Source organism: Lepisosteus oculatus, chromosome 5 (genome assembly GCF_040954835.1).
Source record: "Lepisosteus oculatus isolate fLepOcu1 chromosome 5, fLepOcu1.hap2, whole genome shotgun sequence".
In the NCBI taxonomy this organism is placed as follows: Eukaryota; Metazoa; Chordata; class Actinopteri; order Semionotiformes; family Lepisosteidae; genus Lepisosteus; species Lepisosteus oculatus.
In genome coordinates this window covers 36,754,318-36,876,213 of record NC_090700.1, presented here as the reverse complement: position 1 = coordinate 36,876,213, position 121,896 = coordinate 36,754,318, and the positions used below count along the sequence as shown (strand labels likewise).

The 121,896-nt window shown below is 43.5% G+C and overlaps 6 protein-coding genes across 18 annotated transcripts; 3 read left to right on the top strand and 3 right to left on the bottom strand.

Moving 5' to 3' along the window:
* Positions 1-291: 291 nt before the first annotated feature.
* On the bottom strand, positions 292-3,473 carry LOC102683646 (tripartite motif-containing protein 16-like). The gene has a single exon (XM_006628522.3). It carries the CDS (start codon positions 2,994-2,996, stop codon positions 1,359-1,361), a length of 1,638 nt encoding a protein of 545 aa, XP_006628585.2. The 5' UTR covers positions 2,997-3,473; the 3' UTR covers positions 292-1,358.
* A 625-nt stretch (positions 3,474-4,098) lies between these two features.
* On the top strand, positions 4,099-18,792 carry cept1b (choline/ethanolamine phosphotransferase 1b). 2 transcript variants are annotated; one of them, XM_015342536.2, is made up of 9 exons: positions 4,099-4,412; positions 6,883-7,322; positions 9,684-9,831; positions 11,289-11,430; positions 12,472-12,556; positions 14,413-14,544; positions 15,063-15,221; positions 15,427-15,552; positions 16,110-18,792. In XM_015342536.2, the coding sequence occupies exons 2-9, from the start codon at positions 6,975-6,977 to the stop codon at positions 16,242-16,244; spliced, it is 1,275 nt and encodes a 424-aa protein (XP_015198022.1). In that variant the 5' UTR covers positions 4,099-4,412; positions 6,883-6,974; the 3' UTR covers positions 16,245-18,792. The 2 variants fall into 2 exon arrangements, with proteins under 2 accessions (XP_015198022.1, XP_006628584.1); XM_006628521.3 differs by lacking the exon at positions 12,472-12,556 and adding an exon at positions 13,003-13,087 and having other exon boundaries at positions 4,101-4,412.
* A 654-nt stretch (positions 18,793-19,446) lies between these two features.
* sycp3 (synaptonemal complex protein 3) lies at positions 19,447-26,212 on the bottom strand. Its single transcript, XM_006628520.3, has 9 exons — positions 25,999-26,212; positions 25,668-25,827; positions 24,007-24,085; positions 23,803-23,837; positions 23,562-23,679; positions 22,919-23,018; positions 20,617-20,715; positions 20,096-20,200; positions 19,447-19,859 (listed from the first exon to the last, which is right to left on the bottom strand). Exons 1-9 carry the CDS (start codon positions 25,999-26,001, stop codon positions 19,806-19,808), a joined length of 753 nt encoding a protein of 250 aa, XP_006628583.2. The 5' UTR covers positions 26,002-26,212; the 3' UTR covers positions 19,447-19,805.
* Positions 26,213-26,590: 378 nt separating this feature from the next.
* On the top strand, positions 26,591-39,841 carry dram2b (DNA-damage regulated autophagy modulator 2b). The gene is made up of 8 exons (XM_015342544.2): positions 26,591-26,886; positions 28,856-29,048; positions 32,002-32,069; positions 32,758-32,897; positions 33,718-33,895; positions 35,716-35,798; positions 36,265-36,357; positions 37,348-39,841. The coding sequence occupies exons 2-8, from the start codon at positions 28,918-28,920 to the stop codon at positions 37,483-37,485; spliced, it is 831 nt and encodes a 276-aa protein (XP_015198030.1). The 5' UTR covers positions 26,591-26,886; positions 28,856-28,917; the 3' UTR covers positions 37,486-39,841.
* A 4,473-nt stretch (positions 39,842-44,314) lies between these two features.
* On the bottom strand, positions 44,315-80,003 carry dennd2db (DENN/MADD domain containing 2Db). 8 transcript variants are annotated; one of them, XM_015342521.2, is made up of 17 exons: positions 79,866-80,003; positions 69,922-70,003; positions 68,070-68,159; positions 66,710-66,817; positions 59,125-59,202; positions 58,818-58,916; positions 56,832-57,010; positions 55,819-55,931; positions 53,543-53,612; positions 53,037-53,114; positions 50,769-50,909; positions 47,972-48,120; positions 47,225-47,396; positions 46,808-46,858; positions 46,514-46,595; positions 45,495-45,737; positions 44,315-44,906 (listed from the first exon to the last, which is right to left on the bottom strand). In XM_015342521.2, the coding sequence occupies exons 2-17, from the start codon at positions 69,989-69,991 to the stop codon at positions 44,839-44,841; spliced, it is 1,791 nt and encodes a 596-aa protein (XP_015198007.1). In that variant the 5' UTR covers positions 69,992-70,003; positions 79,866-80,003; the 3' UTR covers positions 44,315-44,838. The 8 variants fall into 8 exon arrangements, with proteins under 8 accessions (XP_015198007.1, XP_015198006.1, XP_015198009.1 ...); XM_015342520.2 differs by lacking the exon at positions 79,866-80,003 and adding an exon at positions 76,872-77,162; XM_015342523.2 differs by lacking the exon at positions 79,866-80,003 and adding an exon at positions 76,872-77,162 and having other exon boundaries at positions 66,710-66,814.
* Positions 80,004-89,426: 9,423 nt separating this feature from the next.
* Positions 89,427-108,607, top strand: cry4 (cryptochrome circadian regulator 4). Of its 5 annotated transcripts, none has more exons than XM_015342529.2 (11): positions 89,427-89,584; positions 96,504-96,955; positions 97,410-97,526; positions 101,199-101,349; positions 102,045-102,185; positions 102,723-102,893; positions 103,301-103,441; positions 104,428-104,579; positions 104,919-105,016; positions 105,915-106,025; positions 106,720-108,607. In XM_015342529.2, exons 2-11 carry the CDS (start codon positions 96,543-96,545, stop codon positions 106,917-106,919), a joined length of 1,695 nt encoding a protein of 564 aa, XP_015198015.1. In that variant the 5' UTR covers positions 89,427-89,584; positions 96,504-96,542; the 3' UTR covers positions 106,920-108,607. The 5 variants fall into 5 exon arrangements, with proteins under 5 accessions (XP_015198015.1, XP_006628580.1, XP_015198014.1 ...); XM_006628517.3 differs by lacking the exon at positions 89,427-89,584 and adding an exon at positions 89,594-89,921; XM_015342528.2 differs by lacking the exon at positions 89,427-89,584 and adding an exon at positions 92,845-93,196.
* The last annotated feature ends 13,289 nt before the right edge of the window (positions 108,608-121,896 follow it).

Genomic DNA, 121,896 nt, shown 5'->3' with positions numbered 1-121,896 from the left:
CTCACGAACCACAGTAATGAGGATCTGGCAACCCTTAAACCATTTAAGAGCTAAAAACAAAGAGCTGAAATGAATCCCATTAATAGGTCAATCAAGGGCTGAATTATGTATGTGAGAGTCCAGCTGTCCTAAACACCAGCTTGGGGGACCCCCAAGACTAGATTTAGGAAGCCCTGTCTGACAGTAACGTCACCCCCATCTCCTCTTAGTATTTGCTGTCAATTTCTAGTCCAGACCTGCCACTTCATATGGTCTCACAATGACGTAGTAATCAAAACCAAGAACAGCTCATGATTGTTTATTTTCTCTTTTATTTTGTCATTTGAGCAATAGTCTATAGACCATATTATTGTACATAATACATCATGGTGTCATGTAAAACATTAAAGCACAGTATTGTTAAGTCCTTGGTTACCAACTCGAAAGACTGAAAAAAAAAGTCATATCAGTGTCAGCCCCCTTTTAGATCAGATCAGATCACTTTGTTAGCCCTATACAATTGCTTGCATCAGGAATTTGTCTTTCCGCATATCCCAGCTTTCTCTCCGTGAGACACACAGACACACAGATGGGGAGAGAGGATCATGAGAAATGAACAGAGCTGCTCTATGTCGAGGTATTATTCTTACTCTTCCTTTGTCTTGACATAATCAGGAATCAGGAGAGTGCTGACACAAACATTATATTTGTGGATAAAATAAGGAGCTGACAGCAGGCACACATGATCTGTGAGGTCCCTGTTTATCGGAGAGTCTGAAAAGTCAATTCTCCCACCCACATAAAGCACGCAAGCAGACGTACAGTTATATCTTGATTTCCTTCTTTGGTTTCCCTTTTATTGGTCTCCTTGCTTGTTCTGACATATAACCTAATAAAAATGTATACTTTAGGCATCTTCTCAACATGCTTAATTACCCTGAGATCTGTTAGATGGCTCCTAAGAGGTGATCAATTTAAGATAAAAAGGCATTTAGGAATATGTATCACAAGCTGCTATTTCTGTAATGCAGAAAATCTTGTTTTAAATCAGGAAAGCATCTATCTTATGCATTAGGATGGAAAACCTCACATTTTGTTATGTGCATATCTTATTCCAGAAAGCATGCATAGTAGCAATTGGAAACAGTCTGTTGATTTTGGAAAAACACAGAGTTTTTTCCCATGTTGTGGTCCAGTTGGTCAAATATCAGGAGGCACGCCTGAAATAGGGTAGTCTTTAAATTCAGAAATTTAAAAAATAGATCTCAAACTGAAGACTTAAACTAATTTGCTGGTGATTCAGAACTTGAGTGGCGCAGAAAGCCGAAGACACAGAGGTCCCCCAGGATCAGGACTGGAAAGCACTGCTCTAGAAAGTGTTACTGAACAGCTTCCACTTTCGGCAAGTTACATGATGACACACTTCTCACAGTTAACCAGAACAATGGTTCGTCAGACAGAACCCAAAATGCAGGGTACACTGGTTGTGTGAATTTAGTTTTAAATGTATAAATATGGACCAACTGATCAGCTACACTGTGAAAAGAAAGAGTCCCTGCACTAATATCTACATGAACCCCAATCTTTGCGGGTTGAGATGTAGACGGAAGGAAAGTCGAAATCTTATTATGCCAAACAGAAAGTTTAGAATTCCACCATCTGAGAGCCCAAGAGACTGCATTCACTCCCAAACATATATCTTTTCCGTCTCCCTTCCTTCCTATGTTCTGGTAAGAGATCCCCAGAGACCAGGCACCGTTTCCAACATCCACCTCCCAGTAATGCTCTCCAGACGAGAAGCCCTGGTGAGACAGGACTTGGTGCCAGCGATCAAACCTCTCAGGGAGCCCTGGGTACGGCTGTTTCTCTTTAGTGTACCGCACGGTCTTGAGATCCTCAGAGAGGATGAGGTGAGGATGAGCAGTGTCTGGGTCCAGACTGAGTTGTGCAGGATGAACCTCATTCCTTAAAGCCTGGTGCCCCTTTCCAACCTCAGCTTGAAACTGGCTGAACATTGCACCCAGGACCTCCAGGATTAATTTTCTGTTCAGTGGTTTTTCTTCAAGGCCTCTTAGAGATTCCTCAAGGGCCTGTGTCACTCTGTTCTGGGTGTCCAGGTGCTGTTGAATGAACAAGAACTCATCCTTCTCGGCCAAGACGGATTCCGCCTGACGCTTAATCTTCTGAAGCTCTTCGCGCTTCTCACTGAGAGCGACGACGTGTTCCTGCGCGCTCATTTCAAGAACGTGATGCTCTTTCTCAATTATTTCCACGATACGTTCTTTATACGTATTAGCAAGCTCAATTATGTGGTCAAAAACATCCGTCGCGCTTAGTTTCATGTGCGCATTTGAACCCTTGACTGAAGTTGCGTAAGCTTTCCCCTTTTCAAACAGCTCCTCGGCTAGTTTCAGGGTTTCCGTGATGTCGTTTATTTTTATTTTCAGGTCAACCTTCAGCTCATCACGGGTTTTCTTTAAACTCTTCACATTATGATTCCTGTGCTCCCCTTCCACGGTGCACGACACACACATACAAGTCTTATCTTCAAAACAATAGTATTTCAGCGTTTCTTCGTGCAGCGGGCACTTACGAGCACTGAGGTCCGCCGTGGGCTCCACCAGAACATGACTCTTAAAAGCTGACCGCTCCAAATGCGGTTTTAAGTGAAGGGCGCACATCGAGATTTCGCACTTCAGACAAGTCCTCACAGCCGGGTCTGCGTTCCCCAGACACGTATCACAAAGCACTTGAGGCTCCGAGTAACTGGACTTAAAACTTTCTATAAGGTTGCAGAGCTTGAAGTTTAGTTTTAGCGCAGATCTCCCGTCGAATTCTCTCCGGCATTCCGGGCACCTGTGCCGCGGTACCCCCGAGTCCTGCTGGATAAGTTTCTGAACACAGGAATCGCAAAGGTTGTGTCCACAGGGGAGCAACTGCGGTTCGGAGAAGAAATCCAAGCACAGCGGGCACCTCAGTTCGTCTTCAAAGAGTTTTTTTGGCTCGGTCCGTGACATTTTTTTTTTGCTGTGCTGAACTCAAACACGACAAGCGAAGGTGAAATTAATAATGTTGTTCCTGTAAAGGGCGTCTTTTCGGTTTCGGTTTGTTAAACGTGTTATAGCCGGTTTCCGTCGCTCGGGAACTGTGATGTTGCCTGTCATGATGAAACATTAAAAATATCAGCAATAACGTGTTGTACTAATCCACACTTATGATCTGTCATTCATTATTTACTGTTCACTCTGTTGAACTGTTAGAAATTCATTCTTACTGTTACAAGTTTCATACAAGTGTCATAATAATATTTATGCAAACCTTGTAGTCATTACTATTTAGAAATGTAAATACAGCAGAAAGGTTGTATACAATGCAAATCGAAAACCATAAGATAAAAGGCCTAGTTCATATAAAATTAATAACAATTTGTGTCAGGCAAACGATTTAAAATTCTTAATAATACACGGATGATTTGTACATGTTTTGTATTGATTTCGGAACCCCCCTGACAAAAATAAAGAATTCAGCCTGTTGCAAATGTCTTTCTGTTCTTACGTATTTAACTAAATATCTAGGAACTTCCTCTCCAATGCTTTTATGTGATACACATTTTTGCTACCGTGTTTTCTGTGGTCACTAAAACAAGAGATGCTTTAAGGCGAACAAATGAGGCCATACTTTAAAACGATGCCTATAATGACGAGAAGTAGAGAAACTGCGTCTAGACCTACTCACAGACACAACGTATTAAAAAAGGGACATGCTGTGCAATTTTAAGCAAATTCAACACATTTCACCTAATAACGATAAAAAAAGACTCAGTTACACTACTACTTAGTTTAATGCATGATCAAATGCATCAGGGATCAATCACAGAGTCCCTATACAAAATAAAAAAAAAATATTTTAAAATATATACAAAGTACTGTACTGACAGCCAACATGATTTTGAAAAGTAACAACTAGCCTGGAAAAACTGGCAATCCGCATCGGGCGTATATTTGTTAGTTTTTATTTTAATACAAAAAGTCGAACAGCTCCCCCCTGCGCCTTTCAGGTCGACTCTCAGTCAGTCAGTCCTCCAGCATGCGACGGAAGTACTTGGGCCTTTTTTCCGACCTGTTGGGGCAGGCGGCGCCGTGCTGGGCATTTTCCATCCGGTATCAAGGCGTCTCAGTCAGTCCGTCCGGCAAGAGCACCGAAGGGGTTTTCCTTCTCTTCCTGGAGGTCGAGCGGCACCTCAGCCCCAGCGACACCCCACTGAAGAGGAACCTCCCTGCAGGCGATTGTTTTCCGTCTGCCGGTGAACGAATTTGATTTTGTACAGCCTTGCTCACTCCACCCCTCATTTCTAGGCGCTCTTGCTACTGAAGACCCCACAAGGGGAGAGAGTGTGAGGCCGGAGCTTCGGGTCGTTTCTGGAATCTGAGAAGGTAGGATTTTGAAAGGGCTATTTGCGCGCTAATGTATATAATTTATTTCAATTTATTGCATTTTCCGCCCATTTGGAAAAACAACAACTGGCAGCAAACGCGGTGCTGCGAATGTGTGCATTTTTAAATTTGGGTCTCAAATATCGGACCGTCGGTGTCTGGCGTAGCCGAATTGTACTGACGAAATGTTTTGCGCCGAGTTGTTGTTGCCTTGAAAGCCTTTTAAAATGCCCCCTCACGAGGAGTTGAAATAAGATAAGGAATGATCGTGCAGTGGGGTTTGTGCTGTTTTTAAAACGTTATTTGCGATAGACGGGGCTGTGCATACAGCGGGTCATATTAACAATTGTTAATTCTTAAGGGTTCACATAAATTTTAGGAGCTAGTTCAGACAGAGGCTTTCTTTTTACATCTGCAACTGTTTGGGCACAGTTACATAACACTCTCATCTTTGTTTTTATTGGTTTTAAATTCCATTTAAATCACGTCCGAACTCAGTCCTTAGTGCGATTATAAAGAATAGTAGGTAACAATTGTAATTTGGCTGTAGTTTCTAAACGAGACTGCAGGAAAATGAACTCCCATACTACAGTCTTTATGTGAAACGACCCCGATTACGCGTGAAAAAAGACCCCGAGGTTTGGTTAGGGACTTCAGACACAAGGCCCAGCCAGTGCTCATCATCTCCGATTTGTGCATTTTGCATCCGGTTTGAAAGCAACATTTTCACTTGTATAACGTTTTTACTTTCGTTTTCATACTTGCATTAAAACATGCGACTTCAAATTGCGGTGGTAGCACAAATGAGGTACGTACACAGTTGAGTCCACGTCAGAAGAAAAAAAACTGGGGAATATGGGCTTTGTAACGGGTCTGCGTTACAGGGGTGCGTTGTTATTGTTACCACCGGCCTGTTTTGTCAGAGGTGCAGGTTGTGATCAGCTTTATGTGTATATTTTTGCTCAGGTCAATCGGACAGTTTATCACAAATCTGCTGCAGGAGCCCCAGGTGCTGGATCTGAAGGGGTGGTGTGTCTGCAAGTTTTCTAAATCTCTCTAAAACAGCTGAAGGAAGCTGTTAACCTATGGTCCAGCTGAGCCAATAATAAGTTGAATCGGGTTAAGAGCCCAGCTGGCCTGCAATCCTGTCGTCACACCGCCACTCTGGGACCAGGGCTGGGGGGGACCCTAACCTTCTGATTATGGGGTTATAGTTTTTTTTGTTCACGAATGATCAGTGCTCTTGGCGTGAGTGGGTTCTAACGTTTGGTCGTTGCAACAGCAGTTGTTGTTTTTACTTCTTGCAGTTAAAGCATTCGAGCCCTTGCTGTGCAAGTGTTCATCTCCCAGAAGCTGGGTATGTCCTCTGAAGGTGGTGGGCAGGCCAGGTGGACTGGTACATGCTCCCCCTCACAGCAGTGGTTCCCAGTTCTGGCCCTGTTGACCCACACACCTGCTGGGTTTTTGTTCCAGCCAAGTGCTCAGTTACACAATCAAGCCCTTCATTGATGGAATAATAAGATTAATCTGAGCTGTTTGTTCCCAGCTCCTAAACGTGTTGGAGCTTTAACTGGTGTATTTGGTAACTTGAAATAAAATCCCAAACTTGTGACTGGAAACAACATGCAAATATGAAATTGAATCAGCTTCTTAGATCACGTATGGCTTGAAATCTATTACTTCGGTGGGTTGGAATGACCAGCGGGAATGACCAAGGCCAGGATTGGGAACCACTGCCTTCCAGCTGAGTTCTCTAACCCAGGTCCTGCAGAGCCCTGGTCCTGGAGAGCCCCAATCCGGCTCTTCTTCTAGGTCCCTTCTAAATGATTTATTTCAACATCAGGAGCTCCCAATTAAGCAGTTGTGCAGGTAACCAAGTAATGGTTCAGAGAGGGGAAACCCTGGCTGAGTGATATTCTGATTTTTCTTCTAAATGGTCTCTTAAGTGACTTTTTTTTCCCACCTTGCCACATGTATACTCGCTCATTGTTAAATTGTTCCTGGCCTTCGGAAGTCGATTTGAAGGTTGTGTGTGAAACCTGCTGGACTGGGGCACCGCAGGACCAGTGTGGGAGGTTTAACGAGCGCACGTGGAGTGAGGCAGGGATCGGCCGAGCCCCACTGAACCTCCTCTGACAGTAGTCGGCCGGGGTGTCGTTGGGGCGCCGCACGGTTCCCGGAGGTATCCGGACTGGCCGTGTCTGTGCAGCCCCAACAGAACCGGAGTGGCTGGTTCACATGAGCTCCGCTTTCAGCCAGAGTTCACACTGGGCCACACGGAGGGCTTGCTCGTCCGGGAACCGCTTAATCACACCCGACGTGTCATCCGCGTGTCGGAGTTCTTGATAGGCGTGTGAATGTCCCGGAGTCGCCCTAGAGGCGCTGCTCTTCCTGCTTTTCAAGACTCGTTTTTCTGCATACCCCTCCTCAGCGCTGCGTTGGGTGCTGACGCTGGGCTCTCTCCCCGCAGGAGCGGTGCGGCTGCGCTGTGGATCCCCTGCGCGAGGCCGGGGGGGAGGCTAGGCTGTCAGTGAGCGCTGCGCGAGTACCCAGGGGCTCCCGATGAGCAGCCACCGGACCGCGAGGCTTCGCGCCCGGGACCCCGACCGGCCCCTGGACTCGGGCTGCCGGTCGGCCGCGGGGGCCGGCGGGGCGGGGTGTGTCCTGCGCAAGCTGATCCAGCTGCCCGCCCCGCCCCTGTCCCGGCACCAGCTGAAGCGGCTGGAGGAGCACCGGTACAGCAGCGCGGGCCGCTCCCTGCTGGAGCCCCTCATGCAGCGCTACTGGGAGTGGCTGGTCGCCTGCGTGCCGGCCTGGATCGCGCCCAACCTCATCACCATCGTGGGCCTGGTCACCAACATCTTCACCACCCTGGTGCTGGTCTACTACTGCCCCACCGCCACTGAGCAGGTAGGGTGTCTGCAGAGCCCCCCTGGGCGCGGCTTTCCCTGGGGCCGTGTGTGTTACAAAGGGTCACAGGTGCATCCAGGCTTCTAGATGTGCGTCCCTTACACGCCATCTGTGCTCATAATTATACGCTGGCTTTTAGCCATCCCATTGAAGTTACACACTTTTGCTTGTGTCTCTCCCTCTTATTTCCTTTCCTTTCGTTGAGAAAGCAGCCATCTAGGTTCCATAACTTAGGAAAATCAGGCTTTACTGCGTGTTGGACTGCTTGTCCCAGATTCACACAACCTCTTGCGCCGAGATAAGCCTGCTGTTCTCAGTCTTTAATGCATAACTTTTTAGTTTTTCTCTTGTGTCCTCTGGGGCCACACCTCCCTGCTGCGGGTGCAGAGGCCCACGGGACTCTAGGTGTTGGTACCTTTGAGGGTTTCAATTTCCTGTCTCAAATCACCTCTGTTTAGAGCTCAGAGGGATTGGGTCTGGCTGCTCAGCAGTGGCCATTTTGGGGGAAAATAATGGTGCAATAAGTGTGTAGAAGAAGTCCTACTAATCCTACAGAATTGCCGCATATTAGAGGTTATTTCATGCTGAGGGTTCTTTAATTTTTCTCGTTGTCAGAAACATTGTGAGACTGTTGAGTATTTTACAGATTTAACCTAAGCTGTGTAACTTGCACTTGGTCACAGTGTGAGGGTTCAGTGAACTTACAAGAGAGATGACATGACTTGTGTGCACATATTTACAATGTATTGCACTTAATAAGTTAGCGAATAACCTTGTTTCAACTACCTAGAAGGATACAGATGCAGATTACATTGTAAATTAACCAGTCAGATGTGCTCTGGTTTTCTCAATGATCAGTTTGCACATGGTGGAGTTACCCAGGGAGTGTGCATAGACATCTGCATAGCTCTTCTTTTTTTTGTAGTAGCTGTCATTATTTTCATTTCAATAGAGCAACAACTTTTTTTAACATAATCTTCAGCTGAACTTCGTTCTAAAAGCACCGTCTTGCTTTTTAGAGTATTCCAATTTTTGAAGTTTCTTAAATCAGGTGCTCGTAAGTCTTAAGTGTTGCAAGTCAGATGTTTCTGTGGTTTCTGTGGAAGGCGGGATTGAACCAAGTAGCTGGATTCTTGTGGAGATGAGAAATGGAAAAAAATCTGATTTACACAAGGGGGTGCAGGAGTGTGGAACAAGCTGCCCAGCCATGTGGTTGAAGCCGATACCCTGGCTGGCTGAGACCCTGGGATCAGTTGGCGGCTGATTGTTGAACAGGCTGGAGGCTGGATGGGCCCGAGCAACCTCCTCTGATTTCTTGCCTGTCATACGTTCTTAATCTGCGGCCTCTTCCGCTTAAATTCCGAACGCCTTGAAAAAGAGGAGGCGCACAGTGCTCTCCAGGCTGTACAGCGTGACGCTATTGTAAAAGGCTCAAGGTGGCGGCTCTGCACCAGCGTAATGGGAGTCGCAGGCCCTGCAAGTGGTTCTGCACCATCGGTAGAAGGAGTGGTGTGAACTCTGGCTCTGGTGTTTTGTCGTGCAGTAGTCTGGCAGTGTCAGCTGAGCCCAACAAAGAGGCTTCCCATCCCTCACCCTGCAGGCCCGCTCACCTGTTGGTTCCCCTTCAAGCCCAGCCTAGCTAACTACTTCATTGAGCAAACAAGTTGATGGATTACAATATCTGCAATCATTTTTTTTTTTACTACCCAAAAGTGTTCCTCAAATGTTAGGGATATTATTTCACTTGCGAAATGCAGCAATTAAAAGGACATGTTAAATAGCCACTTCAAATAATTCTTTGAAAAGCCACTTCCAAAAAATCCTAAATAGTACTTCAAATTAATCCTTGCATTATTATTAAGTCAGTGAAGCATTCAGCTGGAATAACACCCAGTGTGGATCTCCAGGTCTGGGAACCCCTGCAGACAGGGGCACACAAAGGCTCCCCCTTTCTGACCCAGGAACAATCAAAAGACATCCCCTCTAGAGGATGGAGAGGTATTCAGGTCCAGTTCACTTTGTACCTGAAGAGATCAGAAAATGTAAGACTATGCAAAGCGATTTCTACACAGACCCACATTATTGAAGCAGTCTGAGGAACATCACTTGTTCGGGGGTACAACAGCAGTGCCTGTCCAGGATTCGAACCCACATCTTTCCAGTTACAAATCCAGAGCCCTGACCAGTTCCACTGTAGTAGAACCTGCATGTGAGTTTTGTCCAGTCCAAGCTTCCCGGCCCTCTCTCGGGTTCGGAAAAGCATTTTAAGGAAATAAACAAAACGGAGTGCTAGATCAGGCTTTCCAGTGGATCGTGTGCTTCAATGGTTTGGTGAGCTCTCATCCAAGCACTTTGTTTCAGGCACCTCTGTGGGCATACCTGGCGTGTGCTGTGGGTCTCTTCATCTACCAGTCTCTGGATGCAATAGATGGAAAGCAGGCAAGGAGAACCAACAGCAGCTCTCCACTGGGGGAGCTCTTCGACCACGGCTGCGACTCTCTCTCCACAGGTATGCTGATGCTGTACCCTTTGCCAAATCTCTGATTGATCGCACCCTCACCAGGAAGGGTGATCACAGCTCTTGCTAACCTGCCTGGTTTTGAGTGCAACTCATTCCTTCCAAACCCCATGTGACAGAGCAGAACCTGAAACCCGAGACTGTGTGTGCTGTAGTCTGTGGCCCTTGCTTGAATGCATGACATTGGTGTTTCTGGATTTGTTTGACGTAGGCTCTGTTACGAGAAGGCTTTGTGAGGGGAGCTTATGTCCCGCCAGTAAAAAGGGAAGGCACTGCCATTAAATTTAGAAGTTTTTGTTAGAAAAATATTTCTAAATACAGTACTGCTGATATAAGTATATGTCATTAAATTAGATGAAGAAATCTGTAAATGAAAAGCACTGTTAACACAAAGGCCTGTGACTCCTTCTCCAGAAGTGAGTGCAAACTCAGGTGGGACCCCCACCGTGCTGAGGAGGAGGGAAGTTAACCTTAGACCCGCTGGGGTACGAGGCAGGTGCATGCCCTGATCTTTCAGCGTGCAAGTGTTTTTAAGAAATGAGTTTTAGAAATCCGAAGAACGTGTTTCTTGTTTTCAGATCCGTTCCTTTGCTCGTGCCCTTGGCTGTGGTGCGCTTGTGACACGGGAGCTGGGGGGGGGTGGAGGCCTTTTCACTCTTCCCAGTGCGTGTCGAGTGAAGAGGGTGTGCATGCTGAGGATTTTCATTTGATCTGCATAATTAAGATAGCACTGTTGTCATTTGCCCCATCTTAATAAAACACCCAAAGCAGGACTGTAAATGCAAATCTTTTATCTTCTGTCAAAGTAGTTCACAGTTCTGTGCTTCCAGCTCGTTGTGCATGCTGTTTCACCATTGATTTCCCACAGAGCTGGAACAACACCATTTGTGTACTTGAGGGCTTTTATCTTAAACATAAAATAACCAAGGAAATCTAAATAGTCATCACAGTACTGTGTGTAAACTGTATAACTTTCAAGGGAGAGAGCATGAGACTTTCTGAAAACTTTCCACATGTTAAGGATTACTGGGCTTCATGCAGTGCTAGTGTCTTTTTACTACTTTATCCTCTTGGAGCTCTGAAAAACCATGTTTCTACATTGACAGTTACTACGAAGTCTGGCTACGTGCAGCCTCCTGCAAGTTTCAAGACGGTGTGCCTCGTCTTTTTTCTACTCATGTTCGATGTGCATAGAGTCTTCTCTCCTGGAGCTTTAGTGAGCTTTTGTCAATGCCTCCCGCCTGTATTCACCAAGGTGTTCCCACAGTGTTTATTTCGCGCGAGACTGGGCGTCTGCGGCTGGTGGGGCCGCGTGGTTTTCATTCCCAGTTCCTGGTAATGAGACGTCTCCTCTGCCATCGTGTTCGTCTCGTGCCGGTGGCTGTGTGCGCGAGCTGGAAGGAGAATTGAATGAGTCGTCCTCAGACGCGCTCTCCTCTGCCCTGCAGTGTTCGTGGTCTTGGGCACGTGCATCGCCGTGCAGCTGGGCACCAATCCGGACTGGATGTTCTTCTGCTGTTTCGCCGGGATGTTCATGTTCTACTGTGCCCACTGGCAGACGTACGTCTCGGGCACCCTGCGCTTCGGCATGTGAGTAACTTCCCCTGGAAAGCACTGTGGTGTCTGTCTGCACCGTGCAAGACCAGAGACTTGGCACTCGGAAGCAGGAAAAGGGGAAGCCATTAAGTGTTAATGGCATGGAGGGGAATTCAGAATTGAGAAAAAAAATGTTGCTTCTTCTGTTAAAAAAAAATGGTGTTGCTCTTTTTTTTAAAAACGTTTTTAGAATTAATCAGAAAGTATCTTCAATGGATACAAGACCCTGGTAAAAACAAACCTTCAGCCTAAATGCAAGTCCCAAGTGAATTTAAATACCTGGTGGGATTTCACTGGGCATAGCAGTAGTTTTCACTCCTGAGCAAACTGATCTTGATCACAGGATCTCAATTGTCGGATACATCAGATCAGCCCAAGAACAAGTGTATCGGGCTCCCTGTGTCATAGTGTCATTCCCAGCTGTTTAGTCAAATAAGGGAGCGCATTTTCATTAGCACGTTGAGGAGAAACTGCATAAAATTCTGCGTGCCAAACTTGTTGGTCATGATGCATTTTTTAAACTGGGGACCGAAGTCTAAACCAGTAAGCAGATCAATTTGTTTTCAAGCAAAAGGGCCCAGTTGGACAGAACCCTGGTCCTGTTTTTGCTTAAGAACCAATTTGTCAAGAGCAAATCGCCACAGTCGCAGGGTGGGTAGAAGGGGGGTGAGGTTTGATCCTCGGCAGTGACTAGCGTTCCCCTGCTGAGTTTGGTGGGGTTACCTTGGGCATACTGTGCCACGGTATCCCCTGAGGTGTTCCAGCTTGGCTGGGCATTTTATATGTAAGGCCAACTGCAAATACCACATGGAGCACTTTTAACAGGGTGTCATCCTTAGAAAGTTTGACTGAAATCACACACCAGTGTATCTCCATCAGCTTGTGAGACTGCAGTGCGCAGGCTCGGCTTCTTCCTGCTCTTCTTGTGCTCCGTAAGCAGAGTAGCTGAAGTTATGTCTGTGGCTGGATGTAGGTGTAACTGTGAGGAGCTGATGCTGTTAAGTGTAATGTCTTTCTCTCTTCCCTGACTCACAGATTTGATATTACAGAGTTACAGATCTGTATAGTGTTGTTACAGATGTTCACAGCAACTGTGGATCCGAGGTTCTGGAATCTGACGGTAACCAGATGTTTCTCTAACCAGGCAGTAGTGGTTTGCGGTGTAACCAGTCAAAAGCCTCTTCTTGCACAGACTGCTTTGGGTGGGGATCAGCCGAGAAGACTCAACTTTGCAAAGCTTTTAGATTCACACATCGTCGCTGCTGACCTCTACGTGATTGGAGGAGGTGGTCCATCTCAAAATGTGGTTCAAGCTTCTTAAAATTGGCATAGCGCAATATAGTAGGATAATACAGGCGCTACCGGTATATTTCAGCTTCCCAGAAAGTTTTTCAAAAAGTCTTGGTGGGGGCAGAATGAAGTAGGTGATGGTGTTTTATATAAAAAAACACCTGAAAAGTGAGACAGTCTGTGCATGACAGAGGGGAATAACACTGCATGGAGTTGGAAATAATTGCTAATCTCTAATTCTGCTCTCAATTTTTTTGCTTCTTTTTGCTCAATCAGAATTGATGTGACTGAAGTACAAATCTTCATAATAATCATGTATTTGCTGGCAGCGACTGGAGGATCGGCTTTTTGGCAATCTCCGGTAATTTGTTTTTCCAATGAAAAGTTTTTTTTGTTTTTTAATTAAAGGAATCACCAGTAATATCCAGGTCAGTGTTAACTGCATGTGAATCATTTTGACACAAAGTTGCAATAACTGATGGAATTGCAGGTTTTACAGAGGCAGCGTCTGTATATGTAGGTTATATTGTTTCAGTTCACTAAAGGAGAATCTTTTTTTAAAACAAGAAAGTTGTATCCCAGGCCACCCTAAGTGGATGCAAGATTTAATGCATTTGCCGAAGTACCAATAGAATGTGATTTGGGTTTTTATGTTGGCACAGTTTTATAGGTAGAGTTTTGTCAGTTGATCCAGTGGAACAAAACATAAATTTAATTTGATTGGAGTCTGTGTATTCACTTGCTTTAGGAAGATTATCTTTAAGAAGTCTATGCTGGGGTTTTGAGGTACTTACCTTTCTTGCAACATACTTAACAGTGTTAAGCTTTGGCTGTTGTGTACCTGTGTCTTGATTAAAAGGCCATTAGATATCAGACTGATACCCACAGCCATCTTCTCCTTATCAGTTTGTTCAGCTATAGAAGCACCTCCTAGCGTCCTATATCATTGTAGCCATATTGGAGTAAAACTGGAGGCACGTTGCAGGCCACTAACATTGAAGGCACATTGGAAGCCAAAAGCACTGTTAATCCTTATTCTCTGATTTTCACAAGCATGTTGTTATGCATGCTCAGTTAGAGATATCTGTGCAGTGTTAACTGAAAACTAAGCTGTACACGATATGAATTGGAATGCTGGCCTGAGCACTGAAAAACACCCTCTATCCTTTTTCATTTACCTGTGCAATAGTACAATAGAGTACTTTATATCAGGTAACATGTCCAGCTATTTGCTGAAGCAGTAGAACCTTAGTCCTCAGTATTTGCATTCTATATTTGGGATGATGATGATGGAAGAATCTGAAATTTTGATAACTTTTAAATCTATTTATCCAGTTGGCTTGTTGTTGTACCCATTAAGAAATTGCTGTATAGTCTGTACATGAGAAGCCCATGCAAAACCGTTATCATTTGGTCACAGTGTGTGGCAATAGAATGTCTTTAATGCACCTGCTTCATTTGAATTGATTTCAGTCCAGTGGCTGAGAACATTCCTCATACATCAGTTCTGTTGTCACCTTCTGCAGCGCCCAGTTCATATTGCAGAGTTTAAGCAGTGCTGGATTAGTGTAGCACCTCTGCCTCTGTTCGACTTTTGTGGGGATTTTAGTCAAGCTCAGCTGCAGCAGTTGCATGCTTACACTGTTGCAAGTGCTGTTTTTATCAAGATCCTTCTTCAATCCCAAGATTCCAGTGTTAAACATCCAAATGAAGATTGTGCCTGCTATCTGCACAGTGGTGGGAGCTGTATTCTCCTGCACAAACTACTTCAGAGTCATTTTCACAGGAGGAGTTGGAAAAAACGGCTCCACAATAGCAGTGAGTAATTCTCACTTTCTTTCTGCTCATATTGTTTCTCTCAGATAGAAAGCTCTTAGCCACCTATGTAAAAACTCCCATACTCTTTTCTCTGGGAGTGTTCCTGTACCGTGAGCTACTGCATCGTTCCATATTAAAAAAACAAAAACCTGAATGTTAAAACCCTTCAGAGACTTGGAAAGTGTCCAGAAGCTCTTTCTAAACAGCTTGCATGTCTGTTTTTCAATGCCTGTATAAGATCCATGTAGACATTTCTGTGCATGAAATAACCTATATCACACAATCTGTTTAAAAATCCTACTTTCTAGTAGCCCCGCCTCTGTGGCATTGGAATTATGACTTATCTCGGAAAGCTGTTCTGTAAGAGGGACAAGACAGCTGGATATCTTGTTCCAAATTCACAAAAGCCCTTAGGACTAAATTACAGTTTGCATGTTCTGTATAATTTGTCAAAAGCATTTAAGGCAGACACTTTTAGTGATCCATATTTTGTATTGTTCTATGCTGATATTTTGCAGGGGACCAGTGTGCTTTCACCTTTCTTGCACATTGGGTCTGTAATAATCCTGGCAGTCATGATCTACAAGAAGTCGGCTGTCCAGCTCTTCGAGAAGCATCCCTGTCTTTACATCCTGGCGTTTGGTTTTGTGTCGGCCAAGATAACCAACAAATTAGTGGTGAGTGTTTCTGTTGCTCTAGCCCTCCTCTGGTCTGCTTTTGCTCCAGGGACTTGAGCCTTTAATCACAGAGGTTTTCTCCTTTAGGTTTGTGCCCACCCTTTAGTTAACTGTGATCACCTCCACACAAACAGCATACTCCACTTTTTGTAATTCAGTTCATTTTGTGATCAATTCTGTATCTCTTTTTTTTTTACCCCCTTAGGTTGCACATATGACAAAAAGTGAAATGCATCTTCATGATCTGGCCTTTTTAGGGCCTGGGCTGCTGTTTCTGGACCAGTATTTCAACAGCTTTATTGATGAGTATCTAGTTCTCTGGATTGCTCTGGTAGGTTTGCAGTGGTGTGAGGAAGTGTTAAGAGACCATCAGTGAAATGGTGCACGCCTTGAGCACACAAAGATAAATAGCTCTCGTAATAAGAATGCTATTTAGAAAGCAGGAGGTGTAACTGATAAAAGTTCCCCTACCGCAACACTGGTTGCGCAGTGCACACATTGCTGGTTGAGTCCTGGGCTGTTGGATTAACCAGCTGTGAATGTGTTTCCTCAGGCAGGTAAGTGGGGGTCTGTTCAGGATGTGGGGTTACTGGCGAAAGCTTCATGTGGTTCCCTAGCACTGTGGCTGTTGCTGTGGTGCTTGCAGTGTGTGTAAGAAGCAGATGGCTTGGCAAACACACATTTCAGAAGATGTCTGTACATCGATTTTGTTTCCCAGTGTTAGTGTGCTACATATATTGATGGGATGATTGTTAATTTCACATTGGTGGCAACATAAAAATCACTTGTTTATATAACATTTCTGGAGGAAAAAAGTTACAAAAGTATTTTTTGCTGATTTGTTACTATTAAAGTGTTTTTAATGTGTTCCTTTTTATACTTTTGCAGGTCATCTCCTTCTTCGATCTTGTGCGTTACTGTGTCAGTGTTTGCAATCAGATAGCCTCTCATCTTCACATTTTTGTATTCAAAATCAAGCCGCTGGCCACAGGCCCAAATCAGCAAGGGCACAACCACCATTAGTGACTGTTTTGGGTTTATTCTTGTTTGAGAAAAGGAGATGTGATCTCTTCACCAAGTGAATGTAAACCAATAACGTGGATCACAGACGAACCCAGGAGAGAGCTGACGTATGAAAATAATTTATTTCAATCGCTGTCGTGTGCAATGTTCCATGTCCAGTGTTGTCTCATTACAGACTGCAATAGTAGTGTTTCTAGTTGAAAGAATTGTCAAGGAACGTTGTTTTTTGTACTGATTTCTGATTTTTTTGCAGCAGTTTATCTGTGAGTGGGGTGGGGTAAATGGAGATTGAAACAGGAAGTAAAAAAACTAGCTTATATTGTGCCACTACTCTGACACACTTGATAGACCTATAAACACCCTGCACTGCATTAAGTCTCTTAAAAAAAAAAACCTGAAATTTCATCATCTAGCTCACTATTTGTTTTAAAAACAATTTTTTAGAAGTATTTCACCTCAAGTGTGTATCCAATTGTCACAGATACCAAATGGAACAATGTTTTTTTTTTTTTAACTGGACTTCCTCAAAGCAGTATTTATAAATCTGTCCCTTTATGAAGTGTTACTTTTCAGTAAAAGACAGGGGTTGCCGATTGTTTTCCATTAATCCTGCTTGCAGGAATATGCTGCATCTTTCTTTTTAATTTCTTTATAATTTTGTTTACTCCTGTGTTTGTGAGATTCTCTAGCCAGAAGGGTTTTTCTTTTTTAATCTGATTGCTAATAGTTCAGAACAAGAAAGTTTTTTACCCTCTGCTTCTGAGACAAGAATGGGCTTCAGTATATGGTGCACTCGGTATTGTTTCGCTGGTCATAAATGCAGCCTAACGTCAAAAGACAACGTAGTCTTGCCTTTTGTCTAAAATGCTAAATGTGTATCTTAAAAAAAGAACTTGCCTAGTTTTCACCCATGGAGGGGAATTCTAAAGAAAGGAAAATTGTATTATAGAAAATGATTTGTGTTTAAGATAAGGCAAGTTCTCTATTCTGTTTACATACCAGATTAAGATGGTAACCTTTTTTTATTTCTGAGAGTGTGATGTGGAAAAGACACAGGTAGCTATGTATTCTCATGCTCCAGTACACATTCATGTTCAGACAAAAGATACTGGATCTCTTTTTATACACAAAAGTTTCCGTTCAACTGAACCTAAACCTAGAAACTCCATTAGTTACTCCTGTGTAGGCATTTTTAATGCTAACCTTTTCCAGTGGAAGCACATTAGCCAACAATAATACCAGAGCCAGTGGGTTTATGATTTTTTTAATTAAAGCATGGGGAACAAGAAGTAATAAAACTGATTTGCTTGATGCTGGCTGTTCCTTTTCACTCTTGCCTTAAAAAGAGATTCATCAGTACTGTACTTTATTTTTCTTTTGTTTAACTTGGGCTGAAATAAAGGATAGAATCTGAGGCAGTAAATTGATTGGTGGGATATAAAACTCGGAAAGCTCTGAATTGTAATCCTATGGACTGTTGATGGCAGTGCAGTCATCTCTCACGTCCTTATAAAAGACAGGAGTTTCATTTCTTGATAGTGTAACTGGAGGAAAAGGGATCTTCTTAACTTGCTGTTTTTTCAGTGGACAAATGTTATTTCTTGCAAATTACCTACTAAGCGAATGAGCTTTTTTGTCCTTCCATAGAACACTTATCTTTCAGTAAACATATTAGATATTTTCTGTTTTAAATGCCATGATGTTTTGTTTGCTTATGTTTTGCACTTTAAGTGCTTGCAAGAGCAGTGTGGAAGACGTTACAAAATGCTAAAGAAAATTTTGTAACATTTGTAACAGGCCAGTCATGTAGTTTTATTGCTTTTATTACGTCTTTTAAAGGCTTCAATTTATCCTTCTTTGTTTCCTTTAAGGGATTGTCTATCCAAGATGTGTGCTGTAATGATGCTTTGTTGCTACATCTTCAGTTGCCTTTTAACTTTAAAATATCTTTTTTCTGTGTGTAATACTTAATGCATTCATATAAGTATGAGGGAAAATTTCTCTTGATATGCATGTCACATGTCTCTATGATGAACAGGTCTTAACTTGTTTGGACTGCCCCATGTTTTTTCCCCACACAATATCTTTTATGGATAAAATGAAAGTTGCCTTAAGTTTTCAAAGATATGTTTTGGATTTAACAAAGAATTGCAGTGCTTATCTGGGCACAGTAAAGTCTGCCCTAGCTATAATTAGACTGGAAAAGGTTAGTATTATGTTTTACCTGGACTGTCAGTCTAGGATGTAAAATGGCATAATAGTGAAAAGGGTCAGTAGACAATCTCCAACTATTTTTTTTTCCACAACTCAAGTCAGGTTTACACAAAACAAAAGCTGCTAACTTTTATTCATGATTTTGTCTCTGATCATGATTGTGTTTTTCACATAGTGGTTAAATGTGCTTGAGTGCCCAGTTTTCTTTTATGTTAAGTAGTGCTGGCTACCTTGTGTTTCACCTGCTTCTTACTGTCATTCAGATGATGCCTTGAACAAAATGCAGAACATCTGTAGTTTGTCTTAAGAGTATTAAACATTGTGCATTCATTTATCATTGCTTCATAATTTTTTGTTCCCTAAAATTGGTACGACTCAATCGGTTTTACCGATTTAGGTCACTATAATTCTTGATCAATAAAATTCTTTACCCTTTTTAACTTTAAAATGAGTTATAAATTAGCTTTTGTTTGTGCACATGATACGTATGTGTTGACAGACTATAGCACCAAGCTTTTAAACTGGGTATTTTGATAAGTCTCATTTGAAGGCATATTGAAAGCTAATTAAAATTACATTCACACAACCGTGTGGCCACTGTACCTTTGCCCAGAATCTTAACTTGCTGTATCTAAACATTATTGAATAAAAGAGTGGACCATCCTAAATAAGAAACTCCCTTCAACTATATAAATGTAACCAAAGCTGTTATAATTCTCACTTGGATATCATCACAGTAAGTATAATGAGGATATAAACTCATATTTAAAATAACTCAAAACTAATTTCTCTTAGTCTTGTTAATTCGGGCAGTGGTATTTAATCAATTTGAAAGGCGTGTTGCTTCAGTTTCACAATTTGTCTGAATAAAAACTATTTTCACTTTGATTTTCCTTGCCTTTGTAGTGCATACAAATCCATATGTTTGCTTGATTTTAACCTCTGTAAAAACCTTTAATTTTTAAATAAAGCTTATGTAAAATAAAGATTGTTATATTTATGATAACAGGTGATTTTTATTTTTTGTAGAATTGTTTTATATACAAGTCATTTGTATGGACTTTTTTCTATTACAATGTCTTGTTTTTATGTAATCCACATAGAATACATCAAAATGCATGTAAAGATTAGTAGTAAAGAACATGAAACATGTCAACTGATTTTAGCAGAAGATGGGAATAAAAAGTAATTGATTGCATTTCTACAAGAAAGTGTTACTTTACAGTGAAGTTCAAATAGGGCAAGCTACAAAGAAAGAACTAGAACAAAATCCTGAACAGTTCAAACTTAATAAAGTCATCCTTTTGCCCTTTTAACTTCTGTTTTCTCTGATCTAGCATGCAGTGTTCACATCAGTATGGACTGCAAGGACTTGCGGACTGTAGCCATCTCTTGCTGTTGCTGTGTTATAAAAAAACATCCCATTAATACAGGGTATGGATGTCCTCTTTGCTTTATTCAATGCGAACTTCGAAGAGTAAAGTAGGCACCTCCAGTTATGTTTAGGTCTTAGGGGTGGCTGTAATTAATTCCACCGTGTTTGAGGTGTAAATACAACAGTGACTCTCAAAATTCACACTGAAACATATAATGTCTCAACTTGCCAAACCGAATAACAAGAATCTGTTTATGCTTACCGTGTCCATCAATATTTTTTTCTGAAAGAGAGCCATTTCTTTGCGTAACTCATTCTGAACAGCAGAATGCTGAGTGATATGTGTCTTCTCCATCTCTTCAAAAGCCTACAATAAAAGAAAATGCCATCAGAGGTGCTGATTAATATGGTTATACACTTTTTTTCTAGTTAGATGAAGTGTGAGAAATAACTTTTCTAACAGATTGATTATGTGTGATCAATAACTCCACATCTGTTAATCACTGGGTTTTAATATTTGGAGCCCAGCAGAATTTTTATTTTAAAATACTGCTTAGCCAATTAAAATATCATGCTGAAGTATAAAGAGCAGTATTGTGTGGTAGCATATTGGTGATAATATGAAATAGCCTTGTGTAGTAATGATTGTAGTTATGAACTCTAGTAAAATATGACAGAATATGTACTGTAAATACAGTACTATACTTCGTAAACCTTTGTTAAAGTTTACAAAATATTTTCCATAGAACATTTGAGAAGCTATTTAAAATAGTGTAATTCTACCTTGATGTACTGGTCAAAGAGTTGCTTCAGTGTCTTCAGTCTCTGCCCTTGTATAACCCTCATTTGCTGGAACAGCTTCTGTTGCTGCCGGAACAAGCTCTGCATCACAAAACATGAAATCTCATCTATTGCAATGCAAGAAAGCATTAGAAGATAGAAGGGAAAGGAAATATCTTGATATTTAACTGAGCTAACTGAGGTTACATACTACACTGTTTATTATACGATTCATGTTAATTTCTCATGGCATATCTCTCTATTTAGAAGAATCTGTCCTATCCAGGGGTGTCTGCAGCAAGTTACACATACTGTACTTTTCTTTTCCAAACCTACAATGCCCTCCAAAAGTATAGGGACAAGAGTTCAAATTAGACCATTATAGCTATATGCTATGATTTGGATTTCAAATCACAAGATGAATATGAGACAAAAGCAGAGAATATCCTCTTTTAATGAAGGGTAACTATGGGTTTTATGCATAAATGTTTTACAGTTATACAACAACAGCACTTGTTTTTTTGACCCCCCATATTTTCTATGAGCTTAAGTATTGGGACAAACAGGTTTACAGGCGTTTCTGATTGCCCAGATGTTACACGTTGCATACATTTCACACACAAAAGAGCTGTGAAGGTCTAGGCATGGTTGAGCTCTTTTGAAACAACTTCTGAAATCTTTCCCTTGAATTAGTCAGGAAACGCCAACATAAAGACTTGAGAACTCGCTATGACAGAAAAGAAGGCCATTTTGAAAATGAGGGGAAAGAAAATGACCATCAGAGAAATTAAGAGTCTTGGCATTGCAAAATCAACAATCTGGAATGTGCTTAAGAAAAAGTAAACAAGTGGAGGAGTCAAGAACAGGCAGAGAACCAGGCTTCCAAAAAAGACAAATGCAGTGAATGTAAAAAAAAAAAACCAAAATTACTGCTCCTCATCAGCGACCAGAACAGAAGGGCTTGAATGGATTTTGCGAAAAAATACTGAAATGAGCCACAGGAGTTCTGTAACAAGGTTTTATGGACAGATGAAACCAAAATAAACATCAAAGTGATGGAAGGGCTAAAGTGTGGGGGAAAACGGAAACAGTCAATGATCGTAAGTGTAGCACTTCTTCTGTAAAGCATAGGGGAGGGAGTGTCATGGGTTGGGTATGTATGGCTGCTTCCGGAAAAGGTTCAATGGTCTTTATTTATTGATGACTTAACTGAAGATGGCAGCAGTGGGATGAATTTAGAGATATACAAACAGATCTTGCCTGCTAATGTAAGGAAATTATACCAGACTTATTTGGACTTACTGCAGTTCTTTATGCAGCAGGACAATGACATGAAACATACCGCACCCTAAAACATAGGAGTTAATCGGACAAAAAAAGTAGCACATTTTAAACTGGCCAAATCAATCAACAGATCTGAAACCAATTGAATATGCATTTGATTTGTTCGAAGGAAACTGAAGGTAGAAAGCCCAACCAACAAGCAACAACTTAAAGAGACTATAGTAAAAGCCTGGCAAAGCATCTCAAGTGAAGAAACAGAGTCTGGTGATGTCAATGGGATGGATGCTTGATGCAGTTATTGCAAGCAAGGGATCTGCAACAAAATACTGACTTTTTCAATTCTTTAATTTGCTTTAAGTGTCCCAATACTTATGATCACCTAAATTGTGGGGGACTGAACACAACATACGCTTTGGTTTAAAAATGATTAAGTGTGATTGCAAAATATATACTTAAAATAAAAGGTGACCTCCTGAATTCTGACTCTGAATAATTTGTTTTATGTGAATTTCAATTTCTTATGTATACTGTACAACAGGGAAATGCCAATTTTAGTTTTTTGTCCCAATACTTTTGGAGGGCACTGTATTCTGGACAGCATATTTGTCACATGCAAAAGTTTAATAATAAAATAATTCCTTACTCTTAAATGGTGCTTTTCTGGACACTCTGTTCAAAGTACTTTAGAGATAATGGAGACTCCCCTCCACCACCACCAATGTGTAGCCCCACCTGGGTGAAGTGATGGCAGTCAAAGTGCGCCAGAACACTCACCACACATCAGCTCTCAGTGGGGAGGAGAGCAGAGTGATGAAGCTAATTCATAGATGGGGATTATTAGGAGTCCATGACTGGTAAAGGCCAGGAAGCAATTTGGCCAGGGCACTAGCTGCTGCCAGTATGTCATGTTTATGTTTTAACACAATCATAAAATTGCAGAAAATTTAAAATTGTCAACTGCCCAGAAATTTTATAAGATCTTCTCATTGATTATTAATAGATCTTTAATGTAAACTCCCACCTCCAGTTTGTCCTCCTGATCCTTAGATTTGTGGATGTCACTTTCCCACTGCTGGAATACTGCTGTGAACTGCTTACTGTAGTCATCATTCAATTTATTCCTTCAAATGGAAAAAAAAGACTGAAATTAGCATGGTAATAGACTGACATTAAAATGTTCTACTCTGCTCTAAAACAATTAAAAGATTATTTTCCAATGTTATTAGGTTGGATTGACCACTTTCCCCTCCACAGACTTAAATATTCTTCTTCCTCTAGAAGTGGTGATTTCAGAGTAAGGACTGTGTCAGAATGTTTCATAAAAACTACTGTAATTAAGTGGCATAACACATCTATTTTAGTAAAACCAGCAACTTGACCTTAAACTGGATAAATTGCACAAAAATAAAGACAAAGTGCATGCCAAACATTGAGTTCAGTTGGTGTGGGGGGATGAGTTACAACTTTCTCACCTATTCAGTCTTAACTTATACATAGTTTAAATTCTGACGAAGGGAGGTGAATTTGTTTTTACCTACAGAAACTATTGCAAACTGAGATCTTTTACCAATTTGGAGCATAAAGAGATGTTAGATGTTCTATTTAATAGATTCTGTTCAAGCAGACTAACATTCACCAACTTTAAAAAAGGCAAATTGATTCACCTGTCATTTTGCTGTGCTTTCCAAATCTGCTCTATCTTCTCATTACTTGTTTTCAGGGAAGATTTGCTGCAATTTTCAAGGCGTTTTCTTTTTGCAAGAAGTGCTTTCCTAATATCAGCTACCAGAAAAAAACAGATGGTTCAAAACCCTTATAAATTCCTCTGAGAGAAGATATACTATGCCTGTCTGTGCTTCTAAACATTTTAATAATAAATAATAATAATTGCAAAGCTTACTGTACCTCCAAATCTTTCAAGCATAGATCTCACATCTCCCCTGTAAAGAGAAAAAAACTGTTGTTTTCCTCGTCAATTATAAAAAAAAAGTTACAAAACTGTTGAAACAATGCAAAAGAAATGAAGAAATACTTCTCAAGGCACGTGGAAGCAAGCTATTCATCACAGTCCTACAGATTTAAAATCACACAAATAAATGAAACAAGTACCCAATTGGAAAGTCTTCGCCTTCTTCTTCAGGCTCTGCCATGGAAGGCCTTTTTCTCCCTCTGACAGGAGCTGCCACCGCTAGGAAGATGAGCAGGCAATAAAACATCATACTGTACATCAATATGATTATACAAGATAGATGATACTAGTCTATATAAACCAGTTTCCTAGACCTGTGATAATGTTTAAAAGTGTGTTATTAAAAAAGCTAGCTTTTCCCCAGACATCTCCTTTTATAAAATGCATAACCAGATTTAATAAAGATATTTTAATACCATTCCAAATTAACCAGGAATACCCAGCTCTGGACCCCACTGGCTGGTTAATTTGGCCCATAAACTATTATAGGAACATAAAGGTTACAAACCACAAAACACTACTTGGCTCATCTACCCAGTAAAGGGTAGAATAATTATATAAAATACTGTGATTAATTAGATGGAAAAAGGGAAGAGAACTTGATGAGAAGAACTGAAATGAGGATGTTGAGATGGATTCTGCAGATTTCAATGAAGGATAAGATCAGAAATGAAGAAATCCGTAGACGATGTAGGGTGGTGGATGTGGTTGAGAAGATGCGAGAGGCGAGGTTATAGTGGTATGGACATATTATGAGGAGGGACGTCGAGGAAGTAACAAAGAGGGTAATGGAATTTGAGGTGGAAGGTAACAGGGGAAGAGGCAGGCCTAAAAAGAGATGGATAGATTGTGTGAGAAAAGATATGGAGGTATGTGTAGTGAGTGAGGAAGATGTGCTTGACAGAGACAAGTGGAGAAGAGCAACCAAAGCAGCTGACCCCAGGACAGTCTGGGACTAAGGCTGTGAAAAAGAAGAAGAAGACTGTGATTAATTAGACTTAAATGGTTTCAACTCCTAAGCAGAGGTTGTTGATAAAGAGTTTTAATATGTAAAATAAACCTCCTGACTTTTCCAGAGCTCAAAAACAATTCAGAGGCGTCTAATCAGTCAATGAAATAATTAAGATCTCAGCCAGAAGACACCAGCAGACCCGGGGGTTGGGGAGATCTGGATAGGACAGCCCTGACCCAAACAATCCACCAGGAAAGCCAAGCTTCAGTATGTTTTCTGATGGCAACTGTTTTCATGATGAAGCCCTATGGTTAGTTCGAAGTGTTCTCTCCCACTGTGTAATAAACATCCTGTTTATTTTAATGAAGGAGTAGGCAACGCGGGACTTCCAATTGCTGGATTTCGAAGCCTTGTCAATTAGTGCCTGATTAAGACATGTAAAACACACTTTTAATTGGTTCAATTAAGTCATTAAGATCTTATTTGGAATGAAGACCAGAAACAAAACTCGCTCTCAAGGATCAGGATTGTCTAAACCTGTTTTAATGTGATTTCTTAGACTAAGTATCACCAATCCTAGTCTTGGGAGGTGCAGTGTGTAAACAGGTTTCCCGGCCAGCTGGCCACCCTCAATCAGGTCGTTATTGGCCTAACTGGACCACAGTTTGGCGGCTTCTCCCAGTTCCTCATGTGCTGATTCTTTAAGTAGAACTCCATACACAGGAGCCCTCCAGGACTTTTCCACAGAACATTTGAAAACTGTCTTTTCATGAGGAAAAAAAAATATATATCAAAGTAGCATTACGAAGTAGTAAAGTCAAGTAACTGTTAAAATAGAGGTTGTTGTACCATGCGGATCCTCCTGGTAACTGGGCTCCACGCTTTCATCGAGTCCCTCGGAATAGACAGTGAGGTTACACTGCCCTGCAGTCTCACAAAAGCCTGGCTTCTCCTTGCGTGGTTTAGTGGAAACACTCCTGTCGTTAACCTTCGACTTCTGTGTAGCCATCTGATGACAGAGAAAGGGCGAGAAGACATCGGGAAACAGTCTTTTCAATTTTCGATCTTCTTGTGGGCTAGGACACCACTTTCCAGCGATTCCAGATCTCGTGACCTACGTGGTCATTTACATTTGACAGAATTATAAGTTCGGGAAAAAGTTTTGTTTATTTACACATACCATGTTTATCCGAAACGTTGTCGTCGACGTCGACGCCGATTGTGCTCTGGCGAGGCACCTGGCCGCGCGGGGCCGCGCTCGAGACAAGATTGGCGCCTTCCTCGACTCCGAGCCAGGTGGCAGCTGTTCCGCTTTCCCATCTGAGACCCGCAGCGCTGCCAGTATAAAACCGGCGATGAGACATTCGAAGACGAGCAAACTTTTCTTTCTTATTTTCCCTGTCCCTCGACAAGTAGATAACAACCGTGTTTTTTTTATTGAATGTCGAGTTATTAAGTATTATATATGGTAATCAATTGTTTCATCATACCATTATAAGACTATTATTATTATTATTATTATTATTATTATTATTATTATTATTAATAATAATAATAATAATAATAAAGGGGTTATAATCTAGGGGAGGTTTTCAAAGGGTTCAAAGCCATAAATTGCGATCTGCAACCGTTTGTCCTATTAAAGTAAAGCAATGCACAAAGGACTGTGTAAACCGATTAAAAGATAACAGTAACAATTCCATTTGATAGATGGCGCTGCTCCGCAAATCACTTCTCTTTCTGCCCTTTGCCTGCAGGATATTGTTTCTGTGATATCACTTTAATGCTTGAACGTGTGAGAAGCAAGTCGCTTCCTGGCCAACGGTTTAAGCCGTCAAGATTGTGATTTTGGACGGAACTGTCGCCGCTTGCCTCAGTATAGCCTAAGAGTTCAGGACGCCGGTAAAATAAAATAGAGGAGTAAAGAAACTGCATGATTTTGATTCAGTGCACGGACATCAGACAGTGTAATTAGTCTTTGAAACACTAGCTTGTTGAAACTATAACTTGTCCGCAATTTACACATTGAGGAGGATGTTTTAACATGCTATGACGAGGAGAGAGGAAGGTGAGTTTGGTTACTTACAGTATGTAGCCGTGAACAGTTCCTTTATTTTTCCAGAACAGGCACTTTGATGCTATGGATTAATTAAATCAACATACTTTTGCTTTTATATCGGCTGTAAAACTCGTAAAAGGGGCGTTATAGTATATCTGCATCTGACGCAGCCTATTAATTATTACAGCTTTTATAGACAACTTTCTAGCCGTGTACGGAGCGTGATTTCTTTAATGCCCCCCAAGCAAAAAAGCCTATATAGACCTTTCCCAACACCTGTTGCTGTTTACAACCACCGACTTCTGTGAAGCTAGTGTAAAACTCGCCTGTGTGATCACGCCACGAAGATGCACAGGTTTGGGAAGCGATCAAGTAATCTCTTCTCGACTGCATCAGTACAAAGGACGTACAGGAAGTTCGAAAAATATAGATATAATCTCGCGCAATGACAGACAATGTATTGTACTTTCAATTATATAATTGTGAAAATGAAAGAGAACTGTACGAGTGAATTGGTAATATTGTGCCAAAAGGCTACACTTACAATCTTACAATACATAGCGATTATGTAATTGCAAACTCAAAGTGGAACCGTCGGGCGTTTGAATTCTTGTATACATCACTGCGTATATTTTCGTGGGATTTGTTAGCTTTTAATTACTGTATTTGGGCTTGAATTGTATCGTCACAAATCTGAAGATTCAATTGTGTAATTAAATTATTTGTAATTTCAATTGGATTTGTTAATTTAACAATAAGCGCTTTAGTTTGTCCCATTTAGCTTAACTGATCACGAGGACTAATCAGTGTTCGTTTACTGTAGTCTAATTGTTTTCCATAATTAGACTAAAACTATGAACTTTCCTGTCGGAATCGTCCTTTACCCTGTCAGATTCTTTTTGTAAAGCGCTGGGTCACATCTTTAGATAGGAGCTCCTTGTCATAAGTAGTTTTGGGGCATGGTTCGCTATAGTGAGCAGACTGACTGCACCACAGGAAGAGCAGTAAATTGATCAGTCTGACTAGGGTTGACAACTGGACCTTTATCTCTACAAATTTGCAGCGGAAGTATACTACCGGCTGCACCCTTGCTAAACATCTGAATCATACATAGTGAATGCAAAATCTAGCTATAAAGACAAAATATATAGTTCGAGTTCTAAACGACCTCATTTTTGTTGTTATATTTTTTAACGTGCTTTTAAAAAGTGTTTTAATTTTTGTCATGGAGCTATAGAGTGAGCGAGTGACGTTTTTGTGAGTGGCATGTGCAATGGCAACACAATCATATTGTAATATATTAAAAAAACGGATCAGATGTATTTCACATACAGTATATGAGGGTTACCAGTTTTAGCATGCCTGTTTTCTGGACAGCACAGTTCACTTTGACATTTAATATTGTGAGGAGTGGGTTATTGCTGTTCTTGTTATTAAGGGCAAAAGGCAGCAGAGCTGATGTTTTATCTCTTTCTTCATGCTACGAGTAATTCAAGGATTTCCACATGAGGGTTAATGTGGTATCATATGACAGAACAGAACCATTTCCTGCCGTGTGTGTGTGTGTGTTTCAGTACACAGCCTGCATGTGGAGAAACAGTCCAGAACTCTGTAGCGCCAGTTATTTACATAGCTCTTTATTTATTTTCACCCCAACAAAAAAAAAAAAGCAGAAATGAAAGTGAACTGGGGCTCAGGAGTCAGCTGACTTCCAGGGAGTTTGTCAGGCATTTGAGGAAAGTCACAAGAAGAGCAGCAGGCGGGCCTGCTAGTCTGTGATTCGAACACCCTGACCGTGACATCGGCGCTGTCATCCAGCCCTAGCTGGGCGAGGTGGAGTGGAGTGTCGATCCTGCGTCTCTGTGGCCGTGCGTGCACGCGTGTGGGGGTTTTTTCCTCTCCCCGAGTGGGGAGGACTTTGATCTCGCGGTGCCCTGTCCTGTATCAGCCTCCACTTTCGGCGTGCCTCTCCCCACAGCCCCAGGCCTGGCCCATGGTGTCTCCCTGACGTGCGTCCTCTGAGCTGGGGCTGGTGTGGCCATGTTGTGGTTCCAGCAGGGCCTGAGTGCCCTCCCTGTCGTGCTCGTGCTCTGGACCTCCGCCGCCTTCATCCTGTCCTACATCACGGCTGTCCTCCTGCAGCATGTGGATCCCCTGGTACCCTACATCAGGTAAGAACCGCTTCGGTCGGCCTTCGACAGGAGGGGAGCCCTCAGTTTCTCTTCTGCTGGTTAAATTTAACTTGCCTAGAAGTTTGCAGAAGCACATTTTGTGTGGCTCAGAGTTCCTGGAAGCATGATAATGTGTGTGTAGCTGAGAATCTGGCACCGAGTCATTTCCCAGCATTCATATTTTGATTTATACGGTTGTTTAATGATCATTACAGGCTGAAGTAGTTCAGGTGGGTAGCTGGGTCACCTGAAGAAGGCTTCGCAGCCGAAACGTTGTTTTCTCTCTTCTCTTTTCAGCATGGAATAAACCTATTACTTGTTGCATTACAAGCTGAATGTTAGCATAGACCAAGGGGATAGCCTGTCTTTGAGTCTGGTGCCAGAACCATATCAAGATGTAGAAAGAGGAAGATTTCCTCAGTCTTTCAGTGAACTTGGCTGCCGTCTCACTTGCCTGTTGGTATTTCAACACTGTTGAAAACAGGATTTAGATTAACTTATTTTATTTCCCTTAGTTCCTTTTTATTTCCTTATAGTTCAAGTGTTTTACAAAAGAACATTCCTTGGTGTCTTGAACATTACTTTAACTTGTATTAAAGTAGTTTTATTTTTTTATTTCAAACCCCGCACTCGCATACGAAAGGCCACGCTCACGATGTGTTTCAACAGCTGAATCGGAAACACAAGTGAAGTGTCGCTGTTTTAAATGGGAAAGAGGGGATCATGTATGCCTGCCTGACAAAATCACACGTGCAGACAGGCTTATCTAGAAGGGCAAGTTTGATCTATGGAAAGTACTGTCACATTCTGCATCTATTCTTTCTAAAAAATATATGTTATCATTCTTACGACACAGGTGTCAAACAAAAGATGTATGAATTTAGCATGAGATGTGTTTAGCACGTTTTTGTGGTTGGCTCATGAGCAGACAAAGTTCACTCATCATCTTCTCACATTTGATACTTGTGAAGCAGAGGTGTGTGATATTTCTGTTTGAACGTCTCAGTGAATCTGGCGAATATAAACTTAATTTGTTTCTTTCAGTACCACAACTCGGAAAAACCCATTGCTTTTCCACATTCATTAATACCTAAGGTTTTCTGTTACATGAATCGGGATGTGGCTTGGCTGTCTGGCTCAATGCGAAGTTGGACTGGCGCCCATCCAGGTTATGATCCTGTCTGAGCCTTTTGGGGTTTCTGATGACTGATTTAACACATTGGTCGGGACTTAAGTTTTTATACATTTTTGATGACGAGCTATGGAGATGTCAATTTTTCTGTATTTTAAACTAAAATAGGCATTTTTACAAGGAGTGTTATGAATAAGTATGTTATAGCACCATTAGTTTATTTAGTTGAAGTCAACGGGCATTTATTTTTTCTCTTTTTCTTCAACAGAGCAGTCACACAATTGCATTTTTCTTTAAAACGCTTTGTGCACTAGGAGGGTTGAGTGAAACTAATTTCTCTGGGAAGTAGACTGATTGCAAGAGATAAGCAATCACGTCTGACTTCTTTTCATCATTCCACTGTGCTCTGTGTTGATCGAGTTTATCTTGCCTCTCTTGCTCTTTCAAAATCCTTTACAACAGACAGAAAGGTGGTGGTTTTGAAATGAGTACTGTCAAGCACTTCCCAAGAGCCTGCCAGGAACAGAGAAGAGTTTTTTTCCCCCAATTGAGTGGGACATATTTCACAAGCCAGGGAGTGCCGCGATACTTCTGTTCTGTGAGTTTTTTAGTAACAGACTCGCAAAGAGTTGGTGAGGGATCACATTCCACTTTCAGACAGACACAGATCATCACCAGCCAGCAGGAGACATGTTCTTACACAGGTCTGGCATATGCTAGTTTTTAGGGGCAGCGTTGTTGCACAGTGGTCTGGGTTCAGTGGGAGGTTGCTGCTTCAAATCCCAGGTGAGACGCTGCTGTGGTACCCTTGAGCAAGTTTGTTCACCTAAATTGCTCCAGAGAAATTCCCAGGTGTATAAATGGGTGCAAACGTAAGTCCCTTTATATAACAGCATCAGCTAAAAAAACAAATAAGAAGTTAGTTTGGATGTTTATTGTTACTTGCTTATGTTATTGTGTTGCTTGTTTGTATTGGAGACATGGTGGGAGATCATGGGTCTCATGGTGAACGAGCTGCTGTGAGCTAAGTGCTGTGAGTCACTGGGGTGAGCGAGCACTCCTGCCCCTCCCCTCCCCAGGCTCGTGAGCTAAACACGCACACTCACGGCAGGGCCAGTTTTCCCACAAGCCTATTAACGCACCAGTATGTTTTGTCAGAGGTAGCGATAGCACACGGAGGAAACCCACAGAAACCTGGGGAGAACATACAAACTCCACACAGATAGCACTGCAGGTCTGAAATTGAACCCAGGGCCCCAGCGCTGTGAGGCGGGAGTGCTGACCACTGCCCCTCGGGGCTGCCCGAATACAGTAGATGAGTGAAGCACTGAGAAGTGGCCACAAGATGGCACTGTGATAACTCGCATTGCTGCCGTTTCTGCCATGTTTTTGGAGAGAACTGTGTTACTCTTGAGAAACAGGAATTTCCAACATATGTGTTCATCGTAACCCCTTGGTCTGTACTGCTGATGCAAGATCAGTTCCTTTTTGTTCTCCCCACAGTGCTTGAGCCTTACTTGAACAGACGGCTTAAAAATTTCCAGTGCTGATAAAGCCTGAAACTAAAAGAAGCATCAAATCCGAATGCCTTGAATTCCAGGCTTAAGGGAAATTCTGGGCAAATCACATGTATTTGAGCAATGAGGCAACTAACCACAGCATTGGGCAACAGCTAACAGGCTTTCTGGAATGTTCACTGTTGTCAAGGAAGAAAGCGAGCTTGGCTTTCAGCTGTTTAGGGTGATGGTGTAGCATCTGCCTCCGTCAGAGCTGGAGAGCTCCTAGTGTGTGCTCATGACTGACCATTGTGTTTCCCCCCAGTGACACGGGAACTGTCGTTCCGGAGAGATGCGTCTTTGGGCTCATGCTCAACATTTCATCTTTTTTAGGTACTGTTCATTTATAATTGTCTTGTATTTTGACTAAATATCAGCTGTTATACCATTGCATTTATGTAATAAATATCTCTTTGCCTCTGAAGACTGGAACATCATATGAAACAGGACTCTGTCTTCACGTTTGTTTTTTCAATTACACAACATCCCCTTAATTCTGCCATTAAGGCAGAACAGACCCAGTTCTGTTCCTCAATTATAAATGCTAAAACTACGCTGACTTTATAATACTATTATAAAGTCAATTGACACTTAAGACTAGTTGTGAAAACACCTCAGCCCTTTCATTTGACATTATGATGACTGAGGGAGCACTGATTTCAAGTCCTAGACACATTCTGACTAATATCCTTTACAACAGCATCAAGATGTACTGCATACAGTACTTTAAATACTGCTAATGATGCCCAGTGGGATATTTGTTTGTGTTTTGTACATAACTTACAGATGAAAACTATACCACTAAAGTACTTTTTGCTGCTTTCAGCATTTTGAGTTTCTGTTGTAGAGCTTATGATGAGCAGCATAATACATTTGATTTATTTTTCCCCAAAAAATGATTTTCCAAGGCATGGCACACAATAGTGGCAGAGAGCAGTACTGACGTACTTTAGCTAGGGAATCAAGACATAAAAGTACCAGGAATCTAACTGCGCTAACTCCCCTGCTGCTGTCCTCCCAGGCGTGGCCACTATGTACGTGAGGTACAAACAGGTGGAGGAGCTGAACAGGAATGAGGTTCGTGTCCACAAGTGGAACAAGGCAGGCCTGGCGCTGGGTATCATCAGCTCCTTCGGCATGTGCATTGTGGCCAACTTCCAGGTGAGGCTGCAGTAAAGACGGTACGGACAAATTATCATTTTCCAGGGGATTTAGCCACAATTTCCAGCTGTAGCTGGAGATCAGGGGCTGAGCAACCCTGGCCATAAAGGAGTCGCAGTCCTGCCTGCAGGTTTATAAGCAGCCTGAAATGATCGAGATCTTTGCTTCTTGTTGAAGAAATCTGAAAAGCACGTTAACTCCTCTTAAAGCAGCAACTCATTGATGCAATCAGGGACAGGAAGCCCATGTGGTTCTTTGGGACTGTGGCTGTTAATTCAGAGTGTCTCTTGATATTGTTGCCTTTTGTGCCTGGTGTTTTATCGCAGCTGTATCAGCTCTGTCAAGAACTTTAATTTTCATTCAGCTGGGCTGATTGATTGAATGGACCAGTGTTCACGTTTAATCACATGACATCCCCTGTGCATAACATAAGGCCGTTCAGAAAAATAATCAGAAGTTCACTGTTTAACATCATTTTTAATAATGATAGTAAGGAAAGCATCCTGAACCCCCCCACCCCCCAACCGGCGATGAATGATTTTCAGTAATTGGGATCTCATGAAGACTGTTGATTATCTCTTAAAGGGAGTAAGAAAATAAAACACAGAGAGCATTTTTTCTGAATCTGAGTTGCAGTATAGTTAAGTATAGTGTACTGCGACCTTGAGCCGGTTGGAAAACGTGAATGGTGAAAAAACTGACCAATAAGTGAGCGTGTTTTTTGAAAGGGGGGTGCCAGAATTGAAGGAGTGGAAAGAGACAAGGGGGTCTGAGGGACCTGGTGTCGGGTTTCTCTGAAGGTGTGCTCTCCACCCTGCAGAAAACCAGTGTGATCTCCATGCACTGGGTGGGAGCTGTGCTGACCTTTGGGATTGGAACCATTTACATCCTGTGCCAGACCGTCTTGTCCTACATGATGCAGCCCCACATAAATGGCAAGGAAACCTTCTGGATCCGGCTGCTCGTGGGTGTCTGGTGCGGAGTCAGCATCGTGTGCAGTATCCTTTCAGCGGTGTTTAAATGGTGTGTAAAATGCTCCAGTTGTGATGCTCACAATGACTCAACTGGTATGGAGGATTTCTGAACAGATCAATATGGCATCTGCAGCTGAACCCATCTCTCGCCTGACTAAGCAGGAGTTAAAGCATGATGGTGAGCTGTGGAAAGCATTCAGGTGTGAGGTCATGAAATCTCTGGACTGCATGTGTGTGGTGTTGACATAGTTTAAGTGGAATGCGCAAGAGCTGCAGTATTTAGGAAGACATGTTGAGCAACCACAAGACGGATATATTAGGTCATGTGACGGGTCATGTGATGGGGATGAAGGAACAGACCTTGAAGACTTATCTTATTTAAGTATATTCACGGTTTCTGTCTTATTCCTTAGTAATAACACCTTTATCAGTCCAGTTGGGGTTTCTCGGTCTAGGCCTTTGTGTATATTTTCAGAGTCCTGTGTTATCCTAGAACACAAAGGGATATTTTCAGTTTTTCACACAACACTTCAGTAACATAGACTCATTCAGGATTGTCTCTGCCAAGCCCTCTATAAGGCTGATTAACCACATTTAGATATTTGTGACTGCTCCACTGTGTGCTGGGTGTTGTGTATTGTTTAATATACAGCTTTATTGTCTCTGTAAGCAGGCATTTTATTTTAGTGTACCAGGGTACCATGGGTACATAATCTGGATTTTGGCTGAATGTGTTATTTTTCTCAACAGTACTAAAGAATAGTTCAGGTGGGTAGCTGCGTCAGTACACGTAGGCTGTAAAGGAGCAAGTAATACGTTTATTCCATGCTGAAAAAAAGAAGAGAGAAAACCCAACGCTTTGACCATGGAGCCTTCTTCACACCTGAAAAAGACTCCACAGCCGAAACGTTGTGTTTTCTCTCTTCTTTTTTGCAGCATGGAATAAACCTATTACTGGTTCCTTTGCGTACTAAAGAATAGCTGAATCTTCAGCCTAATTTGGCTTCAGAATATTGGGATTGGAGGCAGTTGTTCTATGAATAGTATCTTTCAGTCAGTGTTTGTAGCACTTCCCATCTTTTCAGAGTACACAGCTGCAGCTGTGTGATATACTGCATGTCTTTGTATACTTCATCAGACAGCACAGAGGCAGTTTTAGAAGTTCTGCACTGCTCAGAGCACCTTCTCTGGCTTTCAGCCATTTAAAAATGTGAGAAAGATCTCAAGGTGCTTGCTGGTAGGTTGATTTGAGGAAGGGTTCCTTTTCACAAACCCCAGTTTTAAATAGAAACTCCATTTGAACTACACAGGAATGATAAGTCAGTTTTATTTTAAGCCTGTTTTAAAAGCAGAAGCACAGGTCAACAGATCAGCTGTGGACATCCTCAGAGCAGATCGATTGTGTGTGGATGTTGCGTTTATGTGTTACTGTTCTGGAGGTAGAAAGTTTAATTTTGTTTTGGGGATGCCTGTGTGTGTCCTGGGTGACCCTCGATTGTATTAGAAACTTGTCTTTAACAGTGTTCCATAACAGGCAGGAAATCTGCATTTATTTAATGGGGACAGTAATGCCATTGATAAAGTGTAAAAAAAATGCTCTGTAAAAAAGAATAATATATCAGCTAATGCTACCATAAATCAGTTATTTTATAAGTTTATATATGCAGATATGACTGATTCCATCATAACAGTTCTAGTTTATTATAAATTAGGTAAACACTTTTGACTTTGGTTTGATTCTTCACCCGTTGAGAAACGGATGTAGAAATAACGGTGGGTTTTGTCTCTGGTGAGAAAGTTTAGCAAGAGCTGCTGTGCTGAGTTGCCCTTAACCCCCTCTGCAGTGTTCGTGTCCTCGGTCATCATGTACAGCAGCCTGCCGGGGATTGATGTGGCCAAGAAGCTGCACTGGACCCCTGGGGAAACGGTGAGCATGCTGGGAAATGAAGCCTCCAGCTCTGCTTCGATCATGCCTGCCGGGCCAGAGTTTTCTTTGAACAAAACATTAGAAACTCTCCCATCCCCCAAGGTCAAAAGAATAGGCGACACATGGCTGAAAACTAGTTGAACGAGTCAAGCAGTTCAGTAGAGCAGGCGCCACACGCATTAACTCATCGCCTCCTCAGCTGAGCAGGCCTGCTTAGGAGAATGGGCTGGGCTGCAGCTGGGCCTTGCAGAACATCCTCTTGCTGTTTCCCAATTTATCTTCCAGTGAGGGAACCATACCTACAGGATTCAGAAAATTAGAATAGTGGTTTTCGCTAGTCGCCACCCTGGAAATGGCAATAAGGCGGTATTTCTCAGGCTTGTGTTCTGTGTTTGTTGGAGAGGTAATACAGAATGCAGCCCTGTGCTTGCTCTCACTGACCGAGGTGCTGTTCCTGTGTCTGCAGGGCTACACACCTCACATTGTCAGCACTATTTCGGAGTGGTCTCTGGCCTTCGCCTTCGTCAGCTTCTTCCTCACCTACATTCGCGATTTCCAGGTAAGCTCTCCATATCCTGGATGCTGTGGGCCACCTCCACTGTGATCCTGATTTAAAGTAGGTCAATTTCCTAAGCCTTCGCTGAATAGAACATCCCGCGTATGAAATAAAGAGTAGTAACTGATCTCTTAAGCCACATTGTCAGAGGGCATCCACGTCACCTTAATTAGCTTGCTTCGTGCAGTGCATGATAGTCTGATTTAGGTCTCCAGGAAGAAGGTGTGTTGACACGATTTCTTTGCCGCCACACTGAAAAGAAATATCTCCCAAATGCAAATGCTGACAGTAGCGTGTTTTACACGGGAGGGCTCTAATTATCGAGTGGCTGATCTCTAGACATCAGTCAGTCTACCGTTACCTGCAACTCACAACTGGCAGCCCACTGAAGCCAAGCAGATGTGAGCCTGGTCAGTACCTGGATGGGAGACTCCTGGGAAAACTAAGGTTGCTGCTGGAAGAGGTGTTAGTGGGGCCAGCAGGGGGCGCTCACCCTGCAGTCTGTGTGGATCCTAATGCCCCAGTATAGTGACGGGGACACTATACTGTAAAAAGACGCCGTCCTTTGGATGAGATGTAAAACCGAGGTCCTGACTCTCTGTGGTCATTAAAAATCCCAGGGCGCTTCTCGAAAAGAGTAGGGGTATTACCCTGGCAACCCTGGCCAAATTTCCCATTGGTCTTTACCAGTCACGGCCTCCTAATAATCCCCATCTATGAACTGGCTTCATCACTCTGTTCTCGTCCCCACTGTTAACTGGTGTGTGGTGAGCGTTCTGGCGCACTATGGCTGCCGTCACATCGTCCAGGTGGATGCTGCACACTGGTGGTGGTGGAGGGGAGTCCCCATTACCTGTAAAGCACTTTGAGTGCAATATACTGTAGGTGTAAGGAATTAGGAAAATTCTAAAAGAAAACATTATAAAAGACGAATCAGTTGCCGATGATGACCGGAGCCCTGCTTGGCTTTGCTGTTTCCGTTTCCCCGTCCAGAAAATCAAGCTTCGTGCCGAGGCCATTTTGCAGAGCAGCCACCTCCACGACACGACGCACTACAACGTCAACGTGCACGTGCACCGGGGCGAGCGGTCCCCCCTCCTCGCACGGGCCTGTGACCATGCCGACAGTTAACGACGACTGTCTTGGGGGTCCTCCCGAAAGCCAGGTGCCCCCTGCGCAGACCAAGGAGGCCTCCCATGATCCTTTGCTGCACACCTGCTGCAAGACTGGGCCCCATGATGGACCTGAAACCCTTTTTCTCCCTCTCTCTCGTGACTCTTATTAGCCTTTGTTTGTTTTTAAAACCTTCCTGGTCTGTTCCAATCCCCAGCTGCATCCTTGCCATGTTGCTACAACTGACTGTAACCGCAGAGAGAGAAAAGATGCTCAGTGTTTAAAAAAAACACTTTAACCAGAGGCACCGCAAACAGGCTCAGCCAGTAAAGATGCTGCTTTGGAGCCCCAGCCAATAACCCCATGTCCCAGCTTGAAGTGGCAAAATCTGGACTATGTCAGACACCAGCAGGCACCAGGGGTCCCCAAGGATTTTGGGTGGGCTTGAGTCGTTGAGCCCGTGAGCTTGTAGTGTGGTCAGCCAGGACTTCATCACCCCTGTAAATAACAGAAAATAACTACCTGGGGGACATCAAGTGTCTGGCAGGATTCTGCAAACATTTATTTAAACTGACTGAAAAAAAGGGCTCGAACGCAATGAGGCCTTATCTGTTAAAGTCCTCGGTTCTGTTTCTCTTTGTGTCACTTCTCCAGTTTTACCGCAGCAGGGAGTTAAGTTCCTGCATTCAGGAGCTGGAGGTAGGTTTGCGGTAGGGCTGGCAGCTCGCCTTTCGTAAACCTTCATCCTTCTATTCGTACGGCCTGCAGTCGTGTGCCTTGGTTCCGTTACCCCCGCCGGCGTGTGCGTGTGGAATTGACAGAGTCCTGAGCAGGACTGTGCCCGAGAGGCTGCTGCTGCTCCAAGCACGTCCGGTCAGCAGCTGGAGGGTGGGGGGGGTTAAAAATGATCTCAAAGTATAATTGTCCGCAGGGACTCCCGAGTAGCCGAGCCTGTAAAGAAGCTTACCAGGGAGCTGGTTACAGGTTCGAGCCGGGGTCAGTGCGCCTCGATAGTGACAGGGGGGCCCCGGGTGGTGGCGCACAGTCGGACGAGCGGCGTGGGGGGGTGGGGTAGATGAGTGGGTCAGGGCCCCGAGTGGCACAGTGACGCGTGCAGTGCTGTCAGTGAGGGGTGAGCCGGGCCCCGGGATTGGCACTGAACCTCCAATGACAGGTTAAAGGACAGGTGTCTCGACGGTGGGGGCCTGGAGCAGTCTTCCCACCCCATTCTCCCCTGCGTGCAGTGTGCAGGTACAGGGCTTGGGACTGCATGCAGAGATGGGAGAAACCACACAGGGTCAGGTACTCCACATTGGGTGGGAATAATTTGTGATTTGAATTTAAACAGGAGTATTAACTGCGATAGTTACAGAATTTGGGAGAGATTTGTTCTTGAAGAACAATGGGGGGTGTTTTTTAGAGGAGTTGAATTGGTTAATGCAGTGGCTGAATTCCTTTTGTCAATATTAGAAAAAGGAAAAATTCCCATCATGCACATTTAATTCCTACTAAACTATTAGTCCCAGGACCTCAGATTTAAGGATCCCAGGGGAGTGGCTTGTCCCAGATACCCACACCCTGTGTGTAATGAAGTGTTTCCTGTCCTGAATGAACATCCTTTTCTTCTGTCTTCCTTAGGAACCTGTAGCACTGCTGGTCCTGAGGTTGTCCTCTGGGTTGACTTTAAGCACTTATAAAAGTTATCAGATCCCCGTGTTTTCACTTTTCAGGACTACGTTGTGTTTCTTTAACCCATCCCTTTAAGACATGCATATGATTGACTCGGTGCAATACTATGTGCCCATTTATGTTTTTTTAAATCAGTAGCATCTTTTAGAAACTGGTATTTCCAGTATTTGGATGTCTGAGAGCAGATGAAAAATGAATTGTTTTGAGGTGTTCACTTACAACTAAGAATGCAGTGTGTTAGACCACGGGGATATATTTGTGTAACACGTAAAGGAGTTGTTGAAGGGGGAGCACAAGTAATTTGGTAAATGTAAATATCTTTGTGCACTGTCCCTTGTTCTTCCCCTCCCTGCTCAAAGCTGTCCAGTATAAAACGTCCGTCATTTACTGTCACAAAGCTGAGGTTAAGATCATTTTCTTACAACGAGCAGTTTTCTTTTTTAAAATACTGTAGAGCTCATTGTTTTACTAACTGCAGGAAATATGATACACAGGGAGCCTCTGGACTTTAAAAAGATATTATGTTACCTGTCTTTTTTTAACAGCACCCTTTTGATAACATTTGCATTAACCCAAATGTCCATTATCATACTGTATTTGTAAATCGGCGATTTACATTGACATTTTAAAAGGTGATTACATGGAAAAGCCACTATTTCCAATAAAACATGACATTTGTATTCAAGCGGTGCCGACTCTTATCACAGTGTGCCCTTTCACGTCTGCCAGAGAGGCTCATAGCCCAGGTCTGGGCACAGCAGGACAAGTGCACACTGCGATCTCAACAGACCACTGGCACCAAATTAAGTGGAGGTAAAGTTTTAGGAAATAAAAAAAGCAAAAAAAAGAGTGCCTTGAAATTGCTGAACCCACATTTCACCTTCTTTTCTTTCACTTCGGAGGCAACAGTAAATTCTATGGCTCTAAAGCTGTATTCATACACTGATTGCATGCTATTCCTGGATGTAGAGTTACAAAAAATTTACAAAGCATTTCAATTAGAGTGAAGGGTCCTACTTGTTTATAGAGGTCTATTGACCATTGTTACTGGATCGCTTTAAACGTTTTGCTGTGTCTCCTTTAAGGGACTACCACACATGCACTGCAGACACTCCCACCACTTTTGATAATAATACTGCAAGAACACCAAGGAAAGGGATTTCAGATCCGGTGATCAGATACTCCAAGCCTGGTCCTGGGGGGGGCGGCGCTGCTGTGTCTGTCGGTTTTCTAGATCTCTTCAAAACACCACCACCGGAGGAGCCGAGAGAAGCTGTTCTGATGAAGGCAAGGAGGTAGACTGGAATGAGTACCTCTCAGACACTGGCATCCAGGATTAGGATTAGAGACTACTGGCTAAACTCATCACAAGCTCCAGTGAGATCTAAATCTGTTTTCCCGTCCTAGTCCTGGGCTACTCCTGTCTCTTCTTTTCATTCCAGCTGAGCTCTTCTCAATAAAGCTTTTTCAACCAAATGATTTTTAACTAGTTAACTTCACTCAGAACACAGTTATCTAATGACAATCTCCCCATTTATTTCATTTCTAATAACTATAATAAGCAAAACTGTTTCAGTTTAGGTTAAAAGGTTCTCTCCTGCAGCTTTCTGAACAGTTCTCACTGATTACCGGTGGCCTGTGTGTTCACAGCATTGGGGACAGGATTTGAGAGAGTTGTGAAACCCTTGTTAACTGCTGACAGAAGGTTCCACATGAGAGTTTGGTGGGTAACAAAATTCACCTGGAATGAGAACTTGCAGGACCTGGATGGGGAGTTACTGCCTAGATCTGTGTTTTCCCAACCCTGGCCCTGGTGGAACCCTGCTGTTTAAATGCGAGTGCCAGTCCTAATTGACTTAATCTGCTTGGTTATTTAGACTTTTAACTGGTTTCTAGTCCCGAGGATGAAAAATTACCCGTCTTTAAAGGTAGTTTTAGACAGCTATAGGGGGACACAACTTTATACAGCTTCTCCTAAATTTACATGCAGTTTTTTGTGAGTAAACAACTCTTACTAGTTTTGGCAACTGATTATACAGCCGGGTTCGAGTGACGTTGTCAGACACGCCCACAGTATGTTTTTTTTCCCCTCTGGAATTGGACACATTTCAGGCAGCACACCTGAACGAGGGCAGTGCTGACACTCAGAAATTGATAACAGCGTTGACATCGAATTGCAAATCCCGTGTGTCCCTTTAAGAGCTGAAAACGATTGTTTACAGAGCCGTGCCCTAGATGTCTGGAAGTCTGCTTGTAAAAGGGCGCTCGAACACCATTCCACATCAGGGCGCTGCTGATCCATGAGCCCGTACAGAGGGGCTGCTCTGCAGATGAGGCGGTTAGTTTTTTTTGTGTGCAAAGTTTCACAAACAGGAAAACCGCAAAGGCTGTACCACAGAGCCTCCAGCTGCTCCAGCTCCCTTCTTCAAAGAAAAGGCACCTACGTTTTTTCCCCATTATCGCTCTTCACGTCAGTGCGGGTGTTCGTAACGTTGCTTGCACAGCGCTCCACAGAAAGCAAATCCGTAAAACGAGAGTTACGTTTCAAGCGCAGATCCCCTACAAACCCGGGTAACAAGCACGCAGGGATTAAAGAACTTGCATTCCGTGCGACCTACAACGATCACGTTATCAGCTCATGCTGTTTGAAACTACAATAAGATACCCTACAGCACAGCAGATATAAATCTATCCAGTTACACCTTGTTAATTAGACGGTGATTGCGTTAGGTGGAAGTATTTTACATAATAGAAGAAAGACACGCTCATTAGATTATAGGGGGCGCTAACGTCAGGCAAGTGACCCATTTCCGAATGCGGTACTAATAGATACTGTATAAAAGATATAAAAGCTCATACCTGAAGAAGGCTCCACAGCCGAAAAGTTGTTTCCTCTTTTCTTTTCATCATGGACTAAACGCATTACCCGTTACTAATAGATATAACCTAGGCTTCCCAACTACAGTCGGATCAACTTAAAGACACGGTGAGATTTCCTTTGTGCCTCACAATATAAACAAAGTGCTATGATTTAAGTATAAAGTAAATTGAAACATTTGCTTAATTAATGAGGCTATATCAGGACATAAATAATAAAGACACTGCCTGCCTGCAATACATTTAAGAATGTGTTCTGTTTGCACTGTTTATTAATTTGCCTTGTCCATTTTGTGAATTGCCCTCCTGTTAATTAGTACATTGCCTTAACTTACACATAGCCTTTGCAAATAATTCAGTCACCCCACTAGGTCATCTGCTTGGCGAAACCTTTCGTTGACAAAAACGAACAAGTAAATTGTGGTCCGTTTAGGCGTTCCCTTCGAGGAAGCATACAAGTCCCGGGCTGTCTCGGAATCCAGTTGATCCTGGGCCAGCTGGCATCCTTGACAAGAGTAATATCTGCTTATCAAATTCCCAACGTTTCCACAAGTTCCCAAAATCAAATTGGGAGGAGGCGGGGCTGCAACAAGTATCAGTAAACATGTCTGATGCTTTTATTTTTTATTATTTAAGCCATTGCCATTTGCGTGCATCCACAGAGTTGGGTCGCTTAGTGGAGCAATTGGCGAAGGGTACAACAGCAGTGTCGCACCTGCGATTTAAACCCACAATCTTCCCGTTGTAAGTCCAGAGCCCTGACCCGTGCCACACTGCTCTCAGTGCAGCAGCAGACGGTGGAGGAGACCCAGTTGACCCTTCAGGTATTGGCAAGGAAGCTGAATGGGAATGGTGGAAGTTCTGGCTATGGAACCTGCAGGAACACAGCTCGTAACCTCACTCCGGAGAAGTCATTTGTACAGAGGTTGTGGGCAGGAAGAGCCAGGTTTCAGCGGGCTAAATAAACCAAAACACAGAGTTCAATCCTGGCCATTTGCATCTTATCAATTCATCTATAGTATCCCAACCTACTGCAGCACAAAGCACTCTCGCTCACTGGGTTAAGAGCACCCTGCCAGGTCAGCTCAGAGCATGCACTATGGGTTTGCTTAACGAGCTGCAGCCATTATCCGACATGTCGCACCTCTAATATCTTCCCGCTCCCCCCAATTCCTTACCTTGAGAAAGGAAGAAAACATCCTTCTTTCTCTTCTACTTCGTTTAGACGTGCAAAAATACTGCAACATTACAAGCACGTGGTGGCAAAACTTTCCGGAATGGTGAATTTGCCAGCGTTAGTCTCCGCATGATCACGCTCGCCATTTTGGGGAAGGAGGTGGGGTGGGGAGCCGTTTCAGCTCTAGTATGACCTATTCTCAGAGTTTACCAAAGCCACACCACCTTATCTTTTCAACCCGACGGTGGGTATCTCAGGCGTCGATGGCAGACAACGGTTGTGTGGCCACAGATCTGGTTTCTCGATGCCACAGGCTCTCCACCAGAGGCACCCCAGAAGCAGAGAGCGCCCACCCCGCCCTACGCCAGCCCCCTTCACGCCGCCTGCGTCGCCACCTTCCACTTCTCCCTTCACATGCTGGAATGCCTCTTCCTACAGCTGCGAAAGTGAACCCTGATCCTGCGATTTCTCCACCCTCTCCTGCTCGCGCCGGGACGCCCGCCCCCCCTGCCCCAGTGGCCAGTCCGGCCCTGCAGCTCGGGTCCAGACTGTGGCGCATCAAGCACAAGCCCAGCGGGGCTACGGTGAGGAACTTGACCAGACAGCCGGCGCTCTGGGGTCCCGCCCAGGTGATGGAATCCGAACAGGCAGTCGCAGGGAAGCCCCAAGGCTGCCGTTCCTTTGCGAAGACATTGACATGCCCTAAACTCTCCCTGTCCGTAAACAGTTTAGAAATAAATGAAATGACCTTTTTCTCTGCTTGTAACGGAGTCTTACTGCAACAAAGTATTCTTCACGAATTATTTCTATAAAAAAAAAAACTACAACAATCCCCATGGTAACCCATTGTAGCAACGCGGTGGCCAAATTGCAAAGGCAGATACTTCTCACAGGTTCTGGATCACCTCATTCCACACGTCTGTCTGTTGAAGTCAAGAGTCGAGGCTCTGAATGCAGTGGTACACCCGAAGAAAGGCCATGTCCCCAAACTTTAAACATGGAAGGAAAGAAGGGCGTTTAAGAAAAGAATTCCCAATTGTCCCATGAGTTCTGGGCAGCTTTCCAGTAGCCTGGATGCTTTTAAATCAACCAGGCCAAAAACAATTGTTCAAAAAGCATTTATTACTATTTGGCCCATTTCATTAGGGTACGATGGCTCACATTCATAGACTGAAGTGTCTAGTACAGCCGCCCCTCACCACATTTCCTTCAGTCAAGAACACACAGGTCTGGTGCGTACCCCCACTTAAAATAACCCCGATAACTCCAGGACAAGACAGTGCGTTGTGGCCAATTAGAACCCAGTTTTTTTTTTGGCAGAGTCACTCAAAATAGCAGCATAGGCATTATGACAGCATGAAACAGAGTGAGCCCCTTTCCTGAGTAGGCCAAGAGAAATGTGCACTTAGCTTGTAATGGGACAAAACATTACTCCATACTCTACAAAAGGCTTAAAATTAACAGGAATGGAATTAAAGAACATAAAATTATTTACTCTCATGGCTAACTAATTACAAAAAAATATCTATATTACTTTATTAAGAATGTAAACATCTGTGCCCCAAAACCACTGCCTTCCACCCTAGATTATGTACAATGTGCCAGAGACAGGAGCAAACATGTCCCTTCTATTGTTTCCTTGATTTTTCCTTCTTCTTCTTCTCTTGGTATTCCGCAATCTTTTTCTGAAAAAATCCTATAAAAAAAAAAAGAGAAGAGTTTTTGGTTTGGGGGGTTGCCATTTCCACATTCAGAGAAGACACGAGCTTTTAAATTTTGTTCAGTTTTGAAAGTAGTCCCATGCTAAAACTTTAGCACAACGGCTGGCCTTTCACTTTTTACAGCTTCCTAGCACCACTAAATTAGTGTAAGAAACTATCTAGTAGATACCAATTTTTCAACCGGATCTATTAAGATGTAAATTCCTTCCTAGTCTACTCACACCTCTTCCTGTTGCCCTATACACTTTCCATCATGTGCTGCTTTTTTCATTCTAATCATGCAGGGAGGTTTCTTTCTCTGCAGGGGAACAACAGTTGCTTTTGCTGAACTCTTTCCAGCTGTGTTACATTTTATTGCGAGGCCAATGCTGAGACATCTGGTCCTGGTCTTTCCAATTAGCAAAATGCTTTCAGTGCTCCGCATCTTTCACTCACCTTTAATAATACCCACCCAATTAAAGAGTCTTTTGTGGCTAGTTGATCCGCAGAGCGCCTCGCTTGAACCCAGAGTGGAGAAGAGAGCGAGGGAAGGAGAGTTGGGGGCAGAGCAGTCGGACTCTTACCATCCTGAGAGGCCTGTTGCTGCTCCACATCCTGGATGAAGAGGTCGAACATCTGGGTCTGGATGAATCTCTTGACGAACTTGCGGGTGCTCTTGGACTCAATGGCCTTGTAGAAGTTCCTTTTCTGGAAGACGCCCGGCTGGCCGTTGCCGTTCCGCTTCACGTAGGAGGCAAAGTGTCCCACCGTCTTCACGAAGAAAGGCAGGAAGGCGTCCGACACGAGCCGGTTGAGCTCCTCCGGGGCTGCGCAGAAAAAAACCAACTTGGCGGCGGCGACTTCAGCAAGCCCGCGCTTGTGCGTCTCGTACCAAACAAGCAGCGTTTCACTTTGCAGACGGACCAGCTACAGAACAAGGGATATCAGGAGGCGTGCACATCATGCACAGCAGCCTCTCTCGCAGGGCTTTGTGCAACTTTTAAAATCCGACCTGCAAAAACATAAGCCGCTGCACTGCGACCACATTGTTTTTTTCCCCCTGAGCGCTTCAGTCTGGGGTATACAGCATTCCCACCAAACCAAACTCTTTCGAACCTGCAGCCTGCACGTCAACAGCTCAGGGTCAGCTTCCTCTCCTCCCCAACAGCACAGAGGGGCTGGAGCCCAGCATGTGAAAACCCCACACTCTCAAGCAGAAGTTCTATCGAAACCACGAAACGTGCAGCAATGCTTTCTCAAGATGTGGCCTGTGAGCCGTGTGTAGGTAGATGGGGGAGGACTCTAAAATCGGAGCTTCATCAAGAGCTTCCACCAGCACCATAAACAATTATCCGCAGTGAACTTTGACCTTTTTAAACAGGGCAGGAAATATTAAAACATGAACCTCAGGGAATATTACTGGATTGGTTCTACTACTATTCCTGGGGTTGCACTGGTCGAGGCCCTGAAGAAAAGCTGGTTTTCTGCACTCAAGGCCCCCCCCCCCCCCGAGAACTCCTGAACTTGATCGACATACTGGACCTCTTGTTTAAGTAGAGAACCTGATGGGGAAAAAAGAGGGGGAACAGGAACATCTACTCACTCGAATTCTCCTTCCTCATGCTGAGCGCCTGAAGGATCTCCTCTTGCAATTTTGGTGGCAGAATATTCTTCTCATCTCCGATCTAGGTGAGCGAGTGTTAAAAAATAGGAGAAAGAGAACAGAAGAGAAAAGATTTGTTTCAGTTTTACCTGTGGGCTGAAATCTTTTCGGTAGCTTTCACGATTCCTCCCCCCCCCCCCCCCCAACAAACACACACTTTCCTCTTTAGTAAGTAAATTGTTGCCCAACAGTTATCACAAAAAAAAAAGACAAAACGAAACGGACAATACTTACGGTCATGATGAACTTTTTGGAGGTTCCTTCGGACAAATCCACTATGAGCAACTAGAAAATAAAGAACAATATTAAAATATTGAATTTCCCCACGCTGCAATGGTCCCATGTGCAGGTGTACCAAATGGTTTTGCTCACAATGCACTATAATGCAATACAAATGTTGGCAACAGCTTGCTAATTTCAAAAGCTAGAGTTAAAAAAACACTGGCCTCATTACTTCCTCCTCATGAAGTGCACAGTTCCCTAAACGTGATCGTTATCGTTCAGTGCTGACAGAGAAATCTGCTGACGCCAAAGGGAAGGGATACTGCTCTTCTCCTGCTCTCGTGGCGGTGGGATAAAATAAGGCGGATCAGACTGGCAGAGGGAGCAGCTCCGTGCTTCAGTCCTCCTCGCGTCGCTGGCGATACTCACATCACTCTGGTCCATAATCTGGTCCAGCAGGCGCTTCTGCACGCCCAGCAGGTAGGGGGTGGGCGCCATGGTCACGTCGATGAGGATCTCGGGCACGATGGAGATGAAGGTGTGCTGCCACGTGAAGGGATAGAGCAGGGCCGCCACCGCGTGGAGACACTGAGAGAGCGTGCTGTCGGGAGAGAGCCAGACATCCAGAGGAGCGCTATGGCCAAGTCCTCGTGGGGAAAAGACAGCTTCTCACTCCTCCATCCCAAGAAGCCTCTGGGGGCGACATGCTTTAGGACGACCGAGGCTGCCAGGGCAAATCTAACAGTAGTGCCAGTCTTATTAAACACTCCAGATGTCACCCAGGACTGGGACAGGCAATGACCTTCACTTCATCTACTCACTGTAATCAATGTTACTTTAACGTCTGGGTCTGAAGGACAATGGTTTGCCTTTTACAAGTGCAGACCGGCCAAAACTAAAACAATCAAGGGCTTCCAAAGTGGAGGCTGAAGCCAGGCATCAGCAGGCTTCAGAGAATTAAATCAGTTTTGGGTGACAAAATATGGAGGGGGCCCAATCATTCCATTTTGTATTGATTTTTTCTTTAAGAGGTTGCTGGTTCCATGTAGTACCACCTATTGAAATAAGATGTTATGAAATAAGCATCTGAGTGACAGATGAAAGGTCACCCCGCACAGCTGCTGGGAGGAGGAGGACAGGAAGTCTCTGCGGGCGAGAACAGGGCTGGGTCGTTACCTCAGCTCCTCAGCGATGAAGACGATCCTCCTCTCCAGCACCGTGGAAGCGAAGACCTGGAGCAGCTCCTCGTCCTTCAGGCAGCTGAAGAGGGTGCGAAAGTCCACGTGCTCGAGCCAGGAGTCCAGGGGGCGCGTCAGCTCAATGATCTGGAGAGGAAGCAGACAGCCCTCCTACCGGTTATGACCTCCTCTCTATACAACACTCTATAGCTTCCAGTCACCAACTGGACTCTCTCTCCTGCAGGCTTCTTCAGTCTGCAACAGCTTGCCAAAGACCCAAGAAGGCAGAGCTGGGCCTCAATGCATTTCAGAACTTAAAGGCTTGACCTCTTGATTTGTTTTTAAATGACTGACCCAGGAAGGGGGATTAAAAGGAAATTCTTAAAAAACCTGAAAGTAAAATAGTCAATAGAACAAGTTGAAATTTAAATAATGTTTTCACTTACTGCTTTACATCAGTCCAATAATGAGTACATTAATAACTCATGGATACCAAATTATGTCCCATCAATGGAAGTGTTGAGTAACAAGGCGCTGTTGCCGTAAGTAACCATTACATTTTTTACCCATTTCTCATATTGAAATATATTCAACTATAACCTGAAAAAATACTTTCACAAAGTAGCAGCTTTTAACAAATCAAAGTTATCAAAAGCTATTTAAACAGAACTGCTATTGAATGCATCTAACAGCAAGGGGACGATTAATATGACAGACCCCAGCACATCTGATAGGAAAACCAAAGACTAACTGAGCAACGCTGGAGAGGAAATATGCACAACGGTAAACTTCACACATTACACTTCCTCTCCTTTCAACATTCAGTTTTTTTTCTTCCAAGTCTTTAGAGCAATTTTTGCAGCAACAAACCATTGTCCAAACCTCTATGATACCACCTCAGCAGAAGAGAGAGAACGACGGAGAACATGGACTCTGGGACACAAAAGGAGGAAAGGCGAGAAGGCTGGAGAAATGCAGTACTGTGAGCTTCTCTTGGCTGGACGGTGTGCAGGACAGCCAAGACTGGAGCTCTCAAAGCAGCCTGTGGTCATCCCACCCACCTGCAGCCGGAGACCCTGCATCTCCTCTCTCCTCGCTGGAGCACCACAGCGATCATTCGGAATTTCAACAAAAGGGAGCAAAAATCACGCAGAGCCAGTCCAGCCTTCAGACTCCTTCCTCCCACATGCAGAGGGTCAGAGCTAAAATAGCATCAGGATCGGGCTCAGAAAGGCGTGCAGAGGGACCGCTCCCGATGTCACAATCAAGTTCAGACAGACCAGGATATGAGCATTTGGCCTGCCTTAGGATTCCATGCCTATGGACTTCGATTTCCGGCACGCCGAGACTCGTTGGTCGCCGCCCCGATCCTCGAGCTTTCAAGTTTAACGAGTTCTTCACGCAGAACAGAATGGGTCCTGGGCACAAAACAAGCTCCGGGAAACTGCAGCATTCCCATATTCCCATCCGGAGGCATCCCGGAGATTCTGACTCCGGCGCACTGTCTGCAGTCCACCCCCCCCCCCCTCAATAAATTAAGAATGTGTTATTTCTGTTATACCCACCCCATTTTGGAACAGCGAGTTGTGTTTTTGGGCCTTGGCCCAGAACTATAAGCCGCGGGACCTCACACACACAGGCATGAAGGTGAACGCACAGACTCCCTCCAGCCAGAACGCGGGTGACACAGCCGGAACTGGAAGACTGGTGCAATAAAAGGAAAAACACCCCTCCTCCCCCACCAGCAGCAGCAGCAGCACTACCCCACAGGCTCACCAGGAGGCCAGCAGGGGGTCACTTTCGCCAAGAGAGGCATGGGTGACCAATCCCACCCACCTTCAGCAGCACTTGACCCAGGCTCAAACCCGCACCTGACCTGCACTCAAGTGACATCTAGCAGCTAAACCAACCCTCCACATTATACCATTTTAACGTACTTTCCAACTTAGTCCATAGTTTCATACTTAAAGGTCTTTAAATATGTTAAAGCAAAAAAAAATTTGCAATTTTTTAAATTAGCCAAGGGCCATCACCATGGTACAGAAAGTCAAAGTAGGTTACCAAAGCCACGAAAACATGACTGGTGCTTTCGACAGGAAAATGAGAAGACAGCAGTGTGAGGGGGCAGACAAACCTAAAACAGGTTGTAACTGACAAAGCTTCAGCCCATGACCTAGTTCACACTGGTTCAGCGCTTGCTGGTCACGCACTGAGCCGCACTCCTGTGGAGACTGGGGTGGAAACAGTGTAATGAGAGTGATGGTCAGGAATAAACCACAGCAAGCAGCAATCAGGGCGTGTTTATCTGACTGAGGGAGAACACTTGACTGAAAGAGTAACAGATGGGGAAGTGGCTGTATACATCGTATGAAAGACTCTGGGGTTGCAGATGACTTTGGAGAGCATTAGGCTCAGAGGTTGAATGTCAAAAGAGTGAGGTGGTTTTTTATCTTGGTGCTGCTAGTGTCCCCTGTGATGTCAGCAGGGGATATTTGGGGGGGGGGGGGGGGGGTTACAAATATTTATACAGGGGGCACCACAAACAAGTTCCACGATTGAAACAGGGTACAATTTGCTGTCTTAATTATGCAACATATTATTCTTAATTCTCTTCTTAATGTTAAGGCTACATGATGTTTTGCTCCTTTTAAATACCCAGTTGTATTAGTCTAACTGGGTATTAAAATAAACGGATGTGTGCTGTTAATGCAACGCAATAGGAGAGCTACTGTAAAATAAAGGGAACACTTTGTTTCTGTAATCTAGCCGCACGTCTGGTTTCTGTGCTGGTTTACCTCCGTGCCGGATTCGGGGATGAAGCTCTTGACTTTGACGGTGTTTCCCGGCGCAGGGAAGGGCGCCTCCCGGAGGCTCTGCATGAACGGGTAGATCATCGCCTTCGAAATCTGGCTGCGCTTCTCCACCTCGTCAAAAATCTGCAACGGAAACCAACAGGGGGCGCTGTTCACCGCGTGGGTCCCTCTGGAAGCAGCAGGTCTCGCCTCTGGACTTCCAGGGATTAGTCTCTTAAAGGCCGGGTGACTTTATGATGCTGTTACCAACATCACCCTGGTCTCCAGCACTTCAGTTTGAGTTACACCTCCTAATTTTTTGCATACCCCAGCTTGCTCTCCATGAGACAGAGACAGGGAGAGAAGCTTGGGGTCAGAGCGCAGGGTCAGCCATTTTACAGCACCCCTGGAGCAGCAGGGATTAAGGGCCTTGCTCAGGGGCCCAACGGAGTAGGATTCCTCTACCGGCCAAACTTGCAAAGGTTCTAATCAAGCAGTTTGTCAGTTCAGCAAAAGGGCTCATTTAAGAGCTCAGGTGCAGTGAAAATCAGGCGTCGGGGTCCCCAGGACCAGGACTGAGGTCAGGGGCCCCAAGGGCTACATCGCATCAAACCTGTGACTCTGCAGGACCAGGACTGAGGATCACTCCTCTAGAATATCTGTGTCTGGCAACGATCACAATTCTAGATTGTGACCTAAACTTTTGGAAGCCCCATTGAAACGAATGGGCTCTCTCAGTATCAGGCAATGGGTGGGTGGCTCAAAGAGCACAAGACAGACTTCCATTATTCTCGGAGCCGGGAGACTCCACAGATCTCAGTTCTGTTGACCGGGTGAACAAGCCACTATCCCCATTATCCCCACCCCAGCTGAAGGAAACCCTGCAAAAACTGGACTGCGAAAGAAGAGAAATAGCTTGTTCAAGCTGTTTTTGCTGCTTGTAGAGGCTCAACGTTTACTTTTGGGGGATTCCTAAAATTCTAACCAGCACCCATGTGACGCATGGAGCCCTGGTGCTGCTGGGATTTAATCACGGTCACTCGTGGGCTCAGAGCCACACACAGGACCACTCTCCTTATACAATGGCAAATTCCACAATGCCAACGGCCAGGTCCTCTGTTTTCGCAGAATTTTATGCCATCTGGGATTCAAACGTGGGAGGGGAGGGGATGGGCGAGGTCACTTCTGTACCACACAATACTGTAGATACAACCAATTCAAATTCAAAGAGCCTCACTGGCATGACTGATGCATTACAGTGTTGCCAAAGCAGAAACCAATAACGCTGATGGCAGTTACACATTGAAAATGGATCTAAAGAAACCTCTATTAATTGGCAGACGCACTCTGTAATGATATGTTAAAATGATATCCACATCAAAGTCCTTCACCAGTAAGATGGTACTTTGTCAAGGTCATTGTGAGAATCATTCAACACCATTCTCCTTTCCACCACATAAGTGAATAAATAATTGTACCTTTTTAATTACATTACAGTACTCTGGGGGACCTGTATAGAGTATCCTAACTCTTTACCCCCTTTCCAGGGGGCTGGCTAGTGACTGTTGCTCACTGCACATCCCCCCCTAGCAACATAATTAACCATGTGCCATGGGAAGAGCCCAAAATAGGAAGACTTCAATCTTTTCTGTACTGCTCTTTCTAGCACAAAGTAGCTGACAAACCATTCAAATATCAGGACAGCTATTCTCTTTAAACTTTGGCTTGGCATTCACGCAGACTCTTGCTGAGACAAGCAAGAAATCGCAAGTGAGAAAACCGACACTTTGGGCATCCAATCTCTTGTTAAGGCCATTAATTTCCTCGGACAGTTCTTACGAAGGGAGCTGGAATTCCCCAGGACTTTCAGAGGAAACGGTTCCTTCATTTCCTGGCACTGTGCCGGAGGCAAGGCATTGGAAGATTGGCCTTTGGTTATTCACCACTACACATTGCAGGTCAAGGGGTCATCGAGCAGACTAAATTCTTAAGCAGAAAGAAAAAAAATAACACTGCCGTCATTTAATGGAAAACAACAGCATAGAAACAGAAAGTTATGCAATTCCTTGGCAGGAATGCTCTAGCAGTAATAATGAAACACTCTGGCCAAACATGCTGTATAACTACCCCCTTGAGACCGAGAGAAGCTTTCATTTTCCTCCAACATGTTTGTAAAGGACTACACTTGATGCATAGAAGGGAATGAAGTGCCACATTACAGTATGTAAACCTGCGATTACTGTGACCTATAAGCTTTGATCCAGCCTGTACCTTGGAGAACAGTCCGAAGCAGGCCAGCTTGCTGATGATGCAGTAGGCCTCTGGTGGCCGCGCTCCCTTCCCATGAGGCTTTGAGACAAGAGAAAACAGAGTCTGGTTACTAAACTGGGCGTCTGTTGATGGCAACAAATCAACCATCATGTGAATCAGACAATAACTAAAATCACAACAGGTCAGAGAGTTAGACTAATACAACTGGGTATTTAAAAAACATTGTAGTGCAATTCTGTAAGACACTATCCCACAAACGGGTTGTGTTTAGAATCTTTGAAGGGCTTCCTGGAGTATAGCAGGAAAGAGTACAGCTTTGTCCTCTTGGAGGTGCAGAGCAAAGCCATTTGTTCAAACTGCATATTAGCATTCTCATCACAATCATAAAAGGGCAAGATACTTAAAAAAAAGGAAGTTGAGCTTAAATCTTCCCCTGCCTATGCAGCAATGTAGTTCATATTTCTCTATATTGTAATTACTGCTCCAGTAACATAGGAAATGATTACCAGTAAGCGTCTGCAGTATCCATTTCTCCTGCTCCCATCGATTTCTGTCAGGACGAACGAGAAGGTTTCACTGGAAAAATGAGTGGAAAAACCATTAGAGACAAGCATGTAACGAGTCCACCCCTGTTAATATGCAGGCTTTTCTAGTTGGCAGGTATTAAGGATTATCATATAGGGACTGAGGATTGTGATCACCACTCCAACCAACAGAGACAAAGGAGAAATGTGTTGTTGTTGTAGAAAGCCGAACTGAAACCCTTCTTTGAGAAGGTGGTACAAATGTGCAGAGAAAAGCTGCTTTAAAATAGTTTATGATTTCATTACTGTAAGAGCTGAGTGGCCAGACCAGGAAACCAGCTCGATCCATCAGATGATCAATTATTTTAATCCATTCTACCTCCAACAACTATATGACTGGGCGCCACCTTTCACAGGCCAGATTTCTAGCACTTCAGACCCTGTCCCTGAAAGGAAGAAACTCAACAGGTATTTGAGATCTGAAGAGATCAAGATAAGGGATTTTGTTTTCTGTTGTACAGTGATGCCAAAATTCCATATCCCAAAATCATCCAACATTCCAGGAGACTTTTTAAAATTATACTTGACAGAGGTGGATGTAGATAAAAAACATCTTTGGAAAAACCAAAAGCTGCTACTTTACTCAAAGGATTGAGGGAGTCTGGAAGAGCTTAACCAGCCATGATGCTCAGCTCAACACCCTGGCTTCCTTCCAGAACACCTAGACAAAGTCTATAGACCACATAACTACTAATCAAAAGGAGTGGGAGGTTACAACAGCCTCCCTTATATTCTTACAAGTCACATCTCCTGCAGGACCAACTACCCTTTAACGAAAGACCATGCCCAAACTGCACTGAATTCCCAAGTCATGCAATAAGCTCTGACTGACTGTCACTATTAGTCTTCATCTGTGTTCAATCATTCTCTCTCCAGCCCAGCCCAGTCAAATCCAGTCAACTGCACAGTTATTTCGGTTTTATCACAAGGCTGCCAGGGGCTTCCCACAACGTGAGGTTAACCTGCTCTGACAAGACTGTCCCTGCATTGATGAGCTCCGATTTCTCTTTGGAAAATGTACCAAGTTACTACTTCTGCAACTAAAAGCTCAGGACTCTTAGAATTGTTCTGGAACTTGTGAATTTACCACTTCCTTGTACTAACTCAAATTTTAGTGTCCTGTATCTATGGCTGCATAGCTTTGAGTCATCACATTTCGATAGATTTTTCTTTCTGTACCAGCTGTGCCGGAATGTTCCCCCCCACCCCCACCATGTGCTGTTCTAAAAGGAAAGGTCTGGGATGTTAATCACCATTAAAAGGCTGCTTTTTATAACGCTTACAGATAGGGATAAGCAACTCCAATTCTAAAAGTGACAAAGAAAGAAACAAGCAGGACAAATCCAATTTAAAAAAATGCACAACCAAGCTCACAAAAGTGTTTAAAGTCACCAGAAAGAAAAGGTACACTACAGTTAGAAAATCAACCTTCGGCTCACTAATGATAAAGCAGTGTGTGAAGCTGTTAAACCCACACTTCCCTACAAGAGTGGTTATGCAAAGTAATTTTATATAATAAGCACAGAAAGTGTTTAAGAGCAGCTGTTCAAGCAGCGCTTTCGTGAGCGTTGTATCGAGAAACCACTGGAAAAAACATTGTTTTTTATTTTTGAGACAGCCGTCACCTATACTTCAACAGGAAGTGGCACGTGTCTGGGTTTTCGAGATCACATACGTTCACACACATTGCAGTGACTACCGACACTACTTTGCAACAGTACCTGTATCCAGTGTCTAAGGATTGGTTTTAAATCTAGTTTTTCCAATGTGTGGAATATTTTATAACGCATTTTGCTACAAAGCTTCAGCTATAGGGACCAGCATGGATAATTGAAATATCCAACCAATAAAAACCAATTTCAGCCCATTAAAAGCTTGGCTGGAAGCGAGATTCTTAGAAGTCGGGTTGATATTCTGTTCGCCCACAGGCCACCTGCAGAGCACAGGCCCACTAAGCACCTTGAGACAATGCCTCATGGAAGGTGCTATATAAAACAAAGGTCTTGTTCATCTCTTGATTGCACAGCTAGAGTCAGGGTAGAAACGGTCTGACAGGTGAGTAACAGTTTTTCATTTAATCCGAACCTGCTGCATCTCAAAACCAGAGGACTCATTGGAAAACATGGATTGAGTGTTAGCGGTATATTTCGAGTCCTCTGTATAGCAGACTGAGGGGGTCAGTGGTCTGTGCAATTTACCTCCTGTATTCAGTAAGGGGTGCCCAGCTGATCCCCTCAGGGAAACAGAAAAGCGTGATGGCCTTGAGTGTCTTCTCCTCCTCCTCCTTCTGGAATCTCACCATCCCATCACGCTACAGCGCCAAGACAGGCAAATAAAGAGATGTTGTGGTCAGCATAGGGAATCTCCATTCATTACATCTCAAATTATTAGAACTCAACACATAAAATAGGCACATCTCCACTGATTCAGGCTCAGTGTAATCCCAGCATGATTATTTCAAGACCAGTGGAAAAAAAGAGTCAGTCTTGGCATTTTAATTTTGTAACATTACACCAAGTGGCAGTGTGACGAACACCAACAGTCCAAACCGCTACAGTTATCAGATATGCATCAGCAAGGTGTGAACTGTAGAAAGCAAAACCACAAACTCCAAAAAAACAGCAAGAAAATGGCTCAAATAAGCAATTTAATCAAAACACAGATAAATATTCTGCAGAAGTGGTTATTGGTATGCACTTTATCTGTAATGAAAATTGTGTGAAAAACCATCACTCACATGAAAGTGCTGCAACAGGACCGAATGTGTCGGAAAAACCCTAGAGCAGACTGCTCTGCAGAAAAGCAAAACTTTAATCTCCAGGGCAGATCTGATGCTAAGCCCACAGTTTCTTTTGATAGCTTTCCAATACAAAATGTTTAGATGGGAGGTGGGCTCCGATTTTGGAATGTTTCTTTGCATCTCAGATCACCTAAACAACTAAACAACAGTTGCACAGCACAGAGAGAATAAGGAAGAGCAGATAAGCTAAGGCATTCATCTTCCAACACTCTGCAAGCTCCATGGTATCCGAAAGGTGGGTCAACATCACTGCAAGCCTGCAGATGCCAATGAGTCACCACAAATCTCCAAGAGAGCCCACCCCCCGACTGTCTCATCTCAACACTATCCCCCTGGTCACATGGTCAGCAGCACGTGCCTGCTTATTGATTTCTGCACAGATCAGGCTAAGGGGGGAGAGAAAATAGTCACCTTTGGGAACTGGTAGATGATCTGAGGCTCATATCCTCCATCGTTCTTCTTCTGCAGAGTCACAACCACCAGGTACTCGAAGAAAAATTGCCCGCTGGCGTAGCGCGGCTCTCTGGGCTCTGTGCCTGACCTGGTGATCTCATCACTGGCCACTGGTGGAGCTTGATCCTTCCCGGGCTCTGGAGACACGGCAGTACAAATTACCCATGTGGTCTTGCTCTCTAAAGCATAACCTGCATCAGATGGCTTCTGTGAACCTGTCAGAAGACCCTGGGCTCCAGGCCATGTTCAGGATAAGCAAAGCACACAATTGAGTATTAACCAAGTATCCTAAGAATGCACCCTATAACTCTGGAGTATTTTTGTCTGGAATAAATTACTGAATAAGACTTCCCAGAAATGTAAAATACCCCCACCTTTCTGAGGATTTACTTGGGTTTGTAAAAAGCTGGACAGAGGATGTCTTGTGGTCACATTAGCTACAAAGCCACCCTTTGTCCAGCGCATTAAAAGTGAAAGTGTCACACTCTTCAGATTAATTGAGCCCAGCAACAGCACAATATGCCGTAAGGTCTCCTTTTTTCACTGCTGCTGCGTTCCTGCTTGCAATACAGCATCATCAGAAACCGCTCTTGTTGTGAACATGTAAATCGTAAAACATGTATATTCCAAAAACAGCAACCATGTGCGAAAATAAGACTGGCATTATTTTAACCCTGCTTTAGAACATCACAATTGGGAGATTAACCTTTGAAGGCCACTTTCCCCACAACCAACGATGCAGATCCCTGGCAAAAGTCTTCTGCGATGGTACCATCTACTCAAGAACAGTTCGAAACGACAGGAGGCCACCTGAGCCATCTAGTGAGACCAGCCTTTCCACCAAAACTGCACCTTCCCTAGAAAGCAGCCTCCTTTCTCTCTTTAACCACCCCACTGTTTCCTGCATCAGATCCTCTTACACCTAACCTCTTAGCAAAGCTCTTTGCAGTCAGCTGTGGAATGGCTGCACTGGGCTTGCCCCCTGCTTCCTCCACAGAGCAGGACGGTGCTTACATGAAACCTGGCAGGTCCTTCTCTCCCATACAGACTCCTAGTCTAGATTCAAGATCACTCTATTGACCATATACTGTACAATTTCTTGCATTAGGAATTTGTGACACACGGACAGGGAGAGAAGCTTGGGGTCAGAGCACAGGGTCAGCCATTTATACGGCGCCCCTGGAGCAGATGGGGTTAAGAGCCTCGTTCAGGGGCCCAGAGTAGGGGTCCTCTGCTGGATGCAGGATACAAATCGGCAACCTTCTAGCCACAGGTGCTGATCCTTACCCACAGAGCCTCCACACCGTTATATTCATAACTACAGGTAAAAGTGGGGCTTGACTGCTCTGGTATTTCAGCAATGCAGGCAAAGTTTGTTTTGCACACAAAATATAACTGGTCTTTACAAGGGCATAACTGCAGCATGAATAGAATAACCCCTCTTAAAAATACTTTTTCAGTTAAGCACACAAAAACTATGAATGATCCTTAGACCAAGGTGACCCAGCTGCAGTCCTGGAAGGTTTTGAAACGTTACAAGGGTTACAAAGAACAGGAGGCCATTTGGTTAGGTAGTTAGAACCTAATTGACCTTCTTATCCAGCATTTTCCAACAAAATCCAACATATCAGTTTCAACATGGTTGTGTAGCGTGTTCCAGTCTCCCACAACCCTTTGTGAAAAACACCATGTTTTAGTAGTTCTACATACTTTGATTTAGTTACCACAGACATCCTCCGACCCGTGTTTTAGCTTTTAACGTTGTAGGTCTCTCTAAAGCAGCAACAGCTGATGAACAGGTAGCAGTTGGTAAAATGGTCCCGTTAAGCCAGTAACAAGCTGATGCAGGTCATTAACAGCCACGTTAGAAATAAAACCTGCAGAGACTAGCCCTCCAGGACCACAGCTGGACAGCTTGGACACAGATAGTTTTAAGATACTCACTCTCTTTGGTCAGTTTCCCCCGGAATGAAGAGAACAGCGTACTAAACCTCTTCGATATATTATCCACACCATCGTTCTCGCTGGACTTCATGGGATCTGCTGTCCAGAGACAGAGAGAGAGACAAACCATCAAGTGGAGTTCATACTCGGAGCCTAGAGGCTTATCAGGCCAGAGCTCATCCTGGTTTCCAAAAGGCCATTAAGCAGGCTGACAATATGGATGAAATGTTAGCCTATCACAGGGTTAACCTCTACACTTGTGCACTTGTGTACCAAGACCCCACTCACACGACCCTTTTGAACTCACGGTGCTGAGCCACAGAAGGCCCAAGGTTATTCCCATTCCCATGAGCTGCACTGGGAGCCTCAACACAGGGCTTCTCATCTGCACAGAAAAAAAAAGATCAAAAGAAAATCAGTCTTTAAGAAAAAAACGGCTTTGGTATCCACTCCAAAGGAGAAGGGGAGGCACTTTCACTCATCAGCAAGTGACCTTGTTTTGCTATTTTATTTGATCAATAGCTTCAGCAACCATTGGCTGGTGTTAAAACTGAATGTGACAGGTCAGGATCTGTAATCCTACTCTAGCGAGATATTTAAAGCAAATGTCTGGCAGTCCTATCTGTAAAACATGTGGCGTACTTACAATCATTGCAATTACTTGCCTCCACTGTCTGGGAAAAGAAATCTACATGTTCAAGCACCTAGCATGGTCCCATGATTCACAGGGAACATAAACTGTAGGACCGCTCATGGCTTTGGGAGGTCAGTGTAAATCTAGGCCTTTGTCTTGCATTAGGTGAATCACCTAATGAATTGCTCCACATGCCTAAAACACAGTCACTGCAGGAAAGACTTTCATTCAATCAATACTTCTCTTGTGGCCAAACAGGTTTACAGTATATTTTTGCTTATGTCAGATTTAAAAAAAAAACATGTCTCTTTCTCACATATTAGGGGCTTTCCTAAAATAGAGAAGGTGAGAAAAGGTCTAACAAGAAAAATAATTATTAAGCTAGCAACTTCCTCATATCTGGCAGTTATTAAACTGGAAGTACTGGTTTCGTTTTGCCCGTGTGACAGGCAGAATTGTTTGTTTTGTAAAAGTGGCAGAGCTTTAAAGGCAGACGCAATGCTTTGATTTTGTATTTCAGAGTGTTCACAAGGGATGAATTTGCACAGTCATTACAGCCAAACGTATTTTACAAAGAGACCAATGGCTTGGAAAATTAGATTTACAATCTTTTGGCAAAGGGTCTTTCCAAGTTTTCAGTTGTGTCTACTCAGTTGCCATTTCTGTAAGAATGAAGGACAGTTCCTGAGGTGCTTATACAAAGAGGACTCTTATTCTCCCCCTCAGGGACATTTCTGCCCTAGTTTTGCTTGGAAAGAACTGTTGAGGATTGAGGATACAATTCAGGACCCTGCCAAATAGTGCAATGTTTTGGCCACTCTGCTGATGTTGTCAAATAAGTAACATTCGAAACAGTTCATTATATATACAGATGGAAGAGATAATAGTTTGAGCTTTTCCCGTGTAAACCACAACTCCTTAATATCCAATGATATAATCCACACAGCCCTGAAAAGCACCACTTTGATTTTTAAAGGTATTCAACACATCCCTTGCAAACACAGTATTGAAAAAAACCCAATGTTACTGGAAAAATGTTTCAGTGTGTACTGCAGATCTTCAAGCACGTAAGGGAACGGTGTGCAGGGAAAAAAAAACTGAGCGAAAACAAACAACACCAGTTCCATCCTTTACATGGGTAGCCATAGTTTGCCATCTTGTACCCTCCGCGATAGTGATGGATCACCTTGTGCTTATGGATAAGGCAGTATGCAGAGCTGCCCATTGGAGTAAGCCATTACCTGCGTTATTGCACCGACCACAGACAGATGACCAGAACATGAAATATGCTGATGTATGGGACTGATTTTAAAGTTTTATTCTCATCAGAAAAAGTACCCCCATTTGTGGTAACTGAACCATCACATCACCCAAAATGTAACTAAGCAGACACCTGTCGAAGGGACATGAAGAGCCCTCATAAAGTCAATGAGTGGAAACTTGTAATTTCTCTTTGTTAATCATAAACCCATCATACAATTATGTTGAAGTTGCTGAAATAACATGCTTGAAGAAGGGTATTTTAGAAACCAAGGACTATGTGCAGGATATGGTGAACAAACGTCTAAGCAAAGAGATCAATTATTACATAGATTATAATGAACACTCGACAGGGGTAACAGCCAAGTTCAATTGGCCTCAGATGTCCTTATTGGGAACCATTCCCAACATCACATCCTTAACTTAAAAAATAAAAACTTGAAATACTGCTTCTATCCTCTAACACATCACGTGCGTAGCTGCCCCTGGGTCACTCTTCACTCTGCAGGGGGTCCAAGCCTCCTCATCCTAATGGACAGGCAACTGGTCCTCAGCCAAGCAGTTTAACCCACATAAATAGTAAATTAAGTGAATAAAACACTCAGACATCCCCCACAATACACTTAATCCATCCATCCATTTTCTAACTGCTTCTTCCAGTTCATGGTCGCAGGGTAGCTGGAGCCTATCCCAGCAAGTAATGGGAGCAAAGCACAGTACTCCCCGGACAGGACACCAGTCTATCCCAGGGCAGACAGATTCAAACACAGACACACTGAAACCTACACTTAATCCTTGGCTGGCATTATTCCCAGTGAATCAGCATCAGTATTTTACAGCTCAGCTGGATCTAAGACCTGCAGGCACAAGTCTTGCCCTAGACCAGGGTTAGCAACCACTATCTTAAATGATAACACTGTTAGGGGTGATCCTTGAGCCTAGTGAAGACAGACTTCTACCTCGAACAGACACGAGGGTCTGGTCCTTCAAAGACTGCCTTTGACTTTCTCCTCACTTGCACAGGTCATGTGTGTAAAATACAGTACCATATCTGCATTGCACACGCAGCAGTGTCAAGAACGCAGAAATGAGCGTCCGTTACCAGCCGCCACATAACAGAAAAACCAGCTCTTCACAGGTTTGCACCCAAATCTCTCTCACACCTTCCTTCCGATTCCTCTTCTCAGCCCCTGGGGCTGCCGACAAGCACAGATCCTCTTCAGATCCCACCCTTCTGTCTTGACATCTGCAGCAGTTCCAACAGTCATAACTCAGCAGATGTTGCTTTTGAATGTGTCTTCCTGGAATCTACACCGATTTCAGAATTTTAACATCCCCGTAACAGGCAAGTCTTTTTTCTCCTTCAGATTGCTGTGGCACAAGGAAGGGAACATGTTTGCTGAAATTCTGCGCGAGGGTTTTTTGGATTGCCAGTTTGTGACCTAGAGCCACACACATGCAGTTAGTCTGTGTGTTCTGTTAATCCCTGTAGCACTTGATGCCTGACATCTGGCTGCTCATTTCAGAAGTGACCATGTTCCAGGACATGGCTCGACTTGAGCCCTCCCTCTTCTTTTTTTAATAAAAATTGCTCTCATTTGTTTTTGAATCCCTTTCTCAGCACAATTCAGCATTTGTTTTGACCACAGCCAGGAGGATTTAAGAAAGAACCCCCCAAAAAAAAAAAATCTCAAGCAGGCTCATGAGGACAAAGCTTTCAAACCTTTCCTTAGCTTGTGTGAAGCTTTCGGTTTGTACTGTTCCTTCTCCTGATTCACACAGCCAGCCGACTTCAATCTCAGATTTCTAAAACTGACCCTGACAGGTCCGCTAGCTGCACCTCTATCTGTGCACCAGGGACCACTGTACACAATTTCACACCACCGTTTTGTTTTTTTGCCCGCAATGGAAACTGCTTTTATAGAGCTCTTCTCTGATCAATTCCAGCAGGTCTGAGCAAACAATTGCCATGTTACTACGCAATAGCAGTAATGATAATAATCACAGTAAAAACCCTCTTTTTCTGCCACTCACACATCACTCCAGGAATTGAAACCAGTGCCGCAGCACTGCAAGGCCACAACGCTAACCACTGAGCCAACCAGATACCAATTCATGTTTAATCATGACCCAGTATGCCTGAGAATATTTTTGTAAGCAATTAATGATGGTCTGTCTCAGTCTGTAAAAAAAATTGAACATGGACAACAACCCAAACAGTGAAAAGACAAAACACCAGTTTAACCTGAAAGCACAGCTAGTCAGTGATCCTGTTGGACACAGGTCCAACAGAATGCAAGTGTCCTATGCCTTCCCTAGGACAACAGTGCTGTTCTGGATTATGCGATCAAGATCTGGAAACCCCGTCTGTGGATTAACCAGCACAGACTGTGTGACAGAGCCCTGGGAAGACTAGTTTACCAGGGACCTGGATGGGAGAGCCTACCCTCACATGCTCCAGGGATTTATTACAGCCTGCCCAGAGCTGTGCTCCTCAGAATCTCTGTCCAGCCCCGCACTGCACAGACTGGGTACACACTGCTTCCCAGAAAGAAAAGCTTAAAAAAAAAGTAGTCCTCTTTGGACACATGTGGGCCCTGGGCAGAAGCAACATGCCTTTTGTGGAAATGATCGACTCGTGACCTGTCTACATCAAATACAATTCAAGTCAAAGTCCATCACCTGTCCATTCACCAGACAGGAACACTCTTACATACAGCAGTTGCAATCTTCCATAAGGGAAAATGAAGATAATACAAAGTGTTCAGTTCCACTCCTAAGTCACGAACAGCACCTTTAGAAACATTTTTTTTCTTCTAAAAAGGAGTGTCTGTTTACCCATGACTGACATCTGTCTAGTTGGCAGCAGAGTGTAACGTAAATTAAACCACTCCTTTAAGGCCAGGGTATTTACCAGGTCATACAGTAGCTGTGCAAGACTCTCACAGATCATGGGGAGATTTCGCCAAATGCAGAAACCATACCTGGCATGACCAGACCAGAATCCACACCTGATTCTGCCTTGCTAACGGCTCTCCGGGTGAATCGAGACCAAGGCGTCCGACTAATAGGTCATTGCGCACAAGTTCGGGACACGAACTGATCAGAGAGACTCAATTGTCGCTAGACGCCATTTACCCTTAGGCAGGACACTCCTTGGGGAAACTAGTATGTGAAACAGGTACAAGTTATTAACAGCTGGTCTGCCGCCAGAGCTTCAGAGCCTGGGAACACAGAAAAAGGGGTGTGGGGTTGAACGTGGGTTTCCCATTCTTAAGCAACATTTTAGAAAAAAACATTGCTGGAAGACACGTGCTATCTATACCAGACTCTCAAACAAAATGCGTGTAAAGGTTAGCATTGCACAGATTACCAGCCCCGGCAAGAAACATTATTGAATCCAGAGTTGTGCTCTCTCGAGTCATTAGCGCTAAAAACAATGCTGGCCAAAAAATAAAAGGAGAAAGTGAAACAGTTACTATGGAGTTCCTCGGGCTGAGCTGCTTCTGACTTTATGGTCGGGATATTTTTGTGTTGAGATCAAAGCTGAAACAACGCGAGCGCGCAACGGTTAAGACGGTGTTTTCCAGCCGATTCAAAGAGGATAAGGGAAAATTACTGGGTACTTGAAATGCAATATCAAACACGGCCAGAGCTGTCAGTCTGGGGCTTCGCATTTTTGTCCTAGAAAAAAAAACTCTCCTACAGAATACGATTAAAGAGACCTTACTTACTCTTCGTCGCATCTTTCCCAAAATGTGTCAAAGCCTTGACAATCCGTCCGCTGCCTCCTTTTGCCTGCTCCTCGCTCATAGTTTACTCGATATACTGGCTAAAAATACATGAGGCGTCCGTTTTCGCAGAGACCCGCTGAAAACTTAACACTATCCCAGACTCGCCGATCCCATTTTCCCCGTCTGCGTAGGGAAAACACAAACTCTCTTTGCGGCTGTCAGGTCAGACTGCTAACTACACGCGAGAAAAAGCAGTTCTGACTCTGCGTCTCATTAGGCTGCACTTTCCTCTCTCTCTCTCCTTCTACTTCCTGATCAGCAACTTTCGTTTTTCGGTCTCCGACTGAACACAAGAGAGGGGAGCCTAATTAGAACTTATTTAAACAGGGGAGAAAACATTTGACAGCCAGAGACGAAGGCAATGCTCGCCTGACAGTGGGGTTTAGCGAACGAGCACAGACCGTGCCTAGCAGACGGGCCCTATGCTGGGAGGCGGGGACCCGTCACCTGTGACAGGTAGGAACGCCTCCAGCCTGATGCAGTAAAACTCCCGTCTGTCACATATTTCCGCGTTTATGGCTTAAGGTCGGATGCACCTTAATCGTAAATATACGTATTTGTTTAGGTTGTTGCAAGATACGCATAAACACCGAGATTATAATGGGCAATAAAAAACAATACCGGTACTCTTTGTTATACTAACCTCAAGCGACAGTACGATTAGGTTCATAAAAGCCCAGCTACTCAAAATAATATGACTCATATAAAAATACTTTATACAGTTTAGGACACATGCTTTGTTTTTAAAATTAAATGAACTACGCCATTACTTTCTGAATAATTAAACCAGACGTTTACTTTTAAATTGCCAAATTGACAATGGAAGGGTTCTACTAACGGCGAAAAGAAGTGAGCAGTTCACCTACCTGCTGGGTTCGGGTCGTTCACGGTGAAATAATTCTGACTCCCATTAAGGTCGTCTGAGGGTCTCGGGCAACACGACCACATCGACCCAACGTTTTTAATTAGCGTATACATTTGTGTTTATCTCTTAAAAGACGAACGAAGACTTGTTACGAAAACCGCTAAAGGCAACTCATGCTGTTAGTTTACGTAGGCTTTGTAATGATGAAATCAGTTTTGCCGAAAAGTTTAGTTAACCACAAAGTGATTCACAGTTTCCTTAAAATGATTGACTTTTATACTGGTTTGGGAATTTAGTCATGTATTCATAGAAGAATGATCTATTTTGGTCAATTCCACCTTGAAAAAATAATCAGAAATTAATCCGTGAAAGCGACAAGAATTTAAGAGGAGGAAGCGAAGCCAACAACGTTTTGATGGTGATCGTTGGTAGTTCCATTAATAGGCAAAGCCGTTATCGAGACATTTTTATTTGAAAATTAGGTCATATTAAAAAGCTCATGTGACTGATTATTTAAAGCCACGATGTAATTGGCCGAATTTCATCATCGAGGATCGATATATAACGTCGCACTATTACATATACACCTTCTGGATTGCTTTGTTTGTTCTCGCCAACGAAAGGGGCAAAAGTATTTTGATTTTTTGTCGTGGTAAACCTCTCTCTTTCAACCGTATCTTGTGAAAAGTACACCGCATTTCCATGGTGTGCTAACTACAAAGCTGCAATTATTCCTGTCGAACACCCAGCCTGTCGGTTGATTAGTCAAATATACACAGGTGATGAAAACTACCTGACTTTCTCTCTCAGACTCAAAAGGTGTATTGGGCAGCAGGTGTCTTCAATTCCACGTGCGTCATAGCTTTTATTGTATGAGATAAGCCTAGCTCGTCCTAGAAAACTGGGAAAAAAATATTGATATTAGCACAAATATATTTTGCATGCATTTAATGTGCTTTTAGCCCTTTTGCGGGCTGTATTGAGGACTCGTGCAATGTGACACAGCTTTAAGAGTTAGTATGGACAGGAATACGAAACGCAGTCTACAGGCGATAATACAAAGGTTCTGTGTGTTTTGTTGCACGGTGCAGCCGCCATGCTCTAGTTCATAGATTAAAGAGGACAAGCGCGTCCTGTTCAGCCCAGGTCTCCTCCGCTGCCTTTTAAAACTGTCCAGCTGTTAAACCTTCCGACTGGCCCGCTAACGTCTACACCTGGTGGAAGAACCAGCATCCCTCGGGAGCACAGGAGAGGGTTTCATTTTTAAAAACGTTAACACCGAACGACAATGAGTTATACCACACTCGGAGAGAGTGCTCAAAACAGACTTAAATCTTACCGGTAGATTTTGATAAATTCATTCGCCCAAGAGAAAATGTTCGTTTCTTTCTCACTCCTTGGCCCGGTTCCTCCCCATTGTCCCCGAAGGCTGCTTCTTTATCCGCTGCTGGGAACAGAATGAGACATAATATTTGCTTTTCAGATCAGCGCCGAATTGCAGCTGCTTCTATTTGCATGAATGCGTTGTATATTCAAACAAGGTGGCTTTGGGGAAGAGGGTGAAGGTTGGGGCATGTGGATCACTGCAACGAATAATGTAATGGAATGATCAAAATCAAGAGAGTCTGTATCTGTCGCCCCATGTTTTCAGATTAGATCCCCTTTGAATAGAGGTTGAAAGACAGTCATTCTAAAGAAGACCAGTATCAAAGCAGTATCTGTTAAATAAAGTACTTTCCTAACTCTAGTGTGACAGAGCTCACTCAGGAGACTTGTAAGTAAACGCAAAGCAAGCATAGTAGCTGGTCATTAATATTTTCAAACTTCTTCTTTGGTAATTTAGGTCAGCAGTAGTGGTGTTGTGGTTTGGATGAGTCTAAGGCAGGAGGTTCTTGTGGGATTTTCAGAGGTCTGGGTGAAAATGGGAGCTGTGAGTTAGATTGGTGGTTTCCAACCCAGGTACTGGAAAAACATAATCTCAGATGGGATTCATTCAATCCAAATGCAGAATCTCCAGTTGTGATTCGTGACTGAACTGATCTGCTTGCTTGTTTAGATTTTTATTTAACTTGTTTCTTATGTCTAAGTCCTGATTGCAAAAAATACCTAATTTCGAGGATGCAGCTTCTAAAAATGTAAGCACACAGAAATTCACCCAGCCTCTTCCCAGCTGGCTTGCCTTTATTTCTTACTGAACAGCTCTTACTAGTTGATCAACTGGTGACAAGCGCGTAGGTGTCTAGCAGTGAATAATACTGTCATGCCTACAATGAGATTTTTTTCCTTCTGCAGAGATTAGTTTGGTTTCATTTCAAGCAACATATCTGCATGAGGGCAAATCTGAAACTCAGAAACTGGTACAGGGCCGATACCGATTACAAATTCCACTTGACCCTTGAAGGGCTGACAGCAGATTTACAAATACTCCCCAGATAGAAATCTGAAGTCAATTATCACTATCACTGAGAATATAACTGGAGCAAAACTAGAAGACAGAGGTCATCCAGGACTAGTTTTGGGAACAACTAAGTTTAAGCAAGGAAGAGCAGTTTGAGCTCATGGATGAATGTTTGAAATGCTGGACTAGTGATGGGCTACTGTGTGCAATGGGCTTAATTATTTTACAATATTTCTATACAATTTAAATATGTCAATTACTGATGGAAACCGTGAGGCTCCAGAGAACGCAGCCTACTCACACTTTCTTGGATCCCCACGTAGAGAGATGAATTTCTTTGACCCCCGTGTCCTCAGTCCGGTCCCTGGATCTTCATCAGGTGATCCCTTGCCTAGAAGACCAGGAGATGTTGGAAAGATCTCCTCCTGCTTGTTGTTGCACAACGTTCGTGACTTTGGTCAAGTCAGCAGCATGGACCAGTGGAGAAAGCTGTAGAGTCATAGCTGGAAGTTTTGGGATTTATATTCCAGTTGGGACACTGCTGTTATCTTGAGCAATTTGCACCGGTATATGACCTGCTGTATAAATAGATACTCTCCAGGTCTGTATAAATGAAAGTTTCTTCTCAATCGATACATCTAGAATCCTACAAAGGATTAAATTACACAGAATACAGTGAAAGGCTAGCCAATCAGCCCCTGCAGCTAACTTCAGTACAAAGGTACGGCAGGATTTGAAAGTGAGCCGAAATTCAATAGAGCTTTGCTTTCTTTTAACCAGCTTGACAAAACCAGGTGTGCTGTCATTATTACCTATACTAAAGGAAGTTAAATAGGTTCAAGGAGGAGACTTTCAAGGTCAGCTTTAATACTGCAAAACAAACAAGTTTACACTGGCTAGAACAGGTTAAGAGAGGTCACAGCACACAGTGTGTGCATTTGAGCTTTATTGGTTTATTTTGAACAGGAAGGCATACATACAGGGAGCAGTACTGCAGGACCTGTGAGGCAGGATATCAGCTGGGATAATCCTTGCTATGTGCCCGGCCCACCCATCACTGGGTCAAAGGAGAAAGTCATTGTGTCATCGGACTGTGTCTCTCTGTCATAAGCGCCTGCGCCTCTCCATGGGCTTTGGTCCTGAGCAGAGACACCAATGCCACAGTCCCACCTTGCACTACAGGATGGGCTGCACAGCCAGAGTATGAGGTTGGGTTTCAAGATCTGAATCTCGGAGCACTTGAGCCTCCCAGTCCCATTGAACATCAAACCTCCTACAGCAAACGTCAGCTCCCTGCAGTCATGAGTGTGAAAGGAAACTAAATAATAATAATAATAATTACTTACACTCAAAGCACTTTACAGGTAATGGGGACTTCCCTCCACCACCAATGCACAGCCCCACCTGGATGATGCGACAGCAGCCATAGTGCGCCAGAACACTCACCACACATCAGCTATCAGTGTGGAGGAGAGCAGAGTAATGAAGGCAATTCATAGATGGGGATTATTAGGAGGCCGTGATTGGTAAGGGCCAATGGGAAATTTGGCCAGGATGCCGGGGTTACACCCCTACTCTTTTCGAGAAGCGCCCTGGGATTTTTCATGACCACAGAGAGTCAGGACCTCGGTTTTACATCTCATCCGAAGGACGGCGCCTGTTTACAGTATAGTGTCCCCGTCACTATACTGGGGCATTAGGACTCACATGGACCGCAGGGTGAGCGCCCCCTCCTGGCCCCACTAACACCTCTTCCAGCAGTAACCTTTGTTTTCCCAGGAGGTCTCCCATCCAGGTACTGACCAGGCTCACACCTGCTGAGCTTCAATGGGCTGCCAGTTGTGAGTTGCAGAGTGATATGGCTGCTGGCATCTGAATCTCGGAGCCAAAGAGATTATCACCAGTTCAACAAGTACCCCCCACCCCTCTCAAGTAGCAGATCCCCAATAAGATGCCAGCAATCTATCTGAGATGGTTTTCAGAGTCATAGTAGCAATGACATTACATCTGCAGAACTGAAGTTTGTCAAAACCCGCTGTGCCCAGATTGCAGGGCCCGCTTACACTGTACCATTCTTCTTACAGTGGTGGGATCCAGTGTCGTTATTTGTGCCCATTGTGGGAAAGCATGACAGAGGGTTGTTTTGTACTCACTCTTGCTCCGCAGTGAAGAAAAGCTCCATTTTCCTCTCTGCGGCGTGCTACACTGGTCTCTCCCTTCCATCCTCGCTGCCCTCTGAGTGACGAGAGAGATGTGAAACCTTAATATCCTGGTGTTGTCACTTTCTACAAGCAGAGCCCCTCCTTCACTGGATTAGCTGCTGATTGGGCTGTCAAAACTTTGGCTGTTTGTGCCACAGCAGGTGGTTCACTCTTTCATTTTGTGCTGGTCTTTTAATAATGAAGAAAACGAACAGGAGGTAATGTTTAATCCTGTTCACCAGATCACAATATAATGAATCTTAGAACACTGGACGCGTAGCAGCTGAAATGGCCTCAATCAGAGAGTAAATTGGTGCTTCGCATTTCTCACAGACAAGTCAAATTGTTTTTCGCATTGTTTTTATTTTTTATAATTGCATTCACAAGGCCTCTTTCCAGACGAAATATGTTTGTGCATAACCTCAATTGATGTGATTTGTGCGCATACTTATTGAGAGGCACTAAAACTGCAACTCATGCATTTAGTGTGAAATTCCACTACGTGAACAGGCTGATTCATGTCATCTTCTGTCTGTGCAGAACCGACTGGTCTGCACATAACCCCGGGGCAGCAAATCAACCGAAGTTAAATGCTGAGGGGCTTGTTTCTTCAATAAACGACTCCAGTATCTCGTTTGTCTTCCTTCTGCAGTGTTTGTAGCTGATGTGGTGTCAGCTTTATGAGTGTGTTTATTTCTCTCTGAGAAATCATGACCCTGAGCCAGAGGTGCAGCACACAGCTCAGAAATGTGGAGTAGTAGTAGTGTAGATTTACTATACAACACGACGACGCATGGGCTGATCCAATGCAAGCCAGCTGTTGCTCTGTCAGTCCTGAGTAGTGTCATGTTTAGCACTCACAGAGAGACGGTATTGTGTTGTGATGGCAGACATGACGCTAGTGATCAGTGCTTAGTGAGATGTCTAGACACCCTGGACATCCAGCATATTCCTTTCATCTGTCTGGAGTTTTTGCATTTTAGTTGTGACATTGTTAGTGCAGGTTTTGTGTGGCTTTTTATACCTACAGTGACAGGAGCATTGACATGTGAATATCACCATGCTCACCTTTGCACACTTGCTGTCCATTCTACTGTATGTGGTGTTTTACAAATATGCAGGTGACCAAGATATATTTTCTCAGGTTTGGTCGATTGATTGTTCAGAAATGAAGTGAATGAAATAATTTATATTGATAACTTGAATTCTTCTGTGGAAATATGGAAACCAAAATTGTTTCATTTTAAAAGCATCTCTCAGCATATTTATTTTTCATATCCAACGCATTTTTAAAGCTTTTATTATCCTTTGCTGTTATTGTTAATGTTAAATTGTAATCAGACTTGATCCACCCCTTCACAAGACCACACTGGCATACAGTATATGTCTGGTGTGTTCAACAAAGATTACCTTTATCCTGCTGAAGCTGTCCCCTTATTTTGTGAAATAAATGATGCATTGTCAACCCTTGTGTGGAGCAGAAACCATACAACAGAGTTCTTATTGAACATCAATCACAGTACTACACAGAGAGGGTTACTCAGGCCAATATAGCAGCACAGTAAGGCAGAATGTGAATTCTAGGCCACGCATTCTAACTTTGATTAGGACTTGCTTACAGATTGTGCTACTATTACTATTGCAAGACATATCGGAGAGCAGTTCAGATTGTTGTAAGAAGCAAAAGACAAAATGGTGAAACTATTGTTTTTGACATCAGAAGTTGAAGCTCTTGAGTATTACCGGCAATAACTGACTCAGTGAATCAGTCCCGAGTCAAAGTGATGTGTCAATGCACTGAGACTTCCACCCACTGAGGACTTTTAGTCACAAAGTCCTGGAGTGTTCCAAAGGTCACTAGAAGTGTAGGGAGTGTTGCATTCTGCTTGCTGGTGCTACAAAAACAAAGTTTAGATGCCAATAACATGTTTGTGATGTATTAAACAAAAATGTTGATTTTGGGTGGATGGAGACTCTTTAAGATCACGATTGAAGATCACTGCTCTCCTTCAGATACTACGACTGTTGTGAGTCATGTGTCAGTGTGTCAATGAAATGTTAACAATTATAGGGCAGCTTGATATTATTTGTTTTTTTAACTTTAGAAGCATTTTAAAAAGATTGTTGTAGTACCCCTTGTGACATTTTTATCGAAAGTCCAACACTTGCATGGCTCAGAAAACCCTCCTATGCTGTCTCTTGAAAACAAGCCTTGGCTTCTATGCTCATTTTGCATTTAGTCACTGATGATTGCTTTCATTGCCAGGCCAAGCAGGAGAATCAGTTTGCACTGGTTTGATACTGGAGAACAAGGCAACAGCGAAATGTCCGGCAGCCCTGGACACTGACATTCCTGCTCTCCAGAGTCTCATTCAGCAGACTGCCTTTATCTTGCTGCAACCATTGCATTTTCATTAAGACATGATTAGGGCACATTTGCCCTGAAGTTTTGAACTCATTCAGTGAATGCCCAGTAAAACAATACAAATGTATATTCTCTGTCACTAAAAATGTTTTAGAAACCCTGCTTGTTCCTCTGTATTATCTGTTGTATGTCCCTATGGCCCACATCTCTATAAACCTCAGACAGGCTTGCTGAAGAAGTTGACCTGGAGCTGTCGGCTGAACTCTGGCCAAACACTGAGGGCATCATGCTCTAAAACACAGCAGCGAAAAAAAAAAGTCCTCTGGCAGTTTCTATAGATTTTCCTTGATGACGCAATACAATATGCACAGCCTATTTCTTTATTTACCCTTTAGACCATAAGCAGCTTTTTCCCAGAGGACTGTTTAATTTTAAAGTCTCTCTCTGTTTGCGATGGTTTACTTAGGTTTGCTATTAAGTGAGTGATAGAGCTAAACAGGAAAATTGCAACACTGCACGGGAAGGCCTCCAAGCTATTAATAGAATGTCAACTGTCCAAATATTATCAGTGTTACTGCTGGTCCCAGAAAGTAAGTGTTTGCGTTTTAGAGCAACACAACAGATCCTTATTCAGCACAAAGGCAGGTGACTTGTGCGTTTTTGTTTTATGGGTTCCTGCGTGTTGTAGTGTGCTCAGAGGAAGTGTGTCTTGCATTCACCTACATTTTAATTCGAGTTCTGCACCATTTACCCAGGCAAGAGAGTTGTGTATTTATGATTTATGACTGAGTATGCAGTCAGTCACAAACATAGTGACCCTGATTTTCTGTTACTCATCAAAGGTTTCTTGTTTATTCAGTAGGCTGCTATAAAACATCAGCTGGTTGTCTTTATGTTTTTTAATTGTAATGGATTTCAGAACTGACTAGCCAAATTCAAAAACAGAACTGGGCACAAACTCTTGTTTAGTATGAGGTGCTAGGAGCCACAGACACTGACAGTTTTCACCTCTTCTGTATTTCCTGGAGAGAATGCTCTCTGAACTACTCATAGTGTGCAGTATGCACAATTGTTCTCACACATACAGAGGTATCCATGCAAGTAGAGGCATGGTCAGAGAGGCAGCTGTGTCAGAAAGGAAATAAAATACCTGTTATGGTTCTATTTCTTTCTCTTAGCATGCTTTTCTGCTTGTTCTGATCTGCTGTTATAGCCAGGAGGTTATTTTTCTCAATGGAATCACAACGAAACCTTGAACAAAGGAAAAGTCATTGTTTCGGAGGAAACGTTTCCTCCAATCACTGGCTCTAAAGTATAAATATGGGCCTCTGGACCACTCTTTCCCCTAGCCTTTGTGTCCCCCAGCACCCCATCAACAGGCCATACCTACACCCCCAACTCCTCCACCAAGGCAGCAGCCTCTGGGGTTATCGGAGACAGGGACGAGGGGGGGTGGAGGTATTTGTAACTCTTTCCACAGCTTGATTATTGGGGTGTGTCTGGGGCTTCCCAGGATGCTGGGCTGCCTGTCATCCACTCCTTTTGACTGAAAGAAAAAAAATGCGCACCCTGATCTAGAACATCTTTGCTCCCTTCTTGTACAAAATGTCTTTGGCTTTGCTTCTTCTGAAAGAGCTACGTCAGTGAGGACGCCTGCCTTCTCCTAGTTGCGGACTGACAAATGAGACAGACAGATGAACGCTGTCTTGCCTCCAGTCCAGCAGGACCACATATACAGTCATGTCCTTAGTGGGTTGGCACAAATGAACTTAGCTGCTGTTAGAAACAAATTAATACATACATATATATCTATTTGCAATGGGCAAGAAGGTGTATCACACAGCATTAGAACATTCCTTTGTGTTTTCTATGAATCATGGCATCAGTAACGCTGAAAGTGATATTGAAGGAGACTATCAGAGGTTTTGCTCAAATGAAATCTCTAATTATTAAATGAACTATTTATTAAATAGAAATGTTAATTATTAAATGAAATGTTATTTCTGGTGGGGTGTTTTTTGGGTGGGAAGTTTATGTATGATCTCTACATACACTTGGAGTACCTTCCTCCAGGGAATCTGTGTTTTGAAAACAAACAGTGCAGAAGTATTTTTAGGTTAGCTATGGGAACTCTCTGCATGACAAATATAATCTGTTTTTATGTCCACAGAGTGACGACAGTTCTTTATATCCCAGGTTTTATATTTATACCCTTTTCCTTTCCTCCTAAAGCGAGTTGTGGATGAGATTTACATACAAAATCATAACTGCTCCTTGCTCAGAGAATAGGAGGAGTAACTGTCACAAAGACAATATAAACTATATGAAAATCATGACAGCCTGCAATTCACCCAAAGAGGAAACCTGAAGGTTCTAAAGATTTTGCTGAAGACTGATGGGATTGGTCATGACTGACCCTGTATCAGCATTGTCCAGCTTATATTAGGTAGGGAGCTGTAGGAAAGCACCTTTCTTAGGAATAATAGCTGAACAAACATAACAGCGTCTCAATGGCTTCAACAATGAAAAACTTGGATGCATATTGTTTCCTGGTTTAATGTGTATGCTATCCACATACTTTGCAGGTCCTACAGTAAATTCTGTCAGACAGTTTAATTGCTTTATGTTTTGTAAGTCCCCACCCTATTGCCTTGGTGAAGCCACAACACTAATGTTCTTAGTTCCAGGTCCCTGTTTTAGTTTGGTTTGTATGCACTTGCAATCATGCGTGGCACCTGGGCTAGAGAAGCTATATCGTACCAGATTTAGCAATTTGGCTAAACTGCAATTTTAGCAGTTCAACTGCAATTCACAACACACTGCTCATAAGGAGAAAGTAGGGATAATCTGGCTCTGTAATTGTTAGTGCTTCAAATTACTGTCAAAAACATGCTAAAGTCTTGGCCATGTTCTCTAGATCTACTGTAGGCCCATTGTTGGGAGCTGTCTGGAACTGGGCAGTTAGGGATAGCAGGTTTCTGGGAAGATGTAGCAAAGTTATCCAAGTAAATGAAATCTTTGTCCCGCTAGCTGCCTGCAGCAGTGCTCTCTTCTGTCTCTCCTAACACCACAGCTGTGTGGGTTTGCAAACTCCCAACACTGCCAGGGCAGCTCAGCAGACTGACAGCTCCAGCAATCTCCTGGGAAATGAAAACTCTCTCAGGAAAATAAGGAAGCAAATTAACCAATGCTTCCTAACAGTATTTCTCTGTCAAATACGAAAGCCACAGGCAGTCACATCCCTCAACCCAGTGCAATCAATAAATAAATACACAAAGAAATTAGTTGAATGTCTGCTTCCTTGCAAATCATGACACTGTTACTGGTATCACATAAGGAATCAGTTTGGAAACACTTCAGAGGGCTTCTTTGTGTTGACGGAAAGGTGTTGACATGCTTTACTGTGGGAAATCACATTCTTGCTTGTTTTTCAGTGCTTCTGGGGGTTGTAAGGTCCAGCTTTCCTCCTCTCCCTAATGTTTGACAGTACATTTAAAGCTGTGTCACAAAAGCCCCCAAAACGTAGGAACATAAGAATGGAAGAGTGCAGGAACATAAGACAAAGAACATAAGATTACGTCAACATCAACACAAAAACACAGGAAGGCAGGCACATGTGAACACACAGAACACAAGAAGGCAGGTGCATCAGAATGATTACAAACAAGGGGAGGTCATCTGGCCCATTGTGGGCGGAGGTGGTGTTCTTTTTAAGAAGTGAAAACACCTTCTCAAAAAAACTGACAATTCTGAGCATCATCAGCTGTGCACCTGCAGAAGTGTTTCTAAAGATCTTAATTGTGTTTCTGCATAAAGAAGAAAAAACCATCAGTGAAAAGAGCACAGCAATGCCAAAATGTCTAAGACGTTTGCACAGCTTTGTAACTTTTTTGGAGGGAGGGAAAATTACATAGGTGACAATGTACTGAAATGAAGTGTATGAGAAACCATGTTGAAGGGATAAGTACTGTATGTTGTGACATATTGTACACCCGTGTACACTCTCTGTAAGAATATCTCAGTTCCCTTTCCAGGTCAGCTAGAGTTGGTTTCTCTTTCACTGTGAGGAGGCAGCCCCCCCTCCTCTCATAGTAAATGAAAATCGCATGATTAATCTGTAACTTACACACCCAGACCCCTGTGTAACCCTGTACTGAGATCCTCTTTATTGTGAACAGTTGCAAAAACTAAATTTCACAGATAACAGGAAGAGAGCTGACCAGTCACAGGGGCAAAGATCTTGATAGCAAAAAAAGAGCAAACTGAGGAATTGAAAATGATCTTTAGCATCTCCTCACACCTGTGACACAGATTAACATGCATGCCCGAAAGCTTCTTTTCCTTTAGATCACAGATCTTAATCTAGACAGATCAATAGTTTAACGTTTTTTTTCTTCCCTCTTGCATATAGCAACCTCTGAGCTATAGATTTCAAAACAGGTTTTTTCACTTTTTAAAGAAAAAGATCTGTACTATATCAGCAGGCTAAACGTAGACCTCCAGGCTACAGATGAAAGACGGACAGGTAATTACCTACCCCTTGTTCCTGTTCCCTGTTCTAGATCAGCTCGAATTGTAGAAACCCATACAGGTCTGCCAGTCAGGGCCGTCAAGTCACTGAAGAAAAGCCAGAGTCAGCTTCTCAAAAGACGGGGCTGGATGAGTTGAGGCTGCGGCAGAGCGTTCGGTGTCTTCGTGGGATCAAGTGCGGTAGCTGACTCGAGCTAACCCGATCCGCCCGGCTGCTGCAGGAAACAAAGTGTGCACGAGCGCACTAACTAAGCCACACGTCAGGAGTGGACTTTAGACTGTTGTGTTGTGAGGAGCGTTTCCCTTATTGCACAGTTCCCTCACAGGGGAGACACTGACAGCCAGTTTGTCGTGGCCAGCCTGCACTGTTCTAGCCACATCCTCATATCACAGTCATCCTGTGACACCCCTGTGTCGCTGGATTGTGTCTGAGGGCCATCAGTGTCACTGACTGAGAACATGATCCTTCGAGCTGTCATCCCCTTTTATCTGGCATTAAAACTGTGATGATTACTTATGCTGGGGCATTACTACTACTACTATTATTATTGTTGTTGTTGTTGTTAATATTGGTATGATTAGTATTTAACATAATGGGAAGAGGAATCATTATTTTGTTTTGCACATTGCATGATGGCATCTCACAACAAGAGTTTCACAACAAAAGAAAGCACCAAGATATTAGAGCGGAATGGAGACAAAGCGTAACACAAAACTGAAAACAAAATGACAATCGTCGGGACAAAAGAAAGTTTTAAGATAGTATTTGAAAGAACAGAGAATTGTATTATCTATCTTTGTGGACTGAGTGATTATTTCACAGCCTTGCAATAACACAGCCTAAGGCAGGATCTCCCAGAGCTCAGAGTCTGATTTGGGGGACTGTTTTACAGGGAGCTCACACCTCACTGAGGCAGTCTGGAGACAAACCGTTCAAGGCCTGTAAAGTAAGAGTAATGTCTTCAATATTAATCAGAAATCCAGAGTAATTCAAATCCTAGTAGCTTTGTTTTTTTCAAACATATTGCAGCTTGCTAAGAACAGGTGTGGATACCTCAGTGAGCAATGGATTACTATAACAATTCTGAAAAAGACAAATGTTTGCGCTTATCCATGGCTGGGCGAGATATGAACAGGTTAGAGCAATGATATGAAAGAGAAGAAGGAGGCTTTCACAATGTTATGAATATGATCCACAAAATCAAGACTTGAATGAACAAGGAGACTGAGATTCCTGACCTGAGTGCTTGACCTGACTTCAGCACCTTCCTTGTTCAATTCAGCTTCAGTTACGGAGCTGATGAGGACAGCCAAACAGTGCAACTTCTGTCTTTATTCACATATCAGTGGTGTGATAGGGAATAAACTGTGTACCAGTTTTGCCCAGTGCAGCAACAGCTCCAACATAATATTAAATGGTTCGTTAGATTTTGGCCTCTGAGTGTAATAGTAACTGAGTAACAGTAACTGAGGTCAAAGTCATCTGCCTGGAAAATTGTTTCTTTTTTCACTTTTTTTTTTGCCTCAGCTCTAGACATGTCTATTCCTGCTGGGTTTTTGTTGACACACTGAACTCCACCTCTTTCACACAATTGAGTGGTGATCAGGGTTCTGCATGTTTCGCTGCTGTAAATACATTAGAGTGTTTGTAAGAAAGCTTGCAAAGCAAGCTCTGTCTTGCAGGGGAAAAAAATCATCCTGTATAAGCAATTTGCAATTCTCTTTAATGCCCAATGTCGGTATACTACACTAGATACCTTTAGACTGCCTTGTATATTTTGAATGTTAAAATGAATAATTGCTGATTTATCGTTTAGACACACGGGGTTTTCATTCAAGAAAGAAACTGTGTTTCTCAGTTCTGATTTTTTGGGTTGAGACAAGTTGAGACTGACATGTATAAGAATAACTCACAAGCGATCAGACATATGAAAACCTCATGACTCAGCGCTGAAATGGGTATGACGGAAGAAATCTAAATTATAGTAACGCAAAAGGGCAAAACCAGATTTGCATTTGCTCTCAAAGGGGAATGTTTTTCATGCATATATCCTTTAACATTCCTGTGCACTTTGAGAGTTAAAGAAAACAATTTCTTTTCAGTTATTGCAAACAAAACTTGCATGTCTCTTGTGTCATCCAAAAAGCACAACAGGTATGGAGAAAGCACAGCACCGCAGGGCGCCTTGTCGTTCTGTAACTGAACACTGAGTGCTCACTCACGTCAATCTTCTTCTGTTGCCATCCGTTTCAGCAGGATGTTAATTTCCACCTGCAGCTGATCTTTCTGCTTCTCGTAAATGAATCACACTTCATTAACAGTTTATCTGTAATCTTCACTGGAGTTTCAACATGTGTACAACAGCATCCTGTTGTCTCAACAAGAAATGCATTGCCACAGCCTGGCTTGTGCGGTGCATTTTCATGAAATGTTTAATATAAAATGTAACTTTGGCAAATTAAAGCTTACATCAAACAAGCAAAAACTGAAAGAAATGTTTTTTTTTTCTTAAACCTGGCAACAGGATGTTAAACGAAGAGAGAAAATTGTAAAACAAAGCAAAACTACCTTGGAAAGCACACTAAAAGTGACGATACCCTGCAGTTTAGCGGACAGTATTCTATATATCTTATATCATATATAGGTCTATATACCCTGTTTTGGTACAGAGACATGGCTGTGAGGAATGAGGTTGTCAGCTCTCCACAAAGAGGAGTTGTGATGCAATAAAAGGTGGGAAGGAAAGATTACTGCCCATATTTATGCAGGGGGCAAGATGTCTGGCTGATGGCTGAATTCCTTATCCCCATCCGTTTTCTAACTGCTTCATCCAGATCAGGGTCGCACGAGAGCAGGAGCCTATCTCTGCAAGCGACGGGTGCAAGGTGGGGTACCCTCTGGATGGGACGCCAGTCCAAAGCAGGACACTCACAGACACAAACCCAGACAAAGACACACACTCACACTAGAGCCGATTTTCCCAGGAGTCAATCAACTTACCAGTATGTCTTTGGACTTTGGGATGAATCTGGAGCACAGGAAGGAAACCCACGGGAACACAGGAGATCATACAAACTCCTTGCAGGTAGCGTCCCAGGTCTGGAAGTGAACCCAGGGCCCCAGAGCTGTGAGGCAGCAATGCTAACCAATGTGCCACTGTGCGCACACTTACAGTGTACAGTGCACACACACTCACACACAGACTGAGCATTGAGGAAGCTCATGCACCAGCACCTTTCCCTCCTTTTCTAAAGTTTCTCCTTTATATTGATTTTACTGTGGGAAGCTGTAAAGATCATAAAAGATCAAATATGGCGTGGAGCTTTATTAACAGCTTTTCACATAGAGGGAAAACCCTTGTTTTTCCTTCTATGGCCACTCAGTGCCCACGTTTTCTGTTTAATAAGCTTCCTTTTGCATTTTGATCAAGGCAAACATCTTGTGCTTTCTTAAAGAACTTGTTGGGTTAACTTGGGCAGCCTGTGGGTATCTGGCTGTAGCTTGAACTTTCAATTTGGAGTCCCTGTTTTTCTCCTTTCATTCTGACGCTTGTGTTAACTTTCACGTCTCTAAAGATCTGGTCAGAAAAAAAAGAGAAAAGACTGCTTTAGGGGTGTTAACAAGATTCTCTTCCTGGAACATGTCAGGACAAGGCAGAGTTAGTATAGAGCTGCTAATGTTGAAGGAAAAGAAGAAGAAAATGGCTTAGGTGGGTCTCATCTCTTATCGTCTCAAAAGCAAAGTCAGTTGCGTCACTTAGTGCAATAGACTACAATTGTAATGTAACTATAATAGTGTAAGCTGATCTTTTGCTTTGTGTGGTGTTTCTTTCTCTATTGTTCCAATTACCATCAAACGAAACCAAATAAATCTGGTGAGAAAAGGTGTAAGTTACATTGCACACTCTTTTAAAGAATGTTAAAAGAATGCAGTACATTTTACACCAAGCACTTATCAAGTAAATAAACACTTTCCTATTTACAAATATAGCTATTATAATTTCTTGCCAGGGTCCTGGCTACCATGTTATTTTTACTAAAAAGAAAAAGAGTCCTCTCTCTTTTCCAAAACCCGACCTTAAGGCTACTGAGATCCATTTATGAATCCAAAGTTAAGGTTTGCAGTCAGCAAAACATTTGTTACAAAGGAGAAGCACAGTTAGACTGCCTGTGTTATCATGTCAAGGAACCTTTGTGTTATCTATTCTGAAGAAACAGAAAGTGCATACTGTATATGAGTATTTATCTGCAGCCTAGGGTGTTTAGTTCAGGTGAGTAGCTGCGTCAGCATGCGTAGGCTGCAAAGGAACAAGTAATAGGTTTATTCCATGCTGAAAAAAAAAGAAGAAAGAGAACACAACGTTTCGGCTGTGGAGCCTTCTTCAGGCTTGGTTGTATTGCTAAAATTGTGCTGTCAGTGAGCGAGCCCTGGTAACACAGAAACGTCTTTCACAAATGCTACTGTCTTCTGATTTGATCCGGTAAAACCTAAGCATTATTATCTTTTCGCTCTTTAAATCATTTCAGTGGCCATATGTTTCAGATTCCAGGTCTAATGATACTGATGCTATTTCAGGTGTCCTCTCAGAACATTGTTTGAATAATGAGAATCTGAGGAGACCTTTGCAAAAAAACATTAAACCAAACTGAGTCAGCTGGTGAAATTGTGAAACTGTGTAGAATGACACATGATGGGCTACTGAGGTTTAGAAACTATATTGGATTTAAAAAATTGAGACAGTAAGACCAATTAGTGCAATTGAACTTTTAAACACGGGACATTCCTCATTAAAGTGGATTAATTGGATTGGAGTTAGTCTTACACTCTGATATCTGAGATTTCCAAACTCTGCTCTTCTCTGGTACTTTGTAGCATCATTCCCATTCCGAAGAGTTCCTGATCATACATGTGTTGCTTCTGATCAGTTATTTCTAATCACTGCTCTTTCTCAAAGCGCTTCCTGTGTCTTGCACAACAGATATTACAACACAACAAAAACAATAAAAAAACGGAAACTGCTCCCTAGGAAAGACTTTAAAGAAGATTGAGCGGAAGGAACTCTTGGTCTTAAAGGAAAGTCACTCACAGAGGGACTCGAGGAACTGAATCTCTTCAGTGCTGATAGAAATGCCATGTGGGAGAGGGCATTGCTTCTGCTATACAGAGCCTTCAAGGGTGATCCTTTGAGCTCCCCAGTGAAAATGAAGGGTGCAGGGGTAACGTCTAGGACTGGTAACAGGGCACAGCTCTACCAAGCTGCGGGTTCAGGGAGGTGATGCCTGACATCCCCCTAGGCATGAATTTAAACATTGAAAAGACATCAAAATGTAAAAAAAAGAACCCAGAGCATTGACATTCTTTTGAGTTGAATTTGAAGTTGTATGCTATATTCAGTGGAGTTTTTAGTTACGTGTCTCACAGAGGGGCTTTGGGATTCACAAGATGTGATCAGGTTTATGTCACGCTCTCACATAATCAGTCACATAATTCTGATCAATGCCAGCACATTCCCACGACCTCAGTCAATCAGACACCAGCCCCATCCAATTCCAGAAAACGACAACGCACAAGATAATCATCCTATCACTTCTCTCGCTTCTTTTAAACCTCCTCAACCTTCGCTTCAACACTTGGTATTAAACAGTCTACTGTTCTCCTGAGCTCTTCACCCTCGAAACCTTTTTGCGAGCCCTCTCTTCAGGCCTCCTGGATATAACACTGCCTGCCTACCTTGCCCCATTGGATTCGTTCGCTACCCGACCTGCATAGGGTTCTTCACATCATTCGTTACAGTTCCGGCATCTTCTTATACACTTCATCAAAACAGTGCTCTGCTTCAATTTCTCATGGGGTCGATTTCTGGCCTGTTTTTGTGGATGTTCTGCAAGGTCTGTACGGTCAGAGAGCATGCTTTGTTCTCTTGATCTGACATCCTCTCCTTTGATAATGTTAATGATAATGTTTCTTTATTAGCGCTATACAATTTCTTGCATTAGGAATGCGTCTTTTCGCATACCCCAGCTTTTCTCCATGGAGACACAGACACAGAGACAGGGAGAGAAGCTTGGGGTCAGAGCGCAGGGTCTGCCATTGTACAGCGCCCCTAGAGCAGTTAGGGTTAAGGGCCTTGCTCAGGGGCCCAATGGAGTAGGATTCCTCTGCCGGCCACGGGATTTGAACCGGCAACCTTCCAGTCACAGGCGCAGATCCTTAGCCACAGAGCCACCGCTCCGCCCTAAAGTGTGCACGCTGTGAGAGTGTGCACGCTGTTATACTCTGCTGAAAGCAGAAGAACGGGCAGTAAAGCATAGTGAAATCATTGGATGAAACAGAGCACAACACAGGAAATAAAGGAGAGCAACCACAGTAAAAACAGGACATTTATTGTGTGCTTCTGAAATATGTTTGGAGCATGTAAATATGTTGGTGAATGTTTTATACACGATTGTGTATCAAAGGTGGAGCAGCAGTTCTCAAGATCTTCCCACTTGTGGGTTCAAGAGAATGAAGAGTTCACTCTCAGAATGTACCTCCACGTTCATTAATTAAATTATTTTTTTAATTAATAGTAAATATTGCTACTGTTTATTGCAGGAAACTAAAAGCAGAAATGTACATAATGAATCTGGCCTGACTTGCTATGAGAGTATTGAGTTTACACACTGCTGGTCTAAAAAGTTAAAAAGGTAAAAAGTTTATCTTAGTTTTTAGGGAACCCCAGCAAAGTCCCAGTGGAGCCCCAGGAATCTCCAAATCCTGGATTGATAACCACTGATTCGGGGGGCTTTAGATGTTTCTGTTAATTTTAATTTTTTAACAAAGTAACATGGGAGTGCTTGTTTCCCAATCCTGGCCCTGGAGTGCTCCTGTGTCTTGGGTTTCAATTCAGCACTCCAGGACCTAAACTGGGAAACATGAGCTTATGGCACCAGGGTCACCCATGAACTGCTCCAAAATCTGAACTCAATCAATACCCCATGACTTTCATGGCTTCGCTGGTTGCTGTAACAAAATAAACAAAACAAAAGGCCGAAAGAGATAAAACTACCCTAAACTCACAAGCTCATTTGGAAACTAGCTGCTACCATCAGCGAAACAGCCTGATCTGTTGACAAAACATGCCGCAAACATTTCCCTTTCTACAAATTGCATGACTCGCTACAAGTGAACACAGGTGTATGAATATTCACAAATGTACATTTTGTATAATTTATTAGTCTGTCAGGGAAGCTCCGCAGCGACCTCTAGTGGAGCCCCTCTGACAGTGTATCTTCTGTGGGTCAATCTGCCATTACAGACCCAGCGTGTAGCGAATTTAACTTGAGGTTCACTATGAATAACAAAACCCGAGAATTAAGCGAAAGTATTAATTACTGAAAGGATTATGGAGTGCTTACGTCAATACATTTGTTGTAACCTGCTTGGTGAGGGCTAGACTCCTAATCATAGGACGATGAGGCTGAGACCTCCATGTAGACTGAGGAGTGACCCAGGGGCAGCTGCAAAGGTGGAGATGGGGTGGAGGTGGGATACAAAAAACAGGGAGAGAATACATACATGTATTTATAATGTTTTAGTTGAGGAAATAACTTCAGGAGTGATTCGATTACTGACTGAACGTGGCTGTTGTCATCCCTCCCATATTTTCATTATGAACACCATTAAGTGAGAAATACTGTTTGTTTAGTGTCATCTAAGATTATGAGGAGTACAGCCTTCCACTATTTTTCAAACCTTGTCAGCAGGTGCAGGGTTTTTCTGTATTTTTTGGTTATCTTTTCTCCTGCAAATTTGTGCCATTTCAACCTCCTGTTCATTCCTATTTTGAGCATTCACACTTTCCTTCCTTGTGTCTGCGTGCTGGTCTGGAGTTTACCAACACTGTCGCTGTCCTGTGTTTTATTAGTGCTCTGGTGTGCTAGCTGTTTTCTGAGGAGGCCCAGCTCTTTAAAACAAATTCCTTCCAACTAATGAATTCCATGAGTTCAAGAGTTGCTGGTGCCTATTTTTATACAAAAGACACCAGCTGAATCATTACCCTCTGACGTGGAAATTCCTGACCTGAAGTGGAATTAAAAGTGATAAAAGAAGTGTATTTCCAGGACTGTTGGCTGAAAGAGAACAGCCAGCAAAGCTGGTTCAAAGAAACTAGAGGCTACTCCAGCTGCAAAGAGCCAAGATTGTGACCTCCAAAGAGTGGAGAGCTCATGACCTGATGACCTCTGGAGCAGCACTTTTCAGCACAGCTCAGGGCTCCAGGAAAAGTGTAACAAGAGCCGGTCCAGGCTCCCGTGATGTGCAGAGCTGGGACCCTATGCAGACAGTATAATCTGGAAGTAAGTGGAGAAGGACAAAAGGGAAAAGACGTTGAGGTTCAGGACGGGATGACAGACGCGGGGGCGTGACGACAGTGATACAGTGCTCGGGGGGGCATGGCGCAGGCATACAAGTCCAAACAGTCCAAGGGGGAATCCAGGGCACAGTCCAGGGTCCAGGTACTGAGAGAACAATCCGAGACAGACGAAGGTTAAAATCCGGAACGGGATCCGGAACAGGAACAAGGAGTTAAAACCAGGGGAATGAGGCCAGGCGCTCTGAGCCCCAGTCTCAGATGTTCAGGACACCGTGATGAAGCCTATGCCGTCGGGTCTCTCCTGGACCCGCTGGTAGGCGGGATTCTGAGTGTCCGTCTCCCAATGCTGAACCAGGGGCAGTGGGAGCACCAGGCTTAAATAAAAGCCAGCAAAACAGGGAGCAGGTGCACATAATAAACTAAAATATGAAAGGGTCGGAGCACCCTTAAGAGAAGGGATGACAATCGTGACAAAAAGCTACCTGAAGGAGAAGGACGCTGCACACATTACTAGGACTGGCCCTGCTTCCTCCATCACACACTGCATCATCCTGTCCATCAGGAGATCCTCCAGATTCATTCCCAAAGCTGACCCCAAGTTTGGGAATCTCTCACCAACAGGAGGCCAAGGTCAACTCTGTAGTTCAGCCGCAAAAAAATCAAAGGTTCGGAATCTCCTTTCAGAGGATCTCAGCTCTAGACAGAAACCCGTGAGCCTTGCTTATCCAGCCGAGCACCGCACCTGCTGTTGTGTAGACAAAGGCATGACACATAAAACCTACTGACACAGACTGAACTGGTTTATTTTCTACAGACACACAGAAACTTGTCGTAGGCCGGCACGTACAGCAATATCCAGTCTCCTCAAGCATGTCCTGTTGGGAACTTGAGCTCTGCGGGGTCGCTGAACATAACATTCAGGCATCACACCTGCTCCATGGAAACAACCTGAAAAGGGAATATTTATCCCATAATTTATTAGGATTCATAGAAGCACAACAGACTAACGATTCCCAACATTAAAAGAGGAGGCCATTTGGTCCACCAGGTGATAGATCCAGAATCCAAGGATCTCATCTGTTTGTTTTTTTCTTAAGAGCATCCAGGGAGTTGGAAGTCCATGATTAAGAAGAACGTGGCGGTTGTTGAACATTTTTGTTTTGTAAACTACAAAATCCTTTTCAATGCATTTTATAATTTGACAAAAGATAAAAGAGAAACTACTAATGGGATGGCATATTTTATAGAGAGAAAGATATGACACATTTTCCATTTTCTTTATGTTTGCCCCATTAATATTGTGTATTTCTTGAGATTTGGATTCTGCGAGATGAAACAGCACCCCCTTGTGGAAATGTGCTGATCGCCAAGTTGTTTCGGTGTAGCGGAAGAATGTACAAGACATTGTTAAACCGGAACTTTTTTTGGATTGAAAATGAGGTTCCTCGTCTTCCAGTTTCACACTCTGTATAAGTTAGCTGTTGCTTCATCTCAAGGTTTTGTTGACAACTATTTTTTGGTATAGGTTTTCACATCAACTGATTTAAACTAGTGACAACCTGGACATTTCGCCTGCTGCGCGACCGTGTTTCAAAGTCTGGCAGAAATCGTGAAGGAAAGAACGGCAAAGCTTTGGAGACAAAACCATTGTCGATTCTAGTTATTATCGTCCTTGATTTGTTTTTAAGTTCATCATACGATAGTACGGGACTCGGAAACATAATGGATTTCTTAAGGAGTGTAGCAAGATGATCGAAAGGATCCTTAAGGCTTTTGGCCCATATTAGTTCCTAGTTATCGGAAATATTCGTTATTTAAACTGTTCTGGGGGGCGCAGGCCTGTGCCCTCAGCTCTGAGCTGTTTTGCATTCCCAAAAAGAAGAAAAGATGCAAACGAGATGAGGCCATTTCAACCATCTATCCCGTTAGGTTAAACCAATTGAGGGTCCCATCCAGCCATTTCTTTAAAGTTAAATGAGAAGACTAAAGATTGTGCATATCTGTTTAAGAATAATGTCCGCTGTACTCCATTCTGTATTAGCTCCGTGAAGTTGCCCCCCCTACAAACAGCACAAACGATGAACCCCCCCCCCCCCCCCCCCCCCCTCATTCGTTAGTGCTGCGTTTGTGCCGGTTTGTGCCGTTGAAGGTAGCGTTTGTGCAGCTTTCGTTTCCGAAATATAGCGTCTTGTTTTTTCGGGGTCGTGACGTCACTCAGCCCCCCTACAACGTCATAGGAGAGCCGGACCGGTCTCATTCGTTAGTGCCGGTTTGTGTCGTTGAAAGTGGCGTTTTTGCTGCTTTCGTTTCCGAGATATAGCGCCTTCTTGCAATGTTATGACCCAGGACATGATTGCTTGCCCAGCTCGATGAAGTTGCCCCCCCCCCCCACAACAAACAGCACATTTGCACACTCCAAAAGACACAACTTCACATGGGAGAAATACAGTATGACGATCTAACAAAGGCACTCATACCTGCGTCTTCAGAGGTCAAGGTGTGCCCTGACGCTGTATTCTACACCAAGGACTGACCAGAAACACAAAGATAAAAGGACTGTGAGCTCATCGTTTTATGTTTAAGAAGATTTTAAAAAAGGACACCGCTACGAAGAATTAAGACGTGCTCGTTAAAGCCTCTTGTTAAGAACATGCAATTGTTTGCTAGTGTTTAAGACTACACCCGCAACTCTTCTGATTAGGGTAGGACATTCGTCACGAATTTCATTTTCCTGCTCACACAAACGCACAGAAGATACTAGTATTTAATGCAAAATCCACTGCCGCCTCCACCTGGTCAACCAGAGAAACAAAAATGCATGATTGTTACTCTCGCACTCGTAACAGAGCGCTTGAACTCGGCAGACGGGGTTACTGGAGGTCAAGGTCGCCGTGCATGGTCACGTGATCACCCGAAAAAGAAGGCGCTATATCTCGGAAATGAAAGTAGTAGAAAAGCTACTTTCAACGGCACACACCAGCACAAACGCAGCACTAACGAATGAAACTGGTCCGGTTCCCCCTACGACTTTGTAGGTTAGCCGAGAGACATCATGACCCCAAAAAGACAAGGCGCTATATCTCGGAAACGAAAGCAGCACAGATGCTACTTTCAACGGCAAAAACCGGCACAAACGCAGCACTAACGAATGAGGGGGTTTCATCGTTTGTGCTGTTTGTAGGGAGCAACTTCACGGAGCTAAAATAGTTATTTAAGACCGCGTAAGAGAATCCTTTGAGTCTGGGAATATATCCGGTTTGTCTTATTCGATTACTGTTCAGACCTTAAATACCGGTCGAATTATTTTATTTTAAATGAATTAAGTAGACGTTCCTCATCAAGATATTGAAGAGATGGATCATGGGACGGTATACCTCTTTGAATTTAAGCATTAAAATAACTATAACAGAGGCAACATGCATTTTACGCTTTCCTGACCTTTTCAAGTAAGGAACATGTTTTTGTATAAGTGTGGTGATAGCTACTTAAATAACAAGGACACGTCTGAGATAATGTATTCCTTATTGTACACGTTTTATTGATCTTTCTGTAAAAGTACAAAAGTAAAACCACACAGCATCTCTCCTACAAAGGAACAAGTGAAGGTTTTATTCCAACATGGAATAAACCTTTACTTGTTCCTTGGCAGCCTACAGATGCTGACGCAGCTACCTACTTGAACTGTCTCTCTTACAATTCGAGCCCGTATTATTTAAAATTTTGTGCTGATTTACTGCAATTTCACATAGGACTCAGATTAACAACCCGTGGTTTCACAAACCCTGTGGAGCGCCGATCTACCAGCACTATTTCAGGTAAACTCGTCTAGGACAACTGTGAAAGTCAGTCCCTTCGGCTTTTTTTTTGTTGATTTTTTTCCTCGCATTCTGAAAATGTCTAACATGGAACTTTCAAAACAAACAAATGTACGCACGTAAGACGTAGAAATATTAAATGACCGTTTCACCCACAACAGTTTAAATTATAGTTTAGGCTTCGTCGAGCCGATTATTAAATACAAGATCTTCTCTATGCAATTAAAAAACACATTATTACAACTGAGTCTATTAGTCCTTTGTGCTCTCGGTGCTCTCAGCGCTGTGTGAGATCGGAGCCCGCCGGGGGAGGGAGCGGGCGAAACAGCAGGAGAAGCGCTCTGGAATGTGCCCATGCTACTCACACGTGACCTTGGACCGAGCGCAGAACACAAGATTACACACACTGATGAGGCGGGGGATACTGTTAAAGACACTTCAAAACTAGTACAATCTGACACTCCATTCCCTGTGACTCTACCGAGACGAAAGGAATTCGAGGGGTTCTTATTTATGCCAGCATCATTAGCTGTGGCCCATGTCTTGTAAAGGTACGTTAGGGGAGCCCAGGTGGCACCTGACTTCCCCACAGTGAGAAATGCGTCTCACCTGGAAACGGAGAAACTTGCGCCCTGCCTGGAGCCTCACTGTCGAGCTGGGAGACCGGATGAGCCAGTGGTGTACGGTTCGCAGCTGGGATATTGAATTATTATTCCGTTTTGGGATTGTATTCAGCAGCGCAAGAGGACTCGAAGGGGTGTGAAAGAATACGGGAGGACGTTGATTTTAAAAAAGAAGATTATTTTTATTTTATATTTGGAACTATGCAAAACAAGAAGTCTTATATTTAGCTACAGAATTAAGAACTAAGGTATTTGTGTTTATCTGGTGAGTTTTGAATTGATTACGTGCCAGTTTTATTGAAAAGTCCACCAGAACCGTCTAAGCACTTACTAAATGATGCTGGGTGTATTTTCCTAGGAGTCGATATTTTAAGTTGGCGCGGCGATGTGACCAGTGGTTTGTGTGGTACTTCACTATTTCCTTTTTAACTGGACTTTTCCAGTGCTTGATTCATGTGGTGATTTTTAGTACCCAAATATACTACCCTAAGTGTTTGCGTAATAGTACAAAAAATAGTGAATTTTCCTTCTCAGTGCAAAATACTAACGGAACACAATGATTTATCATCAGCGGATGTCTTCGCAGTGCTAACCCCTAGGAATCGGTGACTTCAAATATTTGATTTGCACGAAAGGGATTATTTTCCATGGCTACAATTTATAAATAATTGTTTACCGGTTTATTTTGTAAATATTTAATGTACTGAATTTAAGAAATGGCTGTTCCTATGCCAAAAGACGGACGATCACTTCAATATGGTAGCAGTCAGAAGTCGCGTTTTTCTCATAGAGAACTGGCGTTTTGAGACGTGAAGGTTAAGAAAGACCTGTCTCTTTGTGTTTTCTGTTCATATTTCCGCGTCCTTAGCTCAGGCAAGAGGAGGTAAAATTTCAATCTGAAAATCGCTCATTTGTTCGTCAAATGTGGAGTCAATTTTCCCATTATGTCAGTGCTGTTTGTTTTCAAAATCTTAAAGTGTTGCAGATACCAAGGGAAACAAGCTATCTGATTGTCTAGAAGAGTGCCTTTTTGATATTTTAGTTCGGTTTTCATATAATTTATATACAGTTATATATATATATCAGTTATATAGAAAGATCAGACTTCAAGTTTTATATTATTATGGGTTAGAAGCTGTACAGCTCGCAGGTTATAGCTATTTCTGGTGTGATGTAACCTCTACCTGTCGAATTCAAAATTGATTTGTAGATCAGGACGCCTATAGATAAAAGGTCGTTGTTGTTTTGCAAGCTTTCGTTTCAACGGAACATTTCCTCGTACTCTTTCTAAAGCTCGCCTCGGGTTACTTCTAATTTTAACATCCGCATGACAGTCCCCCGAGTCCCAGAATACATTCAATTACCTACATTAGAGCATAGACTCTCTCAGGCAGTTTTCATAAAACGAAGTCTTTTATGGTAACTTGGCTCACTATCTGGTTTTATACAAACATCAGAGTGCTTTTGTACTTTTATTTCGGCTCTAAATCATGTGATTCTTTTTTCACAAGACTGTAACGCTTGCGGTATGTGTGTTCTGCACGGAGATTGTGTCGTTTTATGTCTCAGTTTAAAAAAAAAAACATTTTTCTTACCATCTTAACCATTTCCAATTTGAGGATGGTATCGGACAAATTCGAAGCACAGAAAGGTTTGCGCTACGAAAAACGCAAGACAGATTAAAAGAATCTAGGATTAATGGAGAGAAAATAGGAAAACCACCTAGGTTATCATAGTATTCCTTGGTTGTGACACTCGCTGGATTGAACAGAAGCAAAGATAATTATCATAATCTCATAATATTTTCACCAATAATAGTGTTGGTATGAAGATAGCCTCCTTATCTTACCCATATGAACATACGAAGTTACAGTACAAACAAGATATGGCTAATCAGCTCGTCTGTCCTGCTTGTTTGGGGGTCTCATCCAGGTCATTTTGGAGAAAAACTGGAGTTTGGGCTTCAGCAGCATGGCTGGGTAGCCTGTATCACCCTCCTACATCCCTTGGGGAAAGGCGTGCCTCTTGTTTTTAGTAGAGGAGTTTTTTTGCCATATGTACAGTACATGTACCTTTGAATTCTTATTCGCCCTGATCGCTTGGGACATACAGTACGCAGTACAGCAGACAATGCCACACAACGTAGATAGTACATTACAAACAATAATAAAAACAGAACAGTAAATATGTAATAGTGAAAACAACATGGTAGACCATGCAAAAAGTGCATAATGCAGACGTGCACTGAGTCTGAGCCTTTGCAGTTAACTGTTAACGCCCTTGGTTTTAAATGCACGGCCATGTAGTTTCTACTTGCACCCTCTGATTTGTGTTGAACTATAACCCGGTTTTATGCTCTTCACCCATCTGTCCATTTTCCAACCACATCCCAGCGAGCAGTGGGCACAAGGCTGAATATGCTCTTGACAGGACACAAGTACATCGTAGGTTAGACACAGGTGCACACACTCGCACCAGGGCCGATTTTCCGAGAAGCCAGTCACCCTACCAGTATGGTTTTTGGTCTGTGGGAGGAAACCGGAGCACCCAGAGAAAAGCCCGTCATCCACTCCAGCAATTACACCCTGGGCCCTGCACTACGAAGCAACACTGGGAAGCACTGTGCCACTGTGCTGCCTGTTTATTTTTATGCCCTTGTTGCTTCAGCTCTGTAAAATGAAATACATGAGCACTGGAAGAATGTTTATTGACCTGAGGGGCAATGGAGAAATGTTCCACAGTAAACACATTGTGACAGGTCTGCATGGGGCAGAACGCAGAGCAGGCCAGTGGAAACAAAACTGCGCAGCTCAGCTGTTGAAAACGTTGTCGGTTCGGCTTCGCAATGGCGCATTTTGAAAAGGGTGCGTATTTCTGTGAGCCGTGGCATCCTTTTCCTGCTTCAAGGGGAGCCACTGAGATGAGTTGTTTACCAGACGGTATTAGTCCAGCAAACGCCTTGAGCCACCGCATTGCTTTAAGCGTAGGACAGCTCTTCTTGTGAAAATGCACGTCTTCTCTGTGGTGGGATGTATACTGACACCCTGCGGCTGTTCGCCATGTTACCAGTGTTGTTTGTTGTTGCTAAACACCATGCAGATCAGCAGGGTGACGCCTGCACTGCAGCCTCTGTGGCATGAATCCCACAGCTCTCTTAATCCTCTGACACTTTTCTCTTGCTGTGCTCTCTTTCCTACTGTCTTGCTGAGTGGTTCTGAGGAGGTCAGACAAGGAGGGGCTGTCACGAGAGAGATTTGTTTTCCCATCTAGCTTTCTTCTGAGAGGGTTCCACCCCAAAACAGGGGGATAAGCAGAGGGACACAAGCCAGGGCTATCAGGTTTCTGGCTGTTTGTAGGAGAAGGCACGGGGGGGTAGGCTAGGGCTGAGCACAGAAGCTTGCAACGTGACTCACTGGGAACCTGCCTGGCTCGGGGGCTGTTACCAAGATCCCCATGCCACACTGCTCCGCCTGCCAAACCCTTGCTTGCTGTGTGTGAACTGGGAAGAAAAGGAACAGATATTATAAGCTGCTGTTTCTGGTACAGTATGAGAGTTTCTTTTTATAAGAAAAGAGCGCATCTGTATCCTATTAAGAACAGATGAGAAGGTGTTTTTTGAACGCTGACTTTGTCAGTGGAGGGGGCGATCTATGAACTTTTAAGAACGTAGAAGGAAAGAAAAGGGAGCTTAGATTCATTCCTTCCAAGGCTGCAGGGAGAAATGTCAGCAGGACTGAAGGAACGGTGACTGTCTTGAAGCCGGTGTCAATGCGAGTACGACGCAGGTGATGATGACTGATGTGCGCTAAAAAAAGAGGAAGCTTCTTTTCGTCACCGTTATGTCCTCCTCGGTCGTTTGTTTTGAGCTAAAAATAAGGCGCCGAGCTATTTTTACTCTGTGCATGAGGATTCGGGTTATGCCTGAGAGAATCCGAGCGGCGCGGAGGAACAAAGTAAAATCGGAGAATCGTGCAGAGACGCGCCGGCGCTCGCTCGCCACTAGTGGGAGCGAAACTGACCTACTTTCTTACTTTACAGTTTTGACCTACTTCTGTTATTGTCACGTTTACCTACAATCTCCCATTCTTCGCTTTGTCTCCTGCCCAGTGCCTATTATAGAATTGTACTGAAGAATTGAAAATAGTGGTGTTTTTTTCAGAATTTAAAAGCAGGTGAAATTATAGATAAACCAAAGGTGATCCGTAGACCCTCTAATAACGAAATCTGAATTTTCAAGAAATGGTTATACCCAGGTGCAGAAATAGTCTGCTGATTCCCCCCCGTATTAAATATTAAGATCCAGCAGAATTTGTATTTGTGAATTGCTTGCTAATTACTCTATATTGACAACGCCTTTACTACTAAAAACTAATCTATATAGTTGATACCAAGGAAAAACTACTTTGAAACATGGCAAATCTCGAAATATGAATTGCCCTTGGGGTTAGAAAGGTGTAGGTGTTTGGGGAAGGGGGAAAATGGGCGGGTAAGTGTTAGGACTGACAGGGTAGCTAGCCAATCATGTGTGTCAGAGGGTTCGAGCACTTAGGCGCTCATCCAGTGGGTGATGTATTGGAGTCCCTCCTTCCCCACCCTCACTGCCCGGAGTAGGCGAACCCAGCAAACCTTCGTGTGATTGACAGATCCCCGTCCGGATTTGAACCAATAGCATTTTAATCTTGATGCCTGGGGGGCGAAGTGGAGGTTGTTGACAAATCATTGCGTTTGCACGGTTAGTGGTGTTTCTTGTTTTTCTTGGGGGTCTCGGGAGTGAAAAGCATTTTCATCTCCGCTCAGACTTTGATTCAGAAAAAGTAATTAAGGTCGGTCTCCTTTGGTGTACCCTGACAGCATATTGACGTCGGCTTTGAAAGGGGATACTTAGAATTGCATGGGGGACTCTGCCTTGCTGTTTCTCCCCACCCCGCACCGATCGTCCTTGGAATTGCAGTGGCGCTTGTCAGCATCCATTTACTAATTCGGCACTTGGCGAAGGAATGGACTCACCCAGCTGAAGAGCCATACGACGGCAGGAGGAGTCATCAACTTGCGTTTCTTCTCTCTCGTCTCTATACCTGACAGTTTTCGGTGCTATCCACGGGGTACAGGCGAAATCTCCGCCGACTGCACCCGATCTTCAGTGAGTCACGCACATTTGCGGACAAACGGTGTTTAACCTGGGTTACAAATCCAGTTGCGAGCATTTCTTTTTTTTAGCACTATGCATGCACGGTCCATGGTGCGATAACTCGACCCAGGCAGTCCCTACCCGAGTATCCTTGTTGTTTAATTTAGAATGCAGCTGTAGATTAGCTACACTTCGGAAGGGGGGTAGTGGAGAAGTAGCCATTAGTGATGAAGCGTGGGGTCAGGATCTTTGTCTCGGGGAAGGTCTTAAGCAAACCTTTTGTTATAACCCCATTTTATTCCGAGTTAAAAAGGTTATCTAGTTTCCCCTTTATTGCAGTCAGCAGTAGTACAGGCAGAAACGGGGGTCATGGCTGTGAAGTACTGCAATTTGCTTTTCTCATTAAGGGGTTAATGAGTGTTTTCGAGTCTGTGCACCTCGTTGCGATGGCGAGGGAGACTGGTCAATTTTGTTTTGCTTTTTAGTACTGTTCTCATATTTACTGAGTAAGGTATAGCATGACGCATCCTCAAACTGTAAACCGGAAAAAAATAACAGAAAATCGTAACTTGTTTTCATAGCGGGGCTCCAGCACTCGAGTGCCTCCGTATAGAACAATTCACTGCTGTCTAAAACGTGTCCGCCCTGTTTAAAAGGTTATTCGTCAATTGCTGTTACAGGTGCAGTGGTGTGATTTGGCGCTGTTGTGTGCGTGTATAATTCAGGATTAAGAGTGTGTACCTGGCGTGGCGTGTAGTTCACGGGTTTGCAGAAGAAACTAGGAGCGTCATTGTCGCGCAAATTTTCGTTTCGTCCGGTCTATCGTGCGACCAGGGGCAATGAGGAGTGACATTGATTTCTGACCTGAGCGATGTCGGTGTGCATGTTTTTTTTTTGTGTTGCAGTCCGTTATCCATGCTGTATGGATTCTGAAATCCCAGTTTGAGCACGTATTGCCTTCAGCCCTCACTCCCCACACACACAGTCTTCAGGCCCTACTGTAAGTCTCCCTAATGTGAGCCACTGACCGACCAGCACGCTTTAGGCTCTGAGTCAGCTGGCGGGGTCGGAGAACTCTAAAGCCCTTCTGATCTGCCCGTGCTGAGGTGAGCCCAGAGCTTAGTGTAGAGCAAGGGGCTTTGTCACACATTCCCGCGGCACATGGGACGCTCTCGGCCTCAAGATCGTACTCTGGATCGCCCACGCGTACGGCAGATCAGAGTCTCTCAAACGGAGGGCCGTGCCTTCCTGGCTGACACTGCTGGCCTGTTGTTTCCATCCCAGTCGAGGGTTTAGCTCCTCGCATGTCCTGAAGTTTGTTTCTCTGGGAAGAAGTAGGACTTTGGATTGCTTGGTCTTGGAATCGATGATAAAGACAAGGACGAATTCTATGAAGCATGATCCTAAATTGTTACCTGAGTGCTGTAGGAAAAATGTAAGAAAATTTTTTGGGGGGTATCTTTCAGATATGTTCCACATGTCATGTTGTATGTGGGATTTTAGTATATCTTAGTACTCAGCAGTGGTTATCATTTTTCATACAAAACTGATTACAATCAGGGATCATGCTGAACTTTAGTAACTTGCTTTGTGCCAAAGCAGCTGTTTTATGGAGTGCCAGTTTTAAAGGTTATTAATGTTTTTTATTACTATTTATCATTAATGTCAATCATTCACAGGCGCTCACTGGCTCCGCCCTCTCTCTCTCCTGTCCTGTAGCATCTGGCTGCACTGGGGTGGGGTCAAAGTGACATCATAATGACTCACAGGACCATCCACCTCTTCCGGAAGGGCCTGCGTCTCCATGACAACCCCACGCTGCTGGGGGCCCTGGAGTCCTCGGCGGTGCTGTACCCTGTGTTCATCCTGGACCGCGCATTCATGGAAGAGGCGATGGCGCGCGGCGTCCTGCGCTGGCGCTTCATCCTGCAGAGCCTGCAGGACCTGCAGCGCAGCCTGGCCGCCTTGGGCTCGCGGCTGTACGTGGTGGAGGGCCGCTACGATCAGGTTCTGCGGGAGAAGGTCCGTCAGTGGGGAATCACCCAGGTCACCTTCGACACTGAGGTGGAACCCTTTTTCACCCGCCTGGACGACGACATCCGAGCTCTGGGCCAGGAGATGGGCTTCAGTGTCCAGTCCTGTGTGGCACATACCCTCTACGATGTCCAGAGGTATGGACCTTCATATCTGGTTGATTGCTGTGCTGTAAATCAACATGCACAGCTCTAGGCCTTCGTTTCCTGAACGAGTCAGTGAGCGCCTGGATGTCGTTGGATTTTCTCCACTTCTGGTGGCTGCTTTGTTCCTTGTCCGTTACCTGGTTTCGTGGAGTTCGTACTAATGGGTTAATGAATTCACAGCCATCCATGCATTGCAACAGATCATGCATTGTAGCCCATTTAATGCTTTTTATTGCAGCCCATTTTTCTTATTCGTATGTCAGCGAGGAGCACAGCACTAGCGTTTAAATCTCATTGCGTCTTGAAGCCATTCCGTAGGCATCAGCCTTTGCTGTGGTCTTGCGGGAAAAACGGGAACTCCTGAGATGGTTGAAACTGGCGGCGCTCGCGGTGTAGGCGTTTCTGGTTTTGCGATTTTGTTCTCACTTGTTTTACTTCTGTCTAGGATCATCAAAGCGAACGGAGGGGAGGCTCCTTTGACGTACAAGAAGTTTCTGCATGTGCTCGCCCTCCTGGGAGCCCCCGAGACGCCCGCACGGAGGATCACACGCGAGGACTTTCGGTAATAATAATAATAATAATTGCTTACACTTATATAGCGCTTTTCTGGACACTCCACTCAAAGCACTTTACAGGTAATGGGGACTCCCCTCCACTACCACCAATGTGCAGCCCCACCTGGATGATGCAACGGCAGCCATAGTGTGCCAGAACACTCACCACAGGAGGTGGTGGTGGGGAGGAGAGCAGAGTAATGAAGCCAATTCATAGGTGGGGATTATTAGGAGACCATGATTGGTAAGGGCCAATGGGAAATTTGGCCAGGACGCCGGGGTTACACCCCTACTCTTTTCGAGAAACGCCCTGGGAATTTTAATGACCACAGAGAGTCAGGACCTCGGTTTTACGTCTCATTCGAAGGACGGCGCCTGTTTACAGTATAGTGTCCCCGTCACTATACTGGGGTATTAGGATCCACACAGACTGCAGGGTGAGCGCCCCCTGCTGGCCTCACTAACACCTCTTCCAGCAGCAACCTTAGTTTTTCCCAGGTCTCCCATCCAGGTACTGACCAGGCTCACACCTGCTGGGCTTCAGTGGGCTGCCCGTGGGGAGTTGTGAGTGATGTGGCTGCTGCCCTGGTAAGGCCAGGGCAGCCGGTTGCTGTCCCAGCATTTAGTCGTCGGCCTGTCAGAAGAACAGCGGTTGCAGGCAGGGCTGTTTCTGATTTAGCTGTCTGAAGTAGCGGAGGTTTGAGAAATAAATGGCCAAGGCCTCCGATGCAAGCCATATCATCCCCCTTTAATCCTTTCTAACTCTTCATTTTAGAGCAGTGGGAACACGTTTTTATGCCGTAACTCCTATTTTACGTTTAGCTTTATTAGCAAGTATCTTCCTGTTCAGAGTGAAAGGGCTTCGGGTTTTTGGTGATTTTGTTGCGGAGTGTGTTGGAAGTCAGTCATAAGCGAAACAGGAAAGTAAGAGAGTGTTTTTGTAACCTGGGAAAGAAAGCTACGAGTGAACAGATGTGGCTTTGCAAGCTGTTTATATTGGGTAAACAGCAGACGTGTGTGTGTGTGTACAGGAATTATTTTCTTGGACTGCCGCAGAGCTCCTGTGGTCGGAGACGGGGAGATCAGGAAACCCTGAAGTGTGCTGCAGAAGCACAGTCATTTAATCAAAACTGGGCACAGCGGGGGGGATCGAAGGTGGTCTGGGAAAGTCCAGCTCAGCGTCATAGCAGCAGGCTTGCTGGCACTCGCAGCTTCCTGCGAGTGCAGCCAGGGAGACCCACTTTCTCACGCAAGATCTTCAAAACCGCAAGGAGAAGGGGAAAGTGGTAAAACACCGCAGGGCATCTTTTTGCTCAGAGGCTGGATTATCAAAAGTGCGGGTTTTTTTGGGGGGGGGACTATTTTGTGGCCATCTGCATATATCGGCTCTTTATATGCCATGTGTATGTTGCCAAAACCCCCTTGGAGCTGAAAAGAAGGTCATGGAAATTGAAAACAAATGAGCAATGTGTGAACTTCACCATGTGCTATTGCTGCTCCTGAGTTTCCAGTAAGCATTTGCTTGCCTGCTGTGTATGCAAATGCTAACTGGAGCGACAGTACAACAATTCTGTACTGTCATTTGACCTGTGATTCAGTGTATTTTTATTTAGCTGATGCTGTAGTCCCAAGAGAGTTTCTTAGCATCTTTGTTAGCCTTTAACCCTTAGAAGGAAAATGAAAAGGAAATTGGTCATGTACAGTAATTTGGAAGGCGTAAATATGATTTTGCACTTCACAATGGCCTAGTTCTCAATGTTTCTAAGGGTTAGTTAGTAAAAATAACACCATGTACAAATAAAAGGTTTAAAATGCAATACCTAACATCGTTGTACAATAAGTGGTTTGGTACTAGCTCAAGTTTCTATTTTGCTGTGCACAAAATACTGCAATAAATGGCACAGCAGTCGCAGAGAGTCAGAAGGCTGAACGGTGCTGTGTGAACAGGCAGTGGAGGGAAGAGATGGTCCAGTCCTGAGCTTGGCAGGTCCACAGTGGGGATGCTGGAGGGGAGAAGTGCAGGGCGATAAGAGGGGGATATGAGGAGACAGGAGGGACTGGACATGGGTCAGATCAGGGCAATGAAGAAGCAGCAGGACCAGAAATTGGATGCATGCAGACAGGGTGTGTGTGTGTGTGTGTGTGTGTGTGTGTGTGTGTGTGTGTGTGTGTGTGTGTTCGTGTTCCAGGATTGAACTGCCCCACAGCCCCACTGTGCCTCGCTAGTGAACGTCAGAACTACAGTAACCGGTTCCTCATACTGAGAATGGTCATGCTGTCTCTTCTCCAAGCTCTAAAGTAATGCCTGACCAGCGCTGGGCTGCTTTTTTTGAGACTCTGGGTACTTATGAAAGCAGTGTGAACTCAGGATCTGACCCCACATGCCACAGCTGTGCCTGAACCGCACAGTTGGCTAACTCTTTGAGGTTGTGCTCTGAAAAGCTGTTAAGGAGGAGTAGTGGTGAACTGCAGGATAATAGGCTACCAACTACCAAACCGTCTAAATGAGCCGAATGGTCTCCTCTTGTTTGTAAAATTTGTCATGTTTGTTTTAATGTCACTGTAAGAGGCTCACTTCACACTGAGCCATCTTTGTCGTACGTAACTCTCACGGTCGTGCCAGTAAGAAATTTGTACGTACAGGGCCTGGTGCTCCTAAATTGGTGGACAATTTACCCATGGATAAGTATATTGTCAGTCCACTGGATGGCATACTTCATTTTTTGAGAGTATGACTTTGGGGAATAAAATGTAGATTGAAATGACCATAGATCCTGTCATATGCATTAGTAAATCTTTTGCCATGTGGAGAAAATTAGCGCCATGATCTGTATCTACATTGACTGTCCTGCAGAGCTGCCACACACAGTATGTAGAAAGTAGCAGCAGGTTACGTGGTCCATTCTGCTGGTATGTTCCTTGTCTGCTTATAATAATGAACATGGTGCTCTTCACACCTGCAGTGAACGGATTTCACTGTGTAAATACACTGAAAAGGGCACTTTAGTCATTGTTGTAGGTCTGTACTGCTTGTTCTGATCAAAGAGAGGATGTAGAGGATGTCTCTGAAAGAGCAGGGCTTTTATTTATTTTATTTTTGTATTGAATCTTTTTCCGAAGGGCTCCAGATCAAAGCCATCTGTGCTTCTCTCTCCCCCCCCACCGGTTGGTGCCTTACAGGCTGTTTTCTCTGCTGGGTCTGTGTCTAAGCTCTGCCTCGCAGCGCAGGTTTAAGCAGTAAGGAGGGCAGGTCTGCAGGGTGCAGCCTCAGAGCATTCCTGGATGGTAGGTGTGTGGCTCACATAAAGCATCTGTTCGATGCTGGATCAGGAACACAGGGACCTCCGTGTTTTATCAGTTCAGGTGCTTTTCTTTCCCTACCTGTGTGCTGCCCTCGATGGCTGTTCAAATGTGAAAAGCAGAACAGTTTTATATTCAAGATTAATACTTCATGCTGTTCTGCATTGTTAAGACATATTAATTTAACTTAAATTGTTTATTTTAACCAACAGGTGTGTTTAGAACTATGGTAGTATTAACTTTTTTTCCTTTTTGTACAATAGCAATTGAAGTGGATTACTGATAGGTACATTAGGATAATGTACTATAATACAACAGTCCTGGCTTGGACCCAGAAGAAAGCTTGAGAGTTAGTGACCATATTTGTTACTATTCATCAGTCAGTGCAGGACCCCCACAGAAGAAGAGAGCGAGGAGAAATACAGAGTGCCTAGCCTGGAGGATCTTGGGATAGTGGTGGAGTCCGAGGCCCTGTGGGTTGGTGGGGAGACGGAAGGTCTGCAGCGACTGGAGCAGCACATGCAAAACCAGGTACACTGGACTGACAAAGGCAGGGGCTCTTTCCCTGCCACTTAGTGGGAAAGTATACAGGGGAAAACATCTGACATTGCGGTTTTAAAAAACTGAAGGCTATCAGAAATACTTTTTAGTCTAAACATTTATTTACACTTAAATCCTCCTCAGGGCATTCTGTTTTTTGTCTTAAACTGAACTGTTTAAATACCTGGACGAGTTTCCAGTATATTTGCATGTTGTTTAAAATGAGTACCTTGTGTGTGAAATAGTCGTCCTTGTGTTAGATGCTTTTTGAGGAGTCTTCCATTTCTATCCTAAAAGTTGAATGAATTCATCATGTAGTTAACTGTACGAATCCTAAAATTTGCAGAATGGGTTGTAAAATCATTGAGGGAGAAATAAAGTTGTGTTCATTGCTATTTATTACATGATGTGTTGTCCTGGAGAGACTGATGTATACATTTTGTTGGTTTGCATGCAGTGTTGGCACAACCCGCATTGTATGCTGATGCATTGTATTATTTATGCAAACATAAAACATTGGTACTCTGCAAATGTTTTGGGAGCTAATGTAATAACTACATTGTACAACATACAATATTTGTCACCAGATGCTCTTTTATGTATATATTCCAGCAAGTAATGGTTGTGGCGAAAATGTTAGTGTCTGGAAGAGGATATAATGTCGATTTTCATACTGTCTGTTTCAGGGATGGATAGAGAATTTCACCAAACCTCGGACAATCCCGAATTCCCTGTTGCCGAGCACAACTGGGCTCAGTCCATACTTCAGCCTTGGCTGTCTGTCTGTCCGCATGTTCTACCACAGATTGTCTAATATTTATGCGCAGGTGAGGAGGAGTGCGATCCCAGGTCACTTCAGCGTGTGCAGCTGAGCACACATCACAATGATTTCCCCAGGGTCGCAAACGCTTTGTGTTCCTTCTGGAATCAGTTTAAGTGTGAAAAGTGTTAAGTGTTATGGACTCAAGAGTTAGAAATGGTTCAGGCAATTTAGAGAGAGTAACCGCTGTAGCATTCTTCGCAAATAGGTAGTCCGTTATAGTACAGTATAAATTATACGTCTTGACAAAATAGTTAGTATTCAGCAAACCTAAAGATTATCTCCCTTAAATAACTGCCTTACTGAATTTTGTATTTAGTGATAATTGCAACCTGCTTACCTTTACTACCATTAGAGCTCTGAGAATCCTTCTCTCCCTCTTGAAAGAGTTATATTATTATGGTGTATTCAAATCAAGCTTCCTGCAATAATGAATATCAGTTGTGCAAGTAAACCCAAGCCATATTGAAAAACTTTAACTCGGCGTTTTGTAATGCGTATCAAACTCACTGTCAAGTCTTTGCGTCTTTTCAATCCCTTCCAGTCCAAGAACCACTCCCTGCCGCCAGTGTCTCTGCAGGGCCAGGTTCTGTGGAGGGAGTTCTTCTACACTGTGGCTGCAGCCACCCCCAACTTCACCAGGATGGCCGGGAATCCCATCTGCCTGCAGATAGACTGGTACAAGGACCAGGAGGCCCTGGACAGATGGAAGACAGTAAGCTCAAGCATGGGCTGCTCTGATGGATCAGGGGCTCTCGGCCTGTGCCTTTCAGACTGGAGGACCTCATTTCCGTGAATTGCTTTCAATGAGGGGCCTCCACTTCAACAATTAAACTGAATTATGCAGCAAATATGGTTAGTGGGAAAGTACTGATATGCTACCTGCAGATGCCCAGATCCACTTCTGGCAAGCCCAGAAGTAGATAGCAAATCGAAATAGATCAACTTTGTGAGTGATTGCCTTTATAAACTACAAGTCCTGTAGGTGAAACATTTCTTCCTGGGGAGCCCCTGGACGTTCTCCTAGGGGTCCCCTGACCCGTGGCTGGGAAAGGCTACGAGATGTTTATGTGCTCTTTTGTGGCGAAGAGCTGATCCGGTTTGTGTCTGCGCTCCCCACAGGCCCGGACCGGTTTCCCCTGGATCGACGCCATCATGACCCAGCTCAGGCAGGAGGGCTGGATTCACCACCTGGCCCGGCACGCGGTGGCCTGCTTCCTGACCCGGGGGGACCTGTGGATCAGCTGGGAGGAGGGCATGAAGGTACTGGCTGGACTGTAGAGTGGGCATGGGGAAACCTCATTTCAGTGGTTGACCTCATATATATATATAAGTTCAGAATGAACAGTGAAATTCAACCAGAGGGCATGAGAAGATGTTGTGGAAGTGCATTTAAAAAAGAGAATAGGAGGCACTTCTTTACCCAAAGGGCTGTGGGAGTCTGAAACAAGCTACCTAGCCATGTGGTTGAAACTCGTGCCCTGGTTTCTTTCGAGAAACGACTCAATGAGATCCTTGAATTAATAAGCTACTACCATATGGACCAGATAAATTGAAGGGCTTGTAACTTTTATGTTGTTGTACTGCAGCACTGGCCAGCTTTACATTGTAGGCTGCCAGAGGTTAATTCTGGCTCTGAAGGGTTAAACTAAGTAAGCTAGACATTGTACCATAATTGCTTCAGCCCTCAAGGTTTATTAATCATACCTTATTTCTATGCTTTTCGCTATGATGGAACACAGCTGGAAGAGTAAAATACAACCTGAACTGTAGCAAAGGAGGGAAGAGGCTCACAGCGTGTGTGTGATGGTTCAATTAACTGTCTGTGGTGTATGTTGGAAGCTTTTTCTAAGGTTTACCTCTGGCATTTTATAGATTTGCTTATTTTAATAGCTTTTATAAATTATGACAATAGAAACTTAAAATAATGGATTAAATGGCAGGTAAAGTCTTACAGCAGATCGTAGCACACAATTTCAGTGTAGGTGAGATTTTAAAGAAGGTTATGGAGCAGATATGAAAAGGATGGGTTTATAAGTTTAGCTAAGTAAATTGGTGAAATTCAGCTTTGTGATAACAGATGCATCAGGCCACCATTAAGGGGTTAACCAAGCCTGTTGGACCTGCAGGGCCAGGCTGTGATGGTATACATTTTTAAATAAAGGGCCTGATTTCCTGTTTGAGGGTTGAATTCTGAAGACGTAGTTCCATCTGTCCCAGGCTTTCCTCACTGTGCTCCTGGTTGTCAGGTGTTTGAAGAGCACCTGCTGGACGCCGACTACAGTGTGAATGCAGGGAACTGGATGTGGCTCTCAGCCAGTGCCTTCTTCCACCAGTACACCCGGATCTTCTGTCCGGTCCGTTTTGGCAGGAGGACCGACCCCGAGGGGCACTATCTCAGGTGGGTCTGGAAAGGTATCAGGGATTCAGGAGAAACGGGGTTCACAGGGGGCATGCATGCACAGAGGTCACCGCTGTCCCCCAGGATCCATCCTCACAGAGCTTTAGAGCTGGTAAAAATGCACAGGCCTTTTTTGCTTCCATTTTTTTCTATGACGTATGCTGTCAGGTAATAGGGACAGCTTATTACCATTCTAATTAAGAGGTGAAATAAAAGCAAAATGAGTTACTTGAAAAATAAGGTGCATTTTATCTACTGCCTGTCCTCCTGAGTGTTCTTGTCTCCGGTGCTTGGCTGAAGTGAACGATGGTGCATCTTTAACTTTTCCTTTTCTTATAGGAAGTACTTGCCCGTGCTGAAGAACTTCCCTTCGCAGTACATCTATGAGCCCTGGACTGCCCCCCAGCAAGTGCAGCTGGAGGCTGGCTGCATCATCGGTAGGCCTGCTTTCATGGTCTCAAATGGATTTCTGGTTCGTTTGACATCTTCCTCCTGAACTGTAAAAATATACATTGAAAAGATTTGAGTGACGTGTTAGCTTTGCATACTGCATAACATGTTGCACTTGAAATCTCTAAGGTTAGCTATAACATGATCCAGAATACTGCATCCTCAAAACAGGATAGTTGAAAGTAAGGGCACAGTTAACAACACTGCCTTCTTTTGGCAAATAAAGATATAGCATCCCATTCTTTGCAAGAAACCCCAAAGTAATGAAGTATTTTGTCCAGAAGGGGAATTAAGAACATAAAGCTTACAAACCAGAGGATCTAATTTAGCTCATGTAGCCTACTGGGCTGTTAGGTGTTAATTTTAGAACTTTGAGTGAAGAAAGAATGCTGTGTGTACTCTCCTTGGCTTGATTTTTCTTTTTTTTTCTTGCTTAAGACCTAGACTGTTCTTACTTTTTCTTGCTTGAGACCTAGCAGCTCCAGGTCCTCTTAGATGGAGAGAATGTCACCAGCCTTCTCCAACCTTTAGTTAATAATAGATACACTGTAACTTTCAAGGTGTAGCTTCTCAATAAAGATGAAAGCAAGAGCCTAGTAGGCACAAAGGACTGCAGCAGAATGGGATAGTGAGATTTAAAGTTTCAAAAGGGCTTAAAAAAATGAGGTTTTCAGTCTTTTGGGGGAAAACAAATCAAACGAAGACGGCAACTCTCCCCTTGATTTGTAAGTTAGAAGTCTGCTGATAGACAGGGATCCCTGGTTGAACCCTGAACATCTTGCAGCCCGTCTGCTGTGGTGAAGACGGGTGATGGCAGGGTTTGCCTTTGAGGGAAGAGTGACCCAATGTTGGTCCTGACGCAGTGGCTTGCCTCCGATCCTCCAGGTAAGGACTATCCTCTGCCCATGGTGAACCACAGGGAGGTGAGCGAGAGCAACCTAGCGCTGATGCGAGAAGTGCGCCGCGAGCAGGAGAAAACCGCACAGCTCACCAGAGGTCAGTCGAGCTCGGGACGCATGTGGGCACCAGCGACAAGTGATGCATGGCCAGTCACCATGGCAGCACCCCCCAATGATCATTGCATTTGCTGTTGTGTTGTGCTCAGGAGGAATAATGAATATGCTCATTCCTGTCATAATATTTCCACATTAACTGCCACCCCTCTAGGACCTTATTCATATTAACAGTATTGACTGTTTGAGTGGTGTAGCTCAGTTTTAATAAACAATATAGACATGTTGAGGAGATCAGAGAAGAGCCTGTTGTTGAGGCCATACTGAAGTCAGACTCCTCCCTGCATTTCAGTCCCCAAAAGCTGTCCCCCTCTCGGTCTTTAACTACTCCAGTTAAAAATGTTATGAGGAAAGGTTAGTCATGATAATAGTTCATTTTTTACTCTTGAGTAAATGGCAGAAAAGAGGAGGGTTTTTTAGGGCAGATTGGAGGTAGGTGCAGACAGGAAATGTATATTTTTTAATAGTATTTTGAGTTGCGCTCCAACCTGATTAGGCAAACATTTGAATAAGTAAAACCAGTGGTTCGTATCAATATGCGATGTTCTGGCTGTAGTTGAGCACTTCGGGCTCTAACACTTGGCAGTAGTGTATCTGTCTTCGCACCCTTGCGCTTGGAGGCCTTTTACTTTGCGACGTCGCCACTGCCGATCCTCACTGGGCCACCTCCCTTTCAGATACGGCAGACGACCCCATGGAGGTCGGAAAGAAGCGGGCTTGCCAGAGGGAGGCGGAGACGGACCGGTCGGATGCCTTCCTGGAGAAACCGGAGAGAGCCAAGCGTTTCAGCCACGCTGAGGGAGAGGCCAAGGCCCTGGCCTGCAGCTGGCCAAGCGAGACCCTCAGGCTGCCAGCCCTGGGCAGGGAGGTCATGTGATCACAGGGCCGCCCGCCAGTCCACTGGGGGCGGGGGTCCTGTGTGCACAAGGGATGGACCCCCCCCCCCCGACTCCAGGACCTCACATGCTCGTTGAGTCATCCTGCCACTGTGAATCTTCCCATCAGGCAAGGGGGAAGGAGGACAGAAAGAGCGGAGTAGACAGTCATTATAAACTGTGCACTTCGCCCTTTTCGTAATCCAGAAGTTGAGAATCGGAAGACATAGAAATGGGTGCTCAAGCTGGAGAAGGATGTTGTAAGATGCAGGGGTGCCTGGCGCAAAGTCAGGTCACATTCTCATGTACGTGAGCATGGATTAGCTTCCCTCGAGGTCTCGTCTTCTTTGGTGTGAACCTTTTTGGTACGCACGTACATGTCTATTAATTGTATATACTGATGCACAAAAGAAATGCAACACTCAGGTTTAATGGATTCAACCAGTTATGGAATGGATCAAATATTTTACCAAAACCAATCTCAATATGGGAATAAGCGCAGGTCAGTTTTCAACATGAAATGTGAGACAATGTCAAAATGAAAAACATTTCAGAGTTGGTATAGGGTATAATCTCCCTGGAAATAGAAACAGTCCTGGTAGCATTAGTGCACGGATGTAAGCAGGCTCCGGACACACTGATGTGGGATCTTACACCTCTTCCAAGTGTAAGTTGGCAAAGGCTGGCTGGTTGCAGTAGGTGTGAAGACTACAACAGCCAGCAGAATTCTTGCCATAACCTCTGTTGTCTTCTGTCTGCTCTGTTAAGGATAAAATGGTATACAGGGGAAATAAAATACTGTACTTTCTCTTGCCACCTCAGCTGTTCTCTGGCCCACAGGAAACAAAGTACATTGTTAGCTCTAAATGTTAAACATTGAATGTCCTCCCATGCAGAGCATTTTCATGCAGGCAGTGAGGCAGTAATTCTGGCAGAGTTACAATCAAGTCCGTTCTGTCAGGCATCTGCTCTAAACGAGCAGCTTTCAATTCAAGCTTCAAGTCTGTCCTATGCACGTTCAGTTTCTCAGCTTAGAGGAAGTGCAACAGAAACTATGCAGCAGTTTTTCAAGTTTTCAGACATTCTTTATTTGCAGAACAGGTGATGTGTACCACCTGTACAGAGGTCCCTGTCCCTGTACACCAGCAGACTCAGGAAGGTGGCAACAGGATACGGACATTCACCAAGGCAAAACAAAATGCTTCCACTTACAACAGGTGTGCTGAAAAATGCCCACCTTTCAAAAAAAATGTGATCTACGCAACCAGAGTCTCCAGGCCTGGTTCTGGAGTGCCCCAATCCAGGTAGTCTCCTATGTCACCTGAGATGAAATCGATCTTTAACATATCAAAACCAAACAGGTAATCTGTTCATTTAAGAGAACACTGGTCCTTGAAGGCCAACGTTCTTAAATTTTAGTCCTAAATTTTGTTTTATTAAATCGCCTTCATAATTGACAACAATGGACTTGTTCTATATCTTCAGAAATTGGTGATTTAATAGTGACATTCAGAACCTATTGGACTGGGGGCTTTCCATGACCAGAGCTGCCATTGAGGTTGAGTGATATCCTCATGGCTGATGGCTGGAGTCTTTCTGTAAATTGGCCATTTTTTCCATATTCAGTGTTTTTGTTATTGATAAGCTTTTGTACATTCTTGAATTACACTAATAAAATATATCAATTCAATTGCCATGTTTTCCTTGGATGCTCAGAAAGGATTGCATATTACATACAATACAAGACCCATTGTCACAAATGTAGTCCATCCTGTGGAGGCAGTGTTGGTCATTGGTTCTGGCATTGGACCAGTAATGAGAAGGTTGTGGGTTCAACTCCCACCTGAGACATTGCTGTTGTAACCCTTGAGCAAGGTACTTCACCTGAAATAACAGTAAAATACCCAGCTTTATAAAGGGGTGCAAATGTTAATTGTTTTGAATAAAAATGTAAGATAAATTGATTTCCATCTGGGTTTACAAAACTAAGCTCTTGCATTTCTATAGATGTTTTCAAAATGAAGCTCATAGGTCACTAGGCTTGACAGCCATACTGCATTTAATATAGAATAAAATGTCTTGTCTGAAACCATTATCTTGACTGTGCAAAATGTAAGGAACACAATTTTGGCAAAGTTTCTCCATAAAAAAAAATAAAATTAAAAGCAAATCAAATTTCATCTAGTATAAGTTGACACTTAATGCAGTTTAGGTTTGCTAGACTGAACTTTGAACTTTAGTCCTATATGTAACCAGTACATGTACTGGTACAATGAAATTCTTACTTCTGAAAGTCTCTAGATTGTTAAAAAAGTGTAAAACACAAAGTGCAGACAATATCAAAACAAACAGTAGACAGTGTACAAGTAAACAGGTCAAATGTAAACAATGCAGACATGTAAACACTGACTGCAGATGTGCAATAAATACAATTATAATGAGGTAGATGGTGTAGGTGTGGTCCGAGGGGCGTGGCCAAATCTGTTTGCCAATCGCACTACTTGTGGGTAGAAGCTATTTAAGAATCTGGTGGTAAGTGTCTGTTTGCTCTTGTATCTTTTGCCTGAGGGCTGTGGGGTGAAGAGCTCATACTGGGTGTGGTGACTGTCCTCTGTGCTGGCCAGAATTCTACCATGGCAGCGGTCCTCGTAGATCTGTTTAATCTCTGTGAGACCACAGCCGATGATCTTCTGGGCCACATTTACTGTTCTCTGCAGTGCCTTTCTCTCTCGAGAAGAGGTGTTGCCGTACCACACAGTGATCCTGTTGGTGAGGACACTCTCAATGGTGCAGCGGTAGAAGTTCACCAACACAGGAACTGGCATCCCCCATCACTTGAGGCACCTCAGGAAATAGAGGCGCTTCTGAGCCTTCTTCAAAATAATGTCTGTGTTCACAGTCCAGGGTAGTTCATTAGAAATGTGAATTCCCAAAAACATAAAGCTGGTGACTGTTCTGTCCTTGATTTCCTTGAAACTTTTGTGGTTGCATCCTACTGGGATAGCCGTGGTCTGGAAGGAGCTGACAAAACATCTACAGGATCTTATTGTTGAAATGCACTGATCAGGAGAGGGGTATAAAAGAATATCAAAGGCGTTGGATGTACCATGGAGCACTGTGAAGACTATCATCATTAAGTGGAAAAAACGTGGTACCACAGGGACATTGCCGAGATCAGGATTACCCTCCAAAGGTGATGACAGGACAAGAAGAAAACCTATCAGGGAAGCCACCAAGAGGCCTACAGCAACATTAAAGGAGCTGCAGGAATTTCTGGCAGGTACTGGTCACTCTTTGCATGTGATGACACTATCTGGTATTCTGCACGTCTAGGCTATGGGGTAGGGTGGCAAGATGGAAGCCATTTCTCACAAAAAAGAAGCCAAGCCTGTCTACATTTTGCAAAAACAAATAGATTCAATCACTCCAAACCATGTGGGAAAATGTCTTATGGTCTGACAAAGGTTGAACTATTTGGCCTTAATACTAAAAGATATGTTTGGTACAAAGACAACACCGCTCATTATCCAAAGAACGCCACACCTACTGTGAAGCATGGTGGTGGCAGCATCATGCTTTGGGGCTGCATCTCTTCAGCTGGGACAGGGGCTCTAGTCAAGATAGATCGGATAATGACTAGCTCCAAATATCAAGATATTTTGGCACAGAACCTGCTGGCCTCTGTCGAAAGGCTGAAGATGAAGTGGAATTTCACCTTCCAACATAATGATGACACGAAGCACACATCCAAGTCAACAAAAGAATGGCTTCAGAAAAGGAAGATCAAAGTCTTGGAATGGCCCAGACCCCAATCCCATAGAAAACCTGTGGAATGACCTAAAGAGGGCTGTGCACAGGAGATCCCCTGGCAATCTGAAGGAGCTTGAACTTTTTTGCAAGGAAGAGTGGGATAAAATCGCAAAGTCCAGGTGTACAAAGTTAATAGAGACTTATTCACAAAGACTTACTGCTGTAATAAATGCAAAAGGTGCTTCCACAAAGTATTAGTTTGGGGGGGGGGGGTTATGCAACCAGGGTGCTGTAGGTTTTTTAATTTCAATAATTCTTCCTAATAATTATCTATTTGTTTTTCTCTTGTTTTGTTGGTTGCAAGGTCACATTAAAAATGGAAAAATGTCTGACATGATTTTTCTTAAATTCTGGCTTTACAGCACAAAGACCTGCAATTTCAATAAGGGTGTAGACTTTTTCTTTCCTCTATAGGTTGGCCTGACACCTGGTCATTGTTGCTTCTGGCTGTATATCCAAATGTTTTTTTTTACAACAGCACCTTGAAAGTAAATTTCTGAAGTAACGCCTTTAATTATAATGTAATCTTAACAGATGTGTGAATTGCTCTAACAGCAGTGGTATGAAATAAATATATATATTTTACAAGATATCAAGTTTTTACAGTGTTGACACCATTGGGGAAAAAAAGGCCTGGCAACTATTATTTAGAGTCTAGGGCAAGACTAAAAACAACTTGAGTCTTAAGCAATAAGGAACCTAAGGTGGCTGTTGATTAATGACGAACCCTGAGTTCAGCAGTGCTCCTGTCTTGTTTGTCTCCTATCTCTGTACCAACACAAAGAAAATCCGTTGATCATTTATTATATTGGTTATGAAAATAAGCATAGGTAACATTCCAAATTGTTTTTAAAATAAAAAGGTTTTTTGCTCCGTTTTTTTTTTCAGAATTGAATTAAGAAGACATTTACTTATTTTGTATGATATCCATAGAAAAATAAAAAACATTTTTATTTTCAGACCTCAGTGAGTTAATGTTTGAGTATAAAAGGCTATGTATCCTTTTATTACTACTATCTTGAATGAGATTTTAGTCATACAGTTTGAAATATGGAAAAACACCTTTGACTACAAACTGCAAACCCCCTTTCTGGGTTCTGTGACTTGACTCTTGGCTTGACTGCTTTGTATACCATAATTCAGTTCCACAACAAACGGAGAATTTTTAAACCCCTTCTGAACATTACCTGCTCACAGAGTCACGCACCTGGAGCAAATCCAGCACACACACAAGGGATCTGATTCCATGGAGCAGTGACGTAATCTCGGCTGGAAGATTTGTTGCTAGAGGGGTGAGATTATGTTTCCAGGGAGCTGTTGACTCCGATCAGGCAATATTAGTTCCATTCGTTGCTCCCAGACCTCGGCCTCAGACTGGTGTGAAGGTCACCACTCCAAACGATTTGGACAAGCTGACAAACACAAGGGCCCATTTTAAACTAGCAATTCCAATGTGAACAGCACCTGGACCGCAAATCCCAACACACACTGGGCATGTTCTACAGCAGAGCCAGCATCTGCTTGAAAGGCTCTAATGTGAAAGGAGAAAGTTCATTTCTTTCACCTTTTTTCCCATGTAAAATGTTGGGATCTGCTGTAATTGGACAAATTCTTTCAAGTGTTATTTTTTTTTTACTATCGTATTTTATGAGGATCCTCACAGAGAATCTTCTTTCCAGCTCTTCGCGTGACTGCTAAAACCCAAAATTTTGAAGAAGCACAGAATTCTGTGCATACAATTCTATGCACACATTAACATGTGGATCATAAATAAACTCACGTCTGTACACATACACTTTTCTACAAACATACCAACCACATTTGTCAACAGAGGGGAAGAAACATATGCTTCACACATGTGCAGTGCCAACTTTTCCCTGACCTTACTTTTTAATACCCATGAGTCACAAATCTCCTTAAAAGTTTGGTACTCTTTTACTGATGGTGAACTTCATTAAGGGTAAAAATGTTAGTCACTGTCCAAGACCATATCATTAAATGAACATTAGGATGACCCCAGTATAAAATCACCAGTTGGATTGGGTCTGTTTGAGAAATACATGCAGATATATGCAATAGATAATGCAATTAAATGTAATTAAAAATACACAACCTTCTTATGTAGAAGCAACAGATATGCTGCTGTTTCATTCATGTGTGACATGCACAAAGACCACTTGCTAAATGTGATTTAGCTAGTTATAACTGATAAAATTGATTTTTAGCATTTGATAAAAATTCCTTTTATTTGATTTTTACTTTTTGTAATTGTTGTGTATTTTTTTTTGTGTACTGTTTTTGAAATTCTTCTTGTACCCTGCAACAGAACTAAAAAAAAGTCACTATCCTGTTTTTTCATGAGTGGAATCCTTTGTACCATTATGATTGGAGCGGAACAGTCCATATTGTACAAAAAGGAGAGAGTAATGCGGAAAAACTCTCCCTTTCCTTCAGGACAGCTGCAAACTAAATATAGGAAATATTTATATAAGTGCCGGATTTCCCATTAGGCGCTGTAGGCACAGTGCCTATGGCCTTCGATAATTTTAGGGCCTTTGAAGGAGGGAAACACTAATGACTAACGAAAAACGAGTTGAAACAAGCTTGCCATCTACTCTAGGTGCTCCAAATCAATAATCATCCGCTATCTAGCGGCTGTTCTAGAAACTAGAAGTATTGAAGTGATGGTCACTCGAGTCCCTCCATTAATCACGTGGTTTAGCATTGGAATAGTTTAAAGTGCGTCATGTCAATCGACGTAATTTAACTGGCGTTTATCCTTCTTTTTGCACAGTTCAGAGTGAAAGTGCCTGGGGCCTGTGATCAACAAAATCAAGCCCTGAGCTGTATCACACACAACTTGGAGGCAAAGACAGGGAGAAAACGCAGATTCCCGTTAAACAAGGAGGCTTGTTGCCTTTGCTGGTATCTGCTATTTTTTCGAAAAAAAATGAGACATGCGGTTTTATTCAGATAACAGTTTGTCTTTATAAATGTTGTATGCAGGTGGGTGCACCAGCGATAATGATATCTCTCGTCGTTTTGATTTTTTTTTTTCCTGGAAGCTGGAGCTGACAAAGAGCAAGGAAAACATCAGCGGGGAACGCTGGGGTTCAGACACTCCAAGAACCTCCCTGTGGTAACAGCAGTACCAAGTGTTCTCCCGTTGAGGGCGCTGTTTGTCACTTGGAATCCGACCCTCACGACGTTAGGCGTCATCGCTATCATGCTGTTGATCAGTTACCTCCACAATTACAAATGTAGGAATTACGATAAATCACTTTATTCCACAGCAGTGAAGTATACAGCAAATCGACAAGAAGACGAGAAATCTTCAGAGAAAAAAAACACATCCCTCTGAAATACTACGGCAAAGCGGTGCACATTTTAAGTCTTTAGATATGCACTGAAGCCCAATCATAACCGGACATCACTACGCAGGACGGCGGTGTCAGCACTTTCACTGACGCCACCTCGAGCATGCCGACGCCCCAAGAAGTTCGCGAATCGAACAGGACGTTCGCTGGAATGCCAAGAGACCATTGTGTGTATTTTATTTTTTTTACAGTTGATTTTACAGAGGTTGTTAATCATGTTTCTAAGATTTTTTTAAAAAAAGAATGCAGTTGACTAGGTTCAGCAGATTTAGAGTATTTTTCAAATGGTTTAAAATTTAAAATTATTTTTTTTAAAAAAAAAAGTAAATTGTAAAAAGGTTTAGGCCCAACAACATGTCTTATTTTTCCAGTCATGTCACTAAGTATTTGCATGTCCATTAGAGTAAGCTCATTAGGATTTGCACGGCTTCTGGAGGTTGGCACAGAGGGGAAAGTCTTCTCTTCTAACACAGTAGTCCAGAGAGATAGGAGGGATATCTGCTCAGGCCATTTTGAGGGAATAACTTTCCAGCCTGCCAAGGGAGCAGATGCTGTTGATTACATGTATAAATTGTGGTCATGATTTTGACTGGTAAGCTTTAAGGTGTCCTGCACGAACATTGTTGCCAAGGTTGAATGCTGTCATGACGGCAGTATTGGCGATGAGATGTGAGGTTGCATTGTTCAGACTGTGCATCCCTGACCACTTACATCACCACACCTTGTGTGCTCTCTGATCTCATAAAGGATCCAGGCAAATGAGTGTATTCACTGGTTATTGATGAAAGTACTGATATTATCACCGTCAGTTGGTTGGGTCTTCTAATTCAGTACATGAGCTCAGGAGAATAATAATAATAATTGCTTACACTTATATAGCACTTTTTCTGGACACTCCACTCAAAGCGCTTTACAGGTAATGGGGACTCCCCTCCACCACCAATGTGCAGCATCCACCTGGATGATGCGACGGCAGCCATAGTGCGCCACAACGCTCACCACACACCAGCTATCAGTGGGGAGAGAACAGATTGATGAAGCCAATTCATAGAGGGGGATTGTTAGGAGGCCGTGATTGGTAAGGGCCAATGGGGAAATTTGGCCAGGATGCCGGCTGGCAAGAATCTTATCTTGTCAAAGTGTGTTTTTACACTTAGATTTTTTAGATTTTTTTTTTTCACGATCATCCAAGTGCTTTTTTGCACTGTAGAGGTTCAGTAGAGGAAGGATGCTAACGTTTCAGCCTGTCGAACAACAGAGATGACCAACACAGCTTTCCATCACCAGGGGGCTCTCCTTCTACGATTGGTAGCTTTGCATTCTGCAGCAGTGGGGTGAACGTGAACTGCACTCCCAACTCTGCAAGGGAGCTTTGTTCTGAAATCTGTGACAGAAGCAACAAACATTACCTACCGTTTGTAAAACTGTCACTCGGGAATTCAACCAACTAAAATCCTTTTTAAACTGTTACATGCAATGCTTTCAGGATGTTCCATTCTCTTTTTGGTTTTTTGGATCATTGCTTCTGAGACTTGTAAAGCCCATCTGCTTCACAGGAGCTGATGCAGGCTTCATCTGCAAGTATAGTACAAGCAGTAAAATAGTATTTATTCACTGGTTTCTGACATTGTGTTCCATAATTCAGTGTCTGTGACAGAGACAAACACTAAAGAGTAGCAGCTCTCGAATGTGAAAGTAAGATGCAAAGCTTTTCTCCTGGGTGCTGCCAGACAGGGTAAAAAGAGGTTACCTACTGAACTGTAAAGTATCAATGACAGTGCATCCTTAGCTTAGGAAGCACAAGGCAGATATCCATCACTTAGCCTCTATCGATTCACTCCAGCATGAAAGCCAGGCAGTCAGTCATGAAGTAGGTGACATCAATGCCAAATTGAAAACAAATAATGTAGAATTTTGGACAGTGAGGAATTCACTTAGGTCTGAAAATGTTTAACAGCAGAGTTGTGCCTTTCATTTTAGTTTAGTTCAGTAATTGCAATACTCCCTGCGACCCTGTACTGGATAAAGCAGTTTATGAATCAGATGGAATTACAATACTGGGCATTAATATCTTGGTGTTCTGTTTTTTCAGCAACTGTTGTATTACTTAGTTACAACAGGGTGTTTGATTTATGATTGCACCGGTCGCCATTGTGATAAGGGACTTCTGCCGAAAATCAAATTAATTTGTTACTGGCAATCCACTTGGGGGGGATGACGAATTTCTCCGTTACACAGTTACACTTAAAGACATGTGTTGTATCTTTCCACATCCAACACTTAAACTGTGTTTGAGATGGCACAAAAAGGGAGTAGACTGTATATTAAGTTTTGCTCTAGTAAAATCAATCATTTTTTTTCCCAGCCTAGTCATGTGCGTTGACAACGTGTACTCATTAGAGAACATGGGCGGCCTCAGAAAACAGCGCCATGCCTCCTGTAATGAACACCTCTTGTAGTAGCATAGAGGCCCCCTGGGAAGATAGCGTTTGACGGCCGTTTATGAGTGACAGTGCTAATCTATTTACTTTGTCCTTCACACAGAACGAGCAACAGGCTGTTTAAGTTCACTGAGAAACTCCTGAATGAAAACAAGCACAGCTGAGACACAGTCGTGCGCGTCAGTCACTTGCCGTTCCCCGTCGCAAGGCTGGAAACTACGCAAGACGGAAGAGAGCACGCTAGAGATGCGCCACAGGCTGAGCCTGGAACCTGCCGAGGGACCAATGAAACACTGTTGCAATCATTATCATAATACCAAGCAGTTTCTGAAAAATGAAAATGGGCATTTTACAGCAGCTGTTTTAGCCAGTAGGTTCCCAATGAAGGTGTAAAACAGCACCTACAATAGATAGATGACACCTACAACCTGAAAGATGACCCTATAGGACAGCTTGTTTCTGCTCCATGAACTGTGCAGACACCTTGCTAATCTAAACAGACGCATGTAGAAATATTTAGTGAATTTAAGAATGGCAAAATACCACCTTGTGGTTTGTATCAGTCAATCTGATTCATACTGTAAATGCAACTGATGTTCTAAATGGGTGGCACAGTGGCGCAGTCAGTGTTACAGCCTCACAGCACAAGGACCCTGGGATCAGTTTTTGGGGTGCTATCTGTGTGGAGTCTGTATGTTCTCCCTGTGTTCGTGTGGTTTTCCTCCAGGTGCTCTGATTTCCTTCAACAGTCCGAAGACATAAAGGTATGTTAATTGGCTTTGGGGAAAATTGTGTGCCCTAAGTGTGAGTGTGTGCCCCGTGATGGACTGGCATCCTATCCAGGGTGTACCCTGCCTGGTGCCCACTTACCAGAATAGGCTCCGGCTCCACCGTGACCCGTATTAGATAAAGTGGTTAGAAAATGGATGGATATCATACATGGCATAATGGTCAAATTCAGAGTTGGTAGTATGTTCTATAATCATTTACAGTGAAGTTTCCCCATCCTTCTTAGGCTTGTGAGCCAAATTTAAAAAAAATAAGTGAAACGTTATTTGTGGAGGAATTAAGCAGCAAGACAACTGATATAAGTGTAATGTTTTTTTTAATTCAGCTTTATTCTAATAGCACTGTTTAAAACAGGGTTTCCCAGCCTTAGTCCTGTTTTTTCTTCTCCCTCTTTGAATCATCAGCATCTTAAAACCTGAGGAAATGAAGAAAACTCCTTGAAGGTCACATTCCAGCTGCTTTTATAAGTCTCTTGAAATTGTCATTGGCTGAAGGCCTTTGAAAAGCTAAATTGGTCCAATATGGAACAAGCAGCCCATTACTGCTAATTTGTTTAGTTCAGTAACTGTTGAACCATGTTGTTTAAGCTGACACCCTGGCTTGTTTCAAGAAACAGCTGGAGGAGATCCTTGGTTTAATTAGCTACTAACTACTAAATGGGCCTGATGGAACAACTGGCCTCCTTTAGTTTCTCACCTTTCTAAACGTTCTTATGACTTAGGAACCTAAAGACACCTTGAAGACTGGAGTTAAACTATAATTTAAGAGCAACTATAATTTAAGGAGGCACAGAAAATCTACTGGTAGAAACGGTTTAAGTAGTTCAGAGAATTTGTCTTGAGTTGCTTTTGAAGACAACATTAGTGGCCACCCATGGATGCCATGATTTGGAAAGACCTAATTTAAGAAAGGCCGAGTGCAGCTGTGGTGACCACGCTGAAAAAAGGACAGTGCAGAGATCCTTGGGGAAACATCTGGATGAGATGCTGGGATCAATAAGCTAGTAGCAAACAAAATTAGCAGAAAGGGCCATTTGAAGCTATTCTTCTGAGTGTTTATGCAATGTTAAGTTGCGTCAGAAAACCAGATGTTTTTGCTCCACAATGCTTTTTTTAATGACGAGAGGAATGCGTGATTGACAGTCATTTCAGAATTTAATTGGAATTCTAGGCGCATCTTTCAGTAAAACAGCTCATTACTTTATTCTCTCGGATTTCCCGCAAAGTTTATTTATGTGTGTCACTGTGTCCCTGTTGACATGAAATTGCAGTGCCACCCGATTAAAATGCAATAATTGTTGTAGAGCGTGTGTGAATCATAAAGCATTGTTTACCTAGATGGGAGGGGCAGCATGCGAACCTCAGAAGGACTAATGATGTTTTAAGGAGCTAAAAAAAGTTTTTCATCTATTCTTCTTTTGTTTTTTGGGGCTAACTTCTAAATTAAATAAGCCATACAGCAGACTGATGGGGTTCCATGCGGTTTGAAACGTGAACCCAGGGGAGACTGAGGACTGTTAGAAGTGCTGTCTGTATTGGGGCCTGGTCTACCACCACAATGTCACATACATGGCATATTAGTTTGTGTTCAGGGACTCTGCAATCAGTGAAGCTTTTCATTCTCTTCTTATTGCTTATTGGGTAGATCTCGATACCTTAAAAGACATAAGGTATAACTGTGTCACCTTGAACATAATAAAAAAACAACAGGAAAGGCCAACTACTCTTTGTCAGTCGGTGTGCTCAGTTTGTGTCTGAATACATTCATTTTTTGTGGTTGTCTGTTTGGTTTCGGCTTTAGCCAAGATAGTCAGGTCATTTCTTATCTGGAGTGGGATAGGAGTTTAAGCCATGAGACATGAAGTGCTGGAAAAGGACTAAATGCAACAACTAACCAGTAGGGAAAACTAGTTCTCTTACCCTATGACTAAATTATTTAGTTTGCTTAGTTATGTGACAGAGGTCTGACCAGGTTGTTGGGTCTGTGGTGGAGACGTGTTACGGAAAAGGGCAAGAGACTGAATCGCCAAGTAAAATTAGATTAATAATCGATTGAGCCAACACATAACTCAAACCAAATGTTCACAAAAAGCCATTTGTTTTCCAAAAGAATTCCAGTACCGTATCTTGCTAGATTTTGGCTGGGTATCACTTTTACTGAGCATATTTTATTGTTTTCAATTTTGAGTCCTAAAAAAATCTCTGAAAGCAAAGTGACTATTTTTCTCTGTGGGTTCTGGGGGGTCTCTCTCTCTCTCTCTCTCACTTCCTTTGGTGCTTAGCTGAGTGACAGACCACAGAACATAAAATGCATGCTTTGATTTATATTGAATAATCAGTTCCAATGCTCCCACAATAGAAATAATCCTGGCCCAGTGAGTTGACACAGTGAAATGAAAATTGTCAGAATATAGGATAGCTTAGATTTATGATTTAGTGGGTGGGGGTGGAATGTGGGTAGGTTCCCCTTTTTCAACTGTGAAACATAATGAGACAGAGGTCTTTGTTACAATGTGTAATCTGTACGACACAGCAGAATCTAAAATGGGGAAAAGAACAACAAACTTTAAGCAATGTTACAGAGTTAATGTTACTCTGGGATATTCACAGTGTGCCCCTAACCCCCTCACTGGACTGATAAAAGGGTCATTTCAGTTTCTCTTTTTCTGGCTGGAGTGGAGATGGAACCTTATTTCAGGCCCTCTAAATGAATGTAACCACAAAGACTTATCTCCAGAGAGCTAAAGTGAAACAGAGGAGTGGAACTGATAGCCGGATGAATGACGCACAAGAGAAAGGGAAAAAAAATGACCTTTTAGAAGAATTGCAATCTATTGCCGGACCAGCTGTCAGCCTGTTATTAAAAAGGGCAATAAACAGTTTTCTCTTTCTTTTCTGATAGAGGGAAATTAAACCAAGGAGCCCTTGAGCTAGAAATCCCAGCTGTTACCTTTTTTCTTCATTCTCTCTCACTGTCTTTTTCGTGCTCCCCACTTGTCTTTGTGGCCAACGCTACAGATGCCAAGGTGCACAGAGAGAAGAAGGACATACGGGGCGTAAGGTTTTTTTGTAATAGACAAACTAGAGCACAACTGTTTTCCCAATGTACTGCAAATCAGGGAGAATGCCTGCAGTTTGCTCACTGTAAAAGTAACCTTAGAGATCAATAAGGTTGAACCTTAGAGATCAATAAGATATTCATCGCCAGTTTCTGCCTTTCAGAGGCTGATCAGAGGCTATGGCCATTTAAGACATTAGGTGTTGTTGTGCCACACACTAAAACATAGGCCTAAACATGTTAATCCTGCGTCTAACCCTGTTTATATCTCAGAATGATACTCCTTTTCTCACGGTCTTGTCTTTCTGTCTGGCTATGTAGTCAAAAGATTCTAAAGCAAGGCAAGCTTGACGCATAAGCGGTCATGGATGCTGATATACCATGTGTTGCTGGACCCTGGATTTGAGCTGGCTTCTCTTGAGCACCAAACAACCCGCATAGTACACACAAGCACAGCATACAATCCCTGTGTTAAAAGGCTAGAGCATCAGTTTGAGCGGGTCTTGGCTGCTCTGGGAGTCCTGGGGAGCAGAAATGACATGTACAGTAGATTCCATCGCAGCCCCCCGGAGAACTGGAGTCCATGACCTCCTTGTTACAGGGCAGTGGTGTCTGACAGGTCCTGCAGGAAGATGGTCTTGGCCTTTTTCTCCAGGTTTTGTCAGACCCTCATTTAGTTAAAGGTTTGAAGACAAGTGCATCTTTTTGATCAGATCATTTCAATTGCGAGCTCTGGGAGGACAGGTGAGGTGAAAGATGAGAGGACCCTGTGGCTCTTTAGGGTTGGCTAGACAGGGCTCATTCATGCCTGTGGTGACCAACTGTAGACCTGATGTTATTTAATAAACTGGCCTTTGATTCCAAATCTCCAACAACTGAGCTTATTAAAGAGCTCTTTAAAAGTCATAGGACTGGAGAATATATTTGTAGGGGTTGTCCAGGGACCATCACAGTTCTAGGGGTTAACCATCTTTTTCTTGGGCAGTTAGGAAAAGCTGTGACAGGTGGCTCCACATCCTGGCCAACTCCATATTTCCAGAGCTGTGTTCCTCCCTCAAATGCCTCCTTCTCTCTCTCTCTGCTGTTACCACTCTCTGATAACCTCTCTCCTGAATTGGGGCCTCCAAGCCTGTTATCTTTTCCAGGCTGACTGAAGGCAAAACACTGGGCAGGCCCAGCAGAGTCTGAGCTCTGTATCTGCCTGTTGTGCTCATCCTTATCTCTGCTGCTTACATGCTGCCCCTGGGCCCCAGATTAGTGAGTTCAGGGTTGAAGGTAGTAATTTTTCCATTTCTTTCTTGGCTACACCGGTGGGTGAGGAGAAGGAGAATGGTGAATGACAATAGCAGGTATTGAATTGGATGTAAAATTTGTCAGAACATAGGTACTGTGTTCTATGGTAGAAGAATTACATTTAGAAGCAGGTTGTCATGTAAGAAAGGGGTCCCTGGAGGGGATAATAGAAAAGGGAGTTGTTTCTTGATTTAATCCATTCACCATTTGAT

Coding starts and splice junctions, on each gene's coding strand:
- LOC102683646 (XM_006628522.3), bottom strand. CDS start 2,996: ATGTCACGGACCGAGCCAAAAAAACTCTTTGAAGACGAACTGAGGTGC.
- sycp3 (XM_006628520.3), bottom strand. Junction 23,680..23,802: donor TATGCTTGAAAGATTTGGAG/GTACAGTAAGCT, acceptor TTTTTCTGGTAG/CTGATATTAGGAAAGCACTT. Junction 23,019..23,561: donor AAAGCACAGCAAAATGACAG/GTGAATCAATTT, acceptor TTCCATTTGAAG/GAATAAATTGAATGATGACT.
- cry4 (XM_015342529.2), top strand. CDS start 96,543: ATGACTCACAGGACCATCCACCTCTTCCGGAAGGGCCTGCGTCTCCAT. Junction 96,956..97,409: donor ACCCTCTACGATGTCCAGAG/GTATGGACCTTC, acceptor ACTTCTGTCTAG/GATCATCAAAGCGAACGGAG. Junction 104,580..104,918: donor CCCGAGGGGCACTATCTCAG/GTGGGTCTGGAA, acceptor CTTTTCTTATAG/GAAGTACTTGCCCGTGCTGA.
- dram2b (XM_015342544.2), top strand. CDS start 28,918: ATGTTGTGGTTCCAGCAGGGCCTGAGTGCCCTCCCTGTCGTGCTCGTG. Junction 33,896..35,715: donor CGGAGTCAGCATCGTGTGCA/GTATCCTTTCAG, acceptor CCCCCTCTGCAG/TGTTCGTGTCCTCGGTCATC. Junction 35,799..36,264: donor ACTGGACCCCTGGGGAAACG/GTGAGCATGCTG, acceptor CTGTGTCTGCAG/GGCTACACACCTCACATTGT.
- dennd2db (XM_015342521.2), bottom strand. CDS start 69,991: ATGGAAGGGAGAGACCAGTGTAGCACGCCGCAGAGAGGAAAATGGAGC. Junction 58,917..59,124: donor GCCTTCTGTGGCTCAGCACC/GTGAGTTCAAAA, acceptor GTCTCTGGACAG/CAGATCCCATGAAGTCCAGC. Junction 55,932..56,831: donor TCATCTACCAGTTCCCAAAG/GTGACTATTTTC, acceptor TTGGCGCTGTAG/CGTGATGGGATGGTGAGATT.
- cept1b (XM_015342536.2), top strand. CDS start 6,975: ATGAGCAGCCACCGGACCGCGAGGCTTCGCGCCCGGGACCCCGACCGG. Junction 12,557..14,412: donor CGAGGTTCTGGAATCTGACG/GTAACCAGATGT, acceptor TTCAATCCCAAG/ATTCCAGTGTTAAACATCCA. Junction 15,553..16,109: donor TAGTTCTCTGGATTGCTCTG/GTAGGTTTGCAG, acceptor ATACTTTTGCAG/GTCATCTCCTTCTTCGATCT.